This window comes from Neolamprologus brichardi, chromosome 20, assembly GCF_056152115.1.
Source record: "Neolamprologus brichardi isolate AB-2024 chromosome 20, ASM5615211v1, whole genome shotgun sequence".
Taxonomy (NCBI): domain Eukaryota; kingdom Metazoa; phylum Chordata; class Actinopteri; order Cichliformes; family Cichlidae; genus Neolamprologus; species Neolamprologus brichardi.
The window spans coordinates 34,396,014-34,540,192 of NC_142123.1; the positions used below are offsets into that span (position 1 = coordinate 34,396,014).

Genomic DNA, 144,179 nt, shown 5'->3' on the forward strand with positions numbered 1-144,179 from the left:
TCAGGAGGGTTTTCTCCAAGCATGACATCCCGGTGTACTTCAGACCCAGCAACACACTCAGACAAAAACTGGTTCATCCGAACGACAAAACTACTGAAAACAAACTTAACAATGTGGTGTTTGCTGTACAGCAGCGAGGAATGCCCAGACCTCTACATTGGAGAGACCAAACAGCCACTTCACAAGCGCATGGCACAACACAGAAGAGCCACCTCCACAGGACAAGACTCAGCTGTCCATCTGCATCTAAAGGTCAAAGGTCACTCTTCTGAGGATGCCAATGTTCACATTTTGAACAGAGAGGACAGATGGTTTGAAAGAGGAGTGAAAGAAGCATCTATGTCCACTGTGAGCGACCATCTTTGAACAGAGGCGGTGGTTTACGACACCAACTCTCTGCCATCTATAATCCAGTTTTGAGTTCCCTCCCCAGACGCCTTAACGCCCACTCACATCCTGGGCCATCTAACCTCAGAAAATCACATGATAAGGTGGGGCCAGGTTTCACAATGAGCTCACCCAAAACCCTGGCTGACTGAGACCCACACCCAGTTTCACACCTTGGCTCAGGCGACTAGAGGATCATCAGGGGGTCCTTTTGTCCCTCTGTGGGGGGAAACTCCCACTAGGTTTAAATCTGGGACTCTCCACCATTTGACCTTAGAACTGAAGAAGCTTCTCGGATGAAGGTGAAACGTCTTCAAGCAACTTAAAGAAGTCCAGACGCTTTTCTTTGCAAGCTCCTTTGAGTACCAAATAACACTTTACATCATAAAGTAAAGATCCCAGAATGAGACAGAGAAAAGCACAACAATTGAATTGACATATACAGCGCACAATGTTCCTTACCAATGTGCATCTTTTTGTGTTTTTGTGATTTTTATGCCTCGTTGTGTCTTCCTGGAATGCACTGATAACAGTCTGTCATCAAGAACTGATCAACACTGGCCTCAGTCTAAACCCGGACTTTACTTTGAAATAGACCCATAATATATCACCTGAGATTGTGAGACCACCATGTGCTCCATTTGTTATTGTCAGGAACAACAAGTAATTCAGGGGAAACAAAAGCAGGGATTCAAAGCTGGCTATTGCTTCAAGCTTTGGAAACAACAACGCTAACCCTCGCTTCCATCCATTTTCCCCACCAACACCAGATCCCTCATAAACAAAACAAGGACCCAGGACTCCAACAAAGACTCGAGCAAGGAAACCGGCAATGGACTCTGTGCACTAGGGCTAGTTAAATAGTAATATTTACAGACTATAGCCCTTGCATCGGCAGTCAATGCTAAATGCTACTGTAATTCTTGGTCGTAGATGAACATTTACAAGATAATTATGTACGTTGTGGTAAACATGTTCTTAGTAAATGATCAGCCATGAATTCCTCTCAGGACTCTGTGAAGCCTAACTGTCCTGCTGAGGTGATGCAAACATGTATTTAGGATGTTAGATTAACTGATCCAATAAAGCAGAAAGAAAAGCATGTCACAGTACAGCACAGTGGAAAGCTAGAAAAGGATTAGACTGAACATGTGCAGCTGATTTCATGTAGAAATAAAGGATTATCAGTGTGTTGTACTCACACAGTGTGCTGCTGAGTCCGGAGCAGAGCATCATGTTAGGAGATCTGGATTACAGTGAAGAGCTGATGGAGGATCAAACACAGAGCTGCTGGATTTATTCTGTTTCAGTAACACCTGTGATGTACGTGTGTCTGTATGCAAAACACATAAAAACCCTGAAAAGCAGGATCTGTTCCTTCTCAGCTGCAGCAGGAAATAAAACTACTTTACATTAAAAGTTATATAAGCCTGGATCAGCTGACCCAGTGACAGCTGGGAGAGGCTCATCATTTTAAACACGATTAATGGTAGATTACATTTATTTTAACATTTAATAAAAATGATGATGTAGATGATTGCAAACATGTTGTTCCAAAGTTTAGGAGCTACAGTTTGCCATTCATCCTGAATTAGAAAAGTAGTTAAGAAACGAATGGATGGGAATCGAGTATCAAGCTGAAATAAACAGTTAAATAAAAATGCTGTTATCCATCCATCCATTCGCTTCCGCTTATCCTTTTCAGGGTCGCGGGGGGCGCTGGAGCCTATCCCAGCTGTCATAGGGCGAGAGGCGGGGTCCACCCTGGACATGTCGCCAGTCTGTCACAGGGCCAACACACAGGGACAGACAACCATTCGCACATTCACACCTAGTGACAATTTGGATTATCCAATTAACCTATCCCCACAAGCTGCATGTCTTTGGATGGTGGGAGGAAGCCGGAGTACCCGGAGGGAACCCACGCAAACACGGGGAGAACATGCAAACTCCACACAGAAAGACCTGATGTTGGAATTGAACTCAGGACCTTCTTGCTGTGCGGCAACAGTGCTAACCACCGTGCTGCCTGGTGCTGTTATATATGCTGTTATATATTCAAAATATGATAGTTTAATAAGAGAAGAAAATACTATCTTTAGGTTTTAAAATTTTAAATGTTGCCTGTCTTTCATTTTACTTTTGGCCTCTTCAGCCTTTGTAGGACAGTACAGAGACCATCCTAACGTCACTGTACAGCTCTTAGTCCTGCTGCTGTTCTTCACACGGCAGGTGGACAGTGCCAGGATTGTGTTGCCACATTAAGGAAACTTTGCTTCCTCGTGCCTGATTTGCATGAAACACTACTGGAAATTCCAGGAATCGAGTTTCTCTGAGTTGCTGGATGCTATTCGAAACAATGAGCGGTTTGTAAATGTGACGCACACCAGCAACACACACACCAAGTTTTACACAAAATGCAAAATGCGGCTACAAAAATAGCAGCAGCAGAAAGTCAGAACTGAATGTCTTTATGTTGCTGATCTCCAGGAACTACACACTGCAAAAACTCTTACCAAGGATATTTGTCTAATTTCTAGTCACAATATCTCATTACACTTAAAATAAGACACAATCAGCTACAAAGTAACAATTCAGTGAGATATAGGAACTTGTTTTTAGACACTGCATCTTGGATCTGGAGAATTTTCACTTGTTCCATTGGCAGATTTTTCACTTGATACAAGATATTTTGCTTGAAATAAGTGAAAAAAAAATCTGCCAATCTGTTGCAGGCCACAGCAGAGACGTGTCATGGCTGTGGCCGCTGTTGTCAGGGAAGGCCCAGATGGCAGCACTGTTTAAACGGAGCTGTTTAAAGGTAGCCTCATGGAGTGCAGAGCCATCCTGCACAGGCTGGGCACATCTGTTTAAAGCAAATGGATTTAATTTGAACAAGTCAGGGGTGAAACTGTTCACCTCCAACTTGTTTTATTCCATACGTCATCCATCTGTGCTTGGTGCCAAGGCTGAGATAAACGAGGAGTTATCTCATAAAGAGGATCAAACAGTACTCCAAGAACAGACAAAGCCCACCAGAAACCTTGAGGAGGAGCCTCATCTGCCCCCACGATCTTCCCCAGTCTCCCAAACCCCTGACAGGCCATCACCCTCTTCCCCCTCCCCTTCTCCCTCCTCCCAACACCTGAAATTCACTGAGGAGATGATGGAGCTGGTCTATGCTGGGCTCAGATCTACCCCCTGGTCCCTTTTTGTCCCCCATAAACCCCCCACCAGAGCAGCCAAAGGTTCGCCATCGAGCCCCGCCCTCAACAGAGCAATCGAAGTTACATTCCTCAGGGAGGTAAGTGACGGAAGTGACGGACAAGGTAAGCGACTCATGTTGTAACTGACGTCAGACGCCGGAGATTTTGGCGGAAAATTAAAGCGAATGGTAGTTTAGATTTGAACAAATTCATTTAAGCTTCAGTATTACCAAATGCACTTATCAATTGCCTTATAACTAACAACATTTGTCTAAATCATCTCCAACACCCTGGAGAACAACGGGGAGAGTTTAGACGCTCTCCAAGATTACATTGATCAGTGCTTCCAGGATCTCGTGATGAAGAAGGCCCAGAGTGCAGCTTCCCCGGCCAAATCTGAGACGCCGTCGTCGAAAAGACATCGCCCGGCAGATTCCCCCGGCACAACATCGCCAGCCGGCAAAGATATTGTCGACATCCTGGAGTCAATCGACAAACGATTGTCCAGTTTCGATGCAAGGCTGTCCTTGATGGAGATTCTTCACCGGGAATTTAAATGCTTGCGAGAATCCCTGGAGTTCAGCCAGCAGCAGGTGGAAACGCTCGCTGCTGAAAATGCCACGCTAAGGGAGTCGGTGAAATGTCTCACAGACAATGTTACTCAGCTCAATAGAGAAAATGAAAAAATAAAAAGAAACAGTTATTGAGCTACAAGCTCGTAGCATGCGTGATAATCTGGTATTTTCTGGTATTTAAGATAAGATAAGATAAGATAAGATAAGATAAAACTTTATTAATCCCTCGGGTGGGTTCCTCTGGGAAATTTGTTTTCCAAAAAGCACAGCACCGACAGAAGTTACAGCTTTCAGAAGCTGCTGGAGAGGACGCGGAGACTACAGTAAAAAGCTTCATCAAAATCCACCTGAAGCTGCCAGAGGACACGGTGAAGAACATCGTTTTCGATAGGGTGCATCGCCTCGGCCCCATGCGGGCTGCGACCGGGAGACCACGTCCTATTGTGGCCAAATTCGGCCACTTCAAACAAAAGGAACATGTGAAAAGCTGCGGCAGGGAATTAAAAGGAACGGACTTCAGCGTGAACAACCAGTTCCCCAAAGAGATCCTGGAACGACGCAGGGTCCTCTTCCCAATCCGACGCGGCTTCATCCAGAAGGGCTCCCGCGCTGTCATCGCTGTGGACCGGCTGTACGTGGACGGACAGCTCCACCGCGACCCCAACATCACTCCGTGGCTGTATTAACTTCACACCAGATAGGAATCAGCTACACCCTTTCCCCAGCCACTCACACTAACTTGCATTAACATCTGTTTAACTTACCAGTATCAAATCACATCTTAAGTGTGATTTGATAGCAGAATTAACACCGTCACTCTCCGTCAGTGATTTAATTGGAATATTTCCGTTTTTGTTTTTTTTGTTTTGTTTTTTTCTTTTCCTTCTCGTTTTTCTTCTCTCTTTTCCCCCTCTTGTTTTTATGCTGCTCACCCTTGTCCTTGTTTTCTTTCTTTTTTGTTTTTCTTTCACTGCTTTGATCACCTGCTTCCACACTCATCCACAAACAACATCCTTTATGTCAACACATAGGCACCGCACGATCACGCACAATCATACGCTCAAGCACAATTACATCAATCAGACAGCGCACACAGACCTATGGGATACACACACTTAAGCCAAGCATACTCATATTAGTAAATATGCACACACATAGTCAGACTCAGGGAGCATCTCGCCACACATTTTTTCTCTCTCTCTTCTCTTTATTTATGAACAAGTGATGTATTCTCTCCACCTGTCTAAGCGACGCACACAGAGTACACCCCTAGTTATACACGCACATCTATGGGTGCACTAAGGTTTGTTACATGGAATGTAAATGGAGCTTCAGGCAAAGTTTGGGTTGGTTGACGCTTTTAAATTGAGTTAGGGATGTTAGAGATTAGGCCAGAAACAGTTCGAGTCTGAGACTGGAGAATTGATCGCAAAAAACTGATAGAGTTTATCTGCTGGGCGGTTAGGTTAAATTTCCCGAAATTGTGTAGGTGCTAAAAGGCCTAAAAATCTGTGCAGTTGTAATATAAGACGTCTGTGTATTATAAATAAGAGATCTCTGTGTGAAAGGAGTCTGAGTCAGTGCTGGAGCTATTTTCAGACTGTGTGTGTGTGAATGTGAAAATGCAAATTAGTAAGCAGTGAACTGCTTAAACCATAGTTGGTTTCATAAATACTGCTGCAAACATTGTTGAATGCGTGTGTTTAGGACACCATTTATGTTTATTAGAGGGCTATAAATAAAGTTTTGAGTTGCCGTAGTGGATGTATAGTAATTGACTGAGTTTGGATATATATAAATAGACTGAGTGCATTGTATATACTTAAGACTAACATATTACTTTCAGTAGTAACCTTTCTCGAGCAATAAATGCTGGTGTGTTTTATTTTTTATTTTTTTAAATTTCTTGTGTGTGCTGTGAGAATTAATAGAGGTTTCAATTGTTTTTCTTTGACTTGCTCTTTCTGATTATGAAAGGCATGTCTAAAATACTCTTAGGAAAGCGTATTTTGAGTTATATTCCTCAACTTCTGTCACAGTTTAGGAGTGTGAATGCTGTGAGAAGCAGGTTTTAAGTGATTGGGTGTGATTTGTACAAAAATAATAAGTAAGAAAAACTTAGGAAAGTTGATAGTAGAGTGAGTGAAAAGTGGAAGTCTGAGAGAAAATAGCAGCTGTGTGTGTGACAGGAAATGCATGCCCATAAAAGGAACTCACTGTGACAAGTGAGCACCCAGAGAGAGAAACAGACGAGTTAAACTCTAGGCAGATGAAGCAAATGGAGGTTTTAAGAAAAGAAATCAAAAGGATATTAATTGTATGCTTTAGCGTGTCAAAGAGGTGGACTTCTCTCAACCTGGAACCTTGAGTACGGCGGCAAAACCATAGATTAACAGAATTGGGAGAAAAACAGGCCAGGTTTTGGCTCTAAAATTTTATAGCTTGACCTCTCACTTTGTCCCCATCCTGAGAAGAAGCTCAAAGGACAGTTAATCGCCTGATGAAGACCGACAGAACATCGTGGACTTAACGAAGAATTAACGAAGAATTAACAGCAGGCAAAAGACAGTGCGACTGAAACCACACTGACGACACCAGCAGCAGCATATTTGCCATGCTTGGGGCAATCTTGAAAGAGACGACTGAAAGGATCAACAGAGAAGCAGAAGTCACGTGATGAAAACATGCACGGTGAACTGCAGGCTGGTAAGAACAGTGTGTCATGACTGTCTGAAGGCACTGAATGTGATATTTTGCCAGGCTGGGACTTGATCTAAAAGGAAAATACTGAAAAGATCAACGGAGAAGAAACAGAGAAGCAGCAAACAGTTGACTTGGAATTGTGTTTGCTGGAGATTTCAAGACAACACAGGACACTGTGAAAAGAGGACGGAGACCGGTGAGAGGTGAAGCCCAGACGAGTTCGACTGCGAGAATACAGGGTATAATTGGGTTGAAATTGAAGCCTGAACTCATGATGGTTTAGAGATGTCCCCCAGATCACAACAAAGAGGTAAACAGAAAATAGAAAACACACATACACAAATTGTTACATGTGAAATTATTTTTGGAAAGAATCAGAAGTGAGATAGTTTGAATGCAGAACTCAGTGAAAAGATGCATGAATTAAACCTGATTATAACATACATATGCAATGAAGAAGCAGCTTACACTTCATTAACATGATCACATAACATACAGATGCAACGAAGAACATGCTTACATACATGACATAAGTTGGTATTTCTGACCAGAGAGAGAGAAACGGGTAGTTTAAGCACTCATGATAATGATAAAAATGTCTCAGCTGTGTTATTTTCAGGGGCAAAGCCGACCTGGATCAATTTTCCACATGCAGCGGTCGGAAGAAAGTTATAGGTTAACATCACTGGACATGTTAAGGCAAGTTTCTGGTTGAATTGTTCACAGCACCTGAGTCCCTGAACCTCACAAGCAAGCTCTGACCTATGGCTGAGGACAAGGAATGGTGTTATTTCAGGTGGGAAATCAAAATTTGGGTTAGCAAATTTGGGGAAAGAGAAAACTGACTGCTTAAGTGGAGAATTGTGAAGGAGTCTGAAACACTGCAAAAAGCAACATATGCAAAATCACATACACAAGCAGAAAATGCATTAACCTTACAAGGACAAGCTCATGAAGATTAATGCATAGACATTGGTTAAACTTAGCTAAAGAACACAAACATACGCAATGAAAATCAGCTTGCTGCTTGTATGAGTGTTAAAATGGTGTGAATGTTTAATAAAATACACTTAAAGCTTGAAGATGAGGAATAACTCAAAGAAGTTATATGACAGAGGGAGTGAGTTATGGAAAAAGAAAAGTGATTAAAGTAGTTTTTATAAGAGTGATTTGGGAGTACTCTTGTACTGATTGATCAAAGCAAGTGATTAGTATAGAAAGAAAATGAAAGTAATTCAATAAAGTGGTAATGTTTAAACATGTATTTCTCTTGTTACGGCATGTTTCCTGTTTTATTGTGAAAGTCTTTGTCTTAGGTTAGTGTGTGCAGCTTTGTTCCCCATGTCTCGTTAGCCCTGATTTCTCCCAGCTGTGTCTCCCTCCTGTTGCCGATTCCCCCCATTACTACCCTGTGTATATAAGCCCTGTGTTTTCCCGTGCTCGGTGTCGCGTCGTTCCATCAGATTATGCCTGTGTGTTTCTGTTCTCCGTATTCAGTGTTCATGTCATGTTTTGTTTTCGTACCAGCAATAAAGCTGAGGTTTTTGAGTTTCAAGTTAGTGTCTGAGTCCTGCGTTTGGATCCTCCTCTCCGCCGGCCCGCACACAGAGCCCTGACATCTTCAGTCATGTATCCTGTGCTTCACAGTAACTGTAACCTCTATCCTGTATTTATTGTTCTTATTTGTCGCATCTGTGATTATAGCAAAAACATAGTTAAAGGGTTTTTTTACCTTTTAATTTTTGATGGTTTAAAGGTTCCATGAATTTTTCCCCCATCTGGTGATACAAAGTGGTATTACAGCCCTATTTATGATGATCGGTACAGTACGTATACGTGAACATGACGTCACATTCTGTTAATGTTTGTTCATTTGGGAAAGTTTAGGTCACTGCTTTTGTAAGATCAAGTGGTTTGTAGCTTAAACCCATTCGCTGAAACGTTCAAGACAATTTACTACACAGCAAAAGCAAGACACAAGTAGGGAAAGTTCTTTGTGTTACTCATGCATGAGGGAGGCCTGCCTGGAAGTGTCGTTGCACCCACTTGACCTCCGTCAGACTCTCGTCCCCCGTAACACTGCTCTTTTATTGAGGTTACATGAATATACATAGGTTCGTAACATATCACGTATACATACACACACAGAGTACCTTGCCTGTGCGTTGTGTAAGTGTGTGTGTGTGTGTGTGTGTGTGTGTGGGGGGGGCACCTCTCCCATGCTCCCAGGATGTGAATGCCAGAACACTCTGGCATGCACACAAAGTCTTTGCAGACTATTAAGGATCAAACCTCTACCAACATGACATTGATTATAAAACTCTGAGCATATATGAGTAGATATTTCTAAGCATAAATGACAATCCTGTGGTGGACCACTGGAGGGCTCCACTCACACCCAGTTCTCAGGAAGTGTTGTTGCTGTGTTTTGGAGGGAAAAGTGTTCAGTTGTGTGGTGATGAGTAATAAACGAGCAGTGTCAATCGAGAGCTCTCGTGTCGTCTGTGTTTACCTCCACAATCCACTATATAAACCTGACATCACGCTTCTTTCATTTGTGACAGTTAGCCAAAACAAAGCCCATCTTATCCAAGCAGCTTTTTGAGACTGTAATCCCTGCCTTTCTTACATCTAGGCTGGATTACTGTAACACACTTTACTGTGGGGTTAGTGATGCATCCATTAGACGTCTGCAGGTTGTGCAAACTGCTGCAGCGCGTCTTTTAACTGGAACAAAATAATCACATTACTGGCTATGATGAGGATGTAACATCCTGGACAGGGAGGAACGCTGGTTTGAGGGCGGAGTCAAGGAGGCCATTTACGTGAAAAGGGAAAGACCATCTCTGAATGGAGGAGGGGCCTAAGGGTCCATCTGTCACCATCTTACATGCTGTGATTGCAGCCATTCCCCAACTCTCTGTGAATGGGACTCATGGTTATTGATCAGTGGTTGTTGATCAATGGTCATGAGAATTTGCATAATTAAGATGAAGGAACTGACCCCCCAGCCCATTGTTCCTTCAGTGGGCTGGTTTCAGTCAGTAGGTGTAGACGTGAGCGTGCATGTAAGACAGGCCTCTTCTCTTTCTGAGTTTAAAACTCTTCTTAAGACACATTTATTTGCTCTTGTAAGGGGCTGACTCAATATGACTTTTTAACATGTTTTATTATTTTATTTAATCTTTTAATTTGTTGTTTGTTTGTTTATGCTATTTGTATATGTACAGCACTTTGTGGTCTCTGGTTTTGTGTTAAAGTGCTTTATAAGTAAAGCTGGTACGGTATGGTAAAGTTGCAAAAAAAGATAAATATATAATTTTACACAAATATGATTAAGCTGATTCTTTTCTTCAGATTTAAAAATAACTGCGTTATCAGCATCAGCTGATGAGATCCCAGGATCAGAAGTACTGATGGTGTATTTATGTCACACAGGTTTTTCCATCACAGCTGCAGGGAGACAGAAAGCAGCTCGTTTTCAGCTTTATTAAGATGATCAGATGATGAAGCATGAACGACTCACTTTCAGGTCAACATTTCAGTTCCTTTACATTTTATTGAATTTATTTTCCTGTTTATTGTGATATGAAATCATATTTATCAATAAATCTTCGAGCAGTGATGTCATCGAGGCTTGACATCCTGCTGGAAGTGACATCAGCAGTGAGGCTGTGACATCATCATGTCTGATGTGTGAGGACACGAAGGAGCAGTTATGGACCTCTGACACAAACAAAGCGTCTCTGTGAGTCACACCTGACGTCGTCGACATAATCTCCTCCTGTAAAGAATCAAAATGAAGAAATAAAATCAGAGGTCTGTGCTGTAAACGTTTTCTTCTTCTCTAATGTAAAAAGAACAAACACAGTTCTTATAAAGACCTAAGATTACATGACTTTAGTCAATATAAAAACCAAACACATTTCATCAACAGTCCCACTTTCAGTTTGTACCTTTAGAGTTTATCTCCATACAGTCTTCTCCTCCTCCATAGTTGTTTGGTTCTCCACTGGCCCAGTTTATGAAGTCAAACTGGGAACCATCACTCCACATCCACACAGTTTCCTGGAAGAATAAAGTTCAGTTTGTTCTGATGTACTTTGATGCATCTATGCTGAGAGTGCAGACATGAGACCTCTTACACCACTCGAACACAATGAAGGTTCATTTTGTTTGTGGAGGTAAAAAATGAAAAGAAAAGTCAAGTCAACAGCAACATCTGTCTCCAGGAACAAAGTCCTGATTAATCCGTCTGTCACATGTTGACCTTTGAATCAAACTGATGAACATGAAGAGAAAAATATGAAAAATCAGAAACAGCTGCAGCTCATCCTCTTTATCTATGAAACACTTACAGTCTCTCTGTCGTTGCCTCCAACCCAAGCTGTCGGATACGACCCTGCTGCTGTGCGAGTGAGCTCTCTGATGAAGGTGTACTCAGCTGTGCTGTGGTATGAGGCCAGATGTCCACCGAGTGTCTTACAGGAACTCTGAGGAGGAAGATGAGGTGCACAGAAGATGAAAAGTGTGAGAATGCATTTAAAATCAGTCAAAGACAGAAACTCTTTATATCATCAGTGATGCAGCGACAGCTGCTGTTATTTCCTAATGTACCTCAGCATCAGTCCAGGTCTTCATGCTGCTGTTAAAGATGAAACAGCGACCTCCAAACCAAGTCCAACCAGGAGGGCAGGAAGGAGCTGCAGCATGATCTTAAAGTTAAAAGGTCAGTGAACAGATTAATGATTCCTCAAAAGAAAGTAATTTCTCCCCATAAACTTCAGAACAGAAGATGAAGAGTTTCATAACATCTGTTTCATTATTTTTCATGTGTTCCTAATAAACTGTCAGTTGAGTACACGCCAAAGCAAAGCAGTCGATCATCTCATGTTAGAAGGCACTGAGCTTGAACAATGACTTTCATATTAACGGCTGGTTAATTATGTAACTGACTAACTACATCAGTACTACACTGCCTGAGTCTTTCTAAGGCCTCAGGTTTGTACAGCTTGTTGCACTTGTTAGGCGTCCCATCACACTTCTCTGCAGTTCTGATAGTTGGGTAACTTCCCTCCTTTCTGCCTCTAGTTTTCGTCTCCACTGAGGCTTCTGTTCTTGTGTTCATCTGATATTCAAGGATCCCTGTTGCTGTGTAGATCAGCTGGCTGTTTGCAGTGATGGTCACAGAAGGGATTTTATTAGTGTGCGCTCAAATATAGGACTTTGTAGGAATGCTTCAATGTTTTCATATTTAATTAGCAAATACAAGCAGAGTGAAGGCAAAGGACCAACGAGTGCTCAGCATCTCTGGGAACTCCTTCAAGACTGTTGGAAAACCATTTCAGGAGACGACCTCATGAAGCTCATGGAGAGAAGGCCAAGAGTGTGCAAAGCAGGAATCAAAGCAAAGGGTGGCTGTTACCAAGAATCTAAAATATAAAACATATTTTTAGTTATTTCACACTTTTTTGTTTACTATATAATTCTACGTGTTCATTCATAGTTTTGATCCCTTCAGTGAGAATCTACAATTAAATAGTCATGAAAATAAAAAATAAATGAATAAGGTGTGTCCTGACTATGTTGATAAATCTTTCATGCTGAAATGAGCAAATGTAAGTTTTACATATTTTTATGTTTTTGTAAAATATATACAAGTATTACAAAAACAAAAACACTGTTGTTTCTCAAACTGTATTTTGGGAAAGACATTAAAATTTATGTGTATTTTCGATTAAATACACATAAATTTTCTAATTAGATATATTTTTAAATCATCCAAGCAGAAGGCTTGGATGATTTGACATGATATAACCTGTGTCTTTGTGCTTATCTACTCTCTTTTTTTCTGACTACCTGGTTTTAATATTGTGTTGATCAGAGCTCTTGTCATTTTCTGTTTTGCATTTAACCTTTTTCTTTTAATTCTGTCTAGGGCTGTGCGATACGACCAAAATCTCATATCCCGATATAAGACGTCTATCGTCCGATAACGATATAAATCACAAAAATGTAACATTTTCTGTAAATTCTGTGAATCTCGGGCAGCTCGACTTGCGTGAAGTGTTTCCAGCTGCACCTCATGTAGCTGGAGTGTTTTAACCGATGCATGAAACGATACATTTTTAGACATAAGTTGTAACGGCGCCGTTTTCTTTGTGAGTATTTATTACACGGCGTGCTGCGGGGAAAAGCCTGTTCTAACGTTTGAGTCTAAGGTTGATTTTTTAGCACCTGACGGCTCTTTTTTACTTCTCATCCGTAAATAATCTGCTCTTTCACGTGATTCAGTTTATTTTGAAAAGTCTCAACAGGATCTTGAGCTTTATTGTGAAAGGTTTATGTGGAACATAAACAAGCAGACACGCGATGGTTTTACCGTCCATAAAAACAGGCGCTTGTCCGTCCGTAGTGTGGTTATATTAAATATAAGAGAAAGAGAGAACTTTAATAAATTAATAATAACTACAGTGACCATCAGAACGATGAAAAAATATTGCCGTAAACAGTTTATTTTGCGACACCACAAAACAAACAGTAGCGTAAAATGAAACGATCGACGTTTTTATATCGTCATCCGATATATATCGTTATATCGAACAGCACCAATTCTGTCTGTTTGATTTTTACTTGTATGTGTCTTTAATTTGGTCAGAGGACTTTATAAACTCTCCCTTTTAATGTACTTTTATTGCAAAATGTGTTCATCTCTCAACTTCAGATTGTTATTAAAGAACTGTTACACTGATTTGCTGCACCATCTTCTGGTATAAAGCGGTATCTCTGCCTTATCTTCAGTTGGTAAACACAACGTACAGATGTTGTTCTCCACATTCTGTCGATGTTCAGGAAACATCAGTGAATAAAACAGGGACATTTTTATTTACGATGTCATTTTCATTAGCTTACTTGACAAGCTTATGAAAAAATAATTCAAATTCAAAAATTCAAAAAATCAAAATTTATTTGTATGGCACAATTAAGAACAACAGAGTTGACCAAAGTGCTTCACAATCAGTTAAAAACAAGAAAAAACAGTAGAGAAACAAATAAAGAAAAATTAGAAACATATGTGTATATATATGTATGTATATATACACACATATATATGTATATACATACATATATATATATATATATATATATATATATATATATATATATATATATATATATGTGTGTATATATATGTATGTATATGTATGTATGTATGTGTATATATTCTTATATTTTAATTTTATCTGTATTATGGTTTTACTGGAAAGCACTTTGGTCTTTAAATGTGGTATACAAATAAATTTGATATGTTATGATATGAATTGTTGACAATGTAAAAATAAAAGACTATTCACCTCACAAATATAAACCTTACGTCACTTTAATTCATTGTTCAGCAGTCGAAACAAAACATTCTCCAAGAAGCTGGTTTGACTTTCAGAGCTCTTAGTGGACGATCAGTGAACCTTTACAGCCATCAGCAGGTCCCTGAGGTCATGTGATCAAGAGCTACTTATTGTACATCACAGGAGGTTGAAAACTAAAGGAGACAGAGTTTTGAGCACAGTGGTTCCCAGACTCTGAAACTCTCTCCCTCTGAGCCTGAGATCTCAGTCGTGTCTTTCAAGAACCAATAAAAACTCAGTTTTTAGGCATGTGTTTGGATAACTCTTTTTTTTATGCTCTGTTATTTTTTAGTGAAGCACTTTTTGATCTCTGTCTTGAAAGGTGTTTTATAAATAAACTTTTACTTACTTACTAAAGAAGTTAGTAACAACAACTGAACAAAGTTTAAGCCACATGAATAATAAAATGTGGGATGAAGCTCAGTTCACATGAATTAGCCAATCCATGGTGCCCAGTCTTCCAAACGTCCGTACAGAGTGAGGCCTGTCATGTGTGAGAGAGCCTGCACCCTCTTCACTTTGTGTATCGAGGTTTTCCATGTGACATCATCACAGGGAGTCATATGATTGTTGAGATTTTCTCTGTTTTGTTTCTATTATTCTAAGGGCTGTACTTTTTTTATACAAAGCAACTTGAGGCAATCTGTTATTTGGATGTGGTGCTGTATAAATAAAACTGAACTGCAGCACTTTTAAAACTCAGAGGATTTTTCACACATCAAAGGAAAAACATCAGCTGTTGCAGTATTTTTAAAGCAGGTCTAACACTGCAGTATTTAGGAGAAAACAGACTAATAGATTTTTACATTTTGTTTTGGAGTATCTATATATTGTGATCAGCATCACTGATTTCTTCATTAAATTACATTTTTCCATAATTAAATTCTATAAAAATTACAGGATTCTGTTTTTTAAGACTTTCATGAACATCATTTCAATTTGTTCACTCAGGATCTGTAAAAATAAGCTGACAAGATATTCATGTCAGATTACTTGAGTCTTTTTCAGCATAGAAATAATAATGACCTTTTTATGAGCACAGGAATGAATGCAGTCTAAAGGTTTCAGGTTCTTACCCTGACAAGCGTAAAACACCTCCAGGTACTTGTAGATGCCACCACAGGGGTCTCCAAACACTGTGTTTAATGCTTCAACAGTACAGTTGTTCTGCCAGTTACACCTGTGAATGCAGGTCAAAGGTGAGTCAGCAGAGGACTGAAGTACGCCGTGTCATCTGAGAGAAGATGGAAAGAGAGTCAGCATCTGTACCTTTTAGTTACTTTGTCCATGCTTCCTGACCAGAAGCAGTTAACATTTTGGAGCTGAGAGTCAGGACGTCCATGAGAGCACGTGGTGTTGTCACGGCGACCATAATTAGCCCAGGAGACGACTATAACCTGTCCTTCACCTGACGAAGAGTTCATGAACTGTAACCATGTTTGTAGTTCTATCAAATGAATCCACTAAAGTTACAATAAATGAGAAAAATAAATCTGACCACACTGAAGGTTCGCCTGAAATCCTTCACATGTTACACTGTGGACTGACAAAGAAACACATCACGTTAGAAACTGTAATGATTCATGTACAGATGTGACTGATTATTAGTTTATAATCACAGATGTAACAGACTTGCAGAGACGCAGGTGTAGGTGGTGTCCAGGTAGGTGCAGAGGCCGGGATCAGAAGGACTGATGATGTTCATACTTATGTCACACACTTTTCTTCCATCACACCTGCAGGGACACAGAAAGCAGCTCGTTTCCAGCTTTATTAAAGTGTTTCAGAGCTGCTGCTGTTTTTATTCAAACAGTCATTTGTTATTGAAGATGTTAAACTACCTGTTCTTGATGTCCTGAGTGCCAGTCTGAGAGCAGGTTTGTGTATCTGCACATCTGTACACAGCTGACTGCACAGCGATCACTCCCCTCTCTGTTATACACACACAGTATCAGAGAAAAGGAAAAACTACATGTAGTAAAGCAGGTTTGATGCACTCTGACTTTGTGTTTTAGACCCAGCAGCTGCAGTCACATCCATAAATGTTGGTCTGACCTCTGTACACCACCACAGTGGATTTTACATCAAACCTTCTCTGATTGGCTGATTTATTTGTCATGTTAAGAGTTCCAGTGAACATCCAAGTACAAACTAAGATGTTTTATGTGCTGAAGTTTGAATGAACTGAGGGAACAGTGTCATGGTCCGGGTGAGTACAGCTGTTTTGTGCTGCTGTCTCCACCTTGGGGTGGAGTTACTGTACAGTGGTCTCCTCAGCTGTGGGCGACTGAGCTGTCAACGTTTATGGACCAGCGCTCACTTCACTCTTCGCCACAAGTTCTGCTTCACCTAGTCAGTGTTGCTTCAGACAACTAACAGGTGATCGTGCAGACTGAGACTCACTGTGTTTTCCCCATAGTTCACTATCTGGGCCCACGCCCTCATTTTAGGTTTGACAGCGTTTAGTATTGAAAGGTGAATGCTTGGACATTAATTGAGCTGCGGTTTGGGGAAGGCCTGGAAGGGGACTGGCGACGGCTCCCGGGCAGATCCCCATGCACTAAATAGGAGTGAATCTGCCACCTCACCCAGACCTAGTATTCGCTTTGTGTCCGCCCTCCGCCCGTGAACAGTAAGGCTAAATTCTGCGATGTTTTCCTGGACACTCCCCCAGGCCTAGTCACTAAATCCACTCTCCTCCCGTTACAGCGTACTGAGACTCCCGGTGCATTTCCAGCGTCTCCCCTCTTTGCTCTCGAAAAGAGTGTTTTTGTTTCCCTGGGGGGCGGGGCTATGGCTCCCCACACTCCCTAGCACATCATTACATGGAGAAACCTTTGGAATACAAGCATGCTGATCCACACAGGTGTATACACAGGTGTACACAGACACAAACTACACCTTTCTTGGCTGCTGCCTCAAAGCACATTGTGCGCTGTCTATCTTGCGTGCTGCACAATATCATTTAATATTTAGTATCTACTGTTATCTACTGCTAGCTAGTTTATTGTGATGGTGCTGTTTTTATTATGTTGCTCTTTTTTTGTTTGCTTTCTCTTCTGTTGTTTTTCTCCATACAGGTGATCCAGGTGTTTTGTTTGTTTTTCTTTCTTTCTTCCCCCCTTTCTCACCGTCTCTTCTCCCCTCTGGTTTTCTTTCTCTCTTTCTTTCATTCTTTCTCCCTGTCCTATCCCCCAGTCATGTCTGTCCCGTTTGTAGCAACTGAAAAATGAAATAAATACATAATTATAATAAAGGTCAATCAAATGGACCAATATGGCAAGGCCATGATGATCCACTTGGTAAAATAAATCCACTTGGCATCTTTCTTGGCCTTCAGACAACAATTCTGATGCTAAAGATCCAAACAGGACACAAAAAAAAAGAAAAAACAGATTTAAATTACGCTGATTCATAATAGCAGTCAAGTCCTTGTTTCATGTTAGGTTTATATGCTTCGAAGACAACTTTAGTTCATAGTATCTTGTAAATCATATCTTGACGTTTTTGCTTTTGAGAATAAATCCTTGTTCATGTTTTTGTGGTGTTGCGTGGGAGTTCTGCATTTGAGCCTCCAGTCAGCCGTGACAAACAGGCCTCACCTGGCCATGAAACTGCTGTCAGTCAACTATCTGATTCCTGCTGAGCAAAAGGAGTGACTGTGTATAACAGAGGCAGCAACACGTGCCCACGGGCACCTGGTGGCCTGAAGGGACCGTGAGCGTCACCCACAGGACATGCTCTAAAAATCCTGCAGGTTACCATGGAAATAAAAACTGAATTTAAATGTGTGGCTGTACTTTTTTAACCAGTAACATCTGGATTACCAGAGGTTTGAATGGTAAAACTGATTTTCTGTGTATGCACTCAGACCTGTCTGAGGTCAAAGTTCAGTACCATGAAGATAAACTGCCATTTTTCTCCGCTGAGATAAGAAAGCAGGCGCAGCCAGAAGGAGGATCTAGATGCAGTTTTTACCCCGACAGACAAACATGGCAGAAAAATGTTCTGTTTTCACCGTGACTGGGAAGCGGAGCTCTTTTCTACAACAGCTAAAGAAACGTGTGTGTGTCTCACTTGTGGGACGACTGTGGCGACGAGAAAGTGACACGGTGGAGACACACTTCAGTGCATGGCACACAAGCCTCCGTGCTAACTACCCACCTGACACACAAGCAGAAAGTCTGTGAGGCAGCTTTGAGCAAACTTTTTGAGGGGCAAGAAAACCAACCATGGAGCTGTTATTGAACAATTTGTAACCTCAACATATCAAAAACCAACTGTGGACTTCAGAAAAGCTCCCAACATGTCTGATGCCACAAACATTAAGGTGGAATATGTGCAACCCTATAAATATCTCGAGACGATTGTTGATTCAAGACTGAATTTTGACATAAATTGTGAAGCTTTGTGGAAAAAGTGTCTCCATGTTTGTTTTACTTAAGGAAGCTGCCTCAGACTGTTTCTCTAACAGCATTAGAGAAACAGCTGCTGCTGTTTATTGACTATTCAATTCAATTCAATTCAATTCAATTTTATTTATATAGCGCCAAATCACAACAAATGTCGCCTCAAGGCGCTTCATAGATACAGAGAAAAGCCCAACAATCATATGACCCCCTATGAGCAAGCACTTTGGCGACAGTGGGAAGGAAAAACTCCCTTTTAACAGGAAGAAACCTCCAGCAGAACCAGGCTCAGGGAGGGGCGGCCATCTGCTGCGACCGGTTGGGGTGAGAGAAGGAAGACAGGATAAAAGACATGCTGTGGAAGAGAGACAGAGATTAATAACAGATATGATTCAATACAGAGAGGTCTATTAACACATAGTGAGTGAGAAAGGTGACTGGAAAGGAAAAACTCAATGCATCATGGGAATCCCCCGGCAGCCTACATCTATTGCAGCATAACTAAGGGAGGATTCAGGGTCACCTGGTCCAGCCCTAACTATATGCTTTAGCAAAAAGGAAAGTTTTAAGCCTAATCTTAAAAGTAGAGATAGTGTCTGTCTCCCGAATCCAAACTGGAAGCTGGTTCCACAGAAGAGGGGCCTGAAAACTGAAGGCTCTCCCTCCCATTCTACTTTTAAATACTCTAGGAACAACAAGTAGGCCTGCAGAGTGGGAGTGAAGTGCTCTAATAGGGTGATATGGTACTACAAGGTCATTAAGATAAGATGGGGCCTGATTATTTAAGACCTTGTATGTGAGGAGCAGGATTTTGAACTCAATTCTGGATTTAACAGGAAGCCAATGAAGGGAAGCCAAAACAGGAGAAATATGCTCTCTCTTTCTAGTCCCTGTCAGGACTCTTGCTGCAGCATTTTGGATTAACTGAAGGCTTTTCAGTGAGTTTTTTGGACATCCTGATAATAATGAATTGCAGTAGTCCAGCCTGGAAGTAATAAATGCATGAACTAGTTTTTCAGCTTCACTCTGAGACAGGATATTTCTAATTTTAGAGATGTTGCGCAAATGGAAGAACGCAGTCTTACATATTTGTTTAATATGTGCGTTGAAGGACATATCCTGGTCAAAAATGACTCCAAGGTTCCTCACAGTGTTACTGGAGGCCAAGGTAATGCCATCCAGAGTAAGAATCTGGTTAGATACCATATTTCTAAGCTTTTCAGCGCCGAGTACAATGACCTCAGTTTTATCTGAGTTAAGAAGCAGAAAGTTAGTGGCCATCCAAGTCTTTATGTCTTTAAGACATTCCTGCAGTTTAACTAATTGGTGTGTGTTATCTGGCTTTATGGACAGATAGAGCTGGGTGTCATCTGCATAGCAGTGAAAATGTATGCTATGTCTTCTAATGATGCTGCCTAGGGGAAGCATGTATAATGTAAACAGAATTGGTCCTAGCACTGAACCCTGTGGAACTCCATAATTAACCTCAGTGTGTGAAGAGGACTCTCCATTTACATGCACAAACTGGAGTCTATTAGATAGATATGATACAAACCACTGCAGTGCAATACCTGTAATACCTACAGCATGTTCTAATCGCTCTAACAGGATATTATGGTCAACAGTATCGAACGCTGCACTAAGGTCAAGAAGGACAAGCACAGAGATGAGTCCACTGTCAGAGGCCATAAGAAGATCATTTGTAACCTTCACTAAAGCTGTTTCTGTGCTGTGATGAACTCTGAAACCTGACTGAAACTCTTCAAATAAACCATTCCTCTGCAGATGATCTGTTAGCTGTTTGACAACTACTCTTTCAAGGATTTTTGATATGAAAGGAAGGTTGGAGATTGGCCTATAATTAGCTAAGACTGCTGGGTCTAGAGATGGCTTTTTGAGTAAAGGTTTAACTGCAGCCACCTTGAAGGCCTGTGGTACATAGCCGATTATTAGAGATAGGTTGATCATATATAAGATCGAAGAATTAATCAATGGCAGGACTTCTTTGAGCAGTTTTGTAGGAATGGGGTCTAAAAGACACGTTGATGGTTTGGAGGAAGTAATTATTGAAGTTAACTCAGAAAGATCGATTGGAGAAAAAGAGTCTAACTTAACATCAATGGAACTAAGAGTAGCTGTAGATAATATTACATCTGTGGGATGATTATTGGTAATTTTTTCTCTAATGATAAAAATTTTATTTGTGAAGAAGTTCATGAAGTCATCACTAGTTAACGTTAAAGGGATGGTTGGCTCAAAAGAGCTCTGACTTTTTGTCAGCCTGGCTACAGTGCTGAAGAGAAACCTGTGGTTGTTCTTATTTTCTTCAATCAGTGATGAGTAGTAAGCTGTTCTGGCTTTGCGGAGGGCTTTCTTATAAAGCAACAAACTATTTATCCAGGCTAAATGATGATCCTCTAAATTTGTGACACGCCATTTCCTCTCCAGATTACGAGTCATCTGCTTTAGGGTACGTGTTTGAGAATTATACCACGGGGTCAGGTACTTCTGATTAGAGACCTTAGTTTTCACTGGAGCTACAGTATCCAGGGTCGTACGTAGTGAGGAGGTGAAATTATTAACAAGATAATCGACCTCTGTTGGGGTAGCGTTCAGATAGCTGCTCTGCTCTGTGTTGGTACAGGGCATTGACGATGATAACAGTGGCTGGATTATATTCTTAAACTTAGTTACAGCGCTTTCAGAAATACATCTACTTTGATAAAGTCCACTCTCCACTGCTGCGTAATCAATTATTGTAAATGTAAATGTTATCAAGAAATGATCAGACAGGAGAGGGTTTTCAGGAAACACTGTTAAATGTTCAGTTTCTATGCCATATGTTAAAACAAGGTCTAGAGTGTGATTAAAGTGGTGGGTGGGTTCTTTTACATTTTGAGAGAAACCAATTGAGTCTAACAACAGATTAAATGCCATGTTGAGGCTGTCATTTTTAGCATCAACATGGATGTTAAAATCACCCACAATAATTATTTTATCTGAGCTCAGAACTAAATTAGATATAAAGTCTGAGAAATCAGACAGAAACTCTGTGTAAGGCCCAGGTGGACGATAGATGATAACAAGTAAGACTGGTTTCTGAGTTTCACAGCTGGGGTGGATAATGTTAAGCATCAGGCTTTCAAATGAATTAAAAGTCTGTCTTGGTCTTTCATTAATTAATAGACTGGTGTGAAAAATTGCTGCCAAACCGCCCCCTCGACCTGTGCTTCGAGATTTCTGGTAGTTAGAATGACTCGGGGGTGTTGATTCATTTAAACTAACATAATCATCCTGCTGCAACCAGGTTTCTGTAAGGCAGAGTAAATCAATTTGTTGATCAATTATTAAGTCATGTACTAACAGAGACTTGGAGGAGAGAGACCTAATATTTAATAATCCACATTTCACTGTTTTACTCTTTGGTTCAGATGTGGATACTGTATTGTTCTTTCTTTGTAAATGTTTAAGTTGTTTGTTGCTGGTTTTTAGTTTGTTTTTTGTCTTTTTGGAAGCAGACACAGTCTCTATGGAGATGTTTTTTTGGGGGGGTAGCAGGAGGAGAGAAGCTGCAGAGAGGCGTGTAAGACTGCAACTCTGCTTCCTGGTCCCAACTCTGGATAGTCATGTTTTGAGGGGTTTAATAAATTTGTCGATATTTCTAGAAATGAGAGCTGCTCCATCCAAAGTGGGATGGATGCCATCTCTCCTAACAAGACCAGGTTTCCTCCAGAAGGTTTGCCAGTTATCTATGAAGCCCACATCATTTCTGGGACACCACTCAGACAGCCAGCAATTTAAGGAGAACATGCGGCTAAACATGTCACTCCTGGTCTGATTGGGGAGGGGACCAGAGAAAACTACAGAGTCCGACATTGTTTTGGCAAAGTTACACACCGATTCAATATTGATTTTAGTGACCTCCGATTGGCGTAACCGGGTGTCATTACTGCCGACGTGAATTATGATTTTATTGAATTTACGTTTACCCTTAGCCAGCAGTTTTAAATTTCCTTCAATGTCGCCTGCTCTGGCCCCTGGAAGACAATTGACTATGGTTGCCGGTGTCTCTAGCTTCACATGTCTGAGAACAGAATCACCAATTACCAGAGTTTGACCCCCAGCGGGTGTGTCACCGAGTGGGGAAAAACGGTTAGACACATGAACGGGTTGGTGGTGTACCTGGGGCTACTGTTTAGGACTATGCTTCCTCCTCACCGTTACCGAGCCGTCTTTCCCCAGCTGCTTGGGACCTGCCGGGGAACAGCTAGCGGGGCCTACGCTATCTTCGGCTGCACCAGCTACAGGGGCCTGGCTAGCTAAGGGTGAGAGCAGGGTGCAAAGCCGAGTCTCCAGATCAGTAATCCTGGCCTCCAGAGCTGCAAATATGCTACATTTGTTACAGATATCATTACTGCTAAAGGAGGCCGAGGAGTAACTAAACATCTGACACAATGAGCAAGAAAGTGCAGAAGGGACAGGTGAAGTAGCCATGGTGCTAACGGGTCGGCTACGAGCTAAGCTAGCGAAACAGTACAGAGACAGTGAGTGAATACTTTGGCTATAAATTAGGTAGTGAGTACACAGAAAGTGTGCTTCGGATGAAGCACGTGAAGATTATACTGTGAAAAAAAGAATGTATTTAAAAGTTGTTAATTAAACTGCTAAGCAAATAAGCTACTCAGAAACACCACTGTGTTTGAGCAGGAACAGGAAGCGATACTATACCACAGAGCGAGCGAACACCAAGTGACAGCGCCACCGACTAATCTGTAGCAACTTGCACACGTTTATCTCTTTTTAGCTATTAATGTTTTAAACACTTTATTATTTAGTAAATGTAATTTTATTAATATAGCCAACAACATTTGCCTCAAAGCACATTATATTGTAAGCTAGACCCCACAATAAAGACCTTATAAGAATAAAAGGAAAACAGAAAACTCCAACAATCATAGGACCTGCTACGAGCAAGCACTTTAGCGACAGTGGGAAGGAAAAACTGTAAACAGGAAGAAACCCCCAGCAGAACCAGGCTCAGGGAGGGGCGGGGCCATATTCTGTTATCAGTTGGGGGCAAGGAGAGGAAAATCAAGTTGATTGTGCTTTTAGCTCCTTTTTGCTTTTTTTTAAATGTATGTAATGAATATAAGCAGGAGGAGAGTTTTAAAATGTGGCTTCAGTAAAGCCTGGAGCTTTTTCTATTGTAAATAATTATGTATGTCCGGCCCCGGGGCAGACCCACGACGCACTGGAGGGATTATATCTGTCAGCTGGCCTGGGAACGCTTTGGTGTCCCCCAGACGAGCTACAGGAGCTGGCTGGGGAGGAGGAGGTCTGGGCTTCTCTGCTTAGGCTGCTGATTTTTGGAGACTATTTTCCATCTTACCACAGCTCAGGCGTTGAACACTGAGGCTGTCAAAGGTGATCACTCTTCCTCTGGATATGGCAGGAGGAACGGGAGGTTGTGCTCTGATAAAGCCTGAAATCAAAATATTAAAAAACGTAATATGAGGGTAAAGCAATGGAGGGAAATGTAAAAGTAACACAGAGAAGGCCTTCTTTTTTTCTCAAAAGGTTTGATGATGTAGTGAAAAGGCTATTTGGTTAGCTAATGCAGCTGTTTAACTGCTAACAGGCAGGAATACGCTGTGTGCATTTTTTTAAGTGGTTAAAGTCAGTAAAGGATTACAGAAACACAGAAACTGCATTGAGCTGTAAGTTTATTAAAATATGGAAGTGAGAAAGTTAACAGAAAGGCTCTTTGTGACCAAAATATAAGAAGCAGTAAAACAGCATTTACCTGAAGTGATGAGTGAACAGGTTGCTGCCAGCACTGAAAGAGACAGAAAGAAAGCTCAGTGTCAGACTGTGTGTTTGATATCAAGTTTAATTCACCTCAAAACATGAAACAGAAATGAAAACCAAACAGGAGAAAGCTGCTGCTTTCATTCACACCTGGATTCTTTGAAAACTCTTTCTAAACAGCAGATTTCAATGACACATTTATTCTCTTCATGTTTCCAACTTTTGTCAATAAACTTATTTGTGTTGACAGTTTGAACTCTTCAAAGTAAATGATCAGCCATGAATTCCTCTCAGGACTCTGTGAAGCCTAACTGTCCTGCTGAGGTGATGCAAACATGTATTTAGGATGTTAGATTAACTGATCCAATAAAGCAGAAAGAAAAGCATGTCACAGTACAGCACAGTGGAAAGCTAGAAAAGGATTAGACTGAACATGTGCAGCTGATTTCATGTAGAAATAAAGGATTATCAGTGTGTTGTACTCACACAGTGTGCTGCTGAGTCCGGAGCAGAGCATCATGTTAGGAGATCTGGATTACAGTGAAGAGCTGATGGAGGATCAAACACAGAGCTGCTGGATTTACTCTGTTTCAGTAACACCTGTGATGTACGTGTGTCTGTATGCAAAACACGTAAAAACCCTGAAAAGCAGGATCTGCTCCTTCTCAGCTGCAGCAGGAAATAAAACTACTTTACATTAAAAGTTATATAAGCCTGGATCAGCTGACCCAGAGACAGCTGGGAGAGGCTCATCATTTTAAACATGATTAATGGTAGATTACATTTATTTTATCATTTAATAAAAATGATTGTGTTAACATGATGTAGATGATTGCAAACATGTTGTTCCAAAGTTTAGGAGCTACAGTTTGAAAATGTGATCACGTCTGGATTTAAATGAAGAGCACAGACCTGATCAGCTCAGAGAGAAAGTGACACTCCCCTGTTCATTAACAGCGTCTTAAAGAGGGAACAAAAAGCTGTGGGTGTTCAACACACCAGTGTTTACAGTGGTTTTATATGGGGTGGTACAGCAGGTACTTATGACGGCTATTTAATGATTTACTGGATGTTACTATAAAACAAACAGGTCCATGATATGAATGTAACAGACGGGCAGGAGTACAGCTGAGAACACATTTGACTGGAAAATATTCTGCTTTGCATGAAACATCTCCACACGTCTCTGTGTTCACAGAGGAAGTGGATTCATGGGAAAACACCAGAAACTAAAAATAAGCTTCAAAAACATTCAGAGTATTTAGAAAGAAGTCTTTCCACTGACTGCTGAATTAGTTCCTGATAAACACAACATGTCATTGTGCAGCAGCGACAGCATCATGCAAAAGGTTTGGAGCACAGACAGAGCAGGACCTTCATAAACACCCAAATCATCATCCAGGAAACCTGACACGGAAAAAGCCATTACACCTGTGTTTGCGTGTGTTGTTCAAGCTCACCATGAAGGACTCTAATATTTCTTCTGAAAAAAGATTTGATAAACAGTTTTTTAAACATCTGAAAAGATGTAAATGGATTTGTGAAAGAGTGGCCTTTCTGGGACAAATGTCTTGACCCCGACCATGTAACTGTTCAGTTTTATTTATAGCGCTCCATATCACAAAAGCAGACACCTCGAGGTGCTTTACACTGTGAAGTAAAGAACCTACAATAATACACAGAAACCCCAACAATCATACGACGCCCTAAGAACAAGCACTTGGTGACAGTGGGAAGGAAAAACTCCCTTTAAATAGGAAGAAATCTCCAGGCTCAGGGAGGGGCAGCCATAACGACCTGTTGAGGCCGAGGGGAGGAAGACAGGACAAGGACACGTGTGGAAGAGAGCCAGAGATTAATAATCACAACTAATAATTAAGTGCAGAGAGGCGGATAAGCACAGTGAAGAAGCTGGCAGCAGCCCAAATATACTGTATATGTGACCACTTCTTTTTTCTTTGTACTGCTCCTGTTCCCATGTTGTTAGAATGAGCTCACCTGAAGTGCTTTATTACTGTGCCTTATATTAATCTCATATTACTCAAACCTGCCATATAATCATGTAGCGCAGTGTTACATGGACACGTTAGAATAGGTGTCCATCAGTCATAGACTCTCGCCCATGTTTGCCTGTAGAGCAGCAGATAAGAGGGAACCATCATGTAGTGGAAACTTACTGAAATGCTGTTGTTTAGACTAGAATAGGGTGCCCAGTAATGGTAAACGGTCTTTTACTAGTCCCTAAGGACCACAAAGTGCTTTACACATCCAGTCATCCACCCATTCACACACTGGTGATGGCAGCTACATTGTAGCCACAGCCACCCTGGGGCGCACTGACAGAGGCGAGGCTGCCGGACACTGGCGCCACCGGGCCCTCTGACCACCACCAGTAGGCAACGGGTGAAGTGTCTTGCCCAAGGACACAACGAACGAGACTGTCCAAGCCGGGGCTCGAACCGGCAACTTTCCAATTACAAGGCGAACTCCCAACTCTTGAGCCACAATCGCCCCCGATTGGTAGTGAAACCGTCAGGTGCCAGTCACCATTTTGAGATCCGCGGCAAATTGTCAGAACAGATAGTGAGGAACAAAGGTCCACTAAGTGCAGTTACTGTTTATAAAGGTGGTATTCAGATTACAGCTACTTTGTTGAAATAAAGGGATTACACGGCGGTCTTTTCCTGTTTCATATGTTCGGCTATGCTCTCTCTATTTTTGGTAATTCCAAGCTGGTGGAAACCCAAACAAAACACACATTAAGAGGCTCTAATGACGTGTCTCAATCTCGCGGCCCATGTCCCCTCTATTTACATAATGACGTGAAGAAATATTTTTAAAAATTATTATTCAAAAAATCATTTAATGTGAAGGCAACAGGCAGAATGCTACAGGTATCTAAAGCATGCAGCCTGATGGGCAGTGTAGTCCGTGCTGCAGGGAGAATGGACTGCCATACCCGTCATGTGTCTGTGAGCGAGGGAGGGAGAAAAAGGAAAAGTACGAGCTGTCATCGAGCAGAAACGGGAGCTGGAAGCATGTAAATATAATAATAACCACTGCAGCCAAGAAGAGAGCCTGACGAGCCCAGCTGTAAGTAAGCTATTAAGACTCGACTGTACACCGTGTTCGTGTTTTCCTCTGAAACAATAAGTTCTGTTGGAGCAGCCTTTCAACGCCTCTCTCTGTCTCTGCTAGCAAAGTTGACCCAGACAACAAAGTAAAGCTAGTTTTCAGTGGGAAACTCTCTGGGCCGGAAACCACGGACACTGCCACACACACCAACTCATATAATATATAAGTGGAAATGAGGGATGGGGAGAAAACAAAAACAAAACATTCATGGCCGCGGCAGGTCGCCCAGTGCGGACTGCAGACCATGACACTACGGCGCTCTCTACCTGTGACGGAGAGTATATGGCCCTGGCTTCTACAATGCAAGAGTGTTTATATTTAAGAAGATTTTGGAGGTTTAGGTGAAATACACACAAACAGTGTTGTATGAGGACAACCAGCAAACGATTGCTTTGGCTAAAGACCCTGTGAGTCGACAGAGGTGCAAAAATGTGGACATTAAATATCATTTTGTAAGCTCCATTGTAAATGAAGGACGCTCAGTCATCACGCCACTGACCATGTGAGCGCAAAGCAATGGTAGCCTTGAAAGAGCAGATGTACAGTGTGTCAATAAAAAATATAATGTCTTTTTTGGCTCCGTCGTCATTTTCCTTCGAGTTCATTGCTGTTGATGCTGCACTCCTCAGCAGTTTTCTACCCTTTCTGAAATGTTCCACCTTTTTTATGATAAAGTCTCATTGACTTTGAATGGAGAGACAGCCGTCTCTAACCCCTCCCTCAGTCACTCACTCATCTCTCCCTTGACAAAGTGATGAGTTCAAGTGCAGCATCTTTTCTGTCTCTCTCAGTATGAACATACAGAACGTCTTTTTCTTATATTAAGATGTCTCAGGATTAAATGTGGAGACACAAAGACGACTTTCACTGGTCGATCAGCAGGCTGTATGTGGCCCACCATGTAAGATGACTTTGACATCTCTGATGTAGATGGAGACGATTATCTACATGGAGACGATTACTAGAAGCTCCACATTTCTAGTTATCAGCTGTTTGTAGAGCTCTGATTATTGTTTACAGCTAACGGTCATCACAGCAGCATTAATCTGTTTGTGTCATCCATAAATGTATATTTCCATCCATCCATCCATCTTCTTCTGCGGGGGCAGCAGCCTAAGCAGAGAGGCCCAGACCTCCCTCTCCCCAGCCACGTCCTCCAGCTTATCCGGGGGAACACCAAGGCGTTCCCAGGCCAGCCGAGAGATATAATCTCTCCAGCGTGTCCTGGGTCTGCCCCGGGGCCTCCTCCCGGTGGGACATGCCTGGAACACCTGACCCAGGAGGCGCCCAGGAGGCATCCTTGACCTCCGGCAGAACCAGGCTCAGGGAGGGGCGGGGCCATCTGCTGCGACCGGTTGGGGTGAGAGAAGGAAGATAGGATAAAGACATGCTGTGTAAGAGAGACAGAGGTTAATAACAGATATGATTCAGTACAGAGAGGTCTATTAATACATAGTGAGTGAGAAAGGTGACTGGAAAGGAAAAACTCAATGCATCATGGGAATCCCCCGGCAGCCTACGTCTATTGCAGCATAACTAAGGGAGGATTCAGGGTCACCTGGTCCAGCCCTAACTATATGCTTTAGCAAAAAGGAAAGTTTTAAGCCTAATCTTAAAAGTAGAGATAGTGTCTGTCTCCTGAATCCAAACTGGAAGCTGGCAGCAGCCTAAGCAGAGAGGCCCAGACCTCCCTCTCCCCAGCCACCTCCTCCAGCTTATCCGGGGGAACACCAAGGCGTTCCCAGGCCAGCCGAGAGATATAATCTCTCCAGCGTGTCCTGGGTCTGCCCCGGGGCCTCCTCCCGGTGGGACATGCCTGGAACACCTCACCCAGGAGGCGCCCAGGAGGCATCCTTGTCAGATGTCCGAACCACCTCAGCTGGCTCCTTTCGATGTGGAGCAGCAGCGGCTCTACTCTGAGCCCCTCCCGGATGGCCGAACTTCTCACCCTATCTCTAAGGGAGAGGCCAGCCACCCTTCGGAGGAAGCTCATTTCTGCCGCTTGTATCCGCGATCTCGTTCTTTCGGTCACTACCCACAGCTCGTGGCCATAGGTGAGGGTAGGGACGTAGATCGACCGGTAAATTGAGAGCTTCGCTTTTACACTCAGCTTCCTCTTCACCACGACAGACCGGTGCAGCACCAATCCGTCTGTCGATCTCCGGCTCCCTTCTCCCATCACTCGCGAACAAGACCCCGAGATACTTGAACTCCTCCACTTGGGACAGGAACTCATCCCCGACCCGGAGTGGGCACTCCACCCTTTTCCGGCTGAGAACCATGGCCTCAGATTTGGAGGTGCTGATCCTCATTCCTGCTGCTTCACACTCAGCTGCGAACCGTTCCAGTGGCAGAGCCCCTGGTGTTGATGAGGTCCGCCCCGAGTTCCTGAAGGCTCTGGACGTTGTAGGGCTGTCCTGGTTGACACACCTCTGCAATGTTGCGTGGAGATCAGGGGCAGTACCCCTGGACTGGCAGACCGGGGTGGTGGTCCCCATCTTTAAGAAGGGGGACCAGAGGGTGTGTTCCAACTACAGGGGGATCACACTCCTCAGCCTCCCTGGGAAAGTCTATGCCAGGGTGCTGGAAAGGAGAGTTCGTCCGCTAGTCGAACCTCGGATACAGGAGGAACAATGTATATTTCCTTATTCTGATATTAAATACTACACTTTTCATCACATTATTCAGACTGATTAAGATACAATAACATTATTTAATCTCACACTGGGAAAATTCACCTGTTACAGCAGCAAAAGAGTCGGAAGGAAAAAGTGAATCAAAAACATGTTAAAGAGTAAAAATGTCAAATATAGAATCATCTTAAAAATCTTAAATCCAAAGTAATTTATATCATATACAATGTTACTGTTTACACTAAAATACACAAAGAATTGGTCACATGATTTTTTTAATATCTGCATAAAATAAGGTGGCTATGATAAAAGATTACAATAGAATAAAATAGAGTTTTTTCTGCTCAATCCAAAAAACACAAACGTAAACCTGTTGGCAGACGTTTAGGTTCAGTTTGATTAATATTTAACTTTCACACAACATAAAAATCTGCTGTTCTGACGTCATTCACATTTATCTTCTGTATGAGCCACTGCAGCAGCACGAAGAGTCGCTGTCTCATCTCCAGCTTTCACTTATCCCTTTAAACTCCTGTCTGAGTCTGTCTGCATCCTGAACAGCAGCAGTGTTTCCCCATATGAGCCAGTTTGCCCCCTCAGGTCCTCATGTGGGTCCTTTTAGCTACAGGTGACCGTGTTTTTGCCTGAACGACCTGCCAGAGGAACTCAAAGAATCAGCGACCTGCTAAAAATCACTCAGCAGAAATTCTGACAGTCACATTTCTCACAACTCCAGTTTAGAAAACTGACATCACGCTTCTTTCATTTGTGACAGCCAAAATAAAGCCCATCTTATCAAAGCAGCTTTTTGAGACTGTAATCCCTGCCTTTGTTACATCTAGGCTGGATTACTGTAACACACTTTACTGTGGGGTTAGTGATGCATCCATTAGACGTCTGCAGGTTGTGCAAACTGCTGCAGCGCGTCTTTTAACTGGAACAAAATAATCACATTACTGGCTATGATGAGGATGTAACATCCTGGACAGGGAGGAACGCTGGTTTGAGGGCGGAGTCAAGGAGGCCATTTACGTGAAAAGGGAAAGACCATCTCTGAATGGAGGAGGGGCCTAAGGGTACATCTGTCACCATCTTACATGCTGTGATTGCAGCCATTCCCCAACTCTCTGTGAATGGGACTCATGGTTATTGATCAGTGGTTGTTGATCAATGGTCATGAGAATTTGCATAATTAAGATGAAGGAACTGACCCCCCAGCCCATTGTTCCTTCAGTGGGCTGGTTTCAGTCAGTAGATGTAGACGTGAGCGTGCATGTAAGACAGGCCTCTTCTCTTTCTGAGTTTAAAACTCTTCTTAAGACACATTTATTTGCTCTTGTAAGGGGCTGACTCAATATGACTTTTTAACATGTTTTATTATTTTATTTAATCATTTAATTTGTTGTTGTTTGTTTATGCTATTTGTATATGTACAGCACTTTGTGATCTCTGGTTTTGTGTTAAAGTGCTTTATAAGTAAAGCTGGTACGGTATGGTGAAGTTGCAAAAAAAGATAAATATATAATTTTACACAAATATGATTAAGCTGATTCTTTTCTTCAGATTTAAAAATAACTGTGTTATCAGCATCAGCTGATGAGATCCCAGGATCAGAAGTACTGATGGTGTATTTATGTCACACAGGTTTTTCCATCACAGCTGCAGGGAGACAGAAAGCAGCTCGTTTTCAGCTTTATTAAGATGATCAGATGATGAAGCATGAATGACTCACTTTCAGGTCAACATTTCAGTTCCTTTAAATTTTATTGAATTTATTTTCCTGTTTATTGTGATATGAAATCATATTTATCAATAAATCTTCGAGCAGTGATGTCATCGAGGCTTGACATCCTGCTGGAAGTGACATCAGCAGTGAGGCTGTGACCTCATCATGTCAGATGTGTGAGGACACGAAGGAGCAGTTATGGACCTCTGACACAAACAAAGCATCTCTGTAAGTCACACCATTTGTCGTTGACATAATCTCCTCCTGTAAAGAATCAAAATAAAGAAACAGAAATAAAATCAGAGGTCTGTGCTGTAAACGTTTTCTTCTTCTCTAATGTAAAAAGAACAAACACAGTTCTTATAAAGACCTAAGATTACATGACTTTAGTCAATATAAAAACCAAACACATTTCATCAACAGTCCCACTTTCAGTTTGTACCTCCTTGGTTTATCTCCATACAGTCTTCTTCTCCATAGTTGTCTGGTTGTCCACTGGCCCAGTTTATGAAGTTAAACTGGGAACCATCACTCCACATCCACACAGTTTCCTGGAAGAATAAAGTTCAGTTTGTTCTGATGTACTTTGATGCATCTATGCTGAGAGTGCAGACATGAGACCTCTTACACCACTCGAACACAATGAAGGTATCTTCACAAAGAAGTTCTGCTTCATTTTGTGTGAGTATTTCCACAAACTTTGAGGTTTAGGGTCCCTTTTTTCATCACATGTGCTCCACAAGTAACACCTGGCTTATTGGATTACCTGGAGCCTGGAATTCATTTTTGTCTTCTAAGAATTTAAATTGGTGATCAAGAAACATGACAACTAAGAGGCTAACAGAAGATATTGAAGAAGTTAAGAAGTCTCTTAACTTCATGTCAGAGGAATTGAGTAAGGTGGTGAAACAGCAAGCAGGACTACTGGACTTAATTGAAGAAGTAAGACAACTGAAGATTGTGATTAAGGAAAAAGACAAGAAGATTGAAGAGCTGGAAAAAAGAGTTGAAGATTTGGAGCAGTATACAAGAATGGAAGATGTGATTATTTCTGGACTAAAGACAAATCACTACACCTATGCACGGAGTACAGCAGGTGACAAGGAGGGGGAAGATGCACCAAGAGCTGAAAAGGATTTGCTTGAGCAGCAAGTTATTCAGTTTTTCAAAGACAAAGACATTCTTTTGGATAGCAAAAACATAGCTGCATGTCATACTATTCCACAAAAACATACCAAGATGCCAACTATCATACTACGATTTGTGAACAGGAAATATAAAGTTGAACTGTTAAAGATGGGAAAGAAGTTAAAGGGAACCGGCGTATATGTGAATGAGCATCTCACCAAGAGAAATGCTGAAATTGCACGACAGGCAAGACTATTGAAGAAGGAAAGGCACATCCAAGATACCTGGACCAGGAACTGTAAGGTATTCATAAGACTTAATGGGACACCAGAACAAGCTAAAGTAATTGTTGTCAGAGACATTGCAGATCTTGAGAGATTTAAACAAAAGAAATAGAGTTCAGTGTAGAAAAGAATTGTGCTGCTGACTGTGATATGAACAATATTTGATAAGTGTGAGAAAAATAACTATGCATGTGAATGTGTGAACAAAAAAAAAAAAAAGGCAAAAAATGGAATATTTTGGATCTTATGATTATAAATTTTATGAGTTGGACAATAGTATTGATCCAGATATCCACCTCTATCAGAATGTTGATATGACATGTGAATATTATAATGGGGAAGAGTTGGATCCCAAGTTAAAAGGTTTTTCATTAATCCACTTTAACAGTCGGAGTCTTTACAGTAATTTTTCTAAAATCAAAGCGTATCTTGATCAATTCCAAAATAAGTTTGCAGTGGTAGCAATTTCAGAAACATGGTTGAATGACGACAAAGAATTGCAAGATGGACTAGAGGGCTATGCAATGTTTTGGCAAAATAGGAAGAATAGAAGAGGAGGAGGTGTTGCTATGTTTGTTTTTTCATATCTTAAATGTAAAGTTGTTAACAATATGACTGCTGTGATTGATAACTTGATGGAATGTTTAACCATTGAAATTCAGGTTGAAAGATCGAAAAACATATTAGTTAGCTGCATTTATCGTACACCTGCATCCTGTATAGATCAGTTTACTAAAGAAATTTCTGTAATATTAGAAAAACACAAGGAGAAGGTGACTTTTTTTTGTGGTGATTTTAACATTGATCTATTGAAGGTAAACGACCATAATAAGACTTCAGAATTTATTGATACAATGTTTAGTTTTGGATTCCATCCGTTGATTCTAAAGCCGAGCAGAATAACGATGGATAGTGCCACTTTGATCGACAATATTTTTGTCAATAAGATAGACGGCAAGATACATAGTGGACTGTTAGTCACAGATGTAAGTGATCACTTGCCTGTCTTTTCAGTGTTCGAAATGAACAATCAACTTCATTTTCAAGAGGAAAAGAAAATTGATTACAGTGGTAGAATAAAAACACCAGAACAAATTGCAGCTTTTAAAACAGACTTAGAAAATTATGACTGGCAAAAAGTTTATGTGGAAGACACTAATGATGCATACAATGCATTTTTGGATATATTTTTGTCAATCTATGACAGCCATTGTCCAATTAAAAAGTTTTCTGGAAATTATAAAAAGAAAAAAACATGGTTTACACAAGGCCTGGAAAGAGCCTGTAAAAAGAAAAATAGGTTATACAGGATTTTTTTGACAAATAGAACAAAGGAAAATGAAGACAAATATAAGAAATATCGAAATAAATTAACATCTATTATGCGATATGAAAAGAAAAGATATTATGAACAGCTGCTTCAAAAACATAAAAGTAATATTAAGGCTACCTGGAGTGTATTAAATAGGATAATAAAAAATCAACATAATATATGTTCTCCAACACGTATTGTAACAAGAGGTAATGTAGTGATTGAGAAGACTGAGAGCATTGTTAATGAATTTAATGATTACTTTGTTAATGTAGGTCCCAACTTGGCAAAAGAGATTTCTGTACCAGGAGAAAATGATGAAGTAGATTCTACTTCTTCTAAATGTAGCTCAATGTTTCTTGGTGGAGTCTGTGAGAGTGACATTGTAGAAGTGGTGAGTAAATTCAAGAGTAAAAAATCCATGGATTGTGACGACCTTGACATGTCGCTAATTAAAGAAGTTCTTCATAGTGTCCTTCAACCGTTAACATATATTTGTAACAAATCATTTCAAACTGGAATTTTTCCAGATAAAATGAAAATAGCCAAAGTGATCCCACTATATAAAACTGGTGATAAACAGATTGTGTCAAACTATAGACCGGTATCTTTACTGCCTCAGTTTTCAAAGATTCTTGAAAAACTATTTGCAAACAAACTAGATTCTTTTATTGATAAATATGATTTATTGAATGATCATCAGTATGGGTTTAGAAGAAATCGCTCAACATCTCTAGCTGTGATGGAATTTATTGAAAATATTACAACAGCTGTGGATGAAAAACAGTTTGGAATAGGTGTGTTTATTGATTTACGTAAAGCCTTTGATACGATAGATCATTCTTTACTTTTACAGAAGTGTGAAAGGTATGGTTTAAGAGGTGTTGTACAATTTTGGTTAAATAGTTACTTGAATAATAGGTTCCAATATGTGAGTATTAATAACATGAAATCTAAACTTAGAAAAGTAACTTGTGGAGTTCCGCAAGGATCTGTTTTGGGACCTAAATTATTTTTACTTTATATAAATGATATTTGTACAGCCAGTGATACTTTAAAATATGTGATGTTTGCTGATGATACAAACTTATTTTGTTCTGGAAAAGACATAAAGAAATTACTGAAAACAGTGGAAACAGAACTCATGAAGTTAAATAGATGGTTTGTATTTAATAAACTATCATTGAATGAAAGTAAAACAAAATTTATGTTATTTGGAGGTAGTAAAAGTAATATCAAAGTAAAATTGAATTTAAATAATGTGGAAATTGAAAGAGTATATGAGACAAAATTTTTAGGAGTAATTATTGATGATAAACTTTGTTGGAAGCCCCACATAGAACATGTGAAACGGAAATTATCCAAGTCTATTTCTATTCTTTATAAAACAAGAGATTTTTTGAATAAAAACTACCTTTATTTATTGTATACTTCCCTTTGTTTGCCTTATATGACCTACTGTGCAGAAATTTGGGGGAACACATACAAAACATATTTGGATTCAATATTTAAATTGCAAAAAAGAGCTATTAGAATAATAAATAAAGTTGGATATAGGGAGTCCACCAACCAGTTTTTTGTAGGATCATCTATGTTAAAATTCATGGACATTATATATTCTAAAACTTTAGAAATGATATATCGTGTGATTAAAAAGAATGTTCCAATTTGTATTTTAAGTATGTTTCAACTAAGAGATGGAAAATATGATTTGAGGGGGTCTTATAAGTTTGAAATGCCTAAAGTGAGAACCAATGTTAAGTATAGATGTGTGTCAGTTTTGGGAGTGAAATTATGGAATGGACTTAATGATGAACTGAAGATGTGTTTTTCTTTGTCATTCTTCAGGAAGATTTTAAAAATTAGTATTATACAAGGTTATAGAAATTTGGTTCGTTAAAAAAGGTTTGTGTTGATTTAATTTCTTAATTTCTTGATTTATCATTGATTTCTTTTCAAACTGTTATACAACTTATTTATCAATGCTATTTATTTTCTTGGTTAAGGATTTGATTATTTCTATGGGGGTAAGGGATAGGATAAGTATAAGCCATAAAGCTTCAGCCTATTCCTTTTTCGGTTACTGTTTGAGTACTTTTATGTAAAATTATAATCTGTTGTTGTTGACTGAAATAAACATTTCAAATTCAAATTCAAAATTCAAATTCAAGGTTCATTTTGTTTGTGGAGGTAAAAAATGAAAAGAAAAGTCAAGTCAACAGCAACATCTGTCTCCAGGAACAAAGTCCTGATTAATCCGTCTGTCACATGTTGACCTTTGAATCAAACTGATGAATATGAAGAGAAAAATATGAAAAATCAGAAACAGCTGCAGCTCATCCTCTTTATCTATGAAACACTTACATTCTCTCTGTCGTTGCCTCCAACCCAAGCTCGTGTATACGACCCTGCTGCTGTGCGAGTGAGCTCTCTGATGAAGGTGTACTCAGCTGTGCTGTGGTATGAGGCCAGATGTCCACCGAGTGTCTGACAGGAACTCTGAGGAGGAAGATGAGGTGCACAGAAGATGAAAAGTGTGAGAATGCATTTAAAATCAGTCAAAGACAGAAACTCTTTATATCATCAGTGATGCAGCGACAGCTGCTGTTATTTCCTAATGTACCTCAGCATCAGTCCAGTTCTTCATGCTGCTGTTAAAGATGAAACAGCGACCTCCAAACCAAGTCCAACCAGGAGGGCAGGAAGGAGCTGCAGCATGATCTTAAAGTTAAAAGGTCAGTGAACAGATTAATGATTGTTGAGAATGGAAAATGTTTTATAGACGTGCTTTATCTTTGCTGCTAATGAATCAGCATCTGAGTCCACGTCAAAGAGAAGCATCCAATCCTCTTATTTTAGCTGCTGGTTCTTTAACTGACTGACCACAGCAGCAGTGATTATTTAGTGCGACACAAGCAGCAGTTCAAGTGTAATTTATGAGTAATTAAATCTGATTAATACAGAATTGATTCTGATTTATTCTCAAGAACTTTTTGAAAACTGTGATTTCAATCCGTTCACTCAGGATCTGCAAAAGAACTGAAAACGTTTTCATGTCTGATAATTTCAGTGACTTCTTTATAACAGAAATATGAATTCTTTAATAATGATTAATAATTATCTGTACATATAATTGAATTCACAGAGTCATGAAGTTTAAAGTTCTTACCCTGACAGTCATAAACCACCTCCAGGTACTTGTAGGTGGTACCACAACGGTCTTCAAACACTGTGTTTGATGCTCTAACAGTACAGCTGTTCTGCCAGTTACACCTGTGAATGGAGGTCAAAGGTGAGTCAGCAGAGGACTGAAGTACGCCGTGTCATCTGAGAGAAGATGGAAAGAGAGTCAGTATCTGTACCTGTTAGTTACATATTCTTTACTACTGGGACTCGAACAGTTAACATTTTGGAGATCAGAGACAGGACGTCCATGAGAGCATGTGGTGTTGTCACGGCGACCATAATTCGCCCAGGAGACGACTATAACCTGTCCTTCACCTGAGGAAGAGTTCATAAACTGTAACCATGTTTGTAGTTCTATCAAATGAATCCACTAAAGTTACAATAAATGAGAAAAATAAATCTGACCACACTGAAGGTTCGCCTGAGATCCTTCACATGTTACACTGTGGTCTGACAAAGAAACACATCACATTAGAAACTGTAATGATTCATGTACAGATGTGACTGATTATTAGTTTATAATCACAGATGTAACAGACTCTCTGAGACAGGGCCGTGCAGAGAGGTTTAAAGGGGCGGGTGCTCAAAGTTAAAAAGGGGCACATTGAACCAGGCTGAATAACAACAACACACATTCATCAAGAATCTAATATGGGCAACAAGGCAAAGCAAACGTAGCCGATGTTTTACTTGATGGGTACAATGTTGCTGTTGAGGGGTTGCTGCTGCTACTGCTGCTGATAGTGCTGCTGCTGCTGATAGTGCTGCTGCTGCTGCTGCTGCCGATAGTGCTGCTGCTGCTGCTGCCGATAGTGCTGCTGCTGCTGCTGCCGATAGTGCTGCTGCTGCTGCTGCCGATAGTGCTGCTGCTGCCGATAGTGCTGCTGCTGCTGCTGCTGCTGATAGTGCTGCTGCTGATAGTGCTGGAGGGCAGGGCTGTGCTGATCTGAGACTGTAGACATTAAAAAGTCCATAGGAGAGATGGTAGCTGAATAAACAAGTGTCATGAGATGATAACAAAATGCAAAGATTGGTGACAGCGCTTGGAACCATAAGGCAACAAAAACTGTGAGAAATAAACTCGGCTCTGCCTGTGAATCACTCTTTGCTTCTCTTCTTCCTTCCATCCCATCATCTCATATATCACTCTCCACTTGCTGTCTATCTGAGAACAAGGCACAACTTGCTATTGCAATAAAATATAATTTAAAAATCCACACCTAACAACTCTTGCACTTAATCTATAATAAAATGATGAGAGAAAAATGTTATAGCTGGTACAACTGGTACATGTGCTCTTTGTAATCCAGCTGCTGAGGGATCCACAGCCTTTAGTAGCCTCACACAGCTCTACTGTTTCCTCCTCATGTCCTTACCAGCCATGTCTGGACAATGTTATATCATGAGTAATATTTTTTTTAAAAATCCATCTAAATAAAACACACACACGCACACACAGTGACATTTTAGACCTTCTTCAGAATACTGTATATACTATGGGCATCACGGTGCTGATCCAGAATCCTTACATTATTATTTATTACTAGAGCTACAATAATAATGCAATGAGGAGGGGGAAGTAATAAATATGAAATAATGTATTTATGATTCCATTTGTTTCACTATCCACTCTGTGCAGGAGCAAAGCTTATTACATGTTTAAACTGTAGAGATATAATCATTTTACTGCTGTAAAATCCAAATTTTGTCTTATTTAAAATATAAATCTAATATAATCTGCTTCTTAATGTTTGTTCTTTAAAATACAGCGTGTGTTTTTTAAATATATTATAATTATAATAATGCATAATTATGTGGACATGCATATTAGATCGTTTTTTAGTGAAATATAATCCCTCCAGAAAGGCAGGAAAAGCCCGGAAACTTACTTTAAAACTAAATATGTTCCCTAAAACGGTGACAGAGCTACAGACCCATGACAGCCTTACACAGTGAGCCAGCAGCTATGACCAGCACACCTGTGCAGTTAATAAAAGGACAGGTAATGTTTGTCGCGCTGTCGCACACACAGCACGCTCGTTTGTTTCAACTTACCAACGTGTACATAATAAGCTAATACTCCTGTGTGCTACACACTACAGTGTACGCTGTACACCTACTTACTGGTTTTGTCGCATCAGTCTGTGTCTCTGAGTTAATTTGTGTTTCTCCTGCAGCTCGGGACCGCAAAAAATGCGCGTGCTCTTTGTGAGCTCGTTCCCGGCTCGTAACCAGCGCGTTCTGCCGTCAAGGGCGATCATTGGTTAAATGTGATCATGTGACTGATGCAAGCCAGATCCTTTTATTTAGCAAAACTGTGATTAATAGTTAAATATTATTGTTGAGGAGCACAGACAGGACTCCGCACCCACACTGCACACAAAAAATTAATAATATTTTTTTTAAAAAGTTGCCTCAACAAAAGGGCACTTTGGGCACCCATCAGGAAAGGGGCGGGTGCTCAAGCCCCTCTAGCCCCCCCCCCCGCACGTGCCTGCTCTGGGACGCAGTTGAAGGTGATGTCCAGGTAGGTGCAGACGCTGCGATTACAGGTACAGACCATGTTTGTATTTATTTCACACACTTCCTTCAAGTCACAGCTGCAGGGAGACAAAAAGCAAATTTCCAGGTTTATTGAAGTGATCAGTTCATGATTTCTAATATCTGCATTCATTTGAACTGCTGGTGCTTTTTATTGTAATCAAAGCAGTTAAACTACCCGACAGTGTTCACCTTTTCTTGATGAAGTCCAGATCGTGAAGCTGAGAGCAGATTTCTTTATCTGCACATCTGTACAAAACTGACTGCACAGCCACCACTCCACTGCCTGTTACACACACAATGAGACAAAAGGACACATGAAATGTTAATATCAATAACGCAGGTTTAAGACACTTCGGCTTCACTTTACAGACTCAGAAGTTGCAGTCAGATCCTAAATGCTTCTGCTCTTGGCTCTTGATGGAGGCGGTCACACTTTCTCCCTCTCTCTTATCTTTCCTGCTTGGCTTCTCATCTGCTTTGTATAGTCTTGGATATTCTCTAACCTTAAGAGAGTCTCAAAGACTTGTTCTCTGAAACATAAAGAAGAATTATGGATTTGAGCCCACCCTCCTGGGCTTGGGAGAGCCTGATTGTCCTGCAGAGACGTTTGCTTTGCTAGTTCTGGCTGATTGGAGCTGGCTCGGCTTATCGAAGAACAAGAAGCAGCTACAGCTGTTCAAAACCCCTCAAAGCTGGCTGACATGATAGACGATGGGCAGGGCTGTGAGTACTCAGACTGTGTTTTTTTAACGCAATATGGAGAAGATCTTGAAGAAGAACAACGAGAAGAGACCTGGTGACCAATGATGGACATTAGACCAACTGTAAAATTGGAAGCAGTTTGTTCGCATTAACCAAAACAACTATCATCTTTATCTGTTGCAGGTGACTGTGTAAAATAGGTGACTGTGTAAAAATGAGATTCATTTCCTACGATGGTCACCTTTGAGCGGGAACATCACAGATGTAATAAAACAATCAAATTTCATTGAAACAAATAATCATCACTTTTATAAGTTCAAGTGCACAGTGTGGAGGATGTCATAAGGCCTTGAGGCAATCAAATATTTATCAGTGTTTTAAGTTGTAAATTGGTCAGATTTGACCCGAACATGACACGAAAGTTTGAATATAATTCTTTTATTAAACTTCATGATTTGAAGCTGAGAGTCTGCACTTCAGTCACATCCTGACTGTCCAATTTAAGATCCACTGTGGTGATGTACGGGAGCAAAAACAAGTCACTGGGCATATTCTTATGGACCTGACTTTACATCCAGCTTTAACGTACAAACTACACCCTTCTTACCACAGCTCAGCTGTAGGACACTGTCGACGTTAAAGGTGATCACTCTCCTTGTGGATATGGCCGTCACATTGGAAGGTAAAGCGAGCTGGGCTCTGGTAAACCCTGTAATAAAAACTGAATGCATGAATATAATTTTATACATATTTTCCAGTACAGCAGCATAAACAAAAACAAACTAGACTATCAATATATGTTAAGATATGAGGAACAGCACAATATATACAAGTCACCGAGTAATAAATACTCAGGGTTGACAGATATGATTATAAATACATATCAACAAATTAACTGCAACATTACAGAGTAAGAAAGAGTGTCTGCAAAACTATTGCAGTGTTTACATTGTATTAAATGGAGGAGTTGTACAGAATAATCTCAGTCTCTCACTGAGCGACTACTTTTAATTAACTGCTTTAGCCCACTTACAATGAAAATTTAAAAAAACCTTGTTCATGTGTAGCATGTTAACACTATTGGAAGGAAAAATAACTTGAACTCCAATTTTGAAAACACAACTTTCTTTTATTAAGCTCTGACTTGTATTATGAGTCTGTGGTCTGGGAGAGAGTCCTGTAACTCTGTCTGCAAAATATAATGACCAATGTTGGACAATTATATAGTTCTTCTATAGTGTTGCAAACAACAGTTTTTTGCAGCTGTTTACCTAAAAATGCAGCCAAGGTGTTTTTTTAAAAAAAATAAACATTTCAAACTATTTACAGAACAATCAGCTGTTCTGCATCAAATCTGATGCCACACAAATTATTTTTGCCACTCCAAAAAATCATTTCTGTCCACTATGAGATGAAGGAGAACAACAGCCTGATACCTGCAGGCCTGACAGCAGCAGATGTATCACTGCTGTAACACCTGTAACATTCAGCAGTCGCCTCATTGTTCTGACACACACAACAAAACTATTGACTACACTACACACTAACTACACACTAACTACACAAAATTTGTGCTAAACGTCACAAATCTCTCACATCTCAAAACACGCAGTCACTCCTAAAACTTCCCCCTCCCTAAACATTTAAATGTCATGTTGCCATATCATTTTGTGATTGGTTGACATGGCACATTTTTCCACCAATAGGAAAGGGCGGGGTTTTTGCTTTAATCTTTGCTCACAGGCTTTCGAGCGTTTTCCTTATAAAACGCAGTTTTTCCCGTTTCTTCCTGCAGTAAATATAAACAACGACAGTATTCAGGAAGAAAAACAAACATTGCAGATATTTTATCATAACTCTGGTTTTACGGCCGATCAACACAATTTAAAAACTGGTATAATGTCCACACTTTGTCCGTCAGTTGTTCGTCTGTCCTGCTCACATCTCCAATGGTTGTACACGTTGTCATTAACTTCACTCCACATCAGCCGCTTTGCTAAAACACCGGTGTCGGCACATGAGGACGCTGTCATAGGCTGTCAGCGACGTTGATTAGCTGCGTATATACGAATGTGAATTGCATCATTGGCTGGACTATGGGATAAGGTGGCATCGCTCTGATCCCATACGGGAGCAGCCAGTCACTGACTAACACTGCGAAACACAATTGTTAAAGTTTTAATTTTAATTTCAATTCAGGTTAGATTTTTTTTTGTGCGCAACGCAGATTTTCTGTGCGCAGAGACCTGCCAGCAGTGCGTGATTGCACACACGCGCAGCTTAGAGGGAACATTGCCGACAACATTACTGGCCTTGATCAGTTTAGTCAGTCTGTTGGCATCTGCGAGCATCAACCTACTGCCCCAGCATGCAACAGCGTAGAGGATCGCACTGGCCACAACAGACTCTTGGAAAATCCTGAGCATTGTCCTACAGATGTGGACGGACCTCAGTCACCTCTAAAAATAGAGTTGAATCTTGCCCTTCCTGTAAAGTTCTTTCGTGTTTTTAACCCAGTACAATTTATTGTCTATGTATACTCCGAGGTATTTCTAGTCCTCCACGACGTCTAGATTGACCTTGTGGATTGAAACAGGGGTCAAGTGTTTCCTGGTCTTCCTGAAGTCCACTATCAATTCCTTGGTCTTTGCCACGTTGAGCTGCAGATGATTCTGCACCCAGGAGAGTTGGCCTGATGGGGCTGGTAAGCAAACTGAAGCGCATCCTGATGTGGTCTGAGTATGGGTCGAAGCTGGTCCAGGATGAGTCTTTCCAGGGTCTTCATGATGTGGGAGGTCAGTGTCACAGGCCCGTTAGTCTAATTTCTCCCAGCTGTGTCTCCCTCCTGTTGCCCATTCCCAGATTACTTCCCAGTGTATTTAAGCCCTGTGTTTCTCTGTGTCAGTGTCGCGTCGTACCCTCTTTATGCTGTGTGTTTGCCTCCTGTGCCTGTTTAGTTTCTTTGTTAGTTTCTTAGTTTCTTACCCTTAAGGGTACATCTGTCACCCTCTTACAATGCTGTGATTGCAGCCATTCCCCAACTCTCTGTGAATGGGACTCATGACCATTGATCAAGATCAGTGGTTCTTGATCAATGGTCATGAGAATTTGCATAATTATGATCAAGGAACTGACCTCCCAGCCCATTGTTCCTCAGTGGGCTGGTTTCAGTCATTATGCAAATGTTCTGTTTATAAGTTTTGGGGAAACCTGCAGTCAGCTGAGACTGAAGACACTTGGATGAGTGACGAAACGTTTCTCCCACAAAACGCTACGTCCAATGAACAGAATCAACTTTTGGAGATTTACTTACCTGGATGATTGAGGATGCATCAAGACAAAACATGAGAACTAAAAACGCTGGGTCGAAACGACCCAGGACCATAACATTAAGTATCTGTGAATTATGAGCAAACACTACAACTTTTACCTGAGGTCATGAGTAAATACGCTGCTCCCAGCACTGAAAGACACAGACAGAAACATCAGTGTTGGACTGTGTGTTGAATACAGTGGATTTATTTAACTTAATTTCAGCTTCATTTGAATAGTACAAAAAAGGAGGAACACACACATGTAAACGAAGCACTCAAAATATGTGTTATCCTAATTGTTTATAAAGTCAGCAAAGAGGCACAGAAAAGAAGATCAGACACCAGCGAGGGAGGATAAGAAGGACAGACGCAACAACATTGTCATCCCCTATGTAGCCGGTGTATCAGAAAAACTCTGGAGAGTTTTCTCCAAGCATGACATCCCGGTGTACTTCAGACCCAGCAACACACTCAGACAGAAACTGGTTCACCCGAAAGACAAAACTCCAAAACACAGACTTAACAATGTGGTGTATGCTGTACAGTGCAGCGAGGAATGCCCAGACCTCTACATTGGAGAGACCAAACAGCCACTTCACAAGTGCATGGCACAACACAGAAGAGCCACCTCCACAGGACAAGACTCAGCTGTCCATCTGCATCTAAAGGTCAAAGGTCACTCTTCTGAGGATGCCAATGTTCACATTTTGGACAGAGAGGACAGATGGTTTGAAAGAGGAGTGAAAGAAGCATCTATGTCCACTGTGAGCGACCATCTTTGAACAGAGGCGGTGGTTTACGACACCAACTGTCTGCCTCTCCTGTCTGATCATTTCTTGATAACATTTACATTTACAATAATTGATTACGCAGCAGTGGAGAGTGGACTTTATCAAAGTAGATGTCTTTCTGAAAGCGCTGTAACTAAGTTTAAGAATATAATCCAGCCACTGTTATCATCGTCAATGCCCTGTACCAACACAGAGCAGAGCAGCTATCTGAACGTTACCCCAACAGAGGTCGATTATCTTGTTAATAATTTCACCTCCTCACTACGTACGACTCTGGATACTGTAGCTCCAGTGAAAACTAAGGTCTCTAATCAGAAGTACCTGACCCCGTGGTATAATTCTCAAACACGTACCCTAAAGCAGATGACTCGTAATCTGGAGAGGAAATGGCGTGTCACAAATTTAGAGGATCATCATTTAGCCTGGAGAAATAGTTTGTTGCTTTATAAGAAAGCCCTCCGCAAAGCCAGAACAGCTTACCACTCATCACTAATTGAAGAAAATAAGAACAACCCCAGGTTTCTCTTCAGCACTGTAGCCAGGCTGACAAAAAGTCAGAGCTCTTTTGAGCCAACCATCCCTTTAACGTTAACTAGTGATGACTTCATGAACTTCTTCACAAATAAAATTTTTATCATTAGAGAAAAAATTACCAATAATCATCCCACAGATGTAATATTATCTACAGCTACTCTTAGTTCCATTGATGTTAAGTTAGACTCTTTTTCTCCAATCGATCTTTCTGAGTTAACTTCAATAATTACTTCCTCCAAACCATCAACGTGTCTTTTAGACCCCATTCCTACAAAACTGCTCAAAGAAGTCCTGCCATTGATTAATTCTTCGATCTTATATATGATCAACCTATCTCTAATAATCGGCTATGTACCACAGGCCTTCAAGGTGGCTGCAGTTAAACCTTTACTCAAAAAGCCATCTCTAGACCCAGCAGTCTTAGCTAATTATAGGCCAATCTCCAACCTTCCTTTCATATCAAAAATCCTTGAAAGAGTAGTTGTCAAACAGCTAACAGATCATCTGCAGAGGAATGGTTTATTTGAAGAGTTTCAGTCAGGTTTCAGAGTTCATCACAGCACAGAAACAGCTTTAGTGAAGGTTACAAATGATCTTCTTATGGCCTCTGACAGTGGACTCATCTCTGTGCTTGTCCTTCTTGACCTTAGTGCAGCATTCGATACTGTTGACCATAATATCCTATTAGAGCGATTAGAACATGCTGTAGGTATTACAGGTATTGCACTGCAGTGGTTTGTATCATATCTATCTAATAGACTCCAGTTTGTGCATGTAAATGGAGAGTCCTCTTCACACACTGAGGTTAATTATGGAGTTCCACAGGGTTCAGTGCTAGGACCAATTCTGTTTACATTATACATGCTTCCCCTAGGCAGCATCATTAGAAGACATAGCATACATTTTCACTGCTATGCAGATGACACCCAGCTCTATCTGTCCATGAAGCCAGATAACACACACCAATTAGTTAAACTGCAGGAATGTCTTAAAGACATAAAGACCTGGATGGCCACTAACTTTCTGCTTCTTAACTCAGATAAAACTGAGGTCATTGTACTCGGCGCTGAAAAGCTTAGAAATATGGTATCTAACCAGATTCTTACTCTGGATGGCATTACCTTGGCCTCCAGTAACACTGTGAGGAACCTTGGAGTCATTTTTGACCAGGATATGTCCTTCAACGCACATATTAAACAAATATGTAAGACTGCGTTCTTCCATTTGCGCAACATCTCTAAAATTAGAAATATCCTGTCTCAGAGTGAAGCTGAAAAACTAGTTCATGCATTTATTACTTCCAGGCTGGACTACTGCAATTCATTATTATCAGGATGTCCAAAAAACTCACTGAAAAACCTTCAGTTAATCCAAAATGCTGCAGCAAGAGTACTGACAGGGACTAGAAAGAGAGAGCATATTTCTCCTGTTTTGGCTTCCCTTCATTGGCTTCCTGTTAAATCCAGAATTGAATTCAAAATCCTGCTCCTCACATACAAGGTCTTAAATAATCAGGCCCCATCTTATCTTAATGACCTTGTAGTACCATATCACCCTATTAGAGCACTTCGCTCCCGCTCTGCAGGCCTACTTGTTGTTCCTAGAGTATTTAAAAGTAGAATGAGAGGGAGAGCCTTCAGTTTTCAGGCCCCTCTTCTGTGGAACCAGCTTCCAGTTTGGATTCGGGAGACAGACACTATCTCTACTTTTAAGATTAGGCTTAAAACTTTCCTTTTTGCTAAGGCATATAGTTAGGGCTGGACCAGGTGACCCTGAATCCTCCCTTAGTTATGCTGCAATAGATGTAGGCTGCCGGGGGATTCCCATGATGCATTGAGTTTTTCCTTTCCAGTCACCTTTCTCACTCACTATGTGTTAATAGACCTCTCTGTATTGAATCGTATCTGTTATTAATCTCTGTCTCTCTTCCACAGCATGTCTTTCATCCTGTCTTCCTTCTCTCACCCCAACCGGTCGCAGCAGATGGCCGCCCCTCCCTGAGCCTGGTTCTGCCGGAGGTTTCTTCCTGTTAAAAGGGAGTTTTTCCTTCCCACTGTCGCCAAAGTGCTTGCTCATAGGGGGTCATATGATTGTTGGGTTTTTCTCTGTATCTATGAAGCGCCTTGAGGCGACTTTTGTTGTGATTTGGCGCTATATAAATAAAATTGAATTGAATTGAATTGAATTGCCATCTATAATCCAGTTTTGAGATCCCTCCCCAGACGCCTTAACGCCCACTCACATCCTGGGCCATCTGACCTCAGAAAATCACATGATAAGGTGGGGCCAGGTTTCACAATGAGCTCACCCAAAACCCTGGCTGATTGGGACCCACACCCAGTTTCACACCTTGGCTCAGGCGACTAGAGGATCATCAGGGGGTCCTTTTGTCCCTCTGTGGGGGGAAACTCCCACTAGGTTTAAATCTGGGACTCTCCACCATTTGACCTTAGAACTGAAGAAGCTTCTCGGATGAAGGTGAAACGTCTTCAAGCAACTTAAAGAAGTCCAGACGCTTTTCTTTGCAAGCTCCTTTGAGTACCAAATAACACTTTACATCATAAAGTAAAGATCCCAGAATGAGACAGAGAAAAGCACAACAATTGAATCGACATATACAGCGCACAATGTTCCTTACCAATGTGCATCCTTTTGTATTTTTGTGATTTTTATGCCTCGTTGTGTCTTCCTGCAATGCACTGATAACAGTCTGTCATCAAGAACTGATCAACACTGGCCTCAGTCTAAACCCGGACTTTACTTTGAAATAGACCCATAATATATCACCTGAGATTGTGAGACCACCATGTGCTCCATTTGTTATTGTCAGGAACAACAAGTAACTCAGGGGAAACAAAAGCAGGGATTCAAAGCTGGCGTTTGCTTCAAGCTTTGGAAACAACAACGCTGACCCTCGCTTCCATCCATTTTCCCCACCAACACCAGATCCCTCATAAACAAAACAAGGACCCAGGACTCCAACAAAGACTCGAGCAAGGAAACCGGCAATGGACTCTGTGCACTAGGGCTAGTTAAATAGTAATATTTACAGACTATAGCCCTTGCATCGGCAGTCAATGCTAAATGCTACTGTAATTCTTGGTCGTAGATGAACATTTACAAGATAATTATGTACGTTGTGGTAAACATGTTCTTAGTAAATGATCAGCCATGAATTCCTCTCAGGACTCTGTGAAGCCTAACTGTCCTGCTGAGGTGATGCAAACATGTATTTAGGATGTTAGATTAACTGATCCAATAAAGCAGAAAGAAAAGCATGTCACAGTACAGCACAGTGGAAAGCTAGAAAAGGATTAGACTGAACATGTGCAGCTGATTTCATGTAGAAATAAAGGATTATCAGTGTGTTGTACTCACACAGTGTGCTGCTGAGTCCGGAGCAGAGCATCATGTTAGGAGATCTGGATTACAGTGAAGAGCTGATGGAGGATCAAACACGGAGCTGCTGGATTTACTCTGTTTCAGTAACACCTGTGATGTACGTGTGTCTGTATGCAAAACACGTAAAAACCCTGAAAAGCAGGATCTGTTCCTTCTCAGCTGCAGCAGGAAATAAAACTACTTTACATTAAAAGTTATATAAGCCTGGATCAGCTGACCCAGTGACAGCTGGGAGAGGCTCATCATTTTAAACATGATTAATGGTAGATTACATTTATTTTAACATTTAATAAAAATGATGATGTAGATGATTGCAAACATGTTGTTCCAAAGTTTAGGAGCTACAGTTTGCCATTTATCCTGAATTAGAAAAGTAGTTAAGAAACCAATGGATGGGAATCGAGTATCAAGCTGAAATAAACAGTTAAATAAAAATGCTGTTATCCATCCATCCATTCGCTTCCGCTTATCCTTTTCAGGGTCGATGGGGGGCGCTGGAGCCTATCCCAGCTGTCATAGGGCGAGAGGCGGGGTACACCCTGGACATGTCGCCAGTCTGTCACAGGGCCAACACACAGGGACAGACAACCATTCGCACTCACACTCATTCGCACATTCACACCTAGTGACAATTTGGATTATCCAATTAACCTATCCCCACAAGCTGCATGTCTTTGGATGGTGGGAGGAAGCCGGAGTACCCGGAGGGAACCCACGCAAACACGGGGAGAACATGCAAACTCCACACAGAAAGACCCCGGCCTGATGTTGGAATTGAACTCAGGACCTTCTTGCTGTGCAGCAACAGTGCTAACCACCGTGCCACTGTGCTGCCTGGTGCTGTTATATATGCTGTTATATATTCAAAATATGATAGTTTAATAAGAGAAGAAAATACTATCTTTAGGCTTTAAAATTTTAAATGTTGCCTGTCTTTCATTTTACTTTTGGCCTCTTCAGCCTTTGTAGGACAGTACAGAGACCATCCTAACGTCACTGTACAGCTCTTAGTCCTGCTGCTGTTCTTCACACAGCAGGTGGACAGTGCCAGGATTGTGTTGCCACATTAAGGGAACTTTGCTTCCTCGTGCCTGATTTGCATGAAACACTACTGGAAATTCCAGGAATCGAGTTTCTCTGAGTTGCTGGATGCTATTCGAAACAATGAGCGGTTTGTAAATGTGACGCACACCAGCAACACACACACCAAGTTTTACACAAAATGCAAAATGCGGCTACAAAAATAGCAGCAGCAGAAAGTCAGAACTGAATGTCTTTATGTTGCTGATCTCCAGGAACTACACACTGCAAAAACTCTTACCAAGGATATTTGTCTAATTTCTAGTCACAATATCTCATTACACTTAAAATAAGACACAATCAGCTACAAAGTAACAATTCAGTGAGATATAGGAACTTGTTTTTAGACACTGCATCTTGGATCTGGAGAATTTTCACTTGTTCCATTGGCAGATTTTTCACTTGATACAAGATATTTTGCTTGAAATAAGTGAAAAAAAAATCTGCCAATCTGTTGCAGGCCACAGCAGAGACGTGTCATGGCTGTGGCCGCTGTTGTCAGGGAAGGCCCAGATGGCAGCACTGTTTAAACGGAGCTGTTTAAAGGGAGCCTCATGGAGTGCAGAGCCATCCTGCACAGGCTGGGCACATCTGTTTAAAGCAAATGGATTTAATTTGAACAAGTCAGGGGTGAAACTGTTCACCTCCAACTTGTTTTATTCCATACGTCATCCATCTGTGCTTGGTGCCAAGGCTGAGATACACGAGGAGTTATCTCAAAAAGAGGATCAAACAGTACTCCAAGAACAGACAAAGCCCACCAGAAACCTTGAGGAGGAGCCTCATCTGCCCCCACGATCTTCCCCAGTCTCCCAAACCCCTGACAGGCCATCACCCTCTTCCCCCTCCCCTTCTCCCTCCTCCCAACACCTGAAATTCACTGAGGAGATGATGGAGCTGGTCTATGCTGGGCTCAGATCTACCCCCTGGCCCAATCCCTTTTTGTCCCCCATAAACCCCCCACCAGAGCAGCCAAAGGTTCGCCATCGAGCCCCGCCCTCAACAGAGCAATCGAAGTTACATTCCTCAGGGAGGTAAGTGACGGAAGTGACAGACAAGGTAAGCGACTCATGTTGTAACTGACGTCAGACGCCGGAGATTTTGGCGGAAAATTAAAGCGAATGGTAGTTTAGATTTAAACAAATTCATTTAAGCTTCAGTATTACCAAATGCACTTATCAATTGTCTTATAACTAACAACATTTGTCTAAATCATCTCCAACACCCTGGAGAACAACGGGGAGAGTTTAGACGCTCTCCAAGATTATATTGATCAGTGCTTCCAGGATCTCGTAATAAAGAAGGCCCAGAGTGCAGCTTCCCCGGCCAAATCTGAGACGCCGTCGTCGAAAAAACATCGCCCGGCAGAGTCCCCCGGCACAACATCGCCAGCCGGCAAAGATATTGTCGACATACTGGAGTCAATCGACAAACGATTGTCCAGTTTCGATGCAAGGCTGTCCTTGGTGGAGATTCTTCACCGGGAATTTAAATGCTTGCGAGAATCCCTGGAGTTCAGCCAGCAGCAGGTGGAAACGCTTGCTGCTGAAAATGCCACACTAAGGGAGTCGGTGAAATGTCTCACAGACAATGTTCCCCAGCTAAATAGAGAAAATAAAAAAACAAAAAGAAACAGTTATTGATGTACAAGCTTGTAGCATGCGTGATAATCTGGTATTTTCTGGTATTCCAGAAGCTGCTGGAGAGGACGCGGAGACTACAGTAAAAAGCTTAATCAAAACCCACCTGAAGCTGCCAGAGGACACGGTGAAGAACATCGTCTTCGATAGGGTACATCGCCTCGGCCCCATGCGGGCTGCGACCGGGAGACCACGTCCTATTGTGGCCAAATTCGGCCACTTCAAACAAAAGGAACATGTGTAAAGCCGCGGCAGGGAATTAAAAGGGACGGACTTCAGCGTGAACAACCAGTTCCCCAAAGAGATCCTGGAACGACGCAGGGTCCTCTTCCCAATCCGACGCGGCTTCATCCAGAAGGGCTCCCGCGCTGTCATCGCTGTGGACCGGCTGTACGTGGACGGACAGCTCCACCGCGACCCCGACATCACTCCGTGGCTGTATTAACCTCACACCAGATAGGAATCAGCTACACCCTTTTCATATCCACACTAACTTGCATTAACATCTGTTTAACTTACCGGTATCAAATCGCATCTTAAGTGTGATATGATACCGTCACTGAACACCGTCACTCTCCATCAGTGATTTAATTGGAATATTTCCATTTTGGGTTTTTTTGTTTTTTTTCTTTTCCTTCTTGTTTTTTTTTTCTCTCTTTTCCCCGTCTTGTTTTTATGCTGCCCACCCTTGTCCTTGGTTTCTTTCTTTATTTCTTTCACTGCTTTGATCACCTGCTTCCACACTCATCCACAAACAACATCCTTTATTTCGACACATAGGCACAGCACGATCACGCACAGTCATGCGCACATTTACATCAGTCAGACAGCGCACACAGTCGTATAGGATACACACACTTAAGCCAAGCATACTCATATTAGTAAATATGCACACACATAGTCAGACTCAGGGAGCATCTCGCCACACATTTTTTCTCTCTCTCTTCTCTTTATTTATGAACAAGTGATGTATTCTCTCCACCCGTCTAAGCGACGCACAGAGCGTACACCCCTAGTTATACACAGACATCTATGGGTGCACTAAGGTTTGTTACATGGAATGTAAATGGAGCTGGCTACAGAGAAAAGAGGTTAAAAATATTTAACCAACTCAAAAAACTACAGGCAGATGTTGTCCTTTTACAAGAGACCCACAGACCTCTTAGAGTTTTAAAATAACTTAAAACACCTGAGTTTCCTAATGTGTTCTCAGCTTGTTATAATTCTAGAGGGGAGTAGCAATTTTAATACATATAAATATTAATTTCACAGTACTCGATACAGTTATAGATCCAGAGGGCAGATTCTTAATCATTAAACTATCTATACTTGATAAAAAGCTATGTATTGTAAGTGTATATGGTCCAAATGTTGATGATCCCTCATTCTTTCACGGTTTTTTCAGTGCACTCTCTGAACACTTAGATGGCACACTTGTTCTTGGGGGCGACCTCAACCTTGGACTAAATGAAGAAGTGGATAGGCTCAATACAGCAGGAACTCAGCGTAATTGGCAATCCACAAATATAATCAAACAGTATATGAGCGACTTTGGTCTTTGCGATGCATGGCGCTCCCTTCACCCCACCAGTAAGGAATATACTTTTTTCTCACATGTCCATCACTCCTACTCTCGTCTGGATTATTTTTTGGTCAGCAGCTCACTGCTGAGCGACATTTCAGACACTGAGATTCTCCCTATAGCTGTCAGCGATCATGCTCCTGTATCTTTAACACTAATGCACAAGAATAATACTACGCCAAGTAAAAACTGGAGATTTAATACATCACTGCTTAAAGATGAAGACTTTATTAAATATTTTAAAAAAGAGTGGACTTCATATTTAGACTATAATGACACTCCTGGAACATCAGCTTCTGTTCTATGGGAAGCAGGGAAAGCTGTGATGAGAGGTAAAATAATTTCTTTCTCATCACATAAAAAGAAAAAAGACAACAAAAATATTCAGGAATTAGAAAAAAACATCAAATCACTAGAAGAAGCCTACGCGTCCCACCAAGATCAGGAAACATTGAACAAAATACGCAAAACAAAACTAGAATTAAATGAGATAATTGATAAAAAAAAACAAAATTTTTAGTACAAAGACTACGCTTACAAAATTATGAACATGGTAATAAATCCGGTCAATTTCTAGCAAACCAGCTAAAAATAAAGAAAGAAAAAACAACTATATGTGCTGTTCAAGATTCATATGGGAACACAATATATGAACTGAAACAAATAAACAACATTTTCAGGGATTTCTATAAAACGTTGTATTCACCACAAATAAACCCACAAATAAAATCAGCCTTTATGCGGATGATGTGTTACTTTTTCTCCAAAGCTCACAAACCAATATCTCTGGGGTCATTGCATTGATAAACTGTTTTGCAAGAATATCAGATTACTCAATTAACTGGTCAAAATCTACAGTCCTTCCGATTAATTGCTCCTTCCATAATTCTTTTTCTACACCACTGCAATCGGGAAATATAAAATATTTAGGTATTAATGTTTCTCCCAAGCTTGCAGATCTGACTAAATTAAACCATATCCCACTTTTAAGTAGAAGGCGATCTGGCTAGATGGAAATGTCTACCCATATCACTTATGGGAAGGGTTGCCGCTATAAAAATGATGGTCTTACCAAAAATAAAGTATTTATTCTCAATGATCCCAACTAAACCGCCACAAGATTGGTTCAGATCTCTAGATTCATATATGTCCAAATTCCTTTGGAAAGATAAACCCTCACGTATCAGCTTAAAAACACAACAAAAGACCAAGGATAAAGGAGGATTAGAACTACCTAACTTTCAGCACTACTTCTTAGCCAACAGGCTTCAGTTTATCTCAGGATGGCTAAAACATACCTTCTTAGATGAACCTTGGCTAGATGTAGAACAAGCACTTTGCAATAATCTAGAGATTTCAGATCTACCATTTATCAGCTCAAACATCCAACGACATGAATGCTTCAAGAGCATCAGCATCAGCTCTTCTCTGACAGCATGGTGGGAGTTTCTAAAATTGACGGAGTCTTCATTAATCCCATGCAAACGTACACCTATCTGGATATCCTCAATTTTATCCCACAACTTAGACATTCACATTACTCACACTCTCATAATACATACATATAGGATCTTGGGGGTGGGCACGCTACACGGACTCCAAAAGACCATCAGGGTGTACAACCTCACCCCTGGCGTCGTTGCCCACCTCTCAATTTTAAATACACGTAGACATTGAGGGCTATCAGGAGGGACTATGCGCTTACCTGCGCAGGTAGCTCCATGCCCTCCTGGGTTTTAAATACACCTTAGAACACACATGCATCAACACTACATATGAGCGGGTGGGGGGAGGTTTTGGAGTCTTCTCACACGCTCGTTCTCTGCGGCCTGCTGGAGCGGGGGCCAGGAGGAGGAGTTGGCCGTCTGGGGCCTCCCTGCTGCTGCGGAGTCGGGGCGGTCTGCTTCTCCCCACCGCAGGGAAAAGGATAACACCACCTGGGTCTGGGTGTAGTTCCCCCCTCCAGGGGCAAGGGTACCTAGACCCGGTTCTTAGAGTACGCTTGGGGAGTGTGATTGTGTGTACAGTGTCTCTCTATGTCTGTCTCCACGTTGGGTGAGTGTTGAGTAATTGCATATGAGAGCATGAGGGTGGGAATGAATGTTTGTATCTGTGTGTGCCTGTATGTCTGTGTCTATATGTCAGGTTGGGTATAAGACGCCACCTCTCTGGGGACATCTCAGGCCCTCCAAGGTATGGAGGCCTATCTCCCCCCACCACTTCCCCTGCTAGTGGCAGACGCCCTCAGACATCGGTGCGTTGGTGGTTCTTTGTGTCCGGGGATGGGCGTCCAGGTACACACTGGCTCACTCCTTTGTCTGCTTATTTAGTTGTTTTTTATTTTTTTGCCCTTTATCCCCGTCCCTCTTCTCCGCTGTTTTTCCCCCTCTTCCTTTCTCCCTTTTCTTTTCCTCATTCAAGTCTGTCCCGTACCTAGCAAGTGAAAATAAAAAAATAAATAGAATAAACAATAAAAGGTGAATCAAATAGACCATTAAGGCAAGGCTGGGATGGTCAATTTGGTAAAGTAAATCCGTTGGGCATCTTTCTTCGCCTTTAGACAATAATTCTGATATTCTGATTCCAATAATTCAAAAGAACCAAACGGGACAGGCAAAAAAAAAAAAAAAAAAAAAAGGATCATGCTACTAAAAAAAAAAGTGAGCGTTCACAATAACCCCAGAACTAATAGATCCATCCATGTGGGGAAAACTGCAAACAGTTGAAGCAGTTTAATCGCATGCTGCTGCATGTTTTCTGTTTTTTAGTTGATTTATTTTTACTTTTAATGGTAAAATTATAATATATATATATATATATATATATATATATATATATATATATATATATATATATATATATATGTGTGTGTGTGTGTGTGTGTGTGTGTGTGTGTGTGTGTGTGTGTGTGTGTATGCGTGTACACACGTGTACACGAGTGTACATGAATAAATAAATAATATATTTAATTACTGCCCCATCTTGTGGTACGAAGTGATATTACCACCATTGCTCTCCACAATCTGTTACCTTGTTGGTAATTTCTGGTAATTGAATAAATACATGAGATAGAAACATCAGTATATAAAAACAAAAGATTGAGAAGAATTTAATTTAAAAAAATAAAAAAAACGATGAATGGCTCAGAGAGACTGTATGGATTTCTGACATTGAACTGCTGTGATTTTCTTTAACACATTTTTAACAGCAGAGGGAATTTGGGATTGTCATCTGTTCTGTATATGCACCGCTCAATCTCGTCCTGTAAAGAAGAATCAAAATGAAGAACAGAAATAAAATCAGAGATCTGTGCTGTAAATGTTTTCTTCTTCTCTAATGTAAAAAGAACTAAACACAGTTCTTATAAAGACCTAAGATTACATGACTTCAGTCAATATAAAAACCAAACTCATTTCATCAACAGGCCCACTTTCAGTTTGTACCTCCACGGTTTATCTGTATACAATATACTGGTGGACTGTTTGGTTCTCCACTGGCCCAGTTTCTGAAGTCAAACTGGGAACCATCACTCCACATCCACACAGTTTCCTGAAAGAATAAAGTTCAGTTTGTTCTGATGTACTTTGATGCATCTATGCTGAGAGTGCAGACATGAGACCTCTTACACCACTCGAACACAATGAAGGTTCATTTTGTTTGTGGAGGTAAAAAATGAAAAGAAAAGTCAAGTCAACAGCAACATCTGTCTCCAGGAACAAAGTCCAAGGCCAGTAATGTTCTGGGGACAGAGCTGGACTCCCTTAAGGTGGTGTCAGAGAGGCGGATGCTGTCCAAGATAAGGACAATACCTCCCACCCACTCCATGACGTGCTGGCCAATCACAGGAACATGCTCAGTGAGAGACTGAGATTACCCATAATGCACCACTGAATGGCACAGAAATCAATCCTGCCTGTGGATCTCTCTGTACAGCTCCTATTGAATGCACAGTGTAGTGTAGTAGGTGGACAGCCTACTATCTGCATCTCTCTACAGAGACAAAAACTACTACTATGATAAGAGGGGCACCTTAATTTCAGCTTAATGTTTTATTACTTTTGTGTAATATATCAGGGACTGTGATATATTAGAGCTATTGCATTTTATTCAGGGCTGCACCTATCAATAATTCTAGTCTATCAATTGTTCCATCGATTGAAGAATCAAATAGCAATAATTAATATTCAAAAGAGGAAAAGAAGGTCTTTCAAAATAAACTGGTCAATGGTTTCCATTTTAGAAATGTGTTTTAATAGTTGTACTGCATATATATAACCTTGCATACCTAAATTATTTCATTTCACACACGATATTAAAATGAAAGAAAGCGCTATCTTAAATGCAAAAATGAATAAACAATAATAATAATCAAGTACAGCAATGTCAAATAAAACAAGGTTTACATGTAACTGAAATAATGCGTTAAATGTTTTACAGTGTTGTAACTCCTGGATGACGAAGGTTATAGTGTTTTTAATAGTTTATGTGTGCAGTGAGTGAGTTTGTGTCTGTAAGCCTCTAAAGGGCTATGTGGTGGCTGCAGAGAAGAAATGTGAGCATGTCAGCATTCTGATGTTGTCCTGTGCTTTCATGACTTCATTTGATGGTGTAGATGTTTTACTGTCCCATGTCCAACTTTATTGGCCTGCAGAGGGAAAAAAAGGTTTTACAAAATGTAAAATTGAATACAGTTTTATTAATATATTATTTCTCTTTAAATATGAAAAAGATGTTCCAAAAAACTTACAAAAAATAAATAATCTCGTGAATATGTGCCCCTGCTTGCTACATGTACCTCAGTGAGCTACTTGATTTAAACATCAAATGAGACTAAGTTAAATTTTAAAGGAGGAACATTAACAAACATGTGCAGCAGGACAAACTTTAATGTGCTGAATTTACTGAAGAGCCTCAGTGCCAGTTTTGTGTAAATGTAATCATGAAAATCCTGTCCTCTGCCTGTTGTGGTTGTGATAGCTGCTGATAGGTTTATTTTCAGTAGCGTAATATATTATTAGAAAGTTTGCTCAATATTCACTTGCATGGATGCTCAAAGCTGTTATCGCAGTGCCAAAACTTTGTCTTTGTCCTAAAACTCTTCACACAGTCATGATCTGCGCTGAGTGTTCAGAGGTGAACGCCATTTATAACCGCTTTCATGAATCAAAGCAGAAATTAAGTAAAATAAGCATCGTTTGCCAGCAGTGTGCACAGAGTGAACAACTATCTATAAGAAACTAAAAAGGTTAGAATAATGGCTGAATGCTGCAATGTGCTATTAAAGCCAAGAAGCGATGCATGCTTCAAACACATGTCGCAGTAGTAGCTGCATGGCTGTTTTCAGAGAGAATTTATTGTGTAAAACCTGAGGTTGGATAAGATTCTGGTTTTCTTATTTTTCCTGCTGTGACCCAGTTTAGCTGCTTTCCTCTTCATCTTTAAGGAATTCTGTGATTGCAGTAAAATTCCCTCCATCATCACTGATCCCAGCTGACCTGTACTGTACTAAACATGAATCCTAAAGCCTGTAATACAACAAAGAACATTACTAATGAACACCGATTACACAGAACCTTTGATCAGTTAATATATAACTACATAGATTTTATTGCAGCAGCCTGATGTTTAGAGTTTGTCTGTAAGTTTAACAAATTGTTGTTAAAAACCATAAAAACCACAAAGTTTAGGCATGAAGTGTAAAATAAAGTTAGAATCAACATACATGATCTGTACAACTTGTTTACATCCTGCACACATCCTGTTCGTTACCTTTTGAACACCTGCTGCTGATTTAGAAAACACATATTCACTGGTGACGGTCACAGTTTAATGTAACGTCACAATAGTCTGCACAAAATAAGCAAATGTAGCTCGTTTCCTCTGCTGCAGCTTGTGTTTACCCTCAAGGTGTTCTTACTGTCTTGGAGCAACTGTGACCAGTTCCTCTGGGGTTAACAAAGTCTTTTAATCGTGTAGGACTTAATTAGATCTTCCCTCCAATCTGGACGACACCAAACTTCCACTGAAATGTGAAAAAAAAAATTTCTTTGTCTTTGTTATTATCATTTTTTGTTTTTCATCTAATCTTTTTGTTTCTGTGTCCACATCATAACTTTTTCTGTCCTTTTTGATTTTCTGTTTGAATTATGCAAAACTACATTTTGCTTGTTAAAATTACTTTGTAAACAGTTTGTCATGGTCCTGGGTCGTTAGACCCAGCATTTTGTGTTATATTGGTGTCATCATATGCTTAGGGTTTATTCTTGTTTTCTTAGTTCCTAGGGTTTTGGTTCTTGTGCTTAGTGTGCTGTTCTCCCTACCTGTGTCCTCCCCCCAGGTGTTCTGTTCGTGTATCTGAGTTTGTGTTTGTAAAACAGTCTGAGATCTTCCTGTTTTACTTTGAAGGTCCTGTCTCATTATCCCATTAGTTTCAACTGTGTTCACCCCATACGTGTCATTTCAATACAATACAATTTTATTTATATTGCACATTTAAAAACCAGATGTATGCCAAAGGGCTTCACAGAAACCAAATAAGAGCAATGATAAATACAAGTAAATAAAATAAAAAAATAAAATATGTACCAAAAAAATGTACTATATACTAACAGGTGGGAGACATAACTAACCAATCATACAGCAGGCATAATCATAAAAACAATAATAAAAGCAAAAAAGATAAGTTACAGTTCACTAAAAAATGCGGGCTCTAGGAGGCAGGGAAGGCAAGGCTAAATAACTACGTTTTTAATCGAGATTTCCTTGCATAACAGCAAGTGCCTGAATTTTGGGTTCTTTCATACAAACCCCACACGATATTATTATTATTTTGTAATATTTTTATTTATTTGATGACTAAATCACATTGTTGTTATTAAGTATTGTGATAATGATGTGCGCGTTCACTCAGGATCTAAAACAAACTGACCAAATCTTCGTGACTGATGATTTTTCTGATGATTCTTTTCAGCACAGAAAGGTTCATCTTTTAAAAATGATGAATAATTTTCATTTTCATTCACTTCAAAAACAAGTCTGAATGTACCGACCCTAAAAGATTATCTTTAGAAGTTTATTATTTGAGTTACTTACCCTGACAAGTGTAAAACACCTCCAGGTACTTATAAATGCCATAACACGGGTCTTCTCAGCTACTTGCTTCAACAGTACAGCTGTTTTTCCCATTACAGCTGTGAATGCAGGTCAAAGGTGAATCAGCAAAAATTCACTGCGTCATCTGAGAGAAGATGGAGAGCTGAAGAAACAGAGTCAGCATCTGTACCTGTTAGTTACATAGGTCATGCTTCCTGACCAGGAGCAGTTAACATTTTTGACGTGATCAGGAATTCCATCATGGCACGTTGTGTTGTCACGGCGACCAAAATTAGCCCAGGAGACGACTATAACCTGTCCTTCATCTGAGGAAGAGTTCATAGAGTCAAACTGTAACCATGGTGATATTTTTATTACGTGAATACTCAAACATACAAAGAAAGATAAGTTGTGTTCTCACCACACTGAAGTTTTGACTGGTGTTTTTCACATGTTACACTGCGGCCTGAAACAGACACAGATCCATCAGAAACTGTAATCATTCATGCACAGATTGGGTTCATTAGTCATTTCTAATCACAGGTTTAACAGAGTCCTTACGTGGGAAGCAGTCGTAGGTGGTCTCCAGGTATTTGCAGACTCCAGGATCATAAGTAATGTTTGACTTTATGTCACACTCTGTTTTTCCATCACAGCTGCAGGGAGACAGAAACAGCTGGTTTAAGCTCAAAGATATGAAACAAGTTACTTTCAGGTGATCATTTACTTCCTGTTAGTTTGAGTAAAGCTGTTCAACAGGTTTTAGTTTGTTTCTTCTTTTGAATCAAAGGCTCACTTCTACCATCCCACAGTGCTCACCTGTTCCTCACGTTGTTCTCAGTGTCACTGTCAGAGCAGATTACTTCACCTCTACATTTGTAATCAGCTGACGTCACAACGATCATTCCACCCACTGTTATACAGACACAGTATGAGAGAAAAGGAACAACTCAACACAACATGCAATAATCCAGGTTTAAGGCTTCAGTTTCAGACTCAGATGCTGCAGATCCATAAATAATGAGGATTGTACCTCTGTACACCACCACAGTGGAGATTACATTAACTCTGATTAAGGAGAAAACTTTAAGTCAGTGTTTTTGTTTCTAATCTACATCAAATGTTTCTGAATTTTTATACACAGTCCAACATCCTCAGAGCTTTTGTTAAAGAATAAATGCACTGTTGGTTTGTTGATCAGGAAAATACCATTAAACTGAAAATAAGCAACTGTGCATAAAAAGGCTGTAAACTATAAACAGTTAATCCAATACTTGTTAAGTTTGTTGAATTTAGCCTGAGAGTCTGAATTTGATCTGCAGTGAATTCTTGGACACTATTTTCCATCTTACCACAGCTCAGGCGATGAGCACTGAGGCCGTTAGAGGTGACCACTCTCCCTGTGGATATGGCGGTCACAGGAGGAGGAAAGGAAACTTGAGCTCTGATAAAGCCTGAAATAAAAAATAAATGTATAATAATGTAAATGTATAATGTAAAATAAATGCTGGGCTTAAACCCGGGTCATCTTTTCAGAAGCCCGGGGTCTTTTGGAGTGTAATTTGTTTCATAGTTAGAGGCCTGACTGACAACTGTATAAAACAAAAACTACACACAATATTCGAAGCACATAGTGCACAGTCGTAAATTCCCCCTAATTTTGGTATCAATCAATCAATCAATCAAGGCTTTATTCGCCACATGCAGGTTGCCCTGCAGTAATTTACCTGAAGTGATGAGTGAACAGGTTGCTGCCAGCACTGAAAGAGACAGAGAGAAAGCTCAGTGTCAGACTGTGTGTTTGATATCAAGTTTAATTCACCTCAAAACATGAAACAGAAATGAAAACCAAACAGGAGAAAGCTGCTGCTTTCATTCACACCTGGATTCTTTGAAAACTCTTTCTAAACAGCAGATTTCAATGACACATTTATTCTCTTCATGTTTCCAACTTTTGTCAATAAACTTATTTGTGTTGACAGTTTGAACTCTTCAAAGTAAACGATCAGCCATGAATTCCTCTCAGGACTCTGTGAAGCCTAACTGTCCTGCTGAGGTGATGCAAACATGTATTTAGGATGTTAGATTAACTGATCCAATAAAGCAGAAAGAAAAGCATGTCACAGTACAGCACAGTGGAAAGCTAGAAAAGGATTAGACTGAACATGTGCAGCTGATTTCATGTAGAAATAAAGGATTATCAGTGTGTTGTACTCACACAGTGTGCTGCTGAGTCCGGAGCAGAGCATCATGTTAGGAGATCTGGATTACAGTGAAGAGCTGATGGAGGATCAAACACAGAGCTGCTGGATTTACTCTGTTTCAGTAACACCTGTGATGTATATGCAAAGCACAGCCAATGGAAAAGCAGAGTATCCTCCTTCTCACGTGCAGGATGTTGGATGTTTGGAATGGAAAAAGTATGAGAAAAAGAAAAAAACAGGATGTGAATGTTAAATAAAAACAGGGTGCAGCAGGAACACAGCAGGAATATATTTGTATGGAAAATTTTCATATTTACATGGAACATCTCCACATGTCTCTCTGGTCAGAGACCACAAACGAGACAGTGTTTGTGATGCTGAGTCAACAGTATTATATTGTAAGTGTTTAAAGAGAGGTTTCCATTGACTGTGACTGTGTGAAGAGCTGTTGAAAACGTTCCTGAAAAACACAACATGCCATTGTATGGCAGCTGCACCATTGTACTAAGGGTTTGGAGCACAGAGAGAACAGGGCCTTCATAAACACCCAAATCATCATCCAGGAAACCTGAAGCTGAAAACACCAAAACAACATTTTCCTTTGCAGACCAAACATAGAGTTAACAGCACTAAATGAAAGGTTACATAAACTTGGCTCTGCTCACCTGAACATGATGCAAATTACCTGAAGAACAAAGGAGCAGGGCCTTACAGGAAACCAGAATATTTCAGCAGAAATGAAATCAGGGGACACGCTGGCCATGATGTGCCCACATCCCCCTTCACCAAACACACCCACGGTTGGATCACGTGACCCTGAATCCTCCTTTAGATAAGCTGCAATAGGGATTGCTTATCAAAGGGAGGATGATGCTGCACTGAGTGTTTCTTCTTCACTCACTATGTGTTTGTACACATCTCTTTATTAGGTATTATTAATCTCTGTCTCTCTTCCACAGCATGTCTTTATCCTGTCTTCCTTCTCTCACCCCAACCAATCACAGCAGATGGCCTCGCCCCTCCCTGAGCCTGGCTCTGCCGGAGGTTTCTTCCTGTTAAAAGGGAGTTTTTCCTTCCCACTGTCACCAATGTGCTTGCTCGTAGGGGCTCATATGATTCTTGGGATTTTCTCTTTTTACCATAGGATCTACTTTACAATATAAATTGCCTTGAGACGACTGCTGTTGTGATTTGGCGCTGTATAAATAAAATGTATTCAAACTCAACTGAATTGAAAGCTGAAGGCTCTGCTTCCCATTGTATGGAGCAATCACATGTAAACCAGCAGTCTGAGAGCGAAGTGCTCTATTTGTCATACGGCACTGTAAGGTCATTACGATCAGATGGGACCTGATTATTCAGGACCCACAAAGTCAATTGGAGATTATTTTTCCTGGTTAAATGATGATCTTCTAAATTAGTGAGATGCCATTTCCTGTGCAGCTTTTTCCAAGACTCCTTTTATTTGTCGTGCAATGCTTGAATAAATCCTGTGATCTATATGCAAACCCATTGCCAGTTGACGGTAATAGACAGAGTGCGGCAGGAGTACAGCTGGGAACACATTTGTATGGAAAATATTCTGATTTGCATTGAAAATCTTTGTTCTAACTAACAAAGGAGAAAGTGTTTCAGTCCATGGTTCAAAAGCTGTAATGAAATCAGCTCGTTGGAAAAACATCTGTTAAAGAGTGGACTCAGGCACGGAGCTAAGAAATAAAGACAGTGCGTTTATTTACAGTGCAGCAAGGTGACAACAGTTCAAATGTGTGTGACCACGTGGTCGACGGGGTTCTAAAAGAAATAATAAAATGACAACGCCACCTAGGGGAATTCCACCCCCAGGAAATATATGTTTAAGAAAAATAGACAAAAAGAATAAAAAGAGGCCGCACAGATTCAAGGATGCACACTGAGGCAGGTTGGCTCCAATATTAAAACAGTTTTATTTATAGTAAAAGAAATAAAGAATAAAATATTAGGAGAACAAAATGTAGCGTCTTTGTTGACAGTGTCCTAAAAGTACAATAAAACAATGTTGGAACTTGGACTTACCAGCAGCCGTGGACCCAAAAGAAAATCACACAAAAAGAAAATCACTGCAGCCCACCCGGTGCTGTACAAAAGAAAGTGTGAAAACGACCCACCACCTGAAGTCCCAGGGCCACTGGCACGTCCTCCGTTCACTGAAATAAAACACAGAAAAATACGTTAAAGGAATAAAAGGACACTGAGCGTCTGGCTCGCTACAGATCATAAAAAACTAAAACACACTTTAATAACTTTAATAAAAGAAATCGCACACACACACACACACCACACTGGAAGGCTTATGCCCCACGGGTCAAACTACCACTCGTGCTGGTAGTAGTTGTCCAAGCCTCAATCGCAAGCTGGTCTGGCTCCCCAGAGGCTGAGACCAGCAACGGAGGCGATTCAAAATTCCCGGCACGACACTCAGGCAGAGGACCACCTCAGCCCGATCACAGAAGCGTGGGTACAAGCAACAGTCCAGAATAAAATAGAATAAAACCAGGCGAACCAGGAAAAGGTAAGCCTACTTAATAAAAACAGTCTCACGACAAGCTAAAAGAGGAAAAGACAAGATAGACAAGAGAAGACAGCAGGCTCCACCGAGGAGGAGCCCTCACAACAGCGGCTAGGCAGGCGTCTTGATTCTCCAATTAAGGCTGGGCGAGTTGCCATGGAGGTGCAGGCAGCGATCAAACCCTAAAACAGATAAATGTAACCTTAGCCTCTTGTAGCTGTGAATGCTAATAAAAATAGTTTTAACGGCTTACCCCAGGACTGGAGGTGCTATACTCTCACTGGTGGGGATAACACGAGCACCTCTTTCCGCAACACCAAAATAAAACAGAAACTGCAGCGCTACAACAGGCCGCAAAAACTATATTAATACAAATTCCGGTACTTGGAGGGAATCGGAGGTTAAGCGAGAGCATACCTGTAGCTGTCATATGATCTACTCTTGCTGATCAGTCCGTCGCAGTGTGCCAGCATTTACTGCTGCTTTGCGCCGAATGCACGGGAGGAATGATCCAACAAAAACACCGGCTTAGCTTTATACGGGCTGGCGCCACCCTGCAATCAATATGCAGGTGGTCTTCCCAATTAACCTAGTTGCGAAGAGAACGAGCGCAGGAGAGAGAGAACGCAGGAGAGAGAGTGAGAGAGAGAAAAAGAAAGGCGAGTAGCCCATCTGGCTACATCTACCCCCCCCCCCCCCTTTTTGTATTGACGCCCCGACAATAACTCAAGGGACCTAACACCATGGCCTGAATACGGCAAGCTGAGCATTAGCAACTGGTGCAGATTCAACAGGACGTGGCAAGTGATGAACATTTGAGTGCTGACCAGCTGTTGAACATGCTGTTCTCCGCAATTGTGGCCCACTCACCTCAGACTGTTCAACAGAGCCTGAGGAAGAACCTAGGGGACAGAGGTCGGGGATGCTACAATCACACTGGGAGTAGACGTGAGCTCCACCGATAGAGCTCTAGAGGCATCGGAAAGTGACGCCACGGGTGCCGCAGGTTGTGAAGGTACCTCAGGGACAAGGAGCCACAACTCATCGTCACTCAGAGAGGTCCGCTCTGAGTCAGCAGGCACAGGCGCTGGCCCTGGGCTGATCTGTGCCTTCAACATGTCGCGATGGACATGTCGAACCTTCTCCAAGTCTCCCACGGGGGCAATGGTATAAACAGCCCCGTTCCCTTGAGGTGCCCTCAACACCTGATAGACCACAGAGCTCCATAGGTCCTGGATCTTGTGCCGGCACCGGGTGCTGTGATCTCGAAGATACACCAGCTGACCGACCTTTAAAGGCACAGGGTGGACTCTCTGGTCATGCCGCTCCTTGCGACGGTCAGCAGCCAGTGACAACCGTGCCCGAGCTCCCTCAAAAGCCACCATTAACCTGGCTTGATGCTCGGCCACCCAGTCCTGAACCTCTCCAGGCACTGGGTCCTGAACCCGGCCTAGAAGGAAATCAATAGGCAGCCTAGGATCCCTGCCGAACATCAGGAAAAACAGCGACTCTCCAGTGTCCTGATGGGGTGTGCTATTTTAGCAAAAGAGCACGTGTGGTAAACACGCAGCCCAGTCGCGTTTCCGAGATGATGGCAGAGTCCGTAGGAGGTTGTGGAGGGTTCGGTTAATCCGTTCACACTGCCCATTACCCGCTGGGTGGTAAGGGGTTGTACGGGACTTGGCTACCCGATGCAATTCGCATAGCTGTTGCATCACCAAACTCTCAAAGTTTCTACCCTGGTCAGAGTGGAGATGGCTAGAAATGCCAAATTAAAAAAAAAACACTCAGTTAACAAGGCCTGGGCCACAGTAGAGACCCGCTGGTCCCGGGTAGGGACTGCAACCGTGTATTTGCTAAAAGCGTCAGTCGTAACCAAGACGTTTTCAACTCCACTACCGGAAGGTTCCAACACCGTGAAGTCTATGGCCAAGATTTCATTTGGCCTAGACGCCAACAGGTGACCCATATAACTATGAGATCCCAACTCTGAGTCTTTCGCGACCTGACAGCGTTCACAACGCTGGACCCATTGCTTGATGTCAGAGGACATCCCGGGCCAATAGCAACGCTGCCTGACCAATTCCGAGGTACGCTCAATACCTTGGTGCCCATGGTCCTGATGCAGCTGCCTCAAGGTCTCAGGCTTTAGAGGTTCTGGAAGAACAAGTTGAAGGGCTTCTTCACCTCCACCCGGACGCAAAATACGGCGATAGAGGATGCCATCCTTCTCCACCAGACGATCCCACTGATGCAGCAGAACCATGACTGGTTTGGGGACCTGACTCCTTTCCTCCGAAGAGGGCGGGGGCTGCCTCCTCCAGTATACCAAGAAATCTTTCAGGAGGGGGTCAGCCTCCTGCAAAGCACGGATGTCCCCTGGAGAATGAGACGGAAAGGCCCCAATCTCCAACTGAGTAACGGAGGGCAAAACTGCTGGACACTGAGCCTGCTGAAGTGAAGTTGGGACAGGAGTCCCAGGCAACACACCCTCGGCCAAGCTGGAGCTCGTCTCATACTGTCGAGAGAGAGCATCAGCATTCCTATTACTGCGGCCTGAGCGATACTTAATCTCAAAATCGAATGCCGCCAGCTGGGATGCCCACCTCTGCTCGGTGGCACCCAGCTTAACTGAGGAGAGGTAACTGAGGGGATTGGTGTGAGTGTAAACCACACACTTCTGCCCCAGCGGGTACTCCCGGAACTTTTCTGCCATGGCCCACTTGAGCGCAAGAAACTCCAGCTTCATAGAGCTGTAATTGTCCATGTTGCGCTCATGGGGCCGAAGGCCTCGACTAGCATAAGCCACTGGCCTAACAACACCTTCTACATCTTGGGAGAGAACAGCACCCAAACCACTGTGGCTGGCGTCAATCTCCAAGATAAATGGACGCGTAAAGTCAGCATATGCCAGCACAGGTGCAGACACAAGCTTTGCTTTCAGGGCCTCAAAACTCTCCTCACACTGAGGTGTCCAAATAGCACTCAAACTCTGTCCCGAGCCCTTCTTTGTCTTGGTGCCAGCCAATTTAGCCACCACTTGATGCAGGGTTCCGCCAACGTGGCAAACCCCTCCACAAAGCGCCGGTAATAGCTGGCGAAACCCAAAAAGGATCTCAACTCTGACATGGACACTGCCATTTGGCTACTTGGCTGGATCGGTGGAGACACCCTCACAAGAGATTACATGGCCCAAGTAGTTAACCTTCTGCCTGAAAAAGGCACACTTTTCTAGCTTAGCCTTGAGCCCCTCTTGCTGCAGCTGTGCCATCACCATCTCCAGCCGTTGCAGGTGCTGAGAAACAGACGATGAGAACACAATGATGTCGTCTAGGTACAGCAGTAGCGACTGGCACTGCTGATCCCCGAACATCCTCTGCATTAGGCGCTGGAAGGTACCAGGAGCATTGCACAGCCCGAACGGCATACGATTCCACTCGAACAGGCCAAAGGGCGTGCAAAAAGCGGTCTTAGGCTTATCCTGCTCAGAAACTGGCACTTGATTGTACCTGCTGGCCAGGTCGATTGTAGAAAACCAGCGTGCGCCAGCCAGGGCATCCAGACAGCTTCAGCTGTCCCCACATTGGTGACTGGGATGTAGGCAATGCCCTTATCCACCTGGACCAAACATGGAGAGGCCAGCAACCCAACTGGCAACCTGGACTCAGAAGGCTCAAAAAGCACAGCCTGACCTGACAACTGCTGAGAACAGGTGGTAGCCACCAGCTGCATGACGCCACCAGGTATCCGCACGGTCCGCGGGCCCTGTACCTTGACGGTACCGACAAGGTCCTCTGGGGCTTGGGCTGCAGACTGGTGACACTGATGTAAGGCCTCCAAAACTGGTCTCGGTGCCAGTGACACAGAAGGAGAATTAAACAAGGAGCCACCGAAAGCCCCAAACAGCTCTTGATAACAGCGGCGGATTACATTCATTCCTAAGATATCAGGGACAGAGGGCGTGGCACCAGGAGGGTCCTTCACTATAAGGATCCCACAAGAGGGCATTTCCTTGCCACACAGGAGTACACTGAGCTCCAAATAGCCAATGTAAGGAATGGCCAGCCCATTGGCAGCCCGAAGCTGCAACCAATGGCATGACTGGAGGCGTTCCTGTCCCCAGGGTGCAAAATGCGCCAAAAAGAAGCTCTCCGTGATGGTGGACACCATGGAACCAGTATCCACCAAACAAGGGACAGTCACCCCACTAATCAGCACATTTATCTTTGGACACGATGAAATTAGCCTGCCAATCCTATCTTTCTGTGAGCCAGTGAACTCCCCACCTGAACTGTGGCTCTGCAGCTCAGAGGGCTTTAGTTTTCCGACTGGGTAGCGAAAAGATGATTGCCAACTGCCGTACGAGGAGGGCCTGAATCAGAACTTGCTCTGGTGCAGCGTGAAGCCCGCTCCCCAGTGCACTCCCTAGCAAAGTGTCCTGGCTACTGACACCGGCGACAAATCACCAAGCCACCCCGTGAGGGCCAAACACCTCTTTGGGGGTTCTGTAAAGAAACCACTGTCTCAGTGAGCTGATTTAACTGCTCTTGCTGGCGCTTTAGGAGTTCCTTTAGCTCACGCCACTCAAACTCGGGTGTACCAACAGGAGCAGACCTAGGGCTAGTGTGCACCCCACACTGGAAACCATACGCTGATGGGTGGGAATAGCCACGGTCGCGAACACCACCTGAAAACCCTTCTCTTTCCCATCTAATTGCTTCCCCGCGCACCTCTAACAAGGTGGCAGTAGGCACACGGCGAACATATTGTTTAAGCTCTCTGCGGAGAGCCAAGTATGTGACCAAGTGGTCGGCGGGGTTCTAAAAGAAATAATAAAATGACTACGTCAACTAGGGGAATTCCCCCCCCCCCCCCCCCCCAGGAAATATATGTTTAAGAAAAATCGATAAAAAGAATAAAAAGAGGCCGCACAGATTCAAGGATGCACACTGAGGCAGGTTGGCTCCAATATTAAAACAGTTTTATTTATAGTAAAAGAAATAAAGAATAAAATATTAGGAGAACAAAATGTAGCGTCTTTGTTGACAGTGTCCTAAAAGTACAATAAAACAATGTTGGAACTTGGACTTACCAGCAGCCGTGGACCCAAAAGAAAATCACTGCAGCCCACCCGGTGCTGTACAAAAGAAAGTGTGAAAACGACCCACCACCTGAGGTCCCACGTTCTCCGTTCACTGAAATAAAACACAGAAAAATATGTTAAAGGAATAAATGATGATCATCTAAATTAGTAAGATGCCATTTCCCTTCACCATTAAAACCCAGAATCCAGGATGTCAGGCTTGAACTGAAGACTCATCTTCTATTGTTGGAAACTCACATGTTAAGCATGACAATCACATAACAGGGCAGGAGTAAAGCAAACCGCATACGAGGACTCTCTGAGACCACACAGATGAGAGAACAGTATTGAGGGACAACACGAAATTAAGAAATGAAATGAAATTAGGCAATGTGTGTTGCAACCGTATCCTGTGCTGCTCAGCCTGAAGCAGAGCAGCATGTTAGAACATCTGGATTCCAGTGAGGAGGACTCTATTTACACTGTTTGGATTAAAGCTGTAATTTATTTGAAAAACATGTAAAACACAACAATGACAACATTTTCCTTTGCAGACCAAACATAGAGCTAACAGCACTAAATGAAAGGTTACATAAACTTGGCTCTTCTCACCTGAACATGATACAAATTACCTGAAGAACAAAGGAGCAGAGCCTTACAGGAAACCAGAATATTTCAGCAGAAATGAAGTCAGGGGACACGCTGGCCATGATGTGCCCACATCCCCCTTCACCAAACACACCCACAGTTGGATCACGTGACCCTGAATCCTCCCTTAGATAAGCTGCAATAGGGATTGCTTATCAAAGGGAGGATGATGCTGCACTGAGTGTTTCTTCTTCACTCACTATGTGTTTGTACACATCTCTTTATTAGGTATTATTAATCTCTGTCTCTCTTCCACAGCATGTCTTTATCCTGTCTTCTTTCTCTCACCCCAACCAATCACAGCAGATGGCCCCGCCCCTCCCTGAGCCTGGTTCTGCTGGAGGTTTCTTCCTGTTAAAAGGGAGTTTTTCCTTCCCACTGTCACCAAAGTGCTTGCTCACAGGGTGTCATATGATTCTTGGGATTCTCTCTTTTTACCATAGGATCTACTTTACAATATAAATTGCCTTGAGACGACTGCTGTTGTGATTTGGCGCTGTATAAATAAAATGTATTCAAACTCAACTTAATTGAAAGCTGAAGGCTCTGCTTCCCATTGTATGGAGCAATCACATGTAAACCAGCAGTCTGAGAGCGAAGTGCTCTATTTGTCATACGGCAGTGTAAGGTCATTAGGATCAGATGGGGCCTGATTATTCAGGTCACTTGGAGATTATTTTTCCTGGTTAAATGATGATCTTCTAAATTAGTGAGATGCCATTTTCTGTGCAGCTTTTTTTGTCGTGCAATGTTTGAATAAATCCTGTGATCTACATGCAAACCCATTGCCAGTTGACGGTAATAGACAGGGTGCGGCAGGAGCTGGGAACACATTTGTATGGAAAATATTCTGATTTGCATTGAAAATCTTTGTTCTAACTAACAAAGGAGAAAGTGTTTCGGTCCTTGGGTCGAAAGCTGTGATGAAATCAGCTCGTTGGAAAAACATCTGTTAAAGAGTGGACTCAGGCACGGAGCTAAGAAATAAAGACAGTGCGTTTATTTACAGTGCAGCAAGGTGACAACAGTTCAAATGTGTGTGACCACGTGGTCGACGGGGTTCTAAAAGAAATAATAAAATGACAACGCCACCTAGGGGAATTCCCCCCCAGGAAATATATGTTTAAGAAAAATAGACAAAAAGAATAAAAAGAGGCCGCACAGATTCAAGGATGCACACTGAGGCAGGTTGGCTCCAATATTAAAACAGTTTTATTTATAGTAAAAGAAATAAAGAATAAAATATTAGGAGAACAAAATGTAGCGTCTTTGTTGACAGTGTCCTAAAAGTACAATAAAACAATGTTGGAACTTGGACTTACCAGCAGCCGTGGACCCAAAAGAAAATCACACAAAAAGAAAATCACTGCAGCCCACCCGGTGCTGTACAAAAGAAAGTGTGAAAATGACCCACCACCTGAAGTCCCAGGGCCACTGGCACGTCCTCCGTTCACTGAAATAAAACACAGAAAAATACGTTAAAGGAATAAAAGAACACTGAGCGTCTGGCTCGCTACAGATCATAAAAAAACTAAAACACACTTTAATAACTTTAATAAAAGAAATCGCACATGCACACACACACACACACACACACACACACACACACACACACTCCTCGTGCATATGGTACGACAACTTTTCTCCGTGCCCCTGGTACACTGTGTAGAAGCACTTTGCCACCCACCCACCCACACACACACACACACACACACACACACACAGATCTTCAGTCATGTATCCTGTGCTTCACAGTAACTGTAACCTCTATCCTGTATTTATTGTTCTTATTTGTCGCATCTGTGATTATAGCAAAAACATAGTTAAAGGGTTTTTTTACCTTTTAATTTTTAATGGTTTAATAAAGGTTCCATGAATTCTTCCCCCATCTGGTGATACAAAGTGGTATTACAGCCCTATTTATGATGATCGGTACAGTACGTATACTGAACATGACGTCACATTCTGTTAATGTTTGTTCATTTGGGAAAGTTTCGGTCACTGCTTTTGTAAGATCAAGTGGTTTGTAGCTTAAACCCATTCGCTGAAACGTTCAAGACAATTTACTACACAGCAAAAGCAAGACACAAGTAGGGAAAGTTCTTTGTGTTACTCATGCATGAGGGAGGCCTGCCTGGAAGTGTCGTTCCACCCACTTGACCTCCGTCAGACTCTCGTCCCCCGTAACACTGCTCTTTTATTGAGGTTACATGAATGTACATAGGTTCATTAACATATCACGTATACATACAAACACAGAGTACCTTGCCTGTGCGTTGCGTAAGTGTGTGTGTGTGTGTTAGGTGGGGGGGGGGGGGGGGGGGGGGGACCCTCTCCCATGCTCCCAGGGTGTGTTCTGGCATTCACACAAAGTCTTTGCAGCCTATTAAAGATCAAACCTCTACCAACATGACATTGATGATAAAACTCTGAGCATATATGAGTAGATATTTCTAAGCATAAATGACAATCCACTATATAAACCTGACATCAAACTTCTTTCATTTGTGACAGCCAAAATAAAGCCCATCTTATCAAAGCAGCTTTTTGAGACTGTAATCCCTGCCTTTGTTACATCTAGGCTGGATTACTGTAACACACTTTACTGTGGGGTTAGTGATGCATCCATTAGACGTCTGCAGGTTGTGCAAACTGCTGCAGCGCGTCTTTTAACTGGAACAAAATAATCACATTACTGGCTATGATGAGGATGTAACATCCTGGACAGGGAGGAACGCTGGTTTGAGGGCGGAGTCAAGGAGGCCATTTACGTGAAAAGGGAAAGACCATCTCTGAATGGAGGAGGGGCCTAAGGGTCCATCTGTCACCATCTTACATGCTGTGATTGCAGCCATTCCCCAACTCTCTGTGAATGGGACTCATGGTTATTGATCAGTGGTTGTTGATCAATGGTCATGAGAATTTGCATAATTAAGATGAAGGAACTGACCCCCCAGCCCATTGTTCCTTCAGTGGGCTGGTTTCAGTCAGTAGATGTAGACGTGAGCGTGCATGTAAGACAGGCCTCTTCTCTTTCTGAGTTTAAAACTCTTCTTAAGACACATTTATTTGTTCTTGTAAGGGGCTGACTCAATATGACTTTTTAACATGTTTTATTATTTTATTTAATCTTTTAATTTGTTGTTTGTTTGTTTATGCTATTTGTATATGTACAGCACTTTGTGATCTCTGGTTTTGTGTTAAAGTGCTTTATAAGTAAAGCTGGTATGGTAAAGTTGCAAAAAAAGATAAATATATAATTTTACACAAATATGATTAAGCTGATTCTTTTCTTCAGATTTAAAAATAACTGCGTTATCAGCATCAGCTGATGAGATCCCAGGATCAGAAGTACTGATGGTGTATTTATGTCACACAGGTTTTTCCATCACAGCTGCAGGGAGACAGAAAGCAGCTCGTTTTCAGCTTTATTAAGATGATCAGATGATGAAGCATGAATGACTCACTTTCAGGTCAACATTTCAGTTCCTTTACATTTTATTGAATTTATTTTCCTGTTTATTGTGATATGAAATCATATTTATCAATAAATCTTCGAGCAGTGATGTCATCGAGGCTTGACATCCTGCTGGAAGTGACATCAGCAGTGAGGCTGTGACATCATCATGTCAGATGTGTGAGGACACGAAGGAGCAGTTATGGACCTCTGACACAAACAAAGCGGCTCTGTGAGTCACACCTGACGTCGTCGACAAAATCTCGTCCTGTAAAGAATCAAAATGAAGAAATAAAATCAGAGGTCTGTGCTGTAAACGTTTTCTTCTTCTTCTCTAATGTAAAAAGAACAAACACAGTTCTTATAAAGACCTAAGATTACATGACTTTAGTCAATATAAAAACAAAACACATTTCATCAACAGTCCCACTTTCAGTTTGTACCTCCATAGATTATCTCCATACAGTCTTCTTCTCCATAGTTGTCTGGTTGTCCACTGCCCCAGTTTGTGAAGTCAAACTGGGAACCATCACTCCACATCCACACAGTTTCCTGGAAGAATAAAGTTCAGTTTGTTCTGATGTACTTTGATGCATCTATGCTGAGAGTGCAGACATGAGACCTCTTACACCACTCGAACACAATGAAGGTTCATTTTGTTTGTGGAGGTAAAAAATGAAAAGAAAAGTCAAGTCAACAGCAACATCTGTCTCCAGGAACAAAGTCCTGATTAATCCGTCTGTCACATGTTGACCTTTGAATCAAACTGATGAACATGAAGAGAAACAGATGAAATATCAGAAACAGCTGCAGCTCATCCTCTTTATCTATGAAACACTTACAGTCTCTCTGTCGTTGCCTCCAACCCAAGCTGTTTCATACGACCCTGCTGCTGTGCGAGTGAGCTCTCTGATGAAGGTGTACTCAGCTGTGCTGTGGTATGAGGCCAGATGTCCACCGAGTGTCTGACAGGAACTCTGAGGAGGAAGATGAAAAGTGTGAGAATGCATTTAAAATCAGTCAAAGACAGAAACTCTTTATATCATCAGTGATGCAGCGACAGCTGCTGTTATTTCTAATGTACCTCAGCATCAGTCCAGGTCTTCACGCTGCTGTTAACGATGAAACAGCGACCTCCAAACCAAGTCCAACCAGGAGGGCAGGAAGGAGCTGCAGCATGATCTTAAAGTTAAAAGGTCAGTGAACAGATTAATGATTCCTCAAAAGAAAGTAATTTCTCCCCATAAACTTCAGAACAGAAGATGAAGAGTTTCATAACATCTGTTTCATTATTTTTCATGTGTTCCTAATAAACTGTCAGTTGAGTACACGCCAAAGCAAAGCAGTCGATCATCTCATGTTAGAATGCACTGAGCTTGAACAATGACTTTCATATTAACGGCTGGTTAACTATGTAACTGACTAACTACATCAGTACTACACTGCCGGAGTCTTTCTAAGGCCTCAGGTTTGTACAGCTTGTTGCACTTGTTAGGCGTCCCATCACACTTCTCTGCAGTTCTGATAGTTGGGTAACTTCCCTCCTTTCTGCCTCTAGTTTTCGTCTCCACTGAGGCTTCTGTTCTTGTGTTCATCTGATGTTCAATGATCCCTGTTGCTGTGTAGATCAGCTGGCTGTTTGCAGTGATGGTCACAGAAGGGATTTTATTAGTGTGCGCTCAAATATGGGACTTTGTAGGAATGCTTCAATGTTTTCATATTTAATTAGCAAATACAAGCAGAGTGGAGGCAAAGGACCAACAAGTGCTCAGCATCTCTGGGAACTCCTTCAAGACTGTTGGAAAACCATTTCAGGAGACGACCTCATGAAGCTCATGGAGACGAGGCCAAGAGTGTGCAAAGCAGGAATCAAAGCAAAGGGTGGCTGTTACCAAGAATCTAAAATATAAAACATATTTTGAGTTATTTCACACTTTTTTGTTTACTATACAATTCTACGTGTTCATTCATAGTTTTGATCCCTTCAGTGAGAATCTACAATTAAATAGTCATGAAAATAAAAAAATAAAAAATAAGGTGTGTCCTGACTATGTTGATAAATCTTTCATGCTGAAATGAGCAAATGTAACAAGTTTTACATATTTTTATGTTTTTGTAAAATATATACAAGTATTACAAAAACAAAAACACTGTTGTTTCTCAAACTGTATTTTGGGAAAAACATTAAAATTTATGTGTATTTTCGATTAAATACGCATAAATTTTCTAATTAGATATATTTTTAAATCATCCAAGCAGAAGGCTTGGATGATTTGACATGATATAACCTGTGTCTTTGTGCTTATCTAGTCTCCTTTTTTCTGACTACCTGGTTTTAATATTGTGTTGATCAGAGCCCTTGTCATTTTCTGTTTTGCATTTAACCTTTTTCTTTTAATTCTGTCTAGGGCTGTGCGATATGACCAAAATCTCATATCCCGATATAAGAATTCTATCGTCCGATAATGATATAAATCACAAAAATGTAACATTTTCTGTAAAGTCTGTGAATCTCGGGCAGCTCGACTTGCGTGAAGTGTTTCCAGCTGCGCGTCGTGTAGCTGGAGTCGAGTGTTTTAACCGATGCATGAAACGATACATTTTTAGACATAAGTTGTAACGGCGCCGTTTTCTTTGAGTATTTATTACACGGCGTGCTGCGGGGAAAAGCCTGTTCTAACGTTTGAGTCTAAGGTTGATTTTTTAGCACCTGGCGTCTCTTTTTTTACTTCTCATCCGTAAATAATCTGCTCTTTCACGTGATTCAGTTTATTTTGAAAAGTCTCAACAGGATCTTGAGCTTTATTGTGAAAGGTTTATGTGGAACATAAACAAGTGGACACGCGATGGTTTTACCGTCCATAAAAACAGGTGCTTGTCCATCCATAGTGTGGTTATATTAAATATAAGAGAAAGAGAGAACTTCAATAAATTAATAATAACTGCAGTGACCATCAGAACGATGAAAAAATATTGCTGTAAACCGTAACCACGAAGCAAACGGTAGCATAAAATGAAACGATCAACGTTTTTACATCGTCATCCGATATATATCATTATATCGAACAGCCCTAATTCTGTCTGTTTGATTTTTACTTGTATGTGTCTTTCATTTGGTCAGAGGACTTTATAAACTCTCCCTTTTAATGTACTTTTATTGCAAAATGTGTTCATCTCTCAACTTCAGATTGTTATTAAAGAACTGTTACACTGATTTACTGCACCATCTTGTGGTATAAAGCAGTATCTCTGCCTGATCTTCAGTTGGTAAACACAACGTACAGATGTTCTGTTCTCCACATTCTGTCGATGTTCAGGAAACATCAGTGAATAAAACAGAGACATTTTTTATTCACAATGTCATTTTCATTAGCTTACTTGACAAGCTTGTGAAAAAATAATTCAAATTCAAAAATTCAAAATTTATTTGTATGGCACAATTAAGAACAACAGAGTTGACCAAAGTGCTTCACAATCAGTTAAAAACAAGAAAAAACAGTAGAGAAGCAAATAAAGATAAATTAGAAACAAATGTGTATATATACATACATATATATACACATACATATATATGTATGTGTATATATATGTATGTATTCTTATATTTTGTCTGTATTATGGTTTTACTGGAAAGCACTTTGGTCTTTAAATGTGGTATACAAATAAATTTGATATGTTATGATATGAATTGTTGACAATGTAAAAATAAAAGACTATTCACCTCACAAATATAAACCTTACGTCACTCTAATTCATTGTTCACCAGTCGAAACAAAACATTCTCCAAGAATCTGGTTTGACTTTCAGAGCTCTTAGTGGACGATCAGTGAACCTTTACAGCCATCAGCAGGTCCCTGACGTCATGTGATCAAGAGCTACTTATTGTACATCACAGGAGGTTGAAAACTAAAGGAGACAGAGTTTTGACCACAGTGGTTCCCAGACTCTGAAACTCTCTCCCTCTGAGCCTGAGATCTCAGTCGTGTCTTTCAAGAACCAATAAAAACTCAGCTTTTAGGCATGTGTTTGGATAACTCTTTTTTTAATGCTCTGTTATTTTTTGGTGAAGCACTTTTTGATCTCTGTCTTGAAAGGTGTTTTATAAATAAACTTTTACTTACTTACTAAAGAAGTTAGTAACAACAACTGAACAAAGTTTAAGCCACATGAATAATAAAATGTGGGATGAAGCTCAGTTCACATGAATTATCCAATCCATGGTGCCCCGTCTTCCAAACGTCCATACAGAGTGAGGCCTGTCATGTGTGAGAGAGCCTGCACCCTCTTCACTTTGTGTATCGAGGTTTTCCATGTGACATCATCACAGGGAGTCATATGATTGTTGAGATTTTCTCTGTTTTGTTTCTATTATTCTAAGGTCTGTACTTTTTTATACAAACCAACTTGAGGCAATCTGCTATTTGGATGTGGTGCTGTATAAATAAAACTGAACTGCAGCACTTTTAAAACTCAGAGGATTTTTCACACATCAAAGGAAAAACATCAGCTGTTGCAGTATTTTTAAAGCAGGTCTAACACTGCAGTATTTAGGAGAAAACAGACTAATAGATTTCTACATTTTGTTTTGGAGTATCTATATATTGTGATCAGCATCACTGATTTCTTCATTAAATTACATTTTTCCATAATTAAATTCTATAAAAATTACAGGATTCTGTTTTTTAAGACTTTCATGAACATCATTTCAATTTGTTCACTCAGGATCTGTAAAAATAAGCTGACGAGATATTCATGTCAGAGTACTTGAGTCTTTTTCAGCATAGAAATAATAATGACCTTTTTATGAGCACAGGAATGAATGCAGTCTAAAGGTTTCAGGTTCTTACCCTGACAAGCGTAAAACACCTCCAGGTACTTGTAGGAGCCAGGACAGGGGTCTCCAAACACTGTGTTTGATGCTCTAACAGTACAGCTGTTCTGCCGGTTACACCTGTGAATGCAGGTCAAAGGTGAGTCAGCAGAGGACTGAAGTACGCCGTGTCATCTGAGAGAAGATGGAAAGAGAGTCAGCATCTGTACCTTTTAGTTACATATTCTTTACTACTGGGACTCAAACAGTTAACTTTTTGGAGCTCAGAGTCAGGACGTGCATGAGAGCACGTGGTGTTGTCACGGCGACCATAATTAGCCCAGGAGACGACTATAACCTGTCCTTCACCTGAGGAAGAGTTCATAAACTGTAACCATGTTTGTAGTTCTATCAAATGAATCCACTAAAGTTACAATAAATAAGAAAAATAAATCTGACCACACTGAAGGTTCGCCTGAGATTTTTCACATGTTACACTGTGGCCTGACAAAGAAACACATCACGTTAGAAACTGTAATGATTCATGTACAGATGTGACTGATTATTAGTTTATAATCACAGATGTAACAGACTCTCTGGGACGCAGGTGTAGGTGGTGTCCAGGTAGGTGCAGACGCCGGGATCAGAAGCACTGATGATGTTCATACTTATGTCACACACTTTTCTTCCATCACACCTGCAGGGACACAGAAAGCAGCTCGTTTTCAGCTTTATTAAAGTGTTTCAGAGCTGCTGCTGTTTTTATTCAAACAGTCATTTGTTATTGAAGATGTTAAACTACCTGTTCTTGATGTCCTGAGTGCCATTCTGAGAACAGGTTTGTGTATCTGCACATCTGTACACAGCTGACTGCACAGCGATCACTCCCCTCTCTGTTATACACACACAGTATCAGAGAAAAGGAAAAACTACATGTAGTAAAGCAGGTTTGATGCACTCTGACTTTGTGTTTTAGACCCAGCAGCTGCAGTCACATCCATAAATGTTGGTCTGACCTCTGTACACCACCACAGTGGATTTTACATCAAACCTTCTCTGATTGGCTGATTTATTTGTCATGTTAAGAGTTCCAGTGAACATCCAAGTACAAACTAAGATGTTTTATGTGCTAAAGTTTGAATGAACTGAGGGAACAGTGTCATGGTCCGGGTGAGTACAGCTGTTTTGTGCTGCTGTCTCCACCTTGGGGTGGAGTTACTGTACAGTGGCGTGTCTCCTCAGCTGTGGGCGACTGAGCTGTCAACGTTTATGGACCAGCGCTCACTTCATTCTTCGCCACAAGTTCTGCTTCACCTAGTCAGTGTTGCTTCAGACAACTAACAGGTGATTGTGCAGACTGAGACTCACTGTGTTTTCCCCATAGTTCACTATCTGGGCCCACGCCCTCATTTTAGGTTTGACAGCGTTTAGTATTGAAAGGTGAATGCTTGGACATTAATTGAGCTGCGGTTTGGGGAAGGCCTGGAAGGGGACTGGCGACGGCTCCCGGGCAGATCCCCATGCACGAAATAGGAGTGAATCTGCCACCTCACCCGGACTCAGTACTCGCTTTGTGTCCGCCCTCCGCCCGTGAACAGTAAGGCTAAATTCTGTGATGTTTTCCTGGACACTTTCCCCCAGGCCTAGTCACTAAATCCACTCTCCTCCCGTTACAGCGTACTGAGACTCCCGGTGCATTTCCAGCGTCTCCCCTCTATGCTCTCGAAAAGAGTGTTTTTGTTTCCCTGGGGACGGGGCTATGGCTCCCCACACTCCCTAGCAGATCGTTACATGGAGAAACCTTTGGAGTACAAGCGTGCTGATCCACACAGGTGTGCACACAGATGTGCAAACAGGTGTACACACAGGTGTACACACAGGTGTTAACAGACACAAACTACACCTTTCTTGGCTGCTGCCTCAAAGCACATTGTGCGCTGTCTATCTTGCGTGCTGCACAATATTGTTTAATATTTAGTATCTACTGTTATCTACTGCTAGCTAGTTTATTGTGATGGTGCTGTTTTTATTATGTTGCTCTTTTTTTGTTTGCTTTCTCTTCTGTTTTTTTTCTCCATACAGGTGATCCAGGTGTTTTGTTTTTCTTTCTTTATTCCCCCCTTTCTCATCGTCTCTTCTCCCCTCTGGTTTTCTTTCTCTGCCTCTCTTTCTTTCATTCTTTCTCCCTGTCCTATCCCCCAGTCATGTCTGTCCTGTTTGTAGCAACCGAAAATAAAATAAATACATAATTATAATAAAGGTCAATCAAATGGACCAATATGGCCATGATGATCCACTTGGTAAAATAAATCTGCTTGGCATCTTTCTTGGCCTTCAGACAACAATTCTGATGCTCAAGATCCAAACGGGACACAAAAAAAAAAAAGATTTAAATTACGCTGATTCATAATAGCAGTCAAGTCCTTGTTTCATGTTAGGTTTATATGCTTCGAAGACAACTTTATTTCATAATACCTTGTAAATCATATCTTGACGTTTTTGCTTTTGAGAATAAATCCTTGTTCATGTTTTCGTGGTGTTACGTGGGAGTTCTGCATTTGAGCCTCCAGTCAGCTCGGCCGTGACAAACAGGCCTCACCTGGCCATGAAACTGCTGTCAGTCAACTATCTGATTCCTGCTGAGCAAAAGGAGCGACTGTGTATAACAGAGGCAGCAACACGTGCCCACGGGCACCTGGTGGCCTGAAGGGACCGTGAGCGTCACCCACAGGACATGCTCTAAAAATACTGCAGGTTACCATGGAAATAAAAACTGAATTTAAATGTGTGGCTGTACTTTTTTAACCAGTAACATCTGGATTACCAGAGGTTTGAATGGTAAAACTGATTTTCTGTGTATGCACTCAGACCTGTCTGAGGTCAAAGTTCAGTACCATGAAGATAAACTGCCATTTTTCTCCGCTGAGATAAGAAAGCAGGCGCAGCCAGAAGGAGGATCTAGATGCAGTTTTTACCCCGACAGAAAAACATGGCAGAAAAATGTTCTGTTTTCACCGTGACTGGGAGGCGGAGCTCTTTTCTACAACAGCTAAAGAAACGTGTGTGTGTCTCACTTGTGGGACGACTGTGGTGACGACAAAGTGACACAGTGGAGACACACTTCAGTGCATGGCACACAAGCCTCCGTGCTAACTACCCACCTGACACACAAGCAGAAAGTCTGTGAGGCAGCTTTGAGCAAACTTTTTGAGAGGCAAGAAAACAACCATGGAGCTGTTATTGAACAATTTGTAACCTCAACATATCAAAAACCAACTGTGGACTTCAGAAAAGCTCCCAACATGTCTGATGCCACAAACATTAAGGTGGAATATGTGCAACCCTATAAATATCTCGAGACGATTGTTGATTCAAGACTGAATTTTGACATAAATTGTGAAGCTTTGTGGAAAAAGTGTCTCCATGTTTGTTTTACTTAAGGAAGCTGCCTCAGACTGTTTCTCTAACAGCATTAGAGAAACAGCTGCTGCTGTTTGTTGACTAATCTGTAGCAACTTGCACACGTTTATCTCTTTTTAGCTATTAATGTTTTAAACACTTTATTATTTAGTAAATGTAATTTTATTAATATAGCCAACAACATTTGCCTCAAAGCACATTATATTGTAAGCTAGACCCCACAATAAAGACCTTATAAGAATAAAAGGAAAACAGAAAACTCCAACAATCATAGGACCTGCTACGAGCGAGCACTTTAGTGACAGTGGGAAGGAAAAACGTCCTGTAAACAGGAAGAAACCCCCAGCAGAACCAGGCTCAGGGAGGGGCGGGGCCAGTTGGGGGTAAGGAGAGGAAAATCAAGTTAAATGTGCTTTTAGCTCCTTTTTGCTTTTTTTAAACTTATGTAATGAATATAAGCAGGAGGAGAGTTTTAAAATGTGGCTTCAGTAAAGCCTGGAGCTTTTTTTATTGTAAATAATTAAGTATGTCCGGCCCCGGGGCAGACCCACGACGCACTGGAGGGATTATATCTGTCAGCTGGCCTGGGAACGCTTTGGTGTCCCCCAGACGAGCTACAGGAGCTGGCTGGGGAGGAGGAGGTCTGGGCTTCTCTGCTTAGGCTGCTGATTTTTGGAGACTATTTTCCATCTTACCACAGCTCAGGCGTTGAACACTGAGGCTGTCAAAGGTGATCACTCTTCCTCTGGATATGGCAGGAGGAACGGGAGGTTGTGCGCTGATAAAGCCTGAAATCAAAATATTAAAAAACGTAATATGAGGGTAAAGCAATGGAGGGAAATGTAAAAGTAACACAGAGAAGGCCTTCTTTTTTTCTCAAAAGGTTTGATGATGTAGTGAAAAGGCTGTTTGGTTAGCTAATGTAGCTGTTTAACTGCTAACAGGCAGGAATACGCTGTGTGCATTTTTTAAAGTGGTTAAAGTCAGTAAAGGATTACAGAAACACAGAAACTGCATTGAGCTGTAAGTTTATTAAAATATGGAAGTGAGAAAGTTAACAGAAAGGCTCTTTGTGACCAAAATATAAGAAGCAGTAAAACAGCATTTACCTGAAGTGATGAGTGAACAGGTTGCTGCCAGCACTGAAAGAGACAGAAAGAAAGCTCAGTGTCAGACTGTGTGTTTGATATCAAGTTTAATTCACCTCAAAACATGAAACAGAAATGAAAACCAAACAGGAGAAAGCTGCTGCTTTCATTCACACCTGGATTCTTTGAAAACTCTTTCTAAACAGCAGATTTCAATGACACATTTATTCTCTTCATGTTTCCAACTTTTGTCAATAAACTTATTTGTGTTGACAGTTTGAACTCTTCAAAGTAAACGATCAGCCATGAATTCCTCTCAGGACTCTGTGAAGCCTAACTGTCCTGCTGAGGTGATGCAAACATGTATTTAGGATGTTAGATTAACTGATCCAATAAAGCAGAAAGAAAAGCATGTCACAGTACAGCACAGTGGAAAGCTAGAAAAGGATTAGACTGAACATGTGCAGCTGATTTCATGTAGAAATAAAGGATTATCAGTGTGTTGTACTCACACAGTGTGCTGCTGAGTCCGGAGCAGAGCATCATGTTAGGAGATCTGGATTACAGTGAAGAGCTGATGGAGGATCAAACACAGAGCTGCTGGATTTACTCTGTTTCAGTAACACCTGTGATGTACGTGTGTCTGTATGCAAAACACGTAAAAACCCTGAAAAGCAGGATCTGTTCCTTCTCAGCTGCAGCAGGAAATAAAACTACTTTACATTAAAAGTTATATAAGCCTGGATCAGCTGACCCAGTGACAGCTGGGAGAGGCTCATCATTTTAAACATGATTAATGGTAGATTACATTTATTTTAACATTTAATAAAAATGATTGTGTTAACATGATGTAGATGATTGCAAACATGTTGTTCCAAAGTTTAGGAGCTACAGTTTGAAAATGTGATCACGTCTGGATTTAAATGAAGAGCACAGACCTGATCAGCTCAGAGAGAAAGTGACACTCCCCTGTTCATTAACAGCGTCTTAAAGAGGGGACGGAGACCAAGTGGACGACACAGACAAACATGCAGCAACAAATAGTAAATGGCTTGTATCTATATAGCGCTTTACACTACATCCAGTTATCCTTCACGCACACATCCACACACTGGTGATGGCAGCTACATTGTAGCCACAGCCACCCTGGGCCGCACTGACAGAGGCGAGGCTGCCGGACACTGGCGCCACCGGGCCCTCTGACCACCACCAGTAAGCAACGGGTGAAGTGTCTTGCCCAAGGACACAACGACCGAGACTGTCCGAGCCGGGGCTCGAACCGGCAACCTTCCAATTACAAGACGAACTCCCAACTCTTGAGCCACAATCGCCCCCAACTGTGGGTGTTGAACACACCAGTGTTTACAGTGGTTTTATATGGGGTGGTACAGCAGGTACTTATGACGGCTATTTAATGATTTACTGGATGTTACTATAAAACAAACAGGTCCATGATATGAATGTAACAGACGGGCAAGAGTGCAGCTGAGAACACATTTGACTGGAAAATATTCTGCTTTGCATGAAACATCTCCACACGTCTCTCTGTTCACAGAGGAAGTGGATTCATGGGAAAACACCAGAAACTAAAAATAAGCTTCAAAAACATTCAGAGTATTTAGAAAGAAGACTTTCCACTGACTGCTGAATTAGTTCCTGATAAACACAACATGTCATTGTGCAGCAGCGACAGCATCATGCAAAAGGTTTGGAGCACAGACAGAGCAGGACCTTCATAAACACCCAAATCATCATCCAGGAAACCTGACACGGAAAAAGCCATTACACCTGTGTTTGAGTGTGTTGTTCAAGCTCACCATGAAGGACTCTAATATTTCTTCTGAAAAAAGATTTGATAAACAGTTTTTTAAACATCTGAAAAGATGTAAATGGATTTGTGAAAGAGTGGCCTTTCTGGGACAAATGTCTTGACCCCGACCATGTAACTGTTCAGTTTTATTTATAGCGCTCCATATCACAAAAGCAGGCAACTCGAGGTGCTTTACACTGTGAAGTAAAGAACCTACAATAATACACAGAAATCCCAACAATCATACGACGCCCTGAGAACAAGCACTTGGTGACAGTGGGAAGGAAAAACTCCCTTTAAATAGGAAGAAATCTCCAGGCTCAGGGAGGGGCAGCCATAACGACCTGTTGATGCTGAGGGGAGGAAGACAGGACAAGGACACGTGTGGAAGAGAGCCAGAGATTAATAATCATAACTAATAATTAAGTGCAGAGAGGCGTATAAACACAGTGAAGAAGCTGGCAGCAGCCCAAATATACCGTATATGCGACCACTTCTTTTTTCTTTGTACTGCTCCTGTTCCCATGTTGTTAGAATGAGCTGACCTGAAGTGCTTTATTACTGTGCCTTATATTAATCTCATATTACTCAAACCTGCCAATAATCATGTAGCGCAGTGTTACATGGACACGTTAGAATAGGTGTCCATCAGTCATAGACTCTCGCCCATGTTTGTTTGTAGAGCAGCAGATAAGAGGGAACCATCATGTAGTGGAAACTTACTGAAATGCTGTTGTTTAGACTAGAATAGGGTGCCCGGTAATGGTAAATGGACCACAAAGCTTTACACATCCAGTCATCCACCCATTCACACACTGGTGATGGCAACTACATTGTAGCCACAGCCACCCTGGGGCGCACTGACAGAGGCGAGGCTGCAGGACACTGGCGCCACCGGGCCCTCTGACCACCACCAGTAGGCAACGGGTGAAGTGTCTTGCCCAAGGACACAACGACCGAGACTGTCCAAGCCGGGGCTCGAACCAGAAACATTCCAATTACAAGGCAAACTCCCAACTCTTGAGCCACGATCGCCCCCGATTGGTAGTGAAACCGTCAGGTGCCAGTCACCATTTTGAGATCCGCGGCAAAGTGTCAGAACAGATAGTGAGGAACAAAGGTCCACTAAGTGCAGTTACTGTTTATAAAGGTGGTATTCAGATTACAGCTACTTTGTTGAAATAAAGGGATTACACGGCGGTCTTTTCCTGTTTCATATGTTCGGCTATGCTCTCTCTATTTTTGGTAATTCCAAGCTGGTGGAAACCCAAACAAAACACACATTAAGAGGCTCTAATGACGTGTCTCAATCTCGCGGCCCATGTCCCCTCTATTTACATAATGACGTGAAGAAATATTTTTAAAAATTATTATTCAAAAAATCATTTAATGTGAAGGCAATAGAGTGTTACAGGCATCTAAAGAATGTAGCATCACGGGCAGTGTAGTCCGTGCTGCAGGGAGAATGGACTGCCATACCCGTCATGTGTCTGTGAGCGAGGGAGGGAGAAAAAGGAAAAGTACGAGCTGTCATCGAGCAGAAACGGGAGCTGGAAGCATGTAAATATAATAATAACCACTGCAGCCAAGAAGAGAGCCTGACGAGCCCAGCTGTAAGTAAGCTATTAAGACTCGACTGTACACCGTGTTCGTGTTTTCCTCTGAAACAATAAGTTCTGTTGGAGCAGCCTTTCAACGCCTCTCTCTGTCTCTGCTAGCAAAGTTGACCCAGACAACAAAGTAAAGCTAGTTTTCAGTGGGAAACTCTCTGGGCCGGAAACCACGGACACTGCCTCACACACCAACTCATATAAGTGGAAATGAGGGATGGGGAGAAAACAACAAAACATTCATGGCCGCGGCAGGTCGCCCAGTGCGGACTGCAGACCGTGACACTACGGCGCTCTCTACCTGTGACGGAGAGTATATGGCCCTGGCTTCTACAATGCAAGAGTGTTTATATTTAAGAAGATTTTGGAGGTTTAGGTGAAATACACACAAACAGTGTTGTATGAGGACAACCAGCAAACGATTGCTTTGGCTAAAGACCCTGTGAGTCGACAGAGGTGCAAAAATGTGGACATTAAATATCATTTTGTAAGCTCCATTGTAAATGAAGGACGCTCAGTCATCACGCCACTGACCATGTGAGCGCACAGGGATGGTAGCCTTGAAAGAGCAGATGTACAGTGTGTCAATAAAAAATATAATGTCTTTTTTGGCTCCGTCGTCATTTTCCTTCGAGTTCATTGCTGTTGATGCTGCACTCCTCAGCAGTTTTCTACCCTTTCTGAAATGTTCCACCTTTTTTGTGATAAAGTCTCATTGACTTTGAATGGAGAGACAGCCCTCTCTAACCCCTCCCTCAGTCACTCACTCATCTCTCCCTTGACAAAGTGATGAGTTCAAGTGCAGCATCTTTTCTGCCTCTCAGTATGAACATACAGAACGTCTTTTTCTTATATTAAGATGTCTCAGGATTAAATGTGGAGACACAAAGACGACTTTCACTGGTCGATCAGCAGGCTGTATGTGGCCCACCATGTAAGATGACTTTGACATCTCTGATCTACATGGAGACGATTACTAGAAGCTCCACGTTTCTAGTTATCAGCTGTTTGTAGAGCTCTGATTATTGTTTACAGCTAACGGTCATCACAGCAGCATTAATCTGTTTGTGTCAGCCATAAATGTATATTTCCTTATTCTGATATTAAATACTACACTTTTCATCACATTATTCAGACTGATTAAGATACAATAACATTATTTAATCTCACACTGGGAAAATTCACCTGTTACAGCAGCAAAAGAGTCAGAAGGAAAAAGTGAATCAAAAACATGTTAAAGAGTAAAAATGTCAAATATAGAATCATCTTAAAAATCTTACATCCAAAGTAATTTATATCATATACAATGTTACTGTTTACACTAAAATACACAAAGAATTGGTCACATGATTTTTTTAATATCTGCATAAAATAAGGTGGCTATGATAAAAGATTACAATAGAATAAAATAGAGTTTTTTCTGCTCAATCCAAAAAACACAAACGTAAACCTGTTGGCAGAAGTTTAGGTTCAGTCTGATTAATATTTAACTTTCACACAGCATAAAAATCTGCTGTTCTGAGGTCATTCACATTTATCTTCTTATGAGCCACTGCAGCAGCACGAAGAGTCGCTCTCTCACCTCCAGCTTTCACTTATCCCTTTAAACTCCTGTCTGAGTCTGTCTGCATCCTGAACAGCAGCCGTGTTTCCCCATATGAGCCAGTTTGCCCCCTCAGGTCCTCATGTGGGTCCTTTTAGCTACAGGTGACCGTGTTTTTGCCTGAACGACCTGCCAGAGAACTCAAAGAATCAGCGACCTGCTAAAAATCACTCAGCAGAAATTCTGACAGTCACATCTCTCACAATCCAGTTTAGAAAACTGGATCAGCAGTTAGAGTGGTGAGGTGGAACCTTGCCTGTGCGTTGTGTAAGTGTGTGTGTGTGTGTGTGTGTGTTGGGGGGGGGGGGGGGGTACGACCTCTCCCATGCTCCCAGGATGTGGGTGTAAATGCCAGAACACTCTGGCATGCACACAAAGTCTTTGCAGACTATTAAGGATCAAACCTCTACCAACATGACATTGATTATAAAACTCTGAGCATATATGAGTAGATATTTCTAAGCATAAATGACAATCCTGTGGTGGACCACTGGAGGGCTCCACTCACACCCAGTTCTCAGGAAGTGTTGTTGCTGTGTTTTGGAGGGAAAAGTGTTCAGTTGTGTGGTGATGAGTAATAAACGAGCAGTGTCAATCGAGAGCTCTCGTGTCGTCTGTGTTTACCTCCACAATCCACTATATAAACCTGACATCAAGCTTCTTTCATTTGTGACAGCCAAAATAAAGCCCATCTTATCAAAGCAGCTTTTTGAGACTGTAATCCCTGCCTTTGTTACATCTAGGCTGGATTACTGTAACACACTTTACTGTGGGGTTAGTGATGCATCCATTAGACGTCTGCAGGTTGTGCAAACTGCTGCAGCGCGTCTTTTAACTGGAACAAAATAATCACATTACTGGCTATGATGAGGATGTAACATCCTGGACAGGGAGGAACGCTGGTTTGAGGGCGGAGTCAAGGAGGCCATTTACGTGAAAAGGGAAAGACCATCTCTGAATGGAGGAGGGGCCTAAGGGTACATCTGTCACCATCTTACATGCTGTGATTGCAGCCATTCCCCAACTCTCTGTGAATGGGACTCATGGTTATTGATCAGTGGTTGTTGATCAATGGTCATGAGAATTTGCATAATTAAGATGAAGGAACTGACCCCCCAGCCCATTGTTCCTTCAGTGGGCTGGTTTCAGTCAGTAGATGTAGACGTGAGCGTGCATGTAAGACAGGCCTCTTCTCTTTCTGAGTTTAAAACTCTTCTTAAGACACATTTATTTGCTCTTGTAAGGGGCTGACTCAATATGACTTTTTAACATGTTTTATTATTTTATTTAATCATTTAATTTGTTGTTGTTTGTTTATGCTATTTGTATATGTACAGCACTTTGTGATCTCTGGTTTTGTGTTAAAGTGCTTTATAAGTAAAGCTGGTACGGTATGGTGAAGTTGCAAAAAAAGATAAATATATAATTTTACACAAATATGATTAAGCTGATTCTTTTCTTCAGATTTAAAAATAACTGTGTTATCAGCATCAGCTGATGAGATCCCAGGATCAGAAGTACTGATGGTGTATTTATGTCACACAGGTTTTTCCATCACAGCTGCAGGGAGACAGAAAGCAGCTCGTTTTCAGCTTTATTAAGATGATCAGATGATGAAGCATGAATGACTCACTTTCAGGTCAACATTTCAGTTCCTTTAAATTTTATTGAATTTATTTTCCTGTTTATTGTGATATGAAATCATATTTATCAATAAATCTTCGAGCAGTGATGTCATCGAGGCTTGACATCCTGCTGGAAGTGACATCAGCAGTGAGGCTGTGACCTCATCATGTCAGATGTGTGAGGACACGAAGGAGCAGTTATGGACGTCTGACACAAACAAAGTGGCTCTGTGAGTCACACCCGAAGTCGTTGACAAAATCTCGTCCTGTAAAGAATCAAAATGAAGAAATAAAATCAGAGGTCTGTGCTGTAAATGTTTTCTTCTTCTTCTCTAATGTAAAAAGAACAAACACAGTTCTTATAAAGACCTAAGATTACATGACTTTAGTCAATATAAAAACCAAAGTCCCGCTTTCAGTTTGTACCTCCTTGGTTTATATCCATACAATCTTCTCCTCCTCTTCCGTTGTCTGGTTGTCCACTGGCCCAGTTTATGAAGTCAAACTGGGAACCATCACTCCACATCCACACAGTTTCCTGGAAGAATAAAGTTCAGTTTGTTCTGATGTACTTTGATGCATCTATGCTGAGAGTGCAGACATGAGACCTCTTACACCACTCGAACACAATGAAGGTTCATTTTGTTTGTGGAGGAAAAAAATGAAAAGAAAAGTCAAGTCAACAGCAACATCTGTCTCCAGGAACAAAGTCCTGATTAATCCGTCTGTCACATGTTGACCTTTGAATCAAACTGATGAATATGAAGAGAAAAATATGAAAAATCAGAAACAGCTGCAGCTCATCCTCTTTATCTATGAAACACTTACAGTCTCTCTGTCGTTGCCTCCAACCCAAGCTATCGGATACGACCCTGCTGCTGTGCGAGTGAGCTCTCTGATGAAGGTGTACTCAGCTGTGCTGTGGAATGAGGCCAGATGTCCACCGAGTGTCTGACAGGAACTCTGAGGAGGAAGATGAGGTGCACAGAAGATGAAAAGTGTGAGAATGCATTTAAAATCAGTCAAAGACAGAAACTCTTTATATCATCAGTGATGCAGTGACAGCTGCTGTTATTTCTAATGTACCTCAGCATCAGTCCAGGTCTTCATGCTGCTTTCAAAGATGAAACAGCGACCTCCAAACCAAGTCCAACCAGGAGGGCAGGAAGGAGCTGCAGCATGATTGTAAAGTTAGTAGAGCAAAGGTCCATGAAATTATATGTTAACATGTTGTTCAACATAAAAACAATGCGTAAGAACATTCAGATTCAGAAAACTTTATTTATCCCCGAGGGGCAATTGAGAGACTGACCTTCCTGACCGTACATACAATACACAAACACATGGTAAATGGTAAATAGACTTGTTCTTATATAGCGCTTTTCTACTCTGTCTGAGCACTCAAAGCGCTTTATACAACTAATTCATTCACCCAATCACACCCATTCACACAAGCACTTTTTTCTGACCTAAGTGCTAAGTAGTCTACCATTCATACACATTCACACTCCGATGGATGCATCGGAGAGCAACGCGGGGTTAGTATCTTGCCCAAGGATATTTGGCATGCAGACTGGAGCAGCCTGGGATCGAACCACCGACCTTCTGGTTAGTGGCTGACCTGCTCTGCAGAGCTACAGCCACCCACATGAAGTTGAGAATGGAAAATGTTTTATAGACGTGCTTTATCTTTGCTGCTAATGAATCAGCATCTGAGTCCACGTCAAAGAGAAGCATCCAATCCTCTTATTTTAGCTGCTGGTTCTTTAACTGACTGACCACAGCAGCAGTGATTATTTAGTGCGACACAAGCAGCAGTTCAAGTGTAATTTATGAGTAATTAAATCTGATTAATACAGAATTGATTCTGATTTATTCTCAAGAACTTTCTGAAAACTGTGATTTCAATCCGTTCACTCAGGATCTGCAAAAGAACTGAAAACGTTTTCATGTCTGATAATTTCAGTGACTTCTTTATAACAGAAATATGAATTCTTTAATAATGATTAAGAATTATCTGTACATATAATTGAATTCACAGAGTCATGAAGTTTAAAGTTATTCTGTACTACTGGGACTCGAACAGTGAACATTTTGGAGCTGATAGACAGGACGTCCATGGGAGCATGTGGTGTTGTCACAGCGACCATAATTAGCCCAGGAGACGACTATAACCTGTAACCATGTTTGTAGTTCTATCAAATGAATCCACTAAAGTTACAATAAATGAGAAAAATAACTCTGACCACACTGAAGGTTCGCCTGAGATCCTTCACATGTTACACTGTGGTCTGACAAAGAAACACATCACATTAGAAACTGTAATGATTCATGTACAGATGTGACTGATTATTAGTTTATAATCACAGATGTAACAGACTCTCTGCAACAGGGCCGTGCAGAGAGGTTTAAAGGGGCGGGTGCTCAAAGTTAAAAAGGGGCACATTGAACCAGGCTGAATAACAACAACACACATTCATCAAGAATCTAATATGGGCAACAAGGCAAAGCAAACATAGCCGATGTTTTACTTGATGGGTACAGTGTTGCTGTTGAGGGGTTGCTGCTGCTGCCGATAGTGCTGCTGCTGCTGCCGATAGTGCTGCTGCTGCTGCTGCTGCTGCTGCTGCTGCCGATAGTGCTGCTGCTGCTGCTGCTGCTGCTGCTGCTGCCGATAGTGCTGCTGCTGCTGCCGATAGTGCTGCTGCTGCTGCTGCCGATAGTGCTGCTGCTGCTGCCGATAGTGCTGCTGCTGCTGCTGCTGCTGCTGCTGCCGATAGTGCTGCTGCTGCTGCTGCTGCTGCTGCTGCTGCCGATAGTGCTGCTGCTGCTGCTGCTGCTGCTGCTGCTGCCGATAGTGCTGCTGCTGCTGCCGATAGTGCTGCTGCTGCTGCTGCTGCTGCTGCTGCCGATAGTGCTGCTGCTGCTGCTGCTGCTGCTGCCGATAGTGCTGCTGCTGCTGCTGCTGCTGCTGCCGATAGTGCTGCTGCTGCTGCTGCTGCTGCTGCTGCCGATAGTGCTGCTGCTGCTGCTGCTGCTGCTGCTGCTGATAGTGCTGGAGGGCAGGGCTGTGCTGATCTGAGACTGTAGACATTAAAAGTCCATAGGAGAGATGGTAGCTGATTAAACAAGTGTCATGAGATAATAACAAAATCTAAACTTAGAAAAGTAACTTGTGGAGTTCCGCAAGGATCTGTTTTGGGACCTAAATTATTTTTACTTTATATAAATGATATTTGTACAGCCAGTGATACTTTAAAATATGTGATGTTTGCTGATGATACAAACTTATTTTGCTCTGGAAAAGACATAAAGAAATTACTGAAAACAGTGGAAACAGAACTCATGAAGTTAAATAGATGGTTTGTATTTAATAAACTATCATTGAATGAAAGTAAAACAAAATTTATGTTATTTGGAGGTAGTAAAAGTAATATTAAAGTAAAATTGAATTTAAATAATGTGGAAATTGAAAGAGTATATGAGACAAAATTTTTAGGAGTAATTATTGATGATAAACTTTGTTGGAAGCCCCACATAGAACACGTGAAACGGAAATTATCCAAGTCTATTTCTATTCTTTATAAAACAAGAGATTTTTTGAATAAAAACTGCCTTTATTTATTGTATACTTCCCTTTGTTTGCCTTATATGACCTACTGTGCAGAAATTTGGGGGAACACATACAAAACATATTTGGATTCAATATTTAAATTGCAAAAAAGAGCTATTAGAATAATAAATAAAGTTGGATATAGGGAGTCAACCAACCAGTTTTTTGTAGGATCATCTATGTTAAAATTCATGGACATTATATATTCTAAAACTTTAGAAATTATATATCGTGTGATTAAAAAGAATGTTCCAATTTGTATTTTAAGTATGTTTCAACTAAGAGATGGAAAATATGATTTGAGGGGGTCTTATAAGTTTGAAATGCCTAAAGTGAGAACCAATGTTAAGTATAGATGTGTGTCAGTTTTGGGAGTGAAATTATGGAATGGACTTAATGATGAACTGAAGATGTGTTTTTCTTTGTCATTCTTCAGGAAGATTTTAAAAATTAGTATTATACAAGGTTATAGAAATTTGGTTTGTTAAAAAAGGTTTGTGTTGATTTAATTTCTTAATTTTTTGATTTATCATTGATTTCTTTTCAAACTGTTATACAACTTATTTATCAATGCTATTTATTTTCTTGGTTAAGGATTTGGTTATTTCTATGGGGGTAAGGGATAGGATAAGTATAAGCCATAAAGCTTCAGCCTATTCCTTTTTCGGTTACTGTTTGGTACTTTTATGTAAAATTATAATCTGTTGTTGTTGACTGAAATAAACATTTCAAATTCAAAAATTCAATTTAGGCTCTGCCTGTGAATCACTCTTTGCTTCTCTTCTTCCTTCCATCCCATCATCTCATATATCACTCTCCACTTGCTGTCTATCTGAGAACAAGGCACAACTTGCTATTGCAATAAACTATAATTTAAAAATCCACACCTAACAACTCTTGCACTTAATCTATAATAAAATGATGACAGAAAAATGTTATAGCTGGTACAACTGGTACATGTGCTCTTTGTAATCCAGCTGCTGAGGGATCCACAGCCTTTAGTAGCCTCACACAGCTCTACTGTTTCCTCCTCATGTCCTTACCAGCCATGTCTGGACAATGTTATATCATGAGTAATATTTTTTTTAAAAATCCATCTAAATAAAACAAACACATGCACGCACACACAGGGACATTTTAGACCTTCTTCAGAATACTGTATATACTATGGGCATCACTGTGCTGATTCAGAATCCTTACATTATTATTTATTACTAGAGCTACAATAATAAAGCAATGAGGAGGGGGAAGTAATAAATATGAAATAATGTATTTATGATTCCATTTGTTTCACTATCCACTCTGTGCAGGGGCAAAGCTTATTAAACTGTAGAGATACAATAATTTTACTGCTGTAAAATCCAAATTTTGTCTTATTTAAAATATAAATCTAATATAATCTGCTTCTTAATGTTTGTTCTTTAAAATACAGCGTGTGTTTTTTAATATATTATAATTATAATAATGCATAATTATGTGGACATGCATATTAGATCGTTTTTTAGTGAAATATAATCCCAGGAAACGGGCAGGAAAAGCCCGGAAACTTACTTTAAAACTAAATATGTTCCCTAAAACGGTGACAGAGCTACAGACCCATGACAGCCTTACACAGTGAGCCAGCAGCTATGACCAGCACACCTGTGCAGTTAATAAAAGGACAGGTAATGTTGTCACGCTGTTGCACACACAGCACGCTCGTTTGTTTCAACTTACCAACGTGTACATAATAAGCTAACACTCCTGTGTGCTATACACTACAGTGTACGCTGTACACCTACTTACTGGTTTTGTCGCATCAGTCTGTGTCTCTGAGTTAACTTGTGTTTCTCCTGCAGCTCGGACCGCAAAAAATGCGCGTGCTCTTTGTGAGCTCGTTCCCGGCTCGTAACCAGCGCGTTCTGCGGTCAAGGGCGATCATTGGTTAAATGTGATCATGTGACTGATGCAAGCCAGATCCTTTTATTTAGCAAAACTGTGATTAATAGTTAAATATTATTGTTGAGGAGCACAGACAGGACTCCGCACGCACACTGCACACAAAAAATTAATAATATTTTTTTAAAAAGTTGCCTCAACAAAAGGGCACTTTGGGCACCCATCAGGAAAGGGGCGGGTGCTCAAGCCCCTCTAGCCCCCCCCCCCCCCCTGCCCCCCGCACGTGCCTGCTGTGGGACGCAGTTGAAGGTGATGTCCAGGTAGGTGCAGACGCTGCGATTACAGGTACAGACCATGTTTGTATTTATTTCACACACTTCCTTCAAGTCACAGCTGCAGGGAGACAAAAAGCAAATTTCCAGGTTTGTTGAAGTGATCAGTTCATGATTTCTAATATCTGCATTCATTTGAACTGCTGGTGCTTTTTATTGTAATCAAAGCAGTTAAACTACCCGACAGTGTTCACCTTTTCTTGATGAAGTTCAGATCGTGAAGCTGAGAGCAGATTTCTTTATCTGCACATCTGTACAAAACTGACTGCACAGCAATCACTCCACTGCCTGTTACACACACAATGAGACAAAAGGACACATGAAATGTTAATATCAATCACGCAGGTTTAAGACACTTCGGCTTCACTTTACAGACTCAGAAGTTGCAGTCAGATCCTAAATGCTTCTGCTCTTGGCTCTTGATGGAGGCGGTCACACTTTCTCCCTCTCGCTTATCTTTCCTGCTTGGCTTCTCATCTGCTTTGTATAGTCTTGGATATTCTCTAACCTTAAGAGAGTCTCAAAGACTTGTTCTCTGAAACATAAAGAAGAATTATGGATTTGAGCCCACCCTCCTGGGCTTGGGAGAGCCTGATCGTCCTGCAGAGACGTTTGCTTTGCTAGTTCTGGCTGATTGGAGCTGGCTCGGCTTATCAAAGAACAAGAAGCAGCTACAGCTGTTCAAAACCCCTCAAAGCTGGCCGACATGATAGACGATGGGCAGGGCTGTGAGTGCTCAGACTGTGTTTGTTTTTAACGCAATATGGAGAAGATCTTGAAGAAGAACAACGAGAAGAGACCTGGTGACCAATGATGGACATTAGACCAACTGTAAAAGCAGAAGCAGTTTGTTCGCATTAACCAAAACAACTACCATCTTTATCTGTTGCAGCCCCCCCGCTCCCCCGGCGCCAGCTGGATGATCAGCTGAGGGGAATAACAAAATTGTCTCTTAGATAACAAGATGTGTTGTGTTGTGAGTCTCCCTCCTCATTCAAGGCCACCCGCGTGGAAGATTGTTGACTTTTGCTTAACCAGGTGAAGGGACACTTTCTCTTGGCTGAACACGGAACACACACACACACACACACACACACACACACACGCACACACACACACACACATGAACACTGAAACAAACCTACACTCACCCTCTCACCCCCTCCAAACGCCTTCGAAGCTTATGTCTTCCATAATGTCAGATGTGACGCTTCATGTGCTGAGATGTTTTTTCTGCTCTCAAACTACCTCTCTACCTAACTACCTCACCTTCCCCATGTGATGTTTGTGTAATGTATGTTTGGTCTGAAGGGTAAGATGGTGCAGCCTTAACCCAATTTCCCTCAGGATGAATAAAGTATTATCAATCAATCAACCAAAATAGGTGACTTTGTAAAAATGAGATTCATTTTCTACGATGGTCACCTTTGAGCGGGAACATCACAGATGTAATAAAACATTCAAATTTCATTGAAACAAATAATCATCACTTTTATAAGTTCAAGTGCACAGTGTGGAGGATGTCATAAGGCCTTGAGGCAATCAAATATTTATCAGTGTTTTAAGTTGTAAATTGGTCAGATTTGACCCGAACATGACGCGAAAGTTTGAATATAATTATTTTATTACACTTCATGATTTGAAGCTGAGAGTCTGCACTTCAGTCACATCCTGACTGTCAAATTTAAGATCCACTGTGGTGATGTACGGGAGCAAAAACAAGTCACTGGGCATATTCTTATGGACCTGACTTTACATCCAGCTTTAACGTACAAACTACACCCTTCTTACCACAGCTCAGCTGTAGGACACTGTCGACGTTAAAGGTGATCACTCTCCTTGTGGATATGGCCGTCACGTTGGAAGGTAAAGCGAGCTGGGCTCTGGTAAACCCTGTAATAAAAACTGAATGCATGAATATAATTTTATACATATTTTCCAGTACAGCAGCATAAACAAAAACAAACTAGACTATCAACATATGTTAAGATATGAGGAACAGCACAATATATACAAGTCACCAAGTAATAAATACTCAGGGTTGACAGATATGATTATAAATACATATCAACAAATTAACTGCAACATTACAGAGTAAGAAAGAGTGTCTGCAAAACTATTGCAGTGTTTACATTGTATTAAATGGAGGAGTTGTACAGAATAATCTCAGTCTCTCACTGAGCGACTACTTTTAATTAACTGCTTTAGCCCACTTACAATGAAAATTTAAAAAAAACCTTGTTCATGTGCAGCATGTTAACACTATTGGAAGGAAAAATAACTTGAACTCCAATTTTGAAAACACAACTTTCTTTTATAAAGCTCTGACTTGTATTATGAGTCTGTGGTCTGGGAGAGAGTCTGTAACTCTGTCTGCAAAATATAATGACCAATGTTGGACAATTATATAGTTCTTCTATAGTGTTGCAAACAACAGTTTTTTGCAGCTGTTTACCTAAAAATGCAGCCAAGGTGTTTTTTTAAAAAAAATAAACATTTCAAACTATTTACAGAACAATCAGCTGTTCTGCATCAAATCTGATGCCACACAAATTATTTGTGCCACTCCAAAAAATCATTTCTGTCCACTCTGAGATGAAGGAGAACAACAGCCTGATACCTGCAGGCCTGACAGCAGCAGATGTATCACTGCTGTAACACCTGTAACACTCAGCAGTCGCCTCATTCTTCTGACACACAACAAAACTATTGACTAACTACACACTAACAACACACTAACTACACAAGAAATGTGCTAAATCTCTCACATCTCAAAACACGCAGTCACTCCTAAAACTTCCCCCTCCCTAAACATTTAAATGTCATGTTGTCATATCATTTTTTGATTGGTTGACATGGTACATTTTTCGACCAATAGGAAAGGGCGGGGTTTTTGCTTTCATCTTTGCTCACAGGCTTTCGAGCGTTTTCCTTATAAAACGCCGTTTTTACCGTTTCTTCCCGCAGTAAATATAAACAACGACAGTATTCAGGAAGAAAAACAAACATTGCAGATATTTTATCATAACTCTGGTTTTACGGCCGATCAACACAATTTAAAAACTGGTATAAAGTCCACACTTTGTCCGTCAGTTGTTCCGTCTGTCCTGCTCACATCTCCAATGGTTGTACACGTTGTTATTAACTTCACTCCACATCAGCCGCTTTGCTAAAACACCGGTGTCGCACATAAGTACGCTGTCAGAGCCTGTCAGCGACGTTGATTAGCTGCGTATATACGAATGTGAATCGCATCATTGGCTGGACTATGGGATAAGGTGGCATCGTTCTGATCCCATACGGGAGCAGCCAGTCACTGACTAACACTGCAGAACACAATTGTTAAAGTTTTAATTTTAATTTCAATTCAGGTTAGATTTTTTTTTTGTGCGCAACGCAGATTTTCTGTGCGCAGAGACCTGCCAGCAGTGCGCGATTGCACACACGCGCAGCTTAGAGGGAACATTGCCGACAACATTACTGGCCTTGATCAGTTTAGTCAGTCTGTTGGCATCTGCGACCCTCAACCTACTGCCCCAGCATGCAACAGCGTAGAGGATCGCACTGGCCACAACAGACTCTTGGAAAATCCTGAGCATTGTCCTACAGATGTGGACGGACCTCAGTCACCTCTAAAAATAGAGTTGAATCTTGCCCTTCCTGTAAAGTTCTTTCGTGTTTTTAACCCAGTACAATTTATTGTCTATGTATACTCCGAGGTATTTCTAGTCCTCCACGACGTCTAGATTGACCTTGTGGATTGAAACAGGGGTCAAGTGTTTCCTGGTCTTCCTGAAGTCCACTATCAGTTCCTTGGTCTTTGCCACGTTGAGCTGCAGATGATTCTGCACCCAGGAGAGTTGGCCTGATGGGGCTGGTAAGCAAACTGAAGCGCATCCTGATGTGGTCTGAGTATGGGTCGAAGCTGGTCCAGGATGAGTCTTTCCAGGGTCTTCATGATGTGGGAGGTCAGTGTCACAGGCCCGTTAGTCTAATTTCTCCCAGCTGTGTCTCCCTCCTGTTGCCCATTCCCAGATTACTTCCCAGTGTATTTAAGCCCTGTTTTTCTCTGTGTCAGTGTCGCGTCGTACCCTCTTTATGCTGTGTGTTTGCCTCCTGTGCCTGTTTAGTTTCTTTGTTAGTTTCTTAGTTTCTTACCCCTAAGGGTACATCTGTCACCCTCTTACAATGCTGTGATTGCAGCCATTCCCCAACTCTCTGTGAATGGGACTCATGACCATTGATCAAGATCAGTGGTTGTTGATCAATGGTCATGAGAATTTGCATAATTATGATTAAGGAACTGACCTCCCAGCCCATTGTTCCTTCTGGTTTCAGTCATTATGCAAATGTACTGTTTATAAGATTGAGGAAACCTGCAGTCAGCTGAGACTGAAGATACCTGGATGAGAGACGAAACGTTTCTCCCACAAAACGCTACGTCCAATGAACAGAATCAACTTTTGGAGATTTACTTACCTGGATGATTGAGGATGCATCAAGACAAAACATGAGAACTAAAAACGCTGGGTCGAAACGACCCAGGACCATAACATTAAGTATCTGTGAATTATGAGCAAACACTACAACCTTTACCTGAAGTCATGAGTAAATACGCTGCTCCCAGCACTGAAAGACACAGACAGAAATATCAGTGTTGGACTGTGTGTTGAATACAGTGGATTTATTCAACTTAATTTCAGCTTCATTTGAATAGTACAAAAAAGGAGGAACACACACATGTAAAGGAAGCACTCAAAATATGCGTTATCCTAATTGTTTATAAAGTCAGCAAAGAGGCACAGAAAAGAAGATCAGACACCAGCGAGGGAGGATAAGAAGGACAGACGCAACAACATTGTCATCCCCTATGTAGCCGGTGTATCAGAAAAACTCTGGAGAGTTTTCTCCAAGCACGACATCCCGGTGTACTTCAGACCCAGCAACACACTCAGACACAAACTGGTTCATCCGAACGACAAAACTACTGAAAACAGACTTAACAATGTGGTGTTTGCTGTACAGCAGCGAGGAATGCCCAGACCTCTACATCGGAGAGACCAAACAGCCACTTCACAAGCGCATGGCACAACACAGAAGAGCCACCTCCACAGGACAAGACTCAGCTGTCCGTCTGCATCTTAAGGTCAAAGGTCACTCTTCTGAGGATGCCAATGTTCACATTTTGGACAGAGAGGACAGATGGTTTGAAAGAGGAGTGAAAGAAGCATCTATGTCCACTGTGAGCGACCATCTTTGAACAGAGGTGGTGGTTTACGACACCAACTGTCTGTCAGTTTTGAGTTTTGAGTTCCCTCCCCAGACGCCTTAACGCCCACTCACATCCTGGGCCATCTGACCTCAGAAAATCACATGATAAGGTGGGGCCAGGTTTCACAACGAGCTCACCTGAAACTCTGGCTGATTGGGACCCACACCCAGTTTCACACCTTGGCTCAGGCGACTAGAGGATCATCAGGGGGTCCTTTTGTCCCTCTGTGGGGGGAAACTCCCACTAGGTTTAAATCTGGGACTCTCCACCATTTGACCTTAGAACTGAAGAAGCTTCTCGGATGAAGGTGAAACGTCTTCAAGCAACTTAAAGAAGTCCAGACGCTTTTCTTTGCAAGCTCCTTTGCGTACCAAATAACACTTTACATCATAAAGTAAAGATCCCAGAATGAGACAGAGAAAAGCACAACAATTGAATTGACATATACAGCGCACAATGTTCCTTACCAATGTGCATCCTTTTGTGTTTTTGTGATTTTTATGCCTCGTTGTGTCTTCCTGCAATGCACTGATAACAGTCTGTCATCAAGAACTGATCAACACTGGCCTCAGTCTAAACCCGGACTTTACTTTGAAATAGACCCATAATATATCACCTGAGATTGTGAGACCACCATGTGCTCCATTTGTTATTGTCAGGAACAACAAGTAATTCAGGGGAAACAAAAGCAGGGATTCAAAGCTGGCTATCGCTTCAAGCTTTGGAAACAACAACGCTGACCCTCGCTTCCATCCATTTTCCCCACCAACACCAGATCCCTCATAAACAAAACAAGGACCCAGGACTCCAACAAAGACTCGAGCAAGGAAACCGGCAATGGACTCTGTGCACTAGGGCTTGTTAAATAGTAATATTTACAGACTATAGCCCTTGCATCGGCAGTCAATGCTAAATGCTACTGTAATTCTTGGTCGTAGATGAACATTTACAAGATAATTATGTACGTTGTGGTAAACTTAAACATGTTCTTAGTAAATGATCAGCCATGAATTCCTCTCAGGACTCTGTGAAGCCTAACTGTCCTGCTGAGGTGATGCAAACATGTATTTAGGATGTTAGATTAACTGATCCAATAAAGCAGAAAGAAAAGCATGTCACAGTACAGCACAGTGGAAAGCTAGAAAAGGATTAGACTGAACATGTGCAGCTGATTTCATGTAGAAATAAAGGATTATCAGTGTGTTGTACTCACACAGTGTGCTGCTGAGTCCGGAGCAGAGCATCATGTTAGGAGATCTGGATTACAGTGAAGAGCTGATGGAGGATCAAACACAGAGCTGCTGGATTTACTCTGTTTCAGTAACACCTGTGATGTACGTGTGTCTGTATGCAAAACACATAAAAACCCTGAAAAGCAGGATCTGTTCCTTCTCAGCTGCAGCAGGAAATAAAACTACTTTACATTAAAAGTTATATAAGCCTGGATCAGCTGACCCAGTGACAGCTGGGAGAGGCTCATCATTTTAAACATGATTAATGGTAGATTACATTTATTTTAACATTTAATAAAAATGATGATGTAGATGATTGCAAACATGTTGTTCCAAAGTTTAGGAGCTACAGTTTGGCATTTATCCTAAATTAGAAAAGTAGTTAAGAAACGAATGGATGGGAATCGAGTATCAAGCTGAAATAAACAGTTAAATAAAAATGCTGTTATCCATCCATCCATTCGCTTCCGCTTATCCTTTTCAGGGTCGGGGGGGCGCTGGAGCCTATCCCAGCTGTCATAGGGCGAGAGGCGGGGTCCACCCTGGACATGTCGCCAGTCTGTCACAGGGCCAACACACAGGGACAGACAACCATTCGCACATTCACACCTAGTGACAATTTGGATTATCCAATTAACCTATCCCCACAAGCTGCATGTCTTTGGATGGTGGGAGGAAGCCGGAGTACCCGGAGGGAACCCACGCAAACACGGGGAGAACATGCAAACTCCACACAGAAAGACCCCGGCCTGATGTTGGAATTGAACTCAGGACCTTCTTGCTGTGCGGCAACAGTGCTAACCACCGTGCTGCCTGGTGCTGTTATATATGCTGTTATATATTCAAAATATGATAGTTTAATAAGAGAAGAAAATACTATCTTTAGGTTTTAAAATTTTAAATGTTGCCTGTCTTTCATTTTACTTTTGGCCTCTTCAGCCTTTGTAGGACAGTACAGAGACCATCCTAACGTCACTGTACAGCTCTTAGTCCTGCTGCTGTTCTTCACACAGCAGGTGGACAGTGCCAGGATTGTGTTGCCACATTAAGGGAACTTTGCTTCCTCGTGCCTGATTTGCATGAAACACTACTGGAAATTCCAGGAATCGAGTTTCTCTGAGTTGCTGGATGCTATTCGAAACAATGAGCGGTTTGTAAATGTGACGCACACCAGCAACACACACACCAAGTTTTACACAAAATGCAAAATGCGGCTACAAAAATAGCAGCAGCAGAAAGTCAGAACTGAATGTCTTTATGTTGCTGATCTCCAGGAACTACACGCTGCAAAAACTCTTACCAAGGATATTTGTCTAATTTCTAGTCACAATATCTCATTACACTTAAAATAAGACACAATCAGCTACAAAGTAACAATTCAGTGAGATATAGGAACTTGTTTTTAGACACTGCATCTTGGATCTGGAGAATTTTCACTTGTTCCATTGGCAGATTTTTCACTTGATACAAGATATTTTGCTTGAAATAAGTGAAAAAAAAATCTGCCAATCTGTTGCAGGCCACAGCAGAGACGTGTCATGGCTGTGGCCGCTGTTGTCAGGGAAGGCCCAGATGGCAGCACTGTTTAAACGGAGCTGTTTAAAGGGAGCCTCATGGAGTGCAGAGCCATCCTGCACAGGCTGGGCACATCTGTTTAAAGCAAATGGATTTAATTTGAACAAGTCAGGGGTGAAACTGTTCACCTCCAACTTGTTTTATTCCATACGTCATCCATCTGTGCTTGGTGCCAAGGCTGAGATAAACGAGGAGTTATCTCATAAAGAGGATCAAACAGTACTCCAAGAACAGACAAAGCCCACCAGAAACCTTGAGGAGGAGCCTCATCTGCCCCCACGATCTTCCCCAGTCTCCCAAACCCCTGCCAGGCCATCACCCTCTTCCCCCTCCCCTTCTCCCTCCTCCCAACACCTGAAATTCACTGAGGAGATGATGGAGCTGGTCTATGCTGGGCTCAGATCTACCCCCTGGCCCAATCCCTTTTTGTCCCCCATAAACCCCCCACCAGAGCAGCCAAAGGTTCGCCATCGAGCCCCGCCCTCAACAGAGCAATCGAAGTTACATTCCTCAGGGAGGTAAGTGACGGAAGTGACGGACAAGGTAAGCGACTCATGTTGTAACTGACGTCAGACGCCGGAGATTTTGGCGGAAAATTAAAGCGAATGGTAGTTTAGATTTGAACAAATTCATTTAAGCTTCAGTATTACCAAATGCACTTATCAATTGCCTTATAACTAACAACATTTGTCTAAATCATCTCCAACACCCTGGAGAACAACGGGAAGAGTTTAGACGCTCTCCAAGATTACATTGATCAGTGCTGCCAGGATCTTGTAATGAAGAAGGCCCAGAGTGCAGCTTCCCCGGCCAAATCTGAGACGCCGTCGTCGAAAAGACATCGCCCGGCAGATTCCCCCGGCACAGCATCGCCAGCCGGCAAAGATATTGTCGACATACTGGAGTCAATCGACAAACGATTGTCCAGTTTCGATGCAAGGCTGTCCTTGGTGGAGATTCTTCACCGGGAATTTAAATCCTTGCGAGAATCCCTGGAGTTCAGCCAGCAGCAGGTGGAAACGCTCGCTGCTGAAAATGCCACGCTAAGGGAGTCGGTGAAATGTCTCACAGACAATGTTACTCAGCTAAATAGAGAAAATAAAAAAACAAAAAGAAACAGTTATTGATGTACAAGCTTGTAGCATGCGTGATAATCTGGTATTTTCTGGTATTCCAGAAGCTGCTGGAGAGGACGCGGAGACTACAGTAAAAAGCTTCATCAAAACCCACCTGAAGCTGCCGGAGGACACGGTGAAGAACATCGTTTTCGATAGGGTACATTGCCTCAGCCCCATGCGGGCTGCGACCGGGAGACCACGTCCTATTGTGGCCAAATTCGGCCACTTCAAACAAAAGGAACATGTGAAAAGCTGCGGCAGGGAATTAAAAGGGACGGACTTCAGCGTGAACAACCAGTTCCCCAAAGAGATCCTGGAACGACGCAGGGTCCTCTTCCCAATCCGACGCGGCTTCATCCAGAAGGGCTCCCGCGCTGTCATCGCTGTGGACCGGCTGTACGTGGACGGACAGCTCCACCGCGACCCCAACATCACTCCGTGGCTGTATTAACCTCACACCAGATAAGAATCAGCTACACCCTTTCCCCAGCCACTCACACTAACTTGCATTAACATCTGTTTAACTTACCGGTATCAAATCACATCTTAAGTGTGATTTGATAGCAGAATTAACACCGTCCCTCTCCGTCAGTGATTTAATTGGAATGTTTCCGTTTTTGTTTTTTTTCTTTTGTTTTTTTTCTTTTCCTTCTCGTTTTTTTTCTCTCTCTTCCCCTCTCTTGTTTTTATGCTGCTCACCCTTGTCCTTGTTTTCTTTCATTTTTGTTTTTCTTTCACTGCTTTGATCACCTGCTTCCACACTCATCCACAAACAACATCCTTTATGTCAACACATAGGCACCGCACGATCACGCACAATCATACGCTCAAGCACAATTACATCAGTCAGACAGCGCACACAGTCGTATAGGATACACACACTTAAGCCAAGCATACTCATATTAGTAAATATGCACACACATAGTCAGACTCAGGGAGCATCTCGCCACACATTTTTTCTCTCTCTCTTCTCTTTATTTATGAACAAGTGATGTATTCTCTCCACCTGTCTAAGCGACGCACACAGAGTACACCCCTAGTTATACACACACATCTATGGGTGCACTAAGTTTTGTTACATGGAATGTAAATGGAGCTGGCTACAGAGAAAAGAGGTTAAAAATATTTAACCAACTCAAAAAACTACATGCAGATGTTGTCCTTTTACAAGAGACCCACAGACCTCTTAGAGGTTCGAATGGACTTAAAACACCTGAGTTTCCTAATGTGTTCTCAGCTTGTTATAATTCTAGACAAAGGGGAGTAGCAATTTTAATACATAAAAATATTAATTTCACAGTACTCGATACAGTTATAGATCCAGAGGGCAGATTCTTAATCATTAAACTATCTATACTTGATAAAAAGCTATGTATTGTAAGTGTATATGGTCCAAATGTTGATGATCCCTCATTCTTTCATGGTTTGTTCAGTGCACTCTCTGAACACTTAGATGGCACACTTGTTCTTGGATGGGATAGGCTTAATACAGCAGGAACTCAGCGTAATTGGCAGTCCACAAATATAATCAAACAGTATATGAGCGACTTTGGTCTTTGCGATGCATGGCGCTCCCTTCACCCCACCAGTAAGGAATATTCTTTCTTCTCACATGTTCATCGCTCCTACTCTCGTCTGGATTATTTTTTGGTCAGCAGCTCACTGCTGAGTGACATTTCAGACACTGAGATTCACCCTATAGCTGTCAGCGATCATGCTCCTGTATCTCTAACACTAATGCACAAGAATAATACTACGCCAAGTAAAAACTGGAGATTTAATACATCACTGCTTAAAGATGAAGACTTTATTAAATATTTTAAAAAAGAGTGGACTTCATATTTAGACTATAATGACACTCCTGGAACATCAGCTGTTCTATGGGAAGCAGGGAAAGCTGTGATGAGAGGTAAAATAATTTCTTTCTCATCACATAAAAAGAAAAAAGAAAACAAAAATATTCAGAAAAAAACATCAAATCACTAGAAGAAGCCTACGCGTCCCACCAAGATCAGAAAACATTGAACAAAATACGCAAAACAAAACTAGAATTAAATGAGATAATTGATTAAAAAAAAAATAATAATAATAATAATTCTTAGTACAAAGACTACGCTTACAAAATTATGAACATGGTAATAAATCCGGTCAATTTCTAGCAAACCAGCTAAAAATCAATAAAGAAAAAACAACCATATGTGCTGTTCTAGATTCATATGGGAACACAATATATGAACCGAAACAAATAAACAACATTTTCAGGGATTTCTATGAAACGTTGTATTCACCACAAATAAACCCATCTAAAAAGGAAATTGACCAGTTTTTAGACAACATAACTCTTCCAAAATTATTAGACACTCAAGCAATGGCACTGGATTCACCACTGACGCCAGGTGAACTCCAGGAAGCCCTGATAAGTATGCCCAATAATAAGGCTCCAGGTCCAGACGGCTTTCCTGCAGAATTCTACAAAGAATTCTGGACGATTCTGGCACCAGTTTTCTACAGAACGTTGTTAGAAATCAAAGAAAAGGGCAGACTTCCATCAAATATGAATTCTGCAAACATTAATCTCCTGCTAAAACCAGGCAAAGACCCTTTATATCCCTCAAGCTATCGTCCAATATCCCTTATAAATGTAGACCTCAAAATAATCTGCAAATGTCTCTCAAAGAGACTGGAGAAAATAACCCCCCTCTTAATTCATCCTGACCAAACTGGTTTCATAAAAGGTAGGCACTCATCAACAAATAAACGCAGATTACTTAATTTAATAGACTACTCATACAGTAAAAACCTTGAAACTACAATATTCTCTTTAGATGCAGAAAAAGCGTTTGACAGTTAACTGGAAATTTCTATTTGCAACTTTACACAAATTTGGTTTTGGATCCTCTTTCATTAACTGGTTAAAAATATTATATAATTCCCCAACAGCTTGTGTCAAAACAAATGACCAGACATCCTCCAGCTTCTGTCTCCTGAGGGGCACCAGGCAGGGATGCCCACTCTCCCCTTCACTGTTTGCAATTTTTATTGAGCCACTAGCAGCAGCAATTAGACAGAATTCAGCAATTAAGGGCATAAAATGCAAGAACGTGGAACATAAAATCAGCCTTTGTTACTCTTTCTCCAAAACTCACAAACCAATATCTCTGGGGTCATTGCATTGATAAACTGTTTTGCAAGAATATCAGATTACTCAATTAACTGGTCAAAATCTACAGTCCTTCCGATTAATTGCTCCTTCCATAATTCCTCTTCTACACCACTGCAATCGGGAAATATAAAATATTTAGGTATTAATGTTTCTCCCAAGCTTGCAGATCTAACTAAATTAAACCACATCCCACTTTTAAGTAGAAGGTGATCTGGCTAGATGGAAATGTCTACCCATATCACTTATGGGAAGGGTTGCCACTATAAAAATGATGTTCTTACCAAAAATAAATTATTTATTCTCAATGATCCCAACTAAACCGCCACAAGATTGGTTCAGATCTCTAGATTCATGTATGTCCAAATTCCTTTGGAAAAATAAACCCCCACGTATAAGCTTAAAAACACTACAAAAGACCAAGGATAAAGGAGGATTAGAACTACCTAACTTTCAGCACTACTTCTTAGCCAACAGGCTTCAGTTTATCTCAGGATGGCTAAAACATACCTTCTTAGATGAACCTTGGCTAGATGTAGAACAAGCACTTTGCAATAATCTAGAGATTTCAGATCTACCATTTATCAGCTCAAACATCCAACGACATGAAAGCTTCAAAAGCATCAGCATCAGCTCTTCTCTGACAGCATGGTGGGAGTTTCTAAAATTGACGGAGTCTTCATTAATCCCATGCAAACGTACACCTATCTGGAACAACCCTGACATATTACAAAACAATAATATGATAAACTTTTCAGATTGGAGTGGTAAAGGAATCAAATATTTAGAACATATACTAGAAGGAACAGAATTTATTTCATTTGACAGACTAGTTACACAATATGGGATCAACAAGAAAAGATTTTTAGAATATCAACAAATTAGATCCAAAGTAAAAAAGAAATTTAAACCAGGTCAAGTTGAACTACAAACACTACCAAGTGTGGTTCAATTTCTTACTCTTAAAACCCCCAAATTACTATCCAAAATATACAGAATGCTTTCTAAAACAGATGAATCAATATCACTTCCTATTGCAAAATGGGAAGCGGACTTATCAGTTAACTTAGACCAAAACTTCTGGTCTCAGATTTGCTTAAAAACCTTTCGTCTAATTAGAAATCCCAGTCTTCAATTAATTCAATACAAAATACTACATAGAGTGCACTATACAGGTCATCGGATGTTCAAGATGGGCATTACGTCTACCAACAACTGCTCACACTGTCAAACCAATACACCGGACAATTACATCCACGCTCTTTGGTTCTGTCCACCAGTTCAGACGTTTTGGCGCCAGATATGTGAAGACTTATCAAAGTGTCTCAAATGTAACATTCCAACTCCCCCTTTAGTGTGTTTGTTGGGCAGCTTAGATAATGTCACTACAGAGAAGAATATAGTCCATATGGTTTTCACTGCCCTATGCATAGCCAAGAAAACAGTCCTCATGAACTGGAAAAATAAAAATAATCTTAATTCTAACCAATATAGAAATTATCTATTAGATTACATTAGTCTCGATACAGCCTCTGCCACCACATCAGATCAATTGCTCTGGGCTCCTTTGATTAGCTCCATCACCTAGTGGGGGTGGGGGGTCATAGTTTGGTCCCACCTTCGCTGTTGTGATTGGTGTGGGGGTAGGGACAGGCTTAGGGCGTCTGGGGGTTCCCCAGGAGCATCTTCCTTGGGGGGTTCAACCCGGGGTAGCAGTCATGGCCTATTAGGGGCTCTGTTGGCTCTTAGGTGACGGTTTCCTTGTGGCTGCGTGCAGTGGGGCTAGGGGAGGGTCTATGCTGACGGACGTGGGTTACTGACCTGGTAGCCTGGCTGCCCCTGGGTCCGGGACGGGCGTGAGGTTCTGGGGGTGCTCCGTCTCTGGGCTGGGGCCCTGGCCGGGCCTCGGGGGCTTGGGTCCTGGTTGGTATGTTGCTGGGGTTGTGGGCGGGTGGGTGTACGGGGGCCCGGCCCTGGCGCAGGGTGCCGCCAGTGAATCGAGCCACCTGGGGGGGCTCTTCAACTGGTGGGGGAGGTTGTTACACCTTGCAGGAGCTCTCCTCTCTTCAGGAACTCACTCTGCAGGAGGGGAAGATACAGGAGAGGTGGAGGAAGATCTCAGCCTGGGTGTCTATTGTCTTGTGTAGTCTGGAAGATGAGTGGATGGCGGGGTGGGTGCAGTTTTCTCTGTGGTGGGGTTGGGTGGGCTTTCCCGGGCTCTGTGGGGCCGGGCGGCGCTGCTGTTCTGGGCCCCGGTCCAGATGGGCCTGGGCCCCCTTTCCCTGGCGGGTTGCGGAGTATATGGGTGCCTACTGGGGTCAGCGGGGGAGCTGGCCCCAGGGAGGGGTCACTTGCCCCTCCCTTCCTTCCCTCCCCATCTCCAGCTGCCTCCCTCTTCCTGCTTTACCACAACCACCCACACATGCAGGGCCTTGGGGTAAAGGTATGTCACCAGGGTGCAGGGGAGGCATCCCCCCCTCTGTCCCCTTCTGGCTGCCTGTGCCTCAATTTTATCCCACAACTTAGACATTCACATTACTCACACTCTCATAACACATACATATAGGATCTTGGGGGTGGGCACGCTACACGGACTCCAAAAGACCATCAGGGTGTACAACCTCACCCCTGGCGTCGTTGCCCACCTCTCAATTTTAAATACACGTAGACACTGAGGGCTATCAGGAGGGGCTATGGTACCTTCCATGCCCTCCTGGGTTTTAAATGCACCTTAGAACACACATGCATCAACACTACATATGAGCGGGCGGAGGGAGGTTTTGGAGTCTTCTCACACCCCCATTCTCTGCTACCTGCTGGAGCGGGGGCCAGGAGGAGGAGTTGGCCGTCTGGGGCCTCCCTGCTGCTGCGGAGTCAGGGCAGTCTGCTTCTCCCCACCGCAGGGAAAAGGGTAACACCACCTGGGTCTGGGTGCAGTTCCCCCCTCCAGGGGCAAGGGTACCTAGACCCGGTTCTTAGAGTACGCTTGGGGAGTGTGATTGTGTGTACAGTGTCTCTCTATGTCTGTCTCCATGTTGGGTGAGTGTTGAGTAATTGCATATGAGAGCATGAGGGTGGGAATGAATGTTTGTATCTGTGTGTGCCTGTATGTCTGTGTCTATATGTCAGGTTGGGTATCAGGCGCCACCTCTCTGGGGACATCTCAGGCCCTCCAAGGTATGGAGGCCTATCTCCCCCCACCACTTCCCCTGCCAGTGGCAGACGCCCTCAGACATTGGTGCGTTGGTGGTTCTTTGTGTCCGGGGATGGGCGTCCAGGTACACACCAGCTCACTCCTTGGTGGCTGCTTGTCGGGCCTGGAGCCTGGGGCTCGCTCGGGCCACTTCGGAGGTGGGGTGCCCTCGGCCTCTCGGCCTGGGGCTCAGTCACTCTGGCACAGCTGGCTGCCGGCGGAGCTCACGGGCACGTCACTGCAACACCCCCCTGGCTTCTGCTCCGCGGCTGCTGAGTGACCCCTCATCTGGGACTCTCCTCAGCTCTTTCTGGGATAGTGGCGCGGCTGCCCCTCTGTTGGTCTTCCTTGGTCTCTTGTGTTCTGGGGGCCTCTGGATGTCTGGAGCCTTGATCTCCTCCATACCTGCTTCATGCCCTGGAGGACGGAGCTGTGGCCCCCCCACACCCTCTAGCAGATCATTACATGAAGGAACCTTTTAAAAACAAGCACGCTCATGCTCACCGGTGTACATACGGGTGCTCACACACACAAACTACACCCTTTTTGGCTCCTACCTCAAAGCACACTGTGTGCTGTCGATATTACGTGCTGCACAGCAATGTTTAATATTAAGTATTTACTGTTATATTCCCATATATCATCGTGATGTTGTTTATTATGTCGCTCTCCTTTTCTTCTGCTTGTTTTCTTTTCTCTTTCCCAACAGGTGATCCAGGTGATTGATATATGTATTTTTTTTGTCTGCTTATTTAGTTGTTTTTTGTTTTTTTGCCCTTTATCCCCGTCCCTCTTCTCCGCTGTTTTTCCCCCTCTTCCTTTCTCCCTTTTCTTTTCCTCATTCAAGTCTGTCCCGTACCTAGCAAGTGAAAATAAAAAAATAAATAGAATAAACAATAAAAGGTGAATCAAATAGACCATTAAGGCAAGGCTGGGATGGTCAATTTGGTAAAGTAAATCCGTTGGGCATCTTTCTTCGCCTTTAGACAATAATTCTGATATTCTGATTCCAATAATTCAAAAGAACCAAACGGGACAGGCAAAAAAAAAAAAAAAAAAAAGGATCATGCTACTAAAAAAAAAAAGTGAGTGTTCACAATAACCCCAGAACTAATAGATCCATCCATGTGGGGGAAACTGCAAACAGTTGAAGCAGTTTAATTGCATGCTGCTGCATGTTTTCTGTTTTTTAGTTGATTTATTTTTACTTTTAATGGTAAAATAATAATGTATATATATATATGTGTGTGTGTGTGTGTGTGTGTATGCATGTACACACATGTACACGAGTGTACATGAATAAATAAATAATATATTTAATTACTGCCCCATCTTGTGGTACGAAGTGATATTACCACCATTGCTCTCCACAATCTGTTACCTTGTTGGTAATTTCTGGTAAATAAATAAATACATGAGAATGAAACATCAGTATATAAAAACAAAAGATTGAGAAGAATTTAATTTAAAAAATAAAAAAACGATGAATGGCTCAGAGAGACTGTATGGATTTCTGACATTGAACTGCTGTGATTTTCTTTAAGACATTTTTAACAGCAGAGGGAATTTGGGATTGTCATCTGTTCTGTATATGCACCGCTCAATCTCGTCCTGTAAAGAAGAATCAAAATGAAGAACAGAAATAAAATCAGAGGTCTGTGCAGTAAATGTTTTCTTCTTCTCTAATGTAAAAAGAACAAACACAGTTCCTATAAAGACCTAAGATTACATGACTTTAGTCAATATAAAAACCAAACACATTTCATCAACAGTCCCACTTTCAGTTTGTACCTCCACGGTTTATCTGTATACAATATACTGGTGGACTGTTTGGTTCTCCACTGGCCCAGTTTATGAAGTCAAACTGGGAACCATCACTCCACATCCACACAGTTTCCTGGAAGAATAAAGTTCAGTTTGTTCTGATGTACTTTGATGCATCTATGCTGAGAGTGCAGACATGAGACCTCTTACACCACTCAAAGACAATGAAGGTTCATTTTGTTTGTGGAGGTAAAAAATGAAAAGAAAAATCAAGTCAACAGCAACATCTGTCTCCAGGAACAAAGTCCAAGGCCAGTAATGTTCTGGGGACAGAGCTGGACTCCCTTAAGGTGGTGTCAGAGAGGCGGATGCTGTCCAAGATAAGGACAATACCTCCCACCCACTCCATGACGTGCTGGCCAATCACAGGAACATGCTCAGTGAGAGACTGAGATTACCCACAATGCACCACTGAATGGCACAGAAATCAATCCTGCCTGTGGATCTCTCTGTACAGCTCCTCCATTGGATGCACAGTGTAGTGTAGTAGGTGGACAGCCTACTATCTGCATCTCTCTACAGAGACAAAAACTACTACTATGATAAGAGGGGCACCTTAATTTCAGCTTAATGTTTTATTATTTTTGTGTAATATATCAGGGACTGTGATATATTAGAGCTATTGCATTTTATTCAGGGCTGCACCTATCAATAATTCTAGTCTATCAATTGTTCCATCGATTGAAGAATCAAATAGCAATAATTAATAATTAATTTTGGCAACCCTCAAAGGTGGGTCGCAACCAGCGGGCCTTAAAGCCGTTAAGATGCCGCCTAAGAGGAGCACCGTTAATGAGGAGGAACTGGAGGACATAAAGAAATCCCTAAACTTTATGTCAGAAGAAATAACAACAATTTCAAAACAACAAAAACTGATACTTAATTTGATGGATGATATTAAAGAACTAAGAAGGCAGAGCGAGGAAAAGGACAAGAAGATTGCTATGCTGGAAGGACGGGTGTCAGATCTGGAACAATATTCAAGAGTAAATGATGTGATAGTGACAGGACTGGAAACCAAGCATCAGACATATGCGAGGGTAGCAGCATCAGAGAGAGGGGAGCCACCCGAGCAAGAGCTACGCTCTTTGGAAGAACAGGTACTGGCCTTCTTTAAAAGCAAAGGTATCGAAATGGACAATAAAAATATTGAGGGATGCCATCCTCTTCCAAGGAAAAACAAAAATCAAATACCTGCCATTATCATGCGTTTTGTTAATAGAAAACAGAAAAAAGAACTGCTCAAGCAAGGAAGAAAGCTAAAAGGTACAAATGTTTATTTAAATGAACACCTAATCAAGAAAAATGCAGACATTGCAAGACAAGCAAGAATGTTAAGAAAACAGAAGAAAATACAGTCAACTTGGACGTCAGACTGTAAAATATTCATTAAGTTAAATGGAACACCAGAGCAGGCTAAGGTTCTAGTCATCAAAGAGATGACGGAACTAGAAAAATATAACTGATAAATGCAAAGCAGTGCTGAATATGATGGGACCGTCCAAGTGCACAACCAACGCAGATGTCTGACAATTTTCAACTAACAACTCATATAGATATTGAAAATAAGACATTGATGTATGACAGTAACATAGATCCTGATTGTAATTTCTTTAACAATAAGACAAATGAATGCAATTATTATACAAAGGAGCAACTTAAAAAGGAATTCAAGGTAGATCAGGGTATAACAATGGTTCACTTTAATAGTCGAAGCTTATGTGCAAACTTTCAATCCATCAAAGACTATATAACACAGTTTGAACAGCCATTCAATGTGATAGCCATATCGGAGACCTGGATAACTCCTGGAAAAGAAGAAGACTTTAAAATAAATGGATATGAATTCCTTCATGTAGACAGGATCAATAAGAAAGGAGGTGGGGTGGCACTTTACATTGATAAAAACCTAAAGTACGAAAGAATGGGAAGAATGACAACTGTTATTGATGGAGTGATGGAATGTTTATCAGTGGAAATAAGTATGGAAAAAAGGAAAAACCTAATTGTCAGTTGTATATATAGAACACCAGGATCTAAGATTGAGATATTTAAAGATAAAATGGAGGACTTATTTACAAATATAAATCAGAAAAGAATGTTTATTTGTGGGGACTTTAATATTGACTTATTGAATCCAAATCATAATAAGAGTACAGAAGAATTTATTGATTCCATGTACAGCATCGGTTTATTTCCACTGATAACAAGACCGACCAGAATAACATCTCATTGTGCAACTCTATTAGATAATATATTTACAAATATAATAGAAGGAAATATAAAAAGTGGGCTGTTAATCAATGATATAAGTGACCACTTACCAGTCTTTGCATCTTATAATTGCCATTATAAAGTGAACAATGATGGACATAAGATTATTTACAAAAGAATAAGAACAGAGAAGACATTAAATTGTCTTAGAAATGAACTTTTAAAGCAAGAGTGGAATATTGTATATGAACAAACAGAAGTTAATAAAGCTTACGAAGGATTTTTAAGAACATTTAACACATTACTTGATAAAAACTGCCCAGTAATTGAAATCAATAGGAAACACAACTATGCAGGAAGACCATGGATGACTAAAGGACTACAAAATGCCAGTAAAAAAAAGAATACCCTATATCGAGAATTCATAAAAAAGAGAACAATAGAAACTGAAAGGAAGTATAAAACTTACAAAAATAAATTAACTAATATAATGAGATCCTGTAAAAGAGAGTATTATATTAAAAGGTTAGAACACAATAAAGATAACACAAGAGATATATGGAATGTATTAAACAGTATAATCAAAAATGAATCAAGGAATAATGATTACCATGGGTACTTTATAGAAGGGACAAGAAGTATTAATAACATGGAAGAGATAGTAAATGGCTTTAATGAATTCTTTGTAAACATAGGGCCAAAACTGGCAGAAGAAATAAAGGTTGATGGAATAGAAAGGGACACTGGTGAAAATATTGAAAGGAATAGTAGCTCAATGTTTTTAAGAGCAGTGGAAGAGAAAGAGATTTATGACATAGTTAGAGGACTTAAGAACAAAACCAGTGCAGACTGGAATGATATTGATATGGTAACAGTAAAGACAGTTATTGATGGTATTGTAAAACCATTAAAATATATATTCAACTTGTCGTTTCAAAAAGGGGTTTTTCCACAAAAAATGAAAGTTGCTAAAGTTATTCCCATTTACAAAACCGGTGAAAGGCATCATTTTACAAACTATAGACCAGTGTCAATACTCTCCCAGTTCTCTAAGATACTGGAAAAACTTTTCATAAAAAGATTTGACAGTTTTGTGGAAAAATATGAATTAATGACAGAGAGTCAGTATGGGTTCAGAAGCAACAGATCAACAGCTTTGGCATTAATAGATTTAATGGAAAAGATAACGGAATGTATGGATAATAAGAGGTATGCGCTCGGCGTTTTCTTAGACCTAAAGAAGGCATTTGATACGGTTAATCATGAAATTCTATTAAAAAAACTGGAAAAGTACGGGTTTAGGGGAGTGGTTTTGGAATGGTTAAAAAGCTATGTTGGGAATAGGCAACAATATGTACAAATAAATGAATATAAATCTAATTTGATGGATATAGCTTGTGGAGTACCTCAAGGTTCAGTACTGGGTCCAAAAATGTTTATTATGTACTTAAATGATATCTGCAGAATATCGGAGATTTTAAAGTTTGTAATATTTGCAGATGACACCAATATACTGTGTTCAGGTGTGGAATTGCCACAGGTTTTGGAGATGATCACACAGGAATTAACTATATTAAAGAAGTGGTTTGATATAAATAAATTATCATTGAATCTAGATAAAACCAAATTTATGTTGTTTGGAAAACAAAAGAGAAACATCAAAGTAGAAATATGTGTTGACAATGTATATTTAGAAAGAGTAAATGAAATAAAATTTCTTGGGGTGATCATTGACCACAAGCTCTGTTGGAAGCCACATATTACTTATGTTCGGGGGAAACTGGCACGGGGCATTGCCGTCCTGGGGAAAGCAAAGCATATGCTGGATCAGAAAGCACTGCACATTTTATACTGTGCTTTACTACTGCCATATATGAGCTACTGTGTAGAGGTCTGGGGAAATACATACAAAAGTAACACACAAACAATAACTGTAATACAGAAAAGGGCCATTAGATTAATAAATTATGTGGGGTACAGGGACCATACAAATGCACTCTTTGTCAAAATGCAAGCTATTAAATTCCAAGACTTGGTGAAGCTTAAAACAGCGCAAATAATGTATAAAGTAAGAAATAAATTGCTTCCAAAAGAAATCTGTAAATTGTTCATAGAAAGAGAAGGTGGGTATAACTTAAGAGGGAAATGGAATTTAAAAATACAAAGTGCCAGAACAACTTTAAGAACGATGTCTATCTCAATTGCAGGAGTTAAATTATGGAACAGTCTAACAGAAGAAATAAAAGAAAGTAAAAACATAAAACAGTTTAAAGTAAAATATAAAAACCTGATTTTAAATAAGTATAACAATGAAGAAAACGGGGTTAACCCAGGACGGTAATGTTGCTGGTAACGGTGTTGTGGTTCTTTTTTGGGGGTTTTTTTGTTTTGTTTTGTTTTGTTTTGTTTTGGTTGTTTGTTTTTTCCATAATTTGTGCATCTGCAAATATAAACCTTCTGTTTTTTTTTTTCATATGAAAGAAACTATACCCTGGTGGGGATTGCTAATTTCTTGTTTTTGATTTATGTATGTTTTGTTTTGTTTTGCTTTACTTTTGTTTCATATGTTGTTTGTTTTAATTTAAGAAAATTTATGAATGAGAGGTAAAACTTGAGGGGGTAGGGACAAATAAGTGAATACTTCTACCTACTCCTTTTCAAACAAATAATGGAATAATATATTGTAATGATTGTGAAGGCTCATGTTTGAAATAAAAATGAACTGAACTGAACTGAACTAATATTCAAAAGTGGAAAAAAAGGTCTTTCAAAATAAACTGGTCAATGGTTTCCATTTTAGAAATGTGTTTTAATAGTTGTACTGCATATATATAACCTTGCATACCTAAATTATTTCATTTCACACACGATATTAAAATGAAAGAAAGCACTATCTTAAATGCAAAAATGAATAAACAATAATAATAATCAAGTACAGCAATGTCAAATAAAACAAGGTTTACATGTAACTGAAATAATGCATTAAATGTTTTACAGTGTTGTAACTCCTGGATGACGTAGGTTATAGTGTTTTTAATAGTTTATGTGTGCAGTGAGTGAGTTTGTGTCTGTAAGCCTCTAAAGGGCTATGTGGTGGCTGCAGAGAAGAAATGTGAGCATGTCAGCATTCTGATGTTGTCCTGTGCTTTCATGACTTCATTTGATGGTGTAGATGTTTTACTGTCCCATGTCCAACTTTATTGGCCTGCAGAGGGAAAAAAAGGTTTTACAAAATGTAAAATTTAATACAGTTTTATTAATATAATATATTATTTCTCTTTAAATATGAAAAAGATGTTCCAAAAAACTTACAAAAAATAAATACTCTAGTGAACATGTGCCCCTGCTTGCTACATGTACCTCAGTGAGCTACTTGATTTAAACATCAAATGAGACTAAGTTAAATTTTAAAGGAGGAACATTAACAAACATGTGCAGCAGGACAAACTTTAATGTGCTGAATTTACTGAAGAGACTCAGTGTCAGTTTTGTGACTGAACAATATGTGTTTTTTTGCAACTGATGGCAAATGTACTTGTTTCCTTTTCAGGAGGACAATATTTAAATGAGTCATAAAAATGTGAATTAATAGTCTGTGGAACACAATTTAATGTAAATTGGATGAAGTGTAATCATGAAAATCCTGTCCTCTGCCTGTTGTGGTTGTGATAGCTGCTGATAGGTTTATTTTCAGTAGCGTAATATATTATTAGAAAGTTTGCTCAATATTCACTTGCATGGATGCTCAAAGCTGTTATCGCAGTGCCAAAACTTTGTCTTTGTCCTAAAACTCTTCACACAGTCATGATCTGCGCTGAGTGTTCAGAGGTGAACGCCATTTATAACCGCTTTCATGAATCAAAGCAGAAATGAAGTAAAATTAGCATCGTTTGCCAGCAGTGTGCACAGAGTGAACAACTATCTATAAGAAACAGAAAATGTTAGAATAATGGCTGAATGTTGCAATGTGCTATTAAAGCCAAGAAGCGATGCATGCTTCAAACACATGTCGCAGTAGTAGCTGCATGGCTGTTTTCAGAGAGAATTTATTGTGTAAAACCTGAGGTTGGATAAGATTCTGGTTTTCTTATTTTTCCTGCTGTGACCCAGTTTAGCTCCTTTCCTCTTCATCTTTAAGGAATTCTGTGATTGCAGTAAAATTCCCTCCATCATCACTGATCCCAGCTGACCTGTACTGGACTAAACATGAATCCTAAAGCCTGTAATACAACAAAGAACATTACTAATGAACACCGATTACACAGAACCTTTGATCAGTTAATATATAACTACATAGATTTTATTGCAGCAGCCTGATGTTGAGAGTTTGTCTGTAAGTTTAACAATTGTTGTTAAAAAACCATAAAAACCACAAAGTTTAGGCATGAAGTGTAAAATAAAGTTAGAAGCAACATACATGATCTGCACAACTTGTTTACATCCTGCACACATCCTGTTCGTTACCTTTTGAACACCTGCTGCTGATTTAGAAAACACATATTCACTGGTGACGGTCACAGTTTAATGTAACGTCACAATAGTCTGCACAAAATAAGCAAATGTAGCTCGTTTCCTCTGCTGCAGCATGTGTTTACCCTCAAGGTGTTCTTACTGTCACCTGTGACACTGGAGCAACTGTGACCATTTCCTCTGGGGTTAACAAAGTCTTTTAATCGTGTAGGACTTAATTAGATCTTCCCTCCAATCTGGACGACACCAAACATCCACTGAAATGTGAAAAAAAATGTTTTCTTCATCTTTGTTATTATCATTTTTTGTTTTTCATCTAATCTTTTTGTTTCTGTGTCCACATCATAACTTTTTCTGTCCTTTTTGATTTTCTGTTTGAATTATACAAAACTACATTTTGCTTGTTAAAATTACTTTGTAAACAGTTTGTCATGGTCCTGGGTCGTTAGACCCAGCATTTTGTGTTATATTGGTGTCACCATATGCTTAGGGTTTATTCTTGTTTTCTTAGTTCCTAGGGTTTTGGTTCTTGTGCTTAGTGTGCTGTTCTCCCTACCTGTGTCCTCCCCCCAGGTGTTCTGTTCGTGTATCTGAGTTTGTGTTTGTAAAACAGTCTGAGATCTTCCTGTTTTACTTTGAAGGTCCTGTCTCATTATCCCATTAGTTTCAACTGTGTTCACCCCATACGTGCCATTTCAATACAATACAATTTTATTTATATTGCACATTTAAAAACCAGATGTATGCCAAAGGGCTTCACAGAAACCAAATAAGAGCAATGATAAATACAAGTAAATAAAATAAAAAATGTACCAAAAAAATGTACTATATACTAACAGGTGGAAAACATAACTAACCAATCATACAGCAGGCATAATCATAAAAACAATAATAAAAGCAAAAAAGATAAGTTACAGTTCACTTAAAAATGCGGGCTCTAGGAGGCAGGGAAGGCAAGGATAAATAACTACGTTTTTAATCAAGATTTAAAAGATTGAATTGAATCAGACGCGTGAATAGCTTGATGGAAATTATTCTAGAGGTAGGGTGCAACAGAGGCGAATACGTGGTCACCTCTGGTCTTAAGGCGACATCTAGGTCGCACCAGGAGCATTTGGCCTGCTGATCTACGCGCCCAGGGGTATTAAAAGCTGAGGACATCCGTAAGAAAGCTGGGCGTGGTGTTATTTATGATTTTAAAAGTGAGCTATAACATTTTAAAATCAATGCAATATTAGATGTAAAGCCAGTGCAGGTCGCAGAGAACTGGAGTAATAGACTCAAACCTACCAGTTCCGGTTAAGAGACGTGCAGCAGCATTTTGAACGAGCTGCAGTTTGTAAACAAGGGCAGAATGGAGACCAGTGTAGAGGGAATTACAGTAATCTAATCTTGATGTAACAAAGGCATGGATACGTTTTTCCATGTCCTTACGTGGTATGTAGGGCTTGGCCTTAGAGATTAGACGTAATTGATAGAAACCAGATTTAACTACAGAGGACACATGTTTGTCCAGCTTGAAGGAACTGTCCAAGACAACACCCAAGTTCCTCGCAGTATCAGAAAGGGAGTCAGCAAAGAGCCCAAATATACCAGTTCGTTCATCCCGAGGGATGGGAGTATCAAAGATGACAATTCTGTCTTCTTATCATTTAAAATGAGGGAATTGCTCACTAGCCAGTTTTTAACTTCACTCATACATTTTTTTATTTTTTTTTGTGTCCCGTTTGGATCTTTAGCCATCAGAATTGTTGTCTTAAGGCCAAGAAAGATGCCAACTGGATTTATTTTACCAAGTGGATCATCATGGCCTTGCCATATTGGTCCATTTGATTGACCTTTATTATAATTATGAATTTATTTTATTCTTGGTTACTACAAACGGGACAGATATGACTTGGGGATAGGACAGGGAGAAAGAATGAAAGAAAGAGAGGAAGAGAAAGAAAACCAGAGGGGAGAAGAGACGGTGAGAGAGGGGGTAGAAAGAAAGAAAAACAAACAAAACACCTGGATCACCTGTATGGAGAAAAAAAAACAGAAGAGAAAGCAAACAAAAAAAGAGCAACATAATAAAAACAACACCATCACAATAAACTAGCTAGCAGTAGATAACAGTAGATACTAAATATTAAACGATATTGTGCAGCATGCAAGATAGACAGCGCACAATGTGCTTTGAGGCAGCAGGCAAGAAAGGTGTAGTTTGTGTCTGTGACCACCCGTGTGTACACCTGTGTGCACACCTGTGTGGATCAGCATGCTTGTATTCCAAAGGTTTCTCCATGTAACGATCTGCTAGGGAGTGTGGGGAGCCATAGCCCCGTCCCCCAGGGTATGAAGCAGGTATGGAGGAGATCCAGGCCCCAGATATCCAGAGGCCCCAGAGTACAAGGACCCGAGGAGGACTACCAAAAGGGGGGGAACCGTGCCACCCTCCTGGGAAGAGCTGAGTAGAGCCCCAAACGAGAGGTCACCCAGCAGCTACGGAGCAGAGGCCAGAGGGGGTTGCAGTGGCGTTCCCGCGGGCTCTGCCGGCAGCCAGCTGTGCCAGAGAGGACCGAGCTTCAGGCCCAGAGGCCAGAGGCCAGAGGGCATCCCATCCCCCGGAAGGGGCCCAGCCGGGCCACAGGCGCCAGGCCCCGCCAATCGGCGTACATACATGAGCGCCCAGCCCCAGACGACAAGGACCACCAACATACCAACGTCTGAGGGCATCAGCCACCGGCAGGGAGTGTGGTGAGGGGAGATAGGCCTCCGAACTTTGGAGAGCCTGAGATGTACCCAGAGAGGTTGAGTCTAAGACCCAACCTGACATATAGACACAGACAAACAGGCGCACGCAGACACAAATGTGCATTCCCGACTCATATGCACAACCAGATACTCGGCACTCACCCAACGTATAGACAGACACAAATAGACACTGCACAGACAGTCGCACTCCCCAAACATACACTATATCCCAGGTCCAGGTACCCCCGCCCCCAGAGGGGCAAGCCGCACTTAAACCCAGGAGATGTAACCCTTCTCTCTGGGGTGGAGGCAAGCGGACCACCTCCTTATCTGCAGTAGCAGGGAGGCCCCGCATCCCAGACCCCAATCTGACGGCCAGCACCTCCTCCCAGCCCCCCAGCCCTGACGGCTAACAGAACCGGGGTGAGTGAAGACCCCAAACTTCCCTACGCCCGCTCATATGTAGTGTTGCTGCGTGCTGTTCTAAAGTGCATTTAAAACACAGGAGAGCATGGTACTTGCTTCCTCTCAGAGAGCAGCACGGCTCTTCCCGAAAACCCTCAGTGTCTATATGCATTTAAAATTGAGGGTAGGGCACCAGCGCCAGAGGTGGGTTGGAATACACCGACCATCCTCTGGATGCTGTAAAACGTGCACAACCCCAACGCCCTATATGTATGTGTTAGGTGAGAGTGTGAGTAATGTGGATGTCGAGGTTGCAGAATAAAATTGAGGCACAGGCGGCCAGAAGGGGACAGAGGGGGAGTGCCTCCCCTGCACCTTGGTGACATACCTGCACCCCAAGCCCTGCATGTGTGGGTGGGTGTGGTAGAGCGGGAATAGGGAGGCAGCTGAGGATGGGGAGGGAAGAAAGGGAGGGGCAAGCGACCCCTCCCTGGGGCCAGCTCCCCCGCTGACCCCAGTAGGTACCCCCACACTCTGGAACCCACCAGGGCAAGGGGGCCCAGGCCCATCCGGACCGGGGCCCGCAGCAGCAGCACCGCCCAGCCCCAAAGAGTCCGGGGCAGCCCACCCGACTCCACCCCAGAGAAAACTGCACCCACCCCATCATCCAATCATCTCCCAAACTACACAAGACAATAGACACCCAGGTTGAGTTCATTCTCCACCTCTCCTCTATCTCTCCCCCCACCTGCAGAGTGAGCTCCTGTAGAGAGGAGACCACCTGCAAAGATATAACAACCTCCCCACCAGTTAGAGAGCCCCCTAGTTGGGCCGATGCACCATAGGTCCGCTGCACTGGGGCTGAGCCCCCCTGCACCCACCCGCCCACAGCTCCGGCGACACAACAGCCAGGACCCAAGCTCCCAAGGCCCAGCCAGCACCCCACACCGGGGGGCGGAGCACCCCCAGACCTCCAAGCCTCCACGCCCGTCCCGGACCAACCATGGGGCAGCCAGGCTACCAGGCCAGTAACCAACGTCCGCCAGCACAGACCCTCCCCCATCTCCGCTGTACGCAGCCACAAGAAAAACACCATCTAAGAGCCCCCAGAGCCCCTAACCAGGTCATGGCCACATCCCCCGGGTTAGGCCCTCCAGGGAAACGTCCCTAGGGACTCCCCAGACGCCCTAAGGCCGTCCCTACCCCCATATCAACCACAATAGCGTAGGCACGACCAAACCATGACCCCCCCACCCCCACCAGGTGATGAAGCCGATCAAAGGAGCCCAAAGGGATTGATCAAATGTGAATGCAGAGGTTGTATCAAGACTAATGTGATCTATTAGATGGTTTTTATATTGGTTAGAATTAAGATTATTTTTATTCTTCCAGTTAAAGAGGACCATTTTCTTGGCAATGCATAGGGCCGTAAAAACAACGTGGGCTGTGTTTATTTCTGCAGTGACCTCATCCAAGTTGCCCAGCAAGCATACTAAAGGGGAGGCTGGAATGTTACATTTCAGACACTTTGATAAGTCTTCACATATGTCACGCCAAAATTTCTGAACTGGTGGACAGAACCAAAGAGTGTGGATGTAATTGTCCGGTGTATTTGCTGTGCAGTGTGAGCAGTTGTTGGAAGGCGTATAGCCCATCTTGAATATCCTATGACCTGTATAGTGCACTCTGTGTAATATTTTGTATTGTATTAATTGCAAACTGGAATTTCTGATCCATTGAAAGGTTTTTAAGCAAATCTGAGACCAAAGGTTTTGGTCTAAGCTGATCGATAAATCTGCTTCCCATTTTGCAATAGGAAGGGATATTGATTCATCTAGTGTCCTGTATATTTTAGACAATAATTTGGGGGGTTTTAGGCTAAAAAATTGTACCACACTTGGTGGTGTTTGTAGTTCAACTTGACCCGGTTTAAATTTCTTTTTTACTATGGATTTAATTTGTTGATATTCCAAAAATCGTTTCTTGTTGATCCCATATTGTGTAACTAGTCTGTCAAACGAAATAAAGTCTGTTCCTTCCAATATATGTTCCAAGTATTTAATTCCTTTGCAACTCCAATCTGGAAAGTTTATCATATTATTGTTTTGTAATATGTCAGGGTTGTTCCAGATAGGTGTACGTTTGCATGGGATTGATGAAGACTCTGTCATTTTTAGAAACTCCCACCATGCTGTCAGAGAAGAGCTGATATTGATGCTTTTAAAGCATTCATGTCGTTTGATGTTTGAGCTGATAAATGGTAGGTCTGAAATTTCTAGGTTATTACATAGTGCCTGTTCCACACCTATCCAAGGTTCATCTAAGAGGGTGTGTTTAAACCATCTAGAGATGAACTGAAGCCTGTTGGCTAAAAAATAGTGATTTAAGTTAGGCAGATCTAATCCTCCTTTATCCTTGGTCTTTTGTAGTGTTTTTAAGCTGACACGTGGGGGTTTATCTTTCCAAAGGAATTTAGAAATATACAAGTCTAGAGATCTGAATCAATCTTGTGATGGCTTATTTGGGATCATTGAAAATAAATAGTTTATTTTTGGCAAGACCATCATTTTTATAGCGGTGACCCTTCCCGTGAGTGATATGGGTAAAGATTTCCATCTAGCCAGATCACCTTCTACTGTCTTTAAAAGTGGGATGTGGTTTAATTTAGTTAATTCTGAAAGTTTAGGAGAAACATTAATACCTAAATATTTTATATTTCCACATTGCATAATAATAATCTGAGACACTTGAGAAAGAATTTATCAATTCAATGACCCCAGAGAGATTGGTTTGTGAATTTTGGAGAAAAAGTAACACATCATCCGCATAAAGGCTGATTTTATGTTCTACATTCTTACATTTTATGCCCTTAATTGTTGTAGCCTGTCTAATTGCTGCTGCTAGTGGCTCAATAAAAATTGCAAACAATGAAGGGGAGAGTGGGCATCCCTGCCTGGTGCCCCTCAGGAGACAGAAGCTGGAGGATGTTTGGTCATTTGTTCTGACACAAGCTGTTGGGGAGTTATATAATATTTTTTACCAGTTGATGAAAGAGGATCCAAAACCAAATTTGTGTAAAGTTGCAAATAGAAATTTCCAGTTAACTCTGTATTATGGTTTCAATGTTTTTACTGCATGAGTAGTCTGTTAAATTAAGTAATCTACGTGTATTTGTTGATGAGTGCCTACCTTTAATGAAACCAGTTTGGTCAGGATGAATTAAAAGGGGGTTTATTTTCTCTAATCTTTTTGAGAGAGCTTTGCAGATTAGTTTAAGGTCTACATTAATAAGGGATGTTGGACGATAGGTTGAAGGAAATACCGGGTCTTTGCCTGGTTTTAGTGAGAGACTGATATTTGCAGAGTTCATATTTGGTGGTAGTCTACCATTTTCTTTGATTTCCTGCAACATCCTGTGAAAAACTGGTGCCAGAATTGTCCAGAATTCTTTGTAAAAATCTGTTGGAAAACCGTCTGGACCTGGAGCCTTATTATTGGGCATACTTATCAGGGCTTCCTGGAGTTCACCTGATGTCAGTGGCGAATCCAGTGCCATTGCTTGGGTGTCTAATAATTTTGGAAGAGTTATGTTGTCGAAAAATTGATCAATTTCGTTGTTAGATGGGTTTATTTGTGGTGTATATAAAGTTTCATAGAAATACCTAAAAATTTTGTTTATTTTTTTAAGATCATATATTGTATTCCCAGATAAATCTTTAACAGCACTTATAGTTGTTTTTTCTTTATTGATTTTTAACTGGTTAGCAAGAAATTGTCCGGATTTGTTACCGTGTTCATAATTTCGCAGGCGAAGTCTTTGTACTAAGAATTTAGTCTTTTTATTAATAATTTCATTTAATTCTAGTTTTGTCTTGCGTATTTTGTTTAATATTTCTTGATCTTGGTGTGACACATAGACTTTTTCTAAGAATTTGATGTTTTTTTCTAGTTCCCGAATATTTTTGTTTTCTTCTGTCTTCTTATGTGATGAGAAAGAGATTATTTTACCTCTCATCACAGCTTTCCCTGCTTCCCAGAGGACAGATGCTGATGTTCCAGGAATGTCATTAAAGCCTAAATATAGAGTCCATTCTTTTTTAAAGTATTTGATAAACTCTTCGTCTTTGAGCAGTGATGTATTAAATCTCCAGTTTTTACTTGGCATAGTATTATTCTTGTGCATTAGTGTTAAAGATACAGGAGCATGATCGCTGACAGCTATAGGGTGAATCTCAGTGTCTGAAATGTCGCTCAGCAGTGAGCTGCTGACCAAAAAATAATCCAGACGAGAGTAGGAGTGATGGACATGTGAGAAAAAAGTATATTCCTTACTGGTGGGGTGAAGGGAGCGCCATGCATTGCAAAGACCAAAGTCGCTCATATACTGTTTGATTATATTTGTGGACTGCCAATTACGCTGAGTTCCTGCTGTGTTGAGCCTATCCATTTCTTCATTTAGTCCAAGGTTGAGGTCTCCCCCAAGAACAACTGTGCAATCTAGGTGTTCGGAGAGTGTACTAAAAAAACCGTGGAAGAATGAGGGATCATCAACATTTGGACCATATACACTTACAATACATAGCTTTTGGTTAAGTATGGATAGTTTGATGATTAGGAATCTGCCCTCTGGATCTATAACTGTATCGAGTACTGTGAAATTAATATTTTTATATATTAGAATTGCTACTCCTCTTTGTCTAGAATTATAACAGGCTGAGAACACATTAGGAAACTCAGGTGTTTTAAGTTTATTCAAACCTGTGACAGGCATGTGGGTTTCTTGTAATAAAACAACATCTGCCTGTAATTTTTTAAGTTGGTTACATTTAAAGAAGTGTCGCAATGACGATGTGACATCATCAGCCAGTTTAAAATAGATTTGAATGTCATCCGCATAAAAATGAAGGGAAATATTGTATTTATCAAAGATTCAGCCCAAGGGTAACAAGTACAGAGAGAACAGCATAGGACCAAGCACAGACCCCTGGGGGACACCAGAGGTAACAGGGGCAATGGAGGAGGCGTAGGTACCCATGGTGGCAGAAAAGGACCTTTCTGATAGATAGGATTTAAACCAGCTAAGGGCACTGCCCGTGATGCTCAACCTTCATTAAAAGGACATTACAGTCCACCTAATCAAAAGCAGAGAACAAATCAAGCAAAACTAAGACCACAGGGCGCCCTGAGTCAGCAATTGAGAGAAAGTCATTAAGATTCTCACCAATGCAGTTTCCGTGGCTTAAACCCTGAATGAAATTTTCCCCGATAGTGTTTTCAGATATTATTATTATTTTATAATATTTGTATTTATTTGATGACTAAATCACATTTTTGTTATTAAGTATTGTGATAATGATGTGCGCGTTCACTCAGGATCTAAAACAAACTGACGAAATCTTTGTGACTGATGATTTTTCTGATGATTCTTTTCAGCACAGAAAGCTTCATCTTTTAAAAATGATGAATAATTTTCATTTTCATTCACTTCAAAAACAAGTCTGAATGTACCGACCCTAAAAGATTATCTTTAGAAGTTTATTATTTGAGTTACTTACCCTGACAAGTGTAAAACACCTCCAGGTACTTATAAATGCCATAACACGGGTCTTGTGGGCTCTTTGCTTCAACAGTACAGCTGTTTTTCCCATTACAGCTGTGAACGCAGGTCAAAGGTGAATCAGCAAAAATTCACTGCGTCATCTGAGAGAAGATGGAGAGCTGAAGAATCAGAGTCAGCATCTGTACCTGTTAGTTACATAGGTCATGCTTCCTGACCAGGAGCAGTTAACGTTGTTGAGATTTGTGATAGTATATCCGCCAGGGCACGTGGTTGTGTCACGGCGACCAAAATTAGCCCAGGAGACGACTATAACCTGTCCTTCACCTGAGGAAGAGTTCATAGAGTCAAACTGTAACCATGGTGACATTTTTATTACGTGAATACTCAAACGTACAAAGAAAGAGAAGCTGTGATCTCACCACACTGAAGGTTTGCCTTTGATCCTCCACATGTTACACTGCGGCCTGAAACAGACACAGATCCATCAGAAACTGTAATCATTCATGTACAGTGAACAGTGATGTATTAAATCTCCAGTTTTTACTTGGCATAGTATTATTCTTGTGCATTAGTGTTAAAGATACAGGAGCATGATCGCTGACAGCTATAGGGTGAATCTCAGTGTCTGAAATGTCGCTCAGCAGTGAGCTGCTGACCAAAAAATAATCCAGACGAGAGTAGGAGTGATGGACATGTGAGAAAAAAGTATATTCCTTACTGGTGGGGTGAAGGGAGCGCCATGCATCGCAAAGACCAAAGTCGCTCATATACTGTTTGATTATATTTGTGGATTGCCAATTACGCTGAGTTCCTGCTGTGTTGAGCCTATCCATGTCTTCATTTAGTCCAAGGTTGAGGTCTCCCCTAAGAACAATTGTGCAATCTAGGTGTTCGGAGAGTGTACTAAAAAAACCGTGGAAGAATGAGGGATCATCAACATTTGGACCATATACACTTACAATACATAGCTTTTTATCAAGTATAGATAGTTTAATGATTAAGAATCTGCCCTCTGGATCTATAACTGTATCGAGTACTGTGAAATTAATATTTTTATGTATTAGAATTGCTACTCCTCTTTGTCTAGAATTATAACAGGCTGAGAACACATTAGGAAACTCAGGTGTTTTAAGTTTATTCAAACCTGTGACAGGCATGTGGGTTTCTTGTAATAAAACAACGTCTGCCTGTAATTTTTTAAGTTGGTTACGTTTAAAGAAGTGTCGCAATGACGATGTGACATCATCAGCCAGTTTAAAATAGATTTGAATGTCATCCGCATAAAAATGAAGAGAAATATTGTATTTATCAAAGATTCGGCCCAAGGGTAACAAGTACAGAGAGAACAGCATAGGACCAAGCACAGACCCCTGGGGGACACCAGAGGTAACAGGGGCAATGGAGGAGGCCTAGGTACCCATGGTGACAGAAAAGGACCTTTCTGATAGGTAGGATTTAAACCAGCTACGGGCACTGCCCGTGATGCTCAAGCTTCATTAACCCTTTAAGACCTACCATAGAACCAAGTCCGCCAGAGATTATATTATATTTTTACATGCTGTAGTGCCATTTGTGGGAGCATTTCAAGTTGCTATACATCAATACAACCATTATAGCCCAAATTGTAATAATATGTATGCATTAAGGGCATAGAAATTACATAAATTGCAAGAAAGTGCAATAAACTACAAAAAAAAATTTAAAATCGTTTTTGATTTTTTAACATATATTTCTAGTTAGAGAAATTTAAGAGGCTTATCCCTCAAAACTGTAAATACAAAAAAGTTGCACAAAATAGTTTCCCACCACAGGAAATTTATTTTGAGTGTCTTCATAGTTTTATTTTTGAAATACACCAATTTTTATACACTGCAGGAAAAACAAAAATAAATATTATAGTGCAAATTTGCAAAAAAGCAGCATATGCATTAAAATAAACTATTTCCAGCAGTGCAATTTGAGTCCTAAGCATCCCAGAAACCACTCAGAAAGTCATAAAGTCAAATATAACTTTTAAAAACACCAGTATAGGCTCATGAGGAAACTACATTTCCGCAAAAATGACGCCACTTCCGGTTTCGGGCAGGTAATGGCGGACATGCGATAGTTCACCCTGACGTCTATTCTAACGTAGGAAGTGTTATGAACAGCTGATCGGATCGGCAAAGCGTGTTTCTGGAATATTATGTTTTTGTTGCTGCAAGTGCTTTTTATGCAGTTTTTGCAAAGCTATATGTGGAAGAAAACCGTGACCTAGGACAAGCTGATGGCATAAGATGTAAGTACAACTCCTCCGGTTTCATATGCAAAAAAAATTATTGCGCTAGCTTATGTGGTTGCAGTTCTACAAGGATTTAAAAGTAGTTGCGCAAAACAGAGCGTGCCCGCTCCGACCAGTTTTAAAGGGTTAAAAGGACATTACAGTCCACCTAATCAAAAGCAGAGAACAAATCAAGCAAAACTAAGACCACAGGGCGCCCTGAGTCAGCAATTGAGAGAAAGTCATTACGATTCTCAGTAATGCAGTTTCCGTGGCTTAAACCCTGAATGAAATTTTCCCTGATATTATTTGCATCCAAATAAGTTGGTAATGAACAATCTTCTCTAGGACTTTAGACAGAAAGTTAGTGAGTGGATTGAGGCAGCTCTTTTTGAGTATAGGTTGCACTACAGCGTGTTTAAAAGTAGCTGGAACATAGCCCAATAACAATGACAGATGCATTAGAGATAAAATACAGGGCCCGATAACGTTAAACCCATCTTTAATAATGTAAGATGGAAGAATGTCAACAGTGTTTTCAGTCAATAGGTCCAGCCGGATGGCTTCCCGACCTCAATCGGGTTTGTGGTGGGGCGTGGTCTGCGGACGCCATGCAGGTGCATCCGCATGGCATCAATCACGCCCAACGAGTTAAAGACACGGGGTTTCAGGGTTGTTGGTCTGTGTGTGGTGGCAAGGAGTATGTGTGGCCTGCAGCTGAGAGCTGTAGTCGCACTGTGTGAATAAAGTTTGCTCTCAAATCAGACCTCTGGACCCGTCATGCGTCTTCCTTGCCACATATGGTTTCAGGTTTTGTTTGTTATTTAGTTTAAGTTTATGTTTAGTTCTGTCCTTGCTTTTGTCATTTCCAACTAAAGCTTCCCTGCATCACAGCAAGTGCCTGAATTTTGGGTTCTTTCATACAAACCCCACACGACTGCTGCTGCAGCTTTAAATGTCAAATTGGTTTAATTTATTTTTTATTATTATTATTTTATTATATTTGTATTTATTTGATGACTAAACATTCATCACATTTTTGTTATTAAGTATTGTGATAATGATGTGCGCGTTCACTCAGGATCTAAAACAAACTGACGAAATCTTTGTGACTGATGATTTTTCTGATGATTCTTTTCAGCACAGAAAGCTTCATCTTTTAAAAATGATGAATAATTTTCATTTTCATTCACTTCAAAAACAAGTCTGAATGTACCGACCCTAAAAGATTATCTTTAGAAGTTTATTATTTGAGTTACTTACCCTGACAAGTGTAAAACACCTCCAGGTACTTATAAATGCCACCACACGGGTCGTTGCTTGGTTCTTCAACAGTACAGCTGTTTTTCCCATTACACCTGTGAACTCAGGTCAAAGGTGAATCAGCAAAAATTCACTGCGTCATCTGAGAGAAGATGGAGAGCTGAAGAATCAGAGTCAGCATCTGTACCTGTCAGTTACATAGTTCATGCTTCTTGACCAGGAGCACTTAACATTTTGGAGCTGTTCGACAGGACGTCCATCAGAGCATGTGGTTTTGTCACGGCGACCATAATTAGCCCAGGAGACGACTATAACCTGTCCTTCATCTGAGGAAGAGTTCATAGAGTCAAACTGTAACCATGGTGACATTTTTATTACGTGAATACTCAAACGTACAAAGAAAGAGAAGCTGTGTTCTCACCACACTGAAGGTTTGACTCAGATCCTTCACATGTTACATTGCGGCCTGAAACAGACACAGATCCATCAGAAACTGTAATCATTCATGCACAGATTGGGTTCATTAGTCATTTCTAATCACAGGTTTAACAGAGTCCTTACGTGGGAAGCAGTCGTAGGTGGTCTCCAGGTATTTGCAGACTCCAGGATCATAAGTAATGTTTGACTTTATGTCACACTCTGTTTTTCCATCACAGCTGCAGGGAGACAGAAACAGCTGGTTTTCAGCTCAAAGATATGAAACAAGTTACTTTCAGGTGATCATTTACTTCCTGTTAGTTTGAGTAAAGCTGTTCAACAGGTTTTAGTTTGTTTCTTCTTTTGAATCAAAGGCTCACTTCTACCATCCCACAGTGCTCACCTGTTCCTCACGTTGTTCTCAGTGTCACTGTCAGAGCAGGTTACTTCACCTCTACATTTGTACACAGCTGACGTCACAACGATCATTCCACCCACTGTTATACAGACACAGTATGAGAGAAAAGGAACAACTCAACACAACATGCAATAATCCAGGTTTAAGGCTTCAGTTTCAGACTCAGATGCTGCAGATCCATAAATAATGAGGATTGTACCTCTGTACACCACCACAGTGGAGATTACATTAACTCTGATTAAGGAGAAAACTTTAAGTCAGTGTTTTTGTTTCTAATCTACATCAAATGTTTCTGAATTTTTATACACAGTCCAACATCCTCAGAGCTTTTGTTAAAGAATAAATGCACTGTTGGTTTGTTGATCAGGAAAATACCATTTAAACTGAAAATAAGCAACTGTGCATAAAAAGGCTGTAAACTATGAACAGTTAATCCAATACTTGTTAAGTTTGTTGAATTTAGCCTGAGAGTCTGAATTTGATCTGCAGTGAATTCTTGGACACTATTTTCCATCTTACCACAGCTCAGGCGATGAACACTGAGGCCGTTAGAGGTGACCACTGTCCCTGTGGATATGGCGGTCACCTCGGAAGGAAAGGAAACTTGAGCTCTGATAAAGCCTGAAATAAAAAATAACTGTATAAATTGTACATTTAAAATGTTACTTGTTCTTCGAGTGAATCAACAAATGGCGAAATGAAAAGCCGAACAACAACAACGCTGTTTCTTTGGAGAGTCTCAGCTTACCTGTGTGTTTATTTCATATTTGTGAGAACGCCTCACAGGCATTCACACACACTAAATCACAGTATTTGACTATGAAGTGGAGTGCCCCCCCCCCCCCCCCCAGTTTGCAATCCAGAGCCTCTATCCCTGATTTCCTCACACATGTCAACAAGGAGCCCCACAACATCCAGAACCCACCCCACCCACCCCAGCAGCCACCAAACAGGTTTCATTTCATTTTCACTGGAAACAGAAATAAGATTTTAAAAAGGTGTGTGTGAAGGATAGAGTACAGATTTTAGATCACACAAATACAATATTTAGTAGTTACAGACAGAAGAAGAAGAGGTGAGCTCTATTAATGAGAAAGTTAACAGAAAGGCTCTTTGTGACCAAAATATAAGAAGCAGTAAAACAGCATTTACCTGAAGTGATGAGTGAACAGGTTGCTGCCAGCACTGAAAGAGACAGAAAGAAAGCTCAGTGTCAGACTGTGTGTTTGATATCAAGTTTAATTCACCTCAAAACATGAAACAGAAATGAAAACCAAACAGGAGAAAGCTGCTGCTTTCATTCACACCTGGATTCTTTGAAAACTCTTTCTAAACAGCAGATTTCAATGACACATTTATTCTCTTCATGTTTCCAACTTTTGTCAATAAACTTATTTGTGTTGACAGTTTGAACTCTTCAAAGTAAATGATCAGCCATGAATTCCTCTCAGGACTCTGTGAAGCCTAACTGTCCTGCTGAGGTGATGCAAACATGTATTTAGGATGTTAGATTAACTGATCCAATAAAGCAGAAAGAAAAGCATGTCACAGTACAGCACAGTGGAAAGCTAGAACAGGATTAGACTGAACATGTGCAGCTGATTTCATGTAGAAATAAAGGATTATCAGTGTGTTGTACTCACACAGTGTGCTGCTGAGTCCGGAGCAGAGCATCATGTTAGGAGATCTGGATTACAGTGAAGAGCTGATGGAGGATCAAACACAGAGCTGCTGGATTTACTCTGTTTCAGTAACAACTGTGATGTACATGCAAAGTGCAAAAAACCCAAAATGCAGAGTATCTTCTATCTCAGATGTAAATGAATAAGCAAATAAAAGTACTTTACATTAAAAGTTATTTAAGCCTGGATCAGCTGACCTAGTGACAGCTGGGAGGGGCTCACATCTCATATTTGTTGATTGGTTAAATCAGTTTAGCAATTGGTAAGAACTTTCTTTTTTCTTAAAACACAATACAAATTATTGCAACTTTTTTTTGTAATGATTCAGATGTCGTGAAGAGCTGTTCCAAAGTTTAGGAGCTACAGTTTGAAAATGTGATCACGTCTGGATTTAAATGAAGAGCACAGACCTGATCAGCTCAGAGAGAAAGTGACACTCCCCTGTTCATTAACAGCGTCTTAAAGAGGGAACAAAGAAGACGGAGACCAAGTGGACGACACAGACAAACATTCAGCAACAGCTGTGGGTGTTCAACACACCAGTGTTTACAGTGGTTTTAAATGGGGTGGCAGCAGGTGGATGTTTTAGCTGCTTGATGTTTGTAGTGATAAAACGATTATTTAAAAAAAGAAAAACAGGGTGCAGCAGGAGTGCAGCAGGAACACATTTGTATAGAAAATTTCCACATTTGCATGGATTATCTGTGCACGTGTCTCTGGTCAAAGCACGCAAAGGAGAAAGATTTGAGAAAGTGGGTCAAAATGTGTACTGAAGCCAGTTCACGAGGAAAACAGAGTTTCAAACACTCAGTATTTAGACAGAAGTGTTACTTCAACTCTGACTGCGTGAAGAACTTTTCAGGTCCGGCTGTGCAGCAGGTAGAGTGAGGATCCAAATTACAGGGCACAGATACAAAAGGATGAACTGAAAGAGGCAGCTTTATTACTGTGGCAAAAACACTCAAAGACACAAAAGCTCAGGAGAGAACTGGAGACTCAAAAATATGGAATACAGGAAAACACAGAGGCCAACAGAACAACAAGCAGAGGACGACAGAGGACTTAAATACACGTAGGCTACGAAGAGGATGTGAAACAAGAGGGAACACAGCTGGGACTAATTGAGGCTAACGGGACAGGGGAAGCCAAACTGTAACAAAATAGGATAAATACTGAAAAACATAACATGCCACTGTACAGCAGCTACACCTTCATGCAAAAGGTTTCTGGAGTTTCCACTTTCATCCAAGAGGCGTCTTCTTTTTTAAAGCCTGTCCTGTCTGACAGCTTTTCCAATCACAATTGTGACCTGAATGTGATCTTATGGCAAACACATTTGCTTTTTTAAGATGAGCTCTATGAAGCTCCTCTTGTTCACGTGTTGCCTTTATGTATTTCTTCATTTATTTCACTTCCATCACTACAGTACATCTGCAATAGGGAAACATGGCCTCTGTCAGGGTCCTGGGTCGGTGATGCAGTGTTTGTGGTCTGAATTATTGATAGTCTTTGCTTTTGTAACATGCACTGCCTGGCCAAACAAAAGGTCTCCACCCAAACAAAAGGTCACACACTCTAATACTTCATTGGACCACCTTTATCTTTGATTACTCGCTCATTCGCTGTGGCATTGTTTCGATAAGCTTCTGCAGTGTCACAAGATTTATTTCCATCCAGTTTTGCACTTTTTACCAACAACCTGAGTCTGATTGCTGCACAAAGCCTTCTCCAGCACAGCCAAAGATTCTCAATGGGGTTTAGGTTTGGACTCTGTGGTGGCTAATCCATGTGTGACAATGATTTCTCATGCTGGAAGAACAACTCTTTCACAATTTGAGCTCGATGAATCCTGGCATTGTCATCTTGGAATATGCTTGTGCCATCAGGGAAGAAAAAATCCTCTGATGGGATAACCTGGTCATTCAGTATAGTCAGGTAGTCAGCTGACCTCATTCTTGGAGCACATACTATTGCTGAACCTTGACCTGACCAACTGCAGCAATCCTACAGCACTGCCCCCACAGGCTTGTACAGTAGGCACCAAGCATGGTGGGTGCATCACTTCACCTGCCTCTCTTCTTACCCTGATGCACCATCACTCTGGAAGAGGGTAAATCTGGACTCAGACCACATGACCTTCTTCCAGTGCTCCAGAATCCAATCTTTATGCTCCCTCGCAAATTACATTTTTTTCTAGCCACAGTCCTACCTCTAAGATGCTGGGTCCCCACTGTCCACTAGCTGCTTTCTCTGCTTGATGCATGGCAATGGTTTGACCCTTTTTAAACACACTATCATCTTTTCCACGACCACGAGATGTGTCTTTCAACATGGTTGCTTAAGAAATGAGAAGCAACTCATTGCATCATTTGGGCAACTTGTTGCCAACTGAAAGATAATCACCATTCAGTATTTGTCCAATAGGAGGCTCATACCTAATTGATTAGTTACATCCAGTTGGCGAAGCAGTGTAGTTAAAAAGGTTTGAAGTTAAATCCTGCTAAATGGGACAATGGCATCACCTGCTAATGCAAATGTCACCCTGCATTGACTATGAAGGGCAAAGAATTGTGAGTAATCTTCAGAGTAATGAAGGATTCCCACAGAGGTAACGAATGTAAATGTTGTGGGAAAAAATCATGTTGCTAGTCCATAACATTAATAGAAACTGACTTGGTTATTTTTGGTTAAACATCATTTGCTGTGGGTTACTTCTGTCATCCTTATGTTGGGTTAGATGTTCGTTTCATGTGAGACTTCGTTACCAGTAAAGAGACTAGCGAACTATGCCGTCTTTTCACACAGGGCTCACACTGGGTGTTCACCAAAATTAACCAATTAACCCAGCCGGGCGGGAGGCACCGGCGGCGACGTAGTTCAGGGGGCCGTCCATGATGGCAATGACATCCAGTCATCGGCCTGGAAAGTTGCCGGACAGGACGTGCAGGACGGGCAGGCCGGACAGGACGGGCAGGCCGGACAGGACGAGCAGGCCAGACAGGACGAGCAGGACCAGACGGCATGGAGACCTCAGGCGCAGACGAAGCTAGACGGAGTGAGGCAGGACCAGGCGACGCTGAAGGCGAAGACACGGAGGCTGGACCAGGCAACGCAGAGGCTGAAGCAGAGGCTGCTGCTGTAGCTGAAGCTGGACAGGTGAGGGTGGCGCTGCAGGCGATGGCATGGGAGCCGCAGGTGGTGGCGCTGCAGACAACGGCGTGGGAGCCGCAGGTGACGGCGCTGCAGGCGACGGCGCTGCAGGCGACGGCGCTGCAGGCGACGGCATGGGAGCCGCAGGTGGTGGCGCCGCAGGTGGTGGCGCTGCAGGCGACGGCGTGGGAGCCGCAGGTGGTGGCGCTGCAGGCGACGGCTTGGGAGCCGCAGGTGGCGCTGCAGTCGACGGCATGGGAGCCGCAGGTGGTGGCGCTGCAGGCGACGGCGTGGGAGCCGCAGGTGGTGGCGCTGCAGGCGACGGCGTGGGAGCCGCAGGTGGTGGCGCTGCAGGCGACGGCGTGGGAGCCGCAGGTGGTGGCGCTGCAGGCGACGGCGTGGGAGCCGCAGGTGGTGGCGCCGCAGGTGGTGGCGCTGCAGGCGACGGCGTGGGAGCCGCAGGTGGTGGCGCTGCAGGCGAGGCAGGTTGCTGGACGGGCCCCTCGGACCCTCCAGCGGGAACAGGTTGCTGGACGGGCCCCTCGGACCCTCCAGCGGAGGCAGGTTGTTGGACGGGCCCCTCGGACCCTCCAGCGGAGGCAGGTTGTTGGACGGGCCCCTCGGACCCTCCAGCGGGAACAGGCGGCTGAAGCGGTCCCTCGGACCCTCCAGCGGAGGCAGGTGGCTGGACGGGCCCCTCGGACCCTCCAGCGGGAACAAGTCGCTGGACGGGCCCCTCAGACCCTCCAGTGGGAACAGGTTGCTGGACAGGCCCCTCGGACCCTCCCGTGGAGGCAGGAGGCTGGACGGGCCCCTCGGACCCTCCAGCGGAGTTAAACAAAGGCTGGTACGGTTCTCCAGAACCCCCAGCGGGACCAACAGATGAAGGCCGGACGGGCCCCTCGGACCCTCCAGCAGGACCAGGGTGCAGAACAGATGACTGGAAAACTAAACAATCCAAAGAAGCAACTTGGCTAACAGTCTCTGTATTAGCTGGCTCAGGCGAAACAGAATCCTCAGAGTGAAACACAATGTTACTCACAGTGGGTGTGATGTCAGAATGTCCAGAGTCAGAATGCTCAAATGGAGCATGCAATAAACAGTCACCGTCTCCCCCGAGAGGAGTTTGCTCAACAGTTATGGAGTGGTGGCGGCCTGAACGCAGTTTCCTTCGGGATGAGGAAACAGAAACCGGTGGAGAAAAGGAGACCTCCTCCTCATCCTCCGAAAACATAGCCGCCATGAAAAAGCTAGGCCAATGAGGACCCGGCTGGTGTGGGGAGGGAGAGGAAGTCCGTGGCAGTGTTGAGACAGGTGGAGAGTGTGTGTTGTCCTGGGGCAGCGGTGGGGAAGATGTAGTGAGTGAGAGAGCAAGCTCACCAGCCTTGACTTGCTCTCTCCAGGCAGTAATGGTGCCATCCAACTTAGTGTCCTTAGCAAACTGAGAAAGCTGAGGGTTATGACGAATGATGGCATCTACTGCACTTAGCCTGACTGACATAGTCCGTAAATCCTGTGACTGGGCAATGCGGTCGAGCAGACTCACCATCCGCATCATCTCGCTGTTGAACTCTGAGGAAAAAAGAGTCTGCGGGGTCCATGTTCTAGTCGCGATCTTCTGTCAGGTTAGGGCTGTGTGCAGGCAGGAGTGGTGGTAAGGAGGACCCAAAGTGCAGACGCTCGGAGGCAAAAGTGTATTTCCAAACACAGCTTTATTGCTGGATGGCAACGTAACAAAAACCCAAAAATACAAAATAAACTTACGCAGGCAGGCAGACAGACAGAACACACAGCATGAATGCGGTTAGATCGCGACACGGACACAGAGAAACACAGGGCTTAAATACACAGAGGGAGCAATCAGGGAATGGGTAACAGGAGGGAAACACAGCTGGGGCAAATCAGGCCTAACGAGACAAGGGGAAGCGAAACCAGATACATTAACATCAGACAAGGACCTTCAAAATAAAACAGGAAACATAACACAGACTGAAGTAAAGACACAGACTCACACGCACGCACTGCAACAGAGGGAACAGAGACGTGGGACCAGGGCAGACACAGACACTGACTGGACACGGGGATATTGCAGACAGGGGAGACAGCAACTAAGGATTACACAGAGACAAACCATAAGACATAACTCTAACAAAGAAACCAAAGAATAGAAATGATAAATAATATATCAACTCAAAACCCTGGGTCAACAACCCAGGCATCCTAACATTTACAAGATAATCAACATCTGTGGGAGTAGTGTTCAGGAAGCTGCTCTACACTGTGTTGGCACAAGGCATTGAGGAAGATAACAGTGGAGGAATTATATCCTTAAAATTATTCATAGCACTTTCATAAAGACATTTACTGTGATGTACCTTGGAGTTCTTAAAATATTCACTCAGTAGGGCTTATGAGGCGATGAGAGGAGCAAGGGAGTGGCTGGAAATGGCTCAGGTTTCAGATGAGATGAGGTTGTGACCTTTAAGTGGGGAAGCAGGGGGCGAGAAGGTCCACAGCTCTGTCCATAGAGGAGGGAGCCATCAAAGGATAAGCATCCAGGTGAATTGTTGAGGTGAGTATCCCAGTGGATAGGAAATCACTTCTTGAGACAAGAGGATGGAAGCACACTCGGAAACACAAGGAGAAATGCTCTTACTAGCACTCATAAACTATAAACCTAAGGAACACAAACTAGGCCTGGTTACTGCTTTGAGAGATAGATCATCTGGCAGAGACTGGATGGTCCATATACAGTGAGTGGAAAGGGCTACGGGGCAATTGCCACCCAGCTTGGTGAAAAAAGAACAACTGTTGGAGCAATTTTCAGGAAATGGAACAGGCTAATGATGACTGTCAATGTCCCTCGGACTGGGGCCCCGCGGAGATCTCTCCTCATGGGGTTTCAATGATGCCAAGAATGGTGAAGAATCAGCCCAGAACTACAAGGGAGGAGCTGGTCAATGCCGTGGAGAGAGCTGGGACCATCGTTTCCAAGGCTACTATCAGTAATACACTAAGACGTCATGGTCTTGCATCATCTTGCAATATTGCATCGCATGGAAGGTTCCCCTGCTTAAGTCAGCCTATGACCAGGCCCGTCTGAAGTTTGCCAGGGACCCTCTGGATGGTCCAGAGGAGTCATGGGAGAAGGTCCTGTGGTCAGATGAGACCAAAGTAGAACATTTTGGTCTTAACTCCATTTGCCGTGTTTGGAGGAAGAAGCATGATGAGTATCATCCCAATAATACCATACCTACAGTGAAGCATGGGGCTGGAAGCATCAAGCTCTGGGGTGTTTTTCTGCACAGGGGGCAGGACGACTGCACTGTATTAAGGAGAGGATGAACGGGGCCATGTATTGTGACATATTGGGCAAAAACTTCCTTCCCTCAGTCAGAGCATTAAAGATGGGTCGTGACTGGGTCTTCCAACATGACAATGACCCAAAGCACACAGCCAGGAAAACCAAGGAGTGGCTCCGTAAGAAGCATATCAAGGTTCAGGAGTGGCCTAGCCAGTCTCCAGACCTAAATCAAATAGAAAATCTTTGGAGGGAGCTGAAATGCCCCGAAACCTGACAGATCTAGAGAAGATCTGTATGGATGAGTGGGCCAAAATCCCTCCTGCAGTGTGTGCAAACCTGGTGAAGAACTACAGGAACCGTTTGACCTCGGTAATTGTTAACAAAGGCTTCTGTACTAAATATTATTATTTTTTGACTCAAGTGATCAAATACTTATTTGACACAGTAATTCACAAATAAATTGTTCAAAAATCATACAATGTGATTTCTGGATTTTTCTTTTTAGATTCTGTCTCTCACAGTGGAAATGCACCTATGCTGAAAACTGTAGACCCCTCCATGATTTCTAAGTAAGAGAACTTGCAAAATCACAGGGTGATCAAATACTTATTGATCTCACTGGATACTGCTGCTGATGAGACAGAGATGATCCAGCCAGGGAGTGGAAGGGCCCCAATCTCAATATCAGGCACTCAGATTTTACACTTTTTTTTTTTTATTGTGGGAAATTCAAAGGTCAAGCCTCTAGGAAGTAGATCTAAATACAAATCACAAGAGACTCCAGACCACCAAATTAAAACAGGAAGTAACAGATGACAAATACACTGCATGCATATTCGACTGAGTTTAAAATAAAGAAGACTGAGTGAACAGAATACAAACATAACTATCTCAGAAACTCAGAAGTAAAGGAATGTAATAAAAAACAAGGAAATTGTATCAGTAAGGAGATAACAAGACCTATGGACACTAAGAAAAACAGGAAACTAAATGCAAACACCACAGAATACAGAATCATAAGACAATCAAGAAAATAAAACTAGACCGAACAATGAATGCACTTGAAACAATTCAGGGTTCAGTATCTTGTCCAAGGTTACTTTGGCATGCAGGCTGGAGCGGCCAGGCATTGGACAACCAAATGCTCCAATTACTAGATTTCCTGAGCCACAACCACAGCAAGAATCACAAAAACTAAACAAATTTTTTTTTTTAAAAAAACTAGGTCGAATGTATGGTAATCGACAGGGTGCGGCAGGAGGCCAGCAAGGAACACATTTGTTTGGATTTGCATGGAAAATGTCCATGTGAGAGAGAGCACAAAAAGGAGACAGTATTTTGGAGAATGAATTAAAATGTGTAATTGAGTTGGTTACTGGGGAAAGCATCATTTTTGCTTCAAAAGTCTTTCGTATTATTGAGAAAGCGGTTTGCATCAACTGTGACTGTGTGAAGAAATGTTGAACTAGTCCATGAAAAACACAACATGCCATTGAATTTTATCTTCTTTTTAGTTTCAAATAGTTGTACAGCACTTTGTTTGAAAGCGCTTTATAAATAAAGTTATTATTATTATTATTATATTGATGTTAGAATGTTATTGTGTAACTGAAACAAAGGCTTGTTGCTGTTAAACAGTATAACAGCATTTATGCTCTTTGGCAGTAAGCTCTTGTCGGCCCCCTAGTGGTTGCTGCGCATAGCAGGAAATGTGTTTGGACTTACTGTTTTTCTGTGCTTTTTGTGGTGTTGTTTTACATTGTAGGAGCTACAATTGCTGGTACCATCAGAAGACACCTGTTAAGTGTTTTCTATGTCTTCTGCAGGTATGTGAGCTTGTTAACAGTCATTTTGTCTGTAAAGCACAAAAGCAAGTGAAAATGTAATGCGCTACTGTTAATTTGTCCAATAGAGGGAAATGTTTAGCCGGTGATACTTCTGTTATCCTGTTATTTTGTTTTATACGATTGTGAAATGTATTTTTATGGGTTATAAGATGTCTTTTTGTATACAAGTTCAATGTGACAGACTGTAAAATTGAAGATATTATTATTTTCCTTCTTTTCTTTATTAAGAAGTAGATTGTAAGTCTGTCAACACAAGGCGCGTTTGCACTGTGAGGGAGCTACAATTGCGGGTACCACCAGAAGACACATGTTAAGTGTTTTCTATGTCTTCTGCAGAATAAACCGTGAAAAGCCAACCTTTCTGAGCGTCTGTGATTTATGAAGAGCTGGAAGCGTTACACATGCATGGCAAGGAACTTCCTGGTCTTGATGTCAGTGGCTTCTATCTCCTCCTTTGGCCAGCTTATTATCCCAGCAGGGTACCTGATCACGGGCAGGGCGTAGGTGTTGATAGCCTGGGTCTTGTTCTTACCGTTCAGCTGACTCCTCAGGACTTGCCTGACCCTCTGCAGGTACTTGGTGGTTGCAGCTTTCCTAGCGGCCTCTTTATGGTTTCCGTTTGCCTGTGGGATCTCCAGGTACTTGTAACTGTCCTCTATGTCTGCAATGTTGCCTTCTGGTAGTTCGATCCCCTCAGTTCTGACTACCTTCCCTCTCTTTGTTATCATCCAACTACATTTCTCCAGTCCGAATGACATTCCGATGTCATTG

The 144,179-nt window shown here is 41.6% G+C and overlaps 4 protein-coding genes and 1 pseudogene across 4 annotated transcripts; 1 reads left to right on the forward strand and 4 right to left on the reverse strand.

Annotated features, from left to right (window-relative positions):
• Positions 1 to 10,587: 10,587 nt before the first annotated feature.
• On the reverse strand, positions 10,588 to 25,014 carry LOC148097075 (L-rhamnose-binding lectin SML-like). Its single transcript, XM_087833469.1, has 12 exons — positions 24,981 to 25,014; positions 24,490 to 24,522; positions 24,076 to 24,168; positions 16,119 to 16,209; positions 15,906 to 16,013; positions 15,776 to 15,813; positions 15,547 to 15,685; positions 15,354 to 15,457; positions 11,489 to 11,574; positions 11,230 to 11,364; positions 10,828 to 10,939; positions 10,588 to 10,652 (listed from the first exon to the last, which is right to left on the reverse strand). Exons 1-12 carry the CDS (start codon positions 25,012 to 25,014, stop codon positions 10,588 to 10,590), a joined length of 1,038 nt encoding a protein of 345 aa, XP_087689595.1.
• Positions 25,015 to 32,184: 7,170 nt separating this feature from the next.
• LOC148097076 (L-rhamnose-binding lectin SML-like) lies at positions 32,185 to 62,977 on the reverse strand. The gene is made up of 12 exons (XM_087833468.1): positions 62,798 to 62,977; positions 62,303 to 62,339; positions 61,932 to 61,993; positions 61,399 to 61,492; positions 61,141 to 61,235; positions 38,304 to 38,348; positions 38,075 to 38,213; positions 37,882 to 37,985; positions 37,336 to 37,421; positions 37,077 to 37,211; positions 32,431 to 32,539; positions 32,185 to 32,252 (listed from the first exon to the last, which is right to left on the reverse strand). The coding sequence occupies exons 1-12, from the start codon at positions 62,829 to 62,831 to the stop codon at positions 32,185 to 32,187; spliced, it is 1,008 nt and encodes a 335-aa protein (XP_087689594.1). The 5' UTR covers positions 62,832 to 62,977.
• An 11,742-nt stretch (positions 62,978 to 74,719) lies between these two features.
• On the reverse strand, positions 74,720 to 84,461 carry LOC148097077 (L-rhamnose-binding lectin SML-like; annotated as a pseudogene).
• A 29,952-nt stretch (positions 84,462 to 114,413) lies between these two features.
• LOC148097078 (uncharacterized) lies at positions 114,414 to 115,405 on the forward strand. Its single transcript, XM_087833471.1, has one exon. It carries the CDS (start codon positions 114,450 to 114,452, stop codon positions 115,146 to 115,148), a length of 699 nt encoding a protein of 232 aa, XP_087689597.1. The 5' UTR covers positions 114,414 to 114,449; the 3' UTR covers positions 115,149 to 115,405.
• A 13,649-nt stretch (positions 115,406 to 129,054) lies between these two features.
• On the reverse strand, positions 129,055 to 135,102 carry LOC148097079 (L-rhamnose-binding lectin SML-like). Its single transcript, XM_087833473.1, has 8 exons — positions 135,069 to 135,102; positions 134,578 to 134,610; positions 133,945 to 134,046; positions 133,411 to 133,504; positions 133,152 to 133,246; positions 133,012 to 133,056; positions 129,253 to 129,391; positions 129,055 to 129,160 (listed from the first exon to the last, which is right to left on the reverse strand). Exons 1-8 carry the CDS (start codon positions 135,100 to 135,102, stop codon positions 129,055 to 129,057), a joined length of 648 nt encoding a protein of 215 aa, XP_087689599.1.
• Between the last annotated feature and the right edge of the window lie 9,077 nt (positions 135,103 to 144,179).

Bases quoted from the DNA above. Each gene is read 5' to 3' on its own strand.
- LOC148097075 (XM_087833469.1), bottom strand. From the start codon at position 25,014: ATGATGCTCTGCTCCGGACTCAGCAGCACACTGT. The intron at 15,686-15,775 runs GTCAGATTTATT...ACTCTTCGTCAG, and splicing joins TCAGGCGAACCTTCAGTGTG to GTGAAGGACAGGTTATAGTC. The intron at 15,458-15,546 runs GTACAGATGCTG...CTGCATTCACAG, and splicing joins ATGGACAAAGTAACTAAAAG to GTGTAACTGGCAGAACAACT.
- LOC148097076 (XM_087833468.1), bottom strand. From the start codon at position 62,831: ATGATGCTCTGCTCCGGACTCAGCAGCACACTGT. The intron at 32,540-37,076 runs GTAAGTGTTTCA...TTATTCTTCCAG, and splicing joins GAGGCAACGACAGAGAGAAT to GAAACTGTGTGGATGTGGAG. The intron at 32,253-32,430 runs GTACAAACTGAA...GATTCTTTACAG, and splicing joins TATGGAGATAAACCAAGGAG to GAGGAGATTATGTCAACGAC.
- LOC148097078 (XM_087833471.1), top strand. From the start codon at position 114,450: ATGCCGCCTAAGAGGAGCACCGTTAATGAGGAGGAACTGGAGGACATA.
- LOC148097079 (XM_087833473.1), bottom strand. From the start codon at position 135,102: ATGATGCTCTGCTCCGGACTCAGCAGCACACTGT. The intron at 133,057-133,151 runs GTAAGGACTCTG...TGTCTGTTTCAG, and splicing joins CACCTACGACTGCTTCCCAC to GCCGCAATGTAACATGTGAA. The intron at 129,392-133,011 runs GTGAGAACACAG...ACTCTTCCTCAG, and splicing joins TGAGTCAAACCTTCAGTGTG to GTGAAGGACAGGTTATAGTC.